We start from the raw sequence: 130,231 nt of genomic DNA, 5'->3' as shown, positions 1-130,231 counted from the left end.
ATTAAACTTCGCCTGGACAAACTATTGAAAATCTCTCAATAACGAATACTCCATACCATGCATGTTTTGATCTTTCCACTGAATTCTGAATGATCTTCACTTGTATTGGTAATTTTACCTCCATTAGGGAGGGTTATATTTTAATGATGTCTGGAATGTTATGGTTTAGTGATGGCTGTGTGTGTGTGTGTGTGTGTGTGTGTGTGTGTGTGTATGTGTGTGTGTGTGTGTGTCCGTCCGTCCGTCTGAGATACAGATGCATAGTATATAAAGTTACCCATTAACTAAATTCACAATATAGAGACATAGTGTATAATGTATATTTAAAAGTCCTTATAGAGACACTGTATAAACTTACCTATTAGCTATGTTATAGTCATTATACAGAGACACAATGTATATACTTATCTATAAGCCATGGTCATTATATGTATAGACAGTGTATGTACTTATTAACTATAGTCAGTATATATAGACACAGTGTGTGTACTTATTAACTATAGTCATTATATAGACACTATATTTATTAACTATAGTCATTATATAGAGACACAATGTATATACTTATATATCAACTATAGTCATTACATATAGACACAGTGTATGTACTTATTAACTATAGTCATTATATATAGACACAGTGTATGTACTTATCTATCAACTATAGTCATTATATATAGACACTATATACTTATTAACTATAGTCATTATATAGAGACACAATGTATATACTTATATATTAACTATAGTCATTACATATAGACACAGTGTATGTACTTATTAACTATAGTCATTATATGTATAGACACAGTGTATGTACTTATTAACTATAGTCATTATATATAGACACAGTGTATGTACTTATCTATTAACTATAGTCATTACATATAGACACAGTGTATGTACTTATCAACTATAGTCATTATATATAAACACAGTGTATGTACTTATCAACTATAGTCATTATATATAGACACAGTGTATATACTTATTATATATAGTCATTATATATAGACACAGTTTATATACTTAATAGTTATAGTCATTATAGAGACAGTGTATGTACTTACCAACTATAGTCATTATATATAGACACAGTGTATATACTTATTATATATAGTCATTATATATAGACACAGTGTATATACTTATTATATATAGTCATTATATATAGACACAGTGTGTATACTTATATATCAACTATAGTCATTACATATAGACACAGTGTATGTACTTATTAACTATAGTCATTATATATAGACACAGTGTATGTACTTATCTATTAACTATAGTCATTATATATAGACACTATATACTTATTAACTATAGTCATTATATAGAGACACAATGTATATACTTATATATTAACTATAGTCATTACATATAGACACAGTGTATGTACTTATTAACTATAGTCATTATATGTATAGACACAGTGTATGTACTTATTAACTATAGTCATTACATATAGACACAGTGTATGTACTTATCAACTTATAGTCGTTATATATAAACACAGTGTATGTACTTATCAACTATAGTCATTATATATAGACACAGTGTATGTACTTATCTATTAACTATCGTCATTATATATAGACATTGTATATACTTATCAACTATAGTCATTATATATAGACACAGTGTATGTACTTATTATATATAGTCATTATATATAGACACAGTTTATATACTTAATAGTTATAGTCATTATATATAGACAGTGTATGTACTTATTAACTATAGTCATTATATATAGACACGGTGTGTGTACTTATTATCTATAGTCATTATATATAGACACAATGTATATACTTATCAACTATAGTCATTATATATAGACACAGTTTATATACTTAATAGTTATAGTCATTATAGAGACAGTGTATGTACTTATTTATCAACTATAGTCATTACATATAGACACACAATCAATAAACTTATAAAATTAACTATAGACATTACACATAGACAAAGTCTATAAACTTATCTAATTAAGTATAGTTATAACACAGAGACACAGTGTATGTCATACTTACTTTCACCTATCGGATCTCAGGTGTACTCAACATAACGAGATAAACTAGTAGTAGCTACGTATGCCTACCAAGTCTTACTCTACCAATAAACAGTTTCACCTTTGACCCGAAGACGCAGTCAGCTATTGTAGGTGAACATTACATTCAGCCATAAATAGTTCCAATGACAATCAATTCTTTGTTTGCTTTCATACCTGTAGGCACTGCTATACATCTACCATATCACATTGTCCTACCTTTTGTTATAACCATGGGACGTATATGACTCATGTATTCCTATAGTCTCTTGCTCTCTAATGTCGGGACATAATAATATATATATTGCTAATTTAAAAAAACACACGAAGAGTGCACTGTGACTTGCTTCCATCTCATGTCAGTATACTTGCTAGCCAAGAGATAGGCGTATACCCACAGAGTTAGAGATAGTAGCCCGTTCAGTGGGTCCTACAAGTACTTCAGGAAGAAAACACTTTAAACATAGACCCTGATCATGATTGAATGGTCTATGGTTTCACCTGTGTTGAACATTTAACATATACTTATAGACCTTCTCAACAATATTCGATTCTAAAAATTCACATAGGTACGAAGTAATTGGTCAGTTTCTTTGGCTTGAGGTGGGTCGGTCAATTGAAAGGGAGGTTACCACAACGTTTTTGAAATGTTGACAGTAGGTGGGTTACCCTAAGTGCTTTGACAAATTTGAAAAGGTAGGGAGGTCAATGTGTTTTGAATTGTGATGGAAGAAAAAGTCATTTCTATGACCTTGTCTGAACTGTGGTATTGGTTCTTGTAGCTATTGTGACGTTGAAACAAAAGTTCATATACATATACACGTATTACCTACCCTTCTAGCTACTTACATGTCATTTCACAATCAATGGCCAATTCTTCTGATACGCTTGGGGTAACGTTGAAAGTTAATAACCTTCACAGATAGAGTACAAAATTAAAGAAGTTAGGGAGCCTTCAGTATTTAGAAGGGGATAGGGGAAGGGGGTGGCACTTTTTACAGATCGGCTGTCTGGGGAGGGCCATATTTTAGAAAATGGGGTTAGAGGAGGTGACATTTTATTTTGACTCATTGTATTGTCTAAAATAAAATTTCATTATTTCGGGGGGGGGGGGGGTGTTGTCACCCCATCGCAGTTCAAATCCCATTGCTACCATTCGGCTTAGGGTTAAAGTTAGGATTATGATTACAGTTATAGGGTTATTATTAGGGTTAGGGTTAGGGTTAGGGATCATGATATCAGCCTATGTCAATCAAATTACTGCTGACAACCAATGTAATGAATTACTTGCCAGTTGTGGTGTGAGGAAGAGGAGTCGGTCTCGCAAGTGTAAATGGTACCAGTTGGATAAGATACCGTGGATAATATTGTGGAAATAATATAGTTGATCTCGGTCCTGGAGTGTGCCAATCTAATCCTTGTTATTTGTAGCCTTCAGCTCAGGAAATGAGATCCAAACACAGACATATTAATACAATGCCTTCACACACATTCACATGGTGGTAGTAGTGGAAAATAACCAATGCCGTTAAAACTTTCAACATTGGTGGCAACAGTTGGATTAAATCCTTACCAATGATTCTTGGACTAGTGTCCTTTTATATTTCTGAGAGCACTTTAACAGGGGGGGGGGGGTGTCATGTTTTAGAGAAAGCACTTTTTTGCACAATGGAATCGGGGGAGGGTAATATTTACTCAACAGCCCAAGCCTGATTTCCCCCGGCTCTTCCATTGTTATTACTGAAGGTTCCCTTAATCTAGACTGTTCTATTCTTCAGCATGAAGAAATTAAAACAGGTGCATCCAAACGGCAGATTTGTGGTTTTCATTAATTATATGTTGTTTCACACCAAAAATTTCGTTTTTAATAGAATCGCCCCCCCCCCCAATAAATAAATAAATAAATAAATAAAAATGTTGGCGAGGGTGTTTTAGCCGGTGGTGAAGGATATCTAACCCCCCCCCCTTGCCTTTATACATTATTTGCAACCCCTTGTTTGCTTTACAGTTGTGTTTACAGTTAGCAGTTAGCATGGCATTTGTTCAGTAACCTTGAAAACGCAAATTTTAACAATACAATACAATACAATACAATACAATACAATACAATACAATACAATACAATACAATACAATACAATACAAATAACTTAGTGTAAACAATTGTATCGACTGACAAAAACAAATGAAAAAATATCAAAACAAGAACAACAATAATAAAAGGAAACAATGAAAATAACGCAATGACACAGGCTAAACTACATACTTTGTAAGGTGCTGATCAACAGCGAGTAAAAATGTAATAGGATGAGATAACATATAGAGTTTGGATGACATGCAAGTTAAAATTAAAATTGTCTGGAATTTAAAATTGAAATTGACATTTGACTGGAATTTAAAATTAAAATTGTCTGTAATTTTAAATTGAAATTGCTGATGGAATAAAAGAACGAATATAGAAATCTCATCTAGATCTCTGAATCTGCGAGGGAAGGTTTTCAAAATAAAGATTAACGAGGTGTAAACTGTTGGAAATAGTTTGTGTGTGTGTGATAGTTGTGCTTCCAGACTGTGTGGTAACAGGACATGATTCTGCGTAGGGATATCACATAGTCAAATGGCTCAATTCAAACATCCACATTTGAACTGAAAAGATCAAATTGTGTAGGGCCTACCTCAATACATTATGTGAAATAGGCACTAGACTGCTGAATATCAATTTGCGGGAAACGTCTTTCTCCTTCACTATTACTCCGGCGGTATTCTGTTATGCCACTGTCATCTTTCCAACCAAATTCATCTTCATAACACAGGACAGGCCAGTAAAGGTATAGTATCATATACATCCCTACAGTTAAAACTGAATATGGGAAACGGGCATTTAACTACAGTGGTGATGTTCAATCTACCCCTATCCATAAGATCAGCTCCAAACTCATCGATATTTAAAAGACATCTTAAGAATGTTGTCTGGCAATGTAATTGGATAACTTTTAAAGTACACTTTGCCTCTGTAACTTTTTGTCCTTAAGTTTATTTGTTTATATTTCTGTGTACGTAATCTTCCTTCAAAAGCATTTAACACTAGATGCACTGCATTTATCTCTCCCTCTCTCTCTCTCTCTCTCTCTCTCTCTCTCTCTCTCTCTCTCTCTCTCTCTCTCTCTCTCTCTCTCTCTCTCTCTCTCTCTCTCTCTCCTCTCTCTCTCTATCTCTCTATCTCTATCTCTCTCTCTCTCTCTCTCTCGGCATTTAAATTCACGCCATCTATATCACATGATATTAAATATCACAGGGATGGGGGTAGTCTTTCGTTCTCTGGGTGTATTTAAATTCATGTGGGTTATATCACATGATCTTTTACTTTTTTCATTTAAATGATTTTATTTCCTTTGTAAGTAAAGAAGCAATGCATCACATTACAAGACTTAGAAAGAAAGGGAAAAAATGAAAGGAAATACAGAAAGATAAAAGATGACTCGCAAAGATTGTGACATTGTAAAATAAAATTTTTCACTAGTTTTATATTCGTTTTGGCACAAATTGATGCAAATGTAGCCACTTTATTTGATGAAAATCGACCTTATCATTGGCCATAACATTGAATAGTTTAATATTGTGAATGATACACATTACCAATCACTAATGAATGTATCAAATTATGTGCAATTGTAAGCTTGTATTCTTTTGATGTTGTCCGATTAATTAAAATCATTCATTATGCAAATTGCTGATTACAATTAAATAATGATAATATTTTTGGTATATCCACTGATGATAAAAGCGCTTGTTTGATGTAGGATTCTGATGTCTTTTTTAATCAATCATTTGCATAAATAATAATTAGCTATATTTGCATAATTATTTATTTTCGGTAATTAGGCAATATTTTAGTAAGCAAGTTCAACCTTGAAATTTCATATCGTTTGGTATAAATCAATTTACCAATTACGGGGTGTATCATGTATGGCTGCTATAGATAAGAAATTTGCATTCCAACAATTATTCTGTGTAGGAACAAAAATCTAAAAACTTTACCCTTACGGAAGGCATTCAGATTACATTCGATAATATATATCGTTCTTTATGACTAGTTCAAGATTGAATGAAAGAAAGATAGCGTCTCCATATCTACATTTCTCAAGTGAGGTGTACCAGATAAAGTTATTTTCCCATCATTTTAACACGTGTTTTGGAAAAATTGTTATTGTGAAGTCCATTCAGGTTTGTTTATAACTATTTTTGGTAATTTAAAAAAAAACCCGAACATGTTGTTAGAAAGATAAAGGTTAAACTCCAAAACTATTATCGACCCGATTGAGCAGACATTTGGTGTATTGGTATGGCGCCCTCAATGCATCTTTATTGTATTACATTTGTTTTCACTTGAGATTTATGCTACGGTGTAACTGGGTTAGATAATAAAACATAATTGTAATATTCATTGCATAGACAAGTTGATAATGATATATATTTAATAACAGATCCGTCAAGGTTGTATGTATACATAACTTTACACTGAGGTTCTGTCTATAAATGCTCTGTGTGTGTGTATGTGTGTGTGTGTGTGTGTGTGTGTGTGTGTGTGTGTGTGTATGTGTGTGTGTGTGTGTGTGTGTGTGTGTGTGTGTGTGTGTGTGCGTGTGCGTGCATGTGAATACATAATATGATTTCAGTCAACATACGTATCGGGCATTCTTGTCATCACTTTCCAATAACTTATCTTTTAGTCTATCCACTTGCATTTCAGGCACAAATTTATAAGTTCAAGCCCAATTGAATTCCCCATTGAAACTCAAATATCTTTTCATGGCTCCATTATTTCTCACAAGTCTCCCCAACCCCAGCCACCATCACCCCATCCCCATCCCACGAAAATCTGACAACAGCAGCCTCATTTCAAAAATAGCTAGGACCTGCAGGGCATAGATAGTTTGAATCTTTTCTTGAGTTGATGTACTCATCTTTTAGTCTAAGACATGCCCTTTCTTGGTACATATAAAGCTGGCGTTTGGAGGGGTACAGTACAGTGTGTCTAAGTCCATCGATCAAGTATTGTTTTGATACCATCATGTGGAACTGGCAGAGTTGGGTTTTCTACACAACAATGATGTTCTGTGCACGGAAACTGGTCTACCAGAAATTGTCAGTGGCATGCCTTATCTATACAACCATGCGTTACAACGTATTGCAAGAAATTATGTTAATATGTTATAATACTTTGACATGAAATGGTAAATTTACCCTTAAAATTTCCTAAGAGAAACTACCCAATCAAATTCTCTTTGTGATCATATCCTACAGCTGCAGTATCATTATCTTCATCTGAAAATTCAAGACGGTACATGTAACGCCAATGTATTTGTACGATGGATATTTGCATCTCGATGGAGATGCAATGATTCCGAAGTGCGTTTTGAAAGTTTTGCCGCATGTGTTTTTTTTTTAGTGTGGTAATTGTCTTTTTAAGTTTTACCGTGGGTTTTTAAGTTTGCCGTGTAAGTTTCGCCATTAGTTTTCAAGTTTTGCCGTGGCTCCTATCTAGCTAGTTATTGCTCGTCGACCAGCAGATTTAGGTTTGTTGTTTCTATATTGTGTTTTGCGCGTCGACATATTGAGTTTTGTGTGTTCCAGTTGGGTTGTACATGTATTACCTCCCAAAAGTTAAATTGAAATTTAGCCATTATTTTCTTATATTTTCCTTCGTTCAGTCGTCCAAAATACGAGTTGCCTAAGGGAGTCGCTGAGCTTTGTCACAAACTCTCAGTCAGGTATTTTCCGGCTGAATGAAGTACAATATTGGGGAATAATATAACTATACCTCCCCAAGCATAATTTATGAAAAATCAGAAAAACTAATGGCGATTTAGAACATTTTGACTCATATTTCGAGCACCGCAATTTGGCGCAAAACCAGTGACGCGGATTGTCGTGACATACGGGGGGGGGGGGGGGGTTAGCGAGACATGTAGACAGTTCACCATTCTCAACTCATCTTTCACAGATGACCTTGCAAACACGCTACTAAACATAGACCATACACTAGAGAGCCTTCGGTAATTACAAGGGTGTGACTTTCAATAAATCGGTTATCGGGTAGGATCATATTTTAGAAAATGGGATTAGGGGAGGGTCACATTTTACTTTGACTCATTGTATTGTCTAACTTATGGTTTTGGCTTCTATATATACATACATACATACATACATACATACATACATACATACATACATACATACATACATACATACATACATACATACATACATACATACATACATACATACATACATAATGTATTAATAAATTAAAATATTTATTTATTTATTTGAGATGTCTACAGGATTACCCAATTTACAGACACTCTGAAATTGGAAAAACTAAAATACATATGCAAACGCCGCTCAATATAGCCGGTAGGTGCACACTTAGTGACCCCTCAAAAATTAATATTATTTCGATTGTTGACACTGCACTTTGCATTGTAAGTAGCTATGGACATGAGGTGCTCAAAACATGTTTCATTTGTACTATCGCATCTTTGTAACCATGGTAATGAACAACCTAAAGTTGTCTTCTTAGGGTTAGGTTAATATCAGACCATATCATAAAATCGCTGCTGACAACCATGTAGCATATAGTGAACACTGTGTGTCTTCACATAAATATACTGTGGAAATGACAACTGGATCGGAGAGGGTCACATTTTACGCAACAGCCTGAGCTAATTACCGTCTGCCCCCCCCTCCCCTGTGAAATTACTGAAGGCTCCCTTACATAGACGACATGTCAGTTTGTCTGTCATCGAGTCCCCTCGCCCTCTGACAATGTTACATGGAGTTAAAGTGTTGTAAAAGTTTCATGTAACTCAACAGTTGTTACCGTTGCCGGGGACGCAGTGAAGATGTACAAAATATCCGTTGACAACGCTTTTTATCAAGCGAACAAGTGAATTGACAATCACACACACAGTTCTAGTACTAGTAGAATACGGCCACAACACAGGGTCCAAAGAATGTTGAGCTGCGAGTACCCAAGGATTTAGGGTTATAATGTGTAAAGCCACCCTGTCGGAACCATTTTTTGTGGGTGGGCTGAATTTACCATACATATTTAAGGCCCACCCAAATGCAAACGGTGTAATATTTTCTGAATCCATGCAAAAAAGGAAGATTTAGGTTGGATTTTATTGAATCAGAAGGATAAAATAATGCTTTCAGCTGTAAAATACATAGACCTATAAAAGTTATCCCCTCCGCCATAACCGGAAAGTAGCAATACGTCACCCCATTTAACAATGCAATCAACCATGCTAATTACCATGTCGTTAGGAGAAACTTATAAACAGACCAAGATGGCGACTTGCGAAGGTAACTTGTGCAACTAGCAAGGAACGGTTGAGTCGAATTTTGAGACTTATTGTAAATACCAACTCGAAATTTTATAGCAGAAGAATTCAGCACTTAACCAGTAATCCGTTTATAGGATAATTACCTCGAAGGGTTGGTGAGAATGGCGGATACAGAAAAACCAAAGTCGCCTGTCCAACCGCGAAAACAGAAACGGACGACGAGTGCTGATCCAAAGAATAAGTCCAGACTGGCAGCTTTGGCTCCGGGTGAAAACCTTAAAGAAAAACAGGTACGTTTAATAGAGGACAGAATTTACAACGTTAATAACAAAGATTTCAAACACATAATAATGACATGTGTGTAACTGTCATACTGTACGTTTACTACTGTACACGTACCTATGATGTTGAATTGATGCTGGTTTGTCGGCCAGTAGTTTCGACTATCGTTGATCAAGGATTTGATGACAATGTTATAGTAAAACACGTCAACTAAAATATGAACACAACTAAAATATGAAATACATGTTAAAACATTGTTATCGTGACATTGGCCTACATTGAATATCAAGTGATAGTTCAACAGCACTTGAATAAATTCATGTTAGTGTAAACTTGCATGTCGCTTTAGACATGAAATATTTAAGAGTCCTGTGTGTACTGTAATCAACCGAGAAGTACTTTACTTTAATACAATATCACTTAATTTGAGATCTCATTAATTGCACATCAGGGAGACACTGATTAAACGGATCAAGTCAACCGTTGTTACATTTGATTTGTTTCATTGATATGTTTCTCTCTCATTTATTCAGTATTAAATCTGTAAGCTTTAAGTTGTGTACACTAGATTTAATTTATGAGCTACATCTACCTCTGAATACTTGGATTGTCTATTCGCTGGTGATCATGACAACCGACAGTTTTCTCTTGTCTTCTCTATTAAAAAAAAGTAGAACTTGCCAAAGTTGATACCTTTGTATTGAATTTGTAGAAGTATATCTAATATTGGTTTAATGTATAATATTATATGTATATTTGATGTTAATTTTGTTGCAATATTTTAATAGTTCATGGTGTGCACTTCAAATAACACATTTCCTAAGTACTGTGAAATACTAAATTGTCACTTGGAATTTATTTTCAAAACTGTTCAGCGATTGTGGTTTTCCACTGAAATAAATGTAATATTGTGGACACTGTTTTAAAGTAGTGACAAAATTATGTCCAGGCAATACAGCTAATGTCTCTTTTCAGTGAAAACTGAAATCCCTTGAAAATATAGTATTTTACAGTATACTTTATAAAGTAATAATTAGATATTATTCCCCAATATTTTTCTTCATTCAGCCAATGAAAATATGAGTGGCCTATACATGTATACATGTAGGTCTTTTGTCACCATGAGTTGCAAGACAAGTAGTGACAAGCCTTAGGTCAAGAGTATTTTCCAACTGAATGAAGAAAAATATTGGAGAATAAATTAACTATACCAGTGCCAGTAATATCAAAGAAAAATCAGAGAAAGTAATGACAAATTTGAACATTTTGACTCATATTTTGAACACAGCAGAACCAGTGATGTAGACATGCGTTGCCATGCCATAGAATGACCAGAGTATATATTCCATATTGTTTTTCCAACTTGGCTCATGGTATAAATCTGTTTATCAGCAAATGAACAAGCAGTGACTTATTTCAATCATTTACAAATATAAAATCAAGGGTCATTTTCCATTTATATATTGGAACACCATATCTTGTCGATAATTCTGTGTACATGCACATTAAACTGTGTGGTATTAGCCATTTCTTGTGAAGTTTTAACTTTTCAATTACCAACACATCCAACTCTTGTCGATGTGTTTAAAAAGGGGCAAAACGGACGATAAGTATTGTTCCTTTCTTGTCAGGCTGACCAAGTTATTGCATGCTTCAGTACAACTGCCACCGTCCATAATATTTCATTCTTTGTATTTCTAAATAGCAACAAATGTTTGCTAAAAGGGAGAACGGATTGTACAGTAGCTGGAATTATAGGCCTGACAAATATCAGTTGTGTGATAAAGTTAATGGATTCAGAATTGTCAGTGAACCAATGGTATACACACCAGCTGTTTTAAATGACTGCCAATATGGTTACATTACAGGTATTGAATCTTAACCAGTGCTAGACATTTGTACAGTTGTGTCATGTCTATTTGATGCACTGTGTCTAGATTCAGTAGGTCGGAGTGCCAGCTAGTAACAGACACTGAATTTTGCTAGCGGTCAGAAGGACAAGAAATGGAACATCAAATTCTGTTGTGACATTAAATTACTATGCACCGATGACACATCAAATTGGCTTTACTAAATAATAGTTGGCACACTGGTACAAATGCACACGTACTGTACATACATTTTTGTACACTTACTGGTGATATGTCATACATTAACTTGAAACCTAGAAATAAGGTATTTACTTTGTCATACATAGATGAAGGAAAAGGAATGTGATACAAATATAAGCCCATCCCATTGTCTAGTTAGGTTTTATCTAGAAATAGCTGTTCAGTTGGTATTGCATACCAGGGAACAGTTAGTTTAGTGTTCCTTGGCAACCATACAATTACCGGTAGTCAGTTTGCTGTGAGTGTGACCCTCAAGGACATACAACAGCAACATTTTGATTATTAACAGAATCTGGTTACTGAGAAGGATCTTGCAATTTTGTGCTTGAAAATGTGTGATCGCTGAACATACATGTCTACTTGAATTAGAGAAATTTAATAATACCACAGACATATATATCATTATGTACATTGTATTTGTAGTGTAGTTATTGAGTACAAACAACTTGTCTTCAGGTGTACTTTTTAGATCTGACATCTCAGCTCTTTTTGAACTGTTGTTGGCAAAACAACAAAAAACATTCAACAACTTTACAAAGTGTTGTGAAATCACTCATGCATGCATTTTATATTAGGTTGTGAACTCAGGGACATGCATATATACAAATGTATAGCTGTTGACCTGGTGAAAGGTCAGTGTAATGATATGAAAATACATACATACATACATACATACATACATACATACATACATATATATATATACATGTACGTACGTACGTACGTACGTACGTACGTACATACATAGTATGTATGTACGTACGTACGTACGTACGTACATGTATTACATACATACGTACGTACGTACGTACGTACGTACGTATGTACATACATACATACAGACAGACAGACAGACAGACAGACTGACACACAGACACACACACAGACACAACCTATAGACAGTGGAGAAGAAACAAACTAACTCAGACGTACACCACTTTTGAGGTCTGGGACATTGACCTGTCTTCAGATCATAAAAAGATATTGAATCATTAAAAAGTAGCTGACTGAAGGGGAGAATTATACAAATAGTACATGTAGTTATGGCCTGGTTGGCCACACAACTGACAAGGTCATAATTATGGACATACAGTGTATAATTGACAATGTATTACAGTGAATGACTCACATAATTCAGGGTTTTTTTGTGAGGCAGTGGGCAGTAGAATGAGTAATAGTATTCATATCAAGTGTAAAAATATACTGTTTCAATTGCTTTATTTACAAGCCTAGCATGTGGCCTTTCTAATGTGGTCAATTAGCAAATGAAACAGTATACTTTTACACTTGATATGGATGCTATAAACGATTGTGATACATACAGAAATACTTTGGTGTTATGGGTTACTTGCAGTCATAAATCAGTTATCATACATTGAGAAAGTATTCTGTCAAGTACTAATCTGTCCTATAGCTTTGTTTATACATGTTTGATAGTGTTAACAGTGCACCTGGTGTGAAATGTAATGTATTGTTGTTGACACTGTTTGACTCTTCCTTTTGTTCACACCTTGGCGTTGAAACAAAAAAACATTCATGTATACTGTCTTTTCATCATTGCAAATGTACTTTCTTTAGAAGTGTGTAGATTTTATATTCAGCTGAGTTGGGCTGTTGAGATAGGCTAATAAGGTTGATCAAACAAAGTGTTATTATTTTCAATTGTAGTTGACAGAGAATTGTATTGTCTTTTTGTGTGTTGTTTAAGTTGCCATGGATACCAGTGTTTGTTCTTTTTAAACTAACACTTCAGTTCAGTTCACTAAGTTATGTTTGTTCGTGATCAACTCTTACTCAAAGAATCACAGTCCCATTCCTTCCCTTCAAATAGAAAACCATGAGGAGGCTAGAGGTGATGACGTTAGCATCATAGACCCTCCACCACCATGAAGGATCTATGTGGAGGGTCTATGATTACATCTACAATACGTGAACAAATACACATGTATATGTAAAGTGTGGGTTCTAGAAGGGTGCAACTATCTTTTTGATTTTTGTTCTCTGTTTTCGTTTTTATAATTTAATCATACATACATACATACATACATATATACATACATACATACATACATACATACATACATACATAGATACATAGATACACACATCCATGACATCATCAGCCATGGGGTTTGTACAGACAACTATACATGCTAGATGTTACTATGGTAATATGCACTTTAGCTACAAATATTATCCAAGAGTAGATCAACTCTCTATCATACAATGTAATTCCTTAGAGGTAAATTTACTACATAACAATGGAGAATATATTGTTAATGGTTCCAAGAATCAATAGAACAGTGCAAATTCCAATATACATGTACTATGATGTAGTTGCATTCATTTTCAATATTTACTGTTCCAAAGTAACTATATTGTACTGTCCTACAACATAATATTAATATGTATGTGTAAGATACAAGTAAAACTTGTGAATATTGTTTCCAATTCCAATGAAATTAAGTATCTTGAAAAAATTTAGTACTTCTTTCAAATGCAACTGTGAAACTGTAAATAGGATACAAGTAACATGTATCGACATGTATGTACATTTGAAAATAATCTAGAAAGATGGAAAACTAGTATGCTATTGCTTATTTAGATGAAAGAGTCGTAAACCTAGGATTACTTTTTTTTTCTACATTTCCCAGTAATCATATCAATGTCATTGTCTTATAGATATGAACCACCCAGGAATAGCTGCTTTCCCAGTTAGTTTTAGCCCGTTTATTGCTCTATCATTGTCAAGATACGAGATCATTAGCTGTTTGTACCTCCTTGCCCTTGTATCCAGAATGCAAATAAGCTAACGATTGTATGATGTCTCAAAAGCACAGTAAACAGGCTAATTTAGACTTTGCCTAAACTCTAGATACACGTATGATTTCATTAAATCAAAGGTGAATAGTATGGCATCTGCTATGTGCATCTGTCTGTGGGCACAGTTTTTGTTGAGTCATTGATGTCAGCAAATTTACCTGAAGACAAGATGGCTTGTACAATAAAGGAAGCATTGTCATCTTTTGTTATGTCCAAATCTTTTGTAAAGAATAACAATAATCAGAAGACAAGGACTCTTGACACATTTCATGTTGATGTGTTTCTAACAGTAAAGGCATGTTTGAATTAAGTAGTAATATGAAAGATCTTGAAACCATGGAAACATGAACAACATAAACATGTACATATCCATGTGGTAAGGCTAGTCAAGCTTAGAAGCATAGGTAGAAAGAGGGTAAAAGTAAGAATACTAGGAAATGTCTTGTTATTTGGGTGAATTGTAGTTTAGTATACTAGATGTAGATGTAGTTTTAACCTGTCTGTCTTTGAAACAGTTATGATATTAGTAATCATTATTTATTTTCTTGTAAGAAAATGCACTACATATGTGTCTCAGCGCGTTGTATAGACTGAAGTTTAAAAATTGCAATAAAGTAAAGAAAATAACAGCACACATAGAGGGATTAAGTGTAAAACTGACCGACTAAAATAATTCACAATGTATAAAAACCGACAAGTTAAACTGACAAGTAATATGGTTAGTACTTTACTGGGTACAGTGTTAATGTTAGGGTGAAAAAAGTCAGTGAAATGTATGGTGACAAATATAGCAAGTTGGATATTGTAGGTTATGATGTGTGTGATGAGACAAATTATATCAGTCATATATTATATACTATTTTGTTGTTTGTGTGAGATTAATGGTGACTAGGAACTGTAGTTAAAAAATATTTACATCCATGTATATATGTGACTTGGGGGAATATCTTGTATGATATAAATTCTTAAAACATCAACCAGTAATTTGCCCAGTCAGTTCACATTTAGCAAATAAATCCAAATAATAAAAAGACATGTACAGACTAAACATACATAAGTAATTGATTTGATTTCATTCAAACAAACAATAAACGTATCAAATTAGTCTGTGAATGAATTTAAAATAATGACTAAATTCTTATTGCATGAAGTGTGTACTGATACAGATGTAGAGAAAGCCCAGCTTCCACTATGTGTCTCTATAAATCCCAGAAAGCAAAGAGAAACTATTAAACTGTCTACATGTAAATGATTGAAATATAAAGTAGCAGTCAGGTTATATAGCAAGAAGTACAATGTACGCTAAATGAGAACTAATTACACAACTATTTAGTAGAAACACTCTATGTCACTTTGTGTGCATGGTTAAATGCAATGTCATAATATTAATGTGTCAAATTATTCCACAACTTCACTTTAAGTGTTTGCATTTTATTGAAATCAAAGTAGACAGCTATTAAAATAGTCATAAACATTGTACATGCCTTCTGACAAGTCATTTGTGTGACTCATTGCTCATTGCTAATAGTACAGTGGGTTTGTAAATCAACCTATTGACAGCTGTACATACATGTACATTGTACATTATACATGACAGAGTAAGGAATGATTTTGCTAATACAAAGGTATATTCTTGAATGCCTACATGTCAACACATCAGTGTTCTCTGCTAACATCATCCTCGCCACTAGGCCATCATGATGCTTGACAGATTTCTGTTATACTTCTGCTGTACATACAACGGGTGGGATGGGGTAACTGTGGGGATGGTTTCATAGAGTGGTAATGGTCATCATTGGTTGTCATAGGTTGGTAATGGTCATCATTGGTTGTCATAGGTTGGTAATGGTCATCATACATTTTGTAGGTTGGTAGTGGTCATACAATGTAGGTTGGTAATGGTCATCATAGGTTGGTTATGGTCATCATGGGGGTCATTATTGTAACATAATGTAGAGCAGCTCACATTCGAAGTTCCAGTCTGTATGGGACTTTATGATAAATGTACATCTACATGTACCTTTATTGTGTAGGTTGGTAATGGTCATCATGGGGTGGTAATGGTCATAGGTTGGTAATGGTCATATAGGGGGGTAATGGTCATAGGTTGGTAATGGTGATCATAGGTTGGTAATGGTCACTATGGGGTGGTGATGGTCATCATGGGGTGGTAATGGCCATAGATTGGTAATGGTCATATAGGGGGGTAATGGTCATAGGTTGGTAATGCTGATCATAGGTTGGTAATGGTCACTATGGGGTGGTAATGGTCACTATGGGGGTTGGGATGGATATCATGGGGTGGGGATGGATATCATGGGGTGGTAATGGTCACTATGGGGTGGGGATGGTCATCATGGGGTGGGGATGGTCATCATAGGGTGGGGATGGTGTATGCCTTACCAGAATTAATGAATTATAAAGGTACCAAAATATCAGGTTGAGTGGTATTTGACCTTTTGACCTGTGATACTGATAGGTTCTGTGGAGCCTTATATGGATTAATATTGTATCATGGTAGCATTGTTGTTATAGTTGCTATGTTATTGGGTCTACCATATCAACAGTTACATGTAATATTCTTTAGTATAGATGTCATCTTAATGTGATATTGTGTCTGTGTCTTTCTGGATACTATGACATTTATATTAATAGTAAAACTTATACATGTATGTGTAGAATGAACATAGCAGTGTTTCTACCAGATGTACCTAAACAACATTATTGTAACATGTACTGTATGGGACTTTATAATACAACTACCTTTATTTCTCCCCTTTATAAGACATTTTTATTAATTCCTGTCTAAAAACATAGATCTGCAAGAGTTACATGTACATTGTACCGGTATGTACTACTACTAACTGTACAATGGTAAAACAGGAAATGGTGAAAAAAGTGAAAATGTAGACCAGTTGACATTCCAAGTTCCAGTCTGATTTATTACTATGGAGTGACGTGTAAGATTATTAGATGTATGGTAACACAAATGCAAGAATGTATGTATTCAAACATTGATTTTGGAATGTAACTATAAACTACAAATGTTACATGTACATTGTGCTGTTGAAGTATTGGGTATTGATTCAGGCAAAACTACATATATATGTACATCTAGAACTAAGAGTTTATTTGCAAATATCAACTTGTATATTGATTGTCAGACGGTACAAATGTACATGTATGCAGATGTATATGACTAATGCACAGTTTACAACAATGTATCTGAAAATTCATCACTTTGAACCAGAAAGGGCAGACATATTTGTACAGGCTAGCAATATCTAAAAATTGCTAAAATTGATCGGAAGAATTGATCATGAAATTGTTCATTATATTTTGGTGCTGTCAAGCTGCAGAGATCTCTTTTATTTATGCTCACATGAGATCTGTGTGATATTGTGATTAATTTACTGAAGAAAGTTTTTAAAAATGAACATATCTTTTTCAATAAATGTTTCGACTAAAATGCCATTGGTTTATTATGGATGAGAGGTTTAGTACTTGTTACTTACAGTAACAGAATTGCTGGTGGAAAAAGACTCCAGCATCTTAATTTCTAGAGCATCAATACATGAATTGTGTTATTGGAAAGTGATTACTGCAAGAAGTGATATTTGACATTTTATGAATGAGTAGAAAAGTTATTTTACATGTAAGTTTCCACAGGTGTGTATACATGTAATTGTTTAAATTGTAAAGCATAAATTTTGACTCATGAATGTTGTGGACACTTTGGACTTGAAAATATTGACGCATTCACACAGCAGTTTTGAGTTTTACAGATTTAGTACAATTTACAACTACATGTATTTATTTCAAGGTTTTAACCAACTGACCAAACAAACAAATAACCAACCAAACAAACAAATGAAATTCTTTAGGAACAGCAAAGAAACTTTTCTCTTTTTCAACTAAATTGCAAATGGACATTGTGTTTGGAAGACTATTTTCCTGTCTTTTGTGTATTTCTTTGGCGCCACTCTTTATCAGGTTGATAAACCACCAAACTTTAAATACCCATAGACAATTAAGGAAATAAGTCTGTGCTATTGAATAGTGTGATGTATGACTTTATGTCATGCCCTTATGTGGACTTTGCTACCGTGGAGTTTAATAATAATTCTCACACATTCACATATTTTTGTCTTGTGTCACTTTTGTAAGGACTCATTTAGATTAGGATTAACATTTGAATGTGAAAAGCAGTTGCCTTGCAGAGCTATATAGAAATAGTTTGTCCTCAACAAAACAATGCTTTTTATCTCAGACCGTCTTTTGTGATCTGAGATTTGATTTAATCCTTGTCGGTCCAGTGATAAGATAAAACCAATTATTGAGAATACCTGGGACTCAATAATGGGCCTTTAAACAAAACTTTCTGAATTTCACAAATATGGGGATTGCAACTGAACAGCCTTATTTAGCAATGGAATTTTTTTTTTTTCGAATGTCTTATCAGACTGGTACAACATGTAGTGTAATCTCACCCACACAGTACATGTATGTAATTCTGAAGTTAGGACAAAAAGGCAAGTGCAGGGTTTGGTCTTTTGCCCTCTGAAACATATGAAAAATTGTCACCTAGCAACATGTAAACAATAGCACCAACAGAGGTGGTTACCAAGGTGACCAGTGAGGTTTCCAAGTATGTGGAGGCTGTGGTTGTATTGGGTACTGAAATCTAGGAATCATTAGGATTAGAAAAGGTCACTGTAAATTGTAATGGAAGTTCAGATGATCCTCATATTGAAAGCTCTATTGAACCATGTGAGTGGTGTCCTTAACACAGTTTTGTTCATGTAGTTCATTGTACACCTATTTTGTTTGTTGAGTCGTAGGTAGATAAAAAGAACAACTCAATGGTTTAGTTGTTGTTTGGGGCGTAGTATAATAACTGTACTCTCAGTCTCTACCGTTATATTTCATTGGATCAAACTCATGTCTGCTGTGCTGAGTTCATAGTGTTGTAAAGGAATGATGTCTTAGCAACAAGATAACAATAGCGTACATTGTAAGCTATCATCACAACCTTACAGGAAGTAAACAGTATGCGATCCCTACAAGTAGACGCTATTCTGGACTGTAAAATACATGTATGTTGGAGGGAGGGGGGGGGGGGTCCTATCACCCCTTGCTTTTGTTGAAAGGGACAAGAATACATGTAAGTGCCCTCAATGGCAGAACGTGATGGCTGATCTATCAGTCTTTACACTATCCCTGCAAGTAAAGAATTTAAACAATATGCTATCCATGCAAGCAAAAATTACAGCTCAAAATAAAATTTCAATTAAAACTCCAAGCAAAATTGTCAGTCATTAAAAAATACTAGTGTTTTATTTATTGTCGAAACTTTCATCTCCATGCAATACAACCAAGATTGGGGTTGTAGGGAAAGTTTAGTCTACATGACATTGTTATAATTGTCATGTTTTCCCCTATGAGTATACTGCTTAGTGGAACCAACATTGAAAACAGTTTTCACTTATAAATAATTGTGAGACAAGTAAGTTATAGTGTATAGTGTATAACTAATAAGTTACCCAACCTCTACAAGGTTATTGTGTTTGGTAAACAGATCATGAGTGGAGATTTGATATCAACATTTAGTTTGACTAAAGTGTAAAATGGTATCACCTATACAATGTTGCAATCATGGCCTGAAAATAAATTACTACGGACTCAATAAAGTCAGCTCCCTGACACTAACTGAGCGCCGTTTTCAAAGGGAACAACTAAAGGTTGTTTCATTTATAACAATGTTGCATAGACTACACTTTCCATACAGCCCCGACCTTGGTTGTAAAAGATTGCTGACAAAAGTACTCATATTTACATACTTTGTTTGCTGTACAATGTACATGTACATGTATAACTTGAACTTAAAGTAGAGACATCAAAATGTCATAATTTGCAATAGAACAAATAAAATCCATTGTCTTGAGATGAGTTCAATTCTATAAATATCATTTAGCTACTATTCTTGAGTTTAATGCAGTTATGTATTTATGTGATAATTTTGATGATTTCAAAGTAGCAGTACCTGTCTTTTAGAAATCCTGATATGTGACATATTACGTTTTGTCTGGTCATGTGCTTAGTGAATAATGTACATATGTGCTACATGTATATTATGGTATCCAAGCAGTCAAGTAATGTTGTGTATTTGTGTTGATATTATCAAGATACATTGTACATGTATGGTGTGATGTAAGAACACAGCAATACTAGACAATTTATCAAATATTAAAACAAATTTTAATCAAAATATGTTACTGTAAGAGTACATGTATATACAATCAGCTACATAGTACAAAGTACATGTATGCATACATGTACATGTACATGTGTATGTATGTATGTATGTATGTATGTATGTATGTATGTATGTATGTATGTATGTATGTGTGGATGTATGTATGTATGTATGTATGTATGTATGTATGTATGTATGTATGTATGTATGTGTGTGTGTGTGTGTATACATGTACATGAATCAATATAGAAAACTATAGTGCTTGTATACTGTACATGTACATGTATATACTTGTGTGCATTGTCTCTATACATTTGTATTTGTAGAAACTATAGTGGGTTCTGATCCGAGCCAGGGGTATTAACTGTAAAGCACGGCGTGGGAAAGCGCTATATAAGAACCCAACATTATTATTATTATTATTATTATTATTATAACTATTAACTATGCTGTTTGTGCATGTAGAAACTGTATGTACTGTATGTGTAGAAACTATTGTGTGTTTACTGTATAATATGCTTGTAGAAAATATAGTGCATGTACTGTAGTGTATATATGTATGCTTGTAGAAAATGATATTGTGGACATTTTCTATACTGTATGCTTGTAAACTATAAAGTGTACGTGTATATATAGATAGACATGACGTACATAGTATGCTTGCATAAATACGACTACATGTACCTGTACAATGTACCTGTTGTGAAGACAGTTGTAACTGTTTTCTGCCAAGTGTAAATTGGAAATTGAATTGTAGTGAATTATTAATGAGGATTGTATTAAGGCGGTTGCTGTAGTCAGTCTAGTGGTGAAAACAAGTATGTGAAGAAATCAATCAATATATACATGCCTTGTTGTACTCTACAATAGAAGTCAAATGTTTTACTGCCCAGACAACCGTTATTATATACAAATGTATAAGTTGAAACATTCTTTTCACATAGTTTTTACTAATTGTTGGCAATTAACTTTAAGTATTTGGGAATGTGAAAAGCAAGTTGTCTTAAAGTTTAGAATATCACCTTTTAAGCCTTAAGTAAAGGGGCAATAGCAAAGAGTCAACCTAGGACAATAAAAAAAACTAAATTGGTTTGGGACCAGCTGGTTTTTTTTAACCAAAACAAATTCATTTTCTGGTGACAAAAGGATTTTTTAGTTTCAAACAAAGTCACCTTTTTTCATGGATATATTCATTTTGTGTAAGTGTACATTGTACCTATAAGTTTTCATTAAGAGGTCTTTTTTTTCTCTGTGGACCTTTGTAGATGTTGTATTTTACTAGTAGAGTGGTACATGTAGTACAAAATACATATAATTTTAATTGTGAAATTATGCTAATAGAAATAGTAAAAGTATTAATTTTAACCAGTGTAGTTTGAGGGAGGGAAGTTATGACATCAGACATTGATATTTTGACATTGTCCCTGTTGGTAGTACTACATGGAGTACTAGTAGTCACAAGTCACTGTATACAAAGTTGTACATGTAGGCTTTCTTTTCTTGGGCTGTAGGGCGCCCTCTAGTGGCAATGCTAGATTTTTAATGGTAATGATGCCAGAATTATATACCCTACTGTATACATGTACAGTACATGTCTAATTACACACAAGTTTAAAAGTTGATGATTTCTCCTTTGTCTTTAGTATTTTAGATATGTTAATTTTTGAAATATACATTTGTATATGCTGTAAATTTGACCATTGTCATTGCATTGTGTTGCATATAAATTACTGACTAGTCTGTGTGTATCAATCAACATTTTTTATTTCTTTGATGGTTGTATACATACATACATATACATACATACATACATACATACATACATACATACATACATACATACACACACACACATACATACATACATACATACATACATACATACATACATACATACATACATACATACATACATACATACATACATGCATGCATGCATGCATGCATGCATGCATGCATGCATGCATACATACTACATACGTACGTACGTACGTACACACACACACATACATACATACATATATACATACATACACATTACATACATAAATAAATACATACATACATACATAGATACATACATACATACAGACAGACAGACAGACAGACAGACAGACACACACACACACACACACATACACATGCATATGTACGTACGTACGTACGTACGTACGTACGTACGTACATACATACATACATATATACATAACATAACATTACACACCCAGGGCTTGGAATAATGGCCTTTTACTTGTCTGAGACAAGTGATTTGATAGCTTGGGTAAGTTGTTTTAAAAACTACCTGTCCCAATTAGGGACATTTAGAATTTCTTATGATTACCGATCAGACATCACCACACGATTGACTGCTCAGGCTGTGTTCTCTACTCATTGATTTTGGATATTACTTATTACATTGGAACAGTGGGCACAAGATAAGAATTAAAGAAAGCTGGTCTGTGTTCATCTAGTAGACACCTGCACTGTCCGATAGGGTTTTGTTTACTATGTATGACCATGGTGCCAAGAAGTCTGGAAAACCTAAAAGATTCTAGAAATAGTGGGAAGACATCTTTTAGACTTGACTGATTTTCCTAACAATCTGGACCAGGTGTCCTTGATGTACATGAACTAAAGGACTGAAAGAGTGCTAACGTATCATACATGTAGTCAGTGACAACATATGTCAAACATGACTGCAGTAGTCTAGTTAGTTACTACACATGTACATGTATGTAGTCATTTTATCATGTACTCTATGATCTCTTTCTTACATCATGTAGTCAAATGGTCAAATTCTATAAAATATCTACATGTAGGCAAATCTCCTGCTGGGGAAGGGATGAAATGCACATGTCAGTAGTACATGTAATCCATCACACACTTGACAGGCGGTTGTAATTGGTTACTTCATTCAGTTTACTACAAACTCAACCTCTAGTTTGAAAGTAAGTGATATGAGGACGCAATAATGTCATCATGTTTATATCAACACCTGACCAATAGCATAAACTATCACTGTAGTAAAAACAGTATTCTATACTAGAGCAATCCATTTGACTATTGTTTAGAGGATTGTCTGTGTTCATGGTTTTACATGCATGCACATGTAGATATACCTTCTATGATAGTTTGATGAAATATGTACAGGCATCACTGGGGAAAGAAAACAGACATACATTTGTACATGCAAAGGCCAAAAAGACAAACAAAAAGATCATATCAAATCAAATCAAATCAAATCAAATCAGATGAAATCCTGCCCTACCTCTCTGAGACCATGTTATTGGAAACATACAATTCATGTATACATGTAACTGTAAGTATTTGAAACGGTAAATTGGAAACACACAATTCATGTATACATGTAACTGTAAGTATTTGAAACGGTAAATTGGAAACACACAATTCATGTATACATGTAACTGTAAGTATTTGAAACGGTAAATTGGAAACACACAATTCATGTATACATGTAACTACATTGTAAGTATTTGAAACGGTAAATTGGAAACAAATATGATGTTTAGATCCATCTATCAATGTATCATGGGCCTTGATCATGTACATGTAATGATGTAATTATCAAAGACTGTAGTAGACAGCTTTAGATGATGCTTTCATTTCCAATTTACCATTCCAAAGTAACTATATTTTATTGTCTTATTGCCTCTTGGAACCATGTATACATGTATTCTCCAATTATTAATTAAAGAGTTGTGTACAAAAACAATAACAAAGCATTTCCTGCAGTTTTCTTTGGTGCTCTCACTGACAAATTCAGATTGAAAAATATTACTTCAATCCAAAACAAAACAAAATGTCAGTCAGAATACCCCTTCCGTGATAGTTTGATGAAATATGTACAGACATGACTGGGGAAAGAAAAGAGATATGCATGGAGGTCAAGAAGACAAAGAATTTCTTATCTTTTTGTTTTAAATGATTTAAAAATGTTGAGAGTTGGCGACTTACACTAGGGTGTGTTGGCTTATTGGAAACACAATACATGTATATACTTTTACGTACATGCATATAAATAATGATAAAGCTAGGCAGGTACTTGTATTATACCATGTCAATGACACATAATTAGTAAGTTGAGGGGCTTTACATGATTGGGTTGTCATGGCATATATGACAAAGCACATATATGCTGCCTTTGGGGCTTTGTTTATGTCCGTAGCCATTGGCAACTGTGGGCAAGCACAATGTCAGTGGCAAGATGTGACATCAGATAAAAACTAACAGATATTCAGAGCTGAGATTAAACTTACATGTACATGTAAATTTATAAAACAGAAAATGTGACTGTGAATATATAAATGTACAAGTGTAAAATGAGAACTAGGTTTTTGTATGGGACTGTTTATTTTGTTAGTACATGTAGGTAGTGGTTGTGTTCACATTCAGTGGCATTGTGTCTATTCATTTAGTCTCTACTGTTTATTCCACTGTCTGTAAGTAGAATAAAAGAACTGTCAACAGACAAACCATACACACATTTATTGCCAACATCAGGGTAAAACAGTCTGTAATGATGCAGGAAATCTCTACTCACAAAGCCGATATTAATAGTTATACTTATTTCATGGCAATGATATTATCATAAGTAATTCATGAGACCGATTGGGTAGGTCTATTGTAATAAAGGGAAGGCAGGGTGACTTTGAGGGACACTCTAATAATGCTGTCAAAGTGTTTCAAACAAATGCCAAATGGGTGAAACTGTATCAGTGTGTTTTGTTTGGGGTACTTTAACCATGAGGTGTGTAGTTACCGCAGTATGGACTGGTTTGTCATGAAGGCAAGGGCATAACTTTTTGATTGGATAGTGGTGACCTCCCCTGTACTCAAAAATGACATTTTCCATACATGACCCTTGAGATGTACAGGCTGTGTGTATTGTCAACAGTCAGTCTATAATTTGAGTTAAAACTGGTAACTGTGTATGGTATGAATTTGTGTTTCCATGACGTACAAGTAATGACACACTTTACTTCACCGTCTTCAATATAACAGTCTAGCACAGACGAGGTTTGTGTTTGAGATACATGTACGTGTGTGATTCAACGAAATTAGTTCAGTATTAAGAGAGGATTATTATTACACTGTAACACTGGCAACGCTAACAGAAAATATGGCTGCTATGGCAAAGATGAAGACATCCATGGTGGAAAAAGTAAGATATTTTTTTTATCTGTCACGGGTTCAGAATCATGTATTGTGGAGATGGAATAATAACAGTACATGACTAATCAGTTTGTGCCTGTACAAATAGTATATAGCACTCACTGCATAAATGTATGCTGTGGTACCTAGGTGTCAGTCAAGCACTTGGTCATGTAAATAGTCCTTGTGCTTGGCAATGCTAGTGTTTGTTCTACAACACAATATCATGAATTTCACAACTCAAATATGTCAAAGATTGTAGAATAGTTGAAGTGTCTGACTTCATGGGTATAACACAAAGTAAAAAAATGAAAATGAATAGTCAGTATAAAAGAAAAATAATAAGAGTACTAATTGAAAGCCTTGCCTTATACTTTACAGTAGTGTTGTTTTTTTAGAATGTTTACAAGTTCATTGTCACTAAAAAGCTAATGATCATATAATGTTGAGTTGTATTCTAACCCGTCAGTGGACTTCATTACCAGTGTACAATTCTACAAAATGTACATTGTATGTGTGAACAAATCCCTAGCAATGAAATCAATGAATGAATGTTTGGTTCAAATTTCCAAAACCTTTGTATTTTTAATATGGTGTGATTGCAATAAATGAACAGCCTACTTTATCCTAAGTTTCTTTTGAAGACAGAAAGTTACAAAAGAAATTACTCTGCAGGCCAAGCTTTGCCTAAAAGTGGGTACCTGTGATAAACCATCAAAACTAGTACATAAACATGGTTATACCCCAAGTGTACTTGTATTGTTATACATGTATATACATGTATGTACCTATCATTGATAGCAATCTTGGATTTTTGTATTTTAAACATCATTCATTTGCCTCTGAATTGTGATCAGTGTGTGTATCTTTTTCTGTTCTGTACACATTGCAATATACAACATGCATACATAAAGTTATGTACATATACATATACATCTAGTTTTGTCTGTACATGTATGTACAGTATTAAAAAAACATACACTAACATAAGATGCAATACATGTATTCAGAGAGTGCAAACAACAATGCTCTCCATAAGTCTTATCCCAAGGGATGATTTCTTTGCATAAGTAGACAGTTATTTTACTTAGTCTATTAAGTGTTGTGAGAATTCATGAAACCCTTCATAGTCACCTTCATTATAGTTATGTCACATTTTTAGCTGTGTAATATGTACATTGTACAATGTGCAGTATTGGTAGGTTACATAGCGGTTGATATTCTAAGCTGTAAAGACCCTAAAAGTAAAACATAGGTGATTGTTCCAGTCTGCTGGCTTCATTCAGTTCAGATTTAAAATTCTTTGTGGGGTATAGTTACATTGCCTTAAGTTGTAGTTGGGATTACATGGTTAAGGATTACAACTGTGTGATGTCATGTCTGTATTCTGTTGCTTGTTACTACCAGTATTCATATAGCAAAATACATTCTCGCAAACCAGAGCTGATATTTCTTGTGAGACACTGTGAAACTATGGCCTCTTGACAGTGTGTCTTGGGCGGTGCCATGAAAGAGGCTGTGGTTTATGCCAATGGCAAGTCGTAGGGTATGCACTTGACAAGTTTGAACATATAATCATATAGCCTTGGGTTGAAACTGTATTTGCGTAAAATTCTTTCAATCAAGATTTTTGTTCTTGAATAATTCCAGCCTAATGTTTGAATATATTATATTATATCCTTTGAAACAAAACTTGGTGAATAAAGACTTCACCTTGCTGGTGTACATACAATTGCACAATTAATCCACCTGTAGGTAAAACAGTGTTAGGTGGTATGTTACTATGTACATTGTAACTTGTGAGTACATGTATGTATGTATGTACATGTATGTCACAGGATTTAAGTTGTAATCTTACAGGAAATAAACACACATACAGTTTCAACATACACATGTACAATGTATATTGCTAAAAAAAGGTGCTCAGTTGATTCACAGTAATCTTACAAATAGATTTCTCAGAAGTCAGTAACTTTTGAAAGAAAATACATATTACAGCTGCATATGTAGATAGCGAATAAATGAATCTCATCAGTATTTGAATGTTAGATGAAGATGTACTGTACATTTTGTACATGTCGGTAGATGGAAGATTTACATGTCAGTTCATGTATATATTAGACAGTTTCCAAGGTACTCCTCCCTTTCAGGACACACATGCACACACATACATTTTTTTGTACACATATACAGACAACCATGCGTGCGTGCACGAGTGCCCATGAATGCAGACACAGACACACCACCTTCAGTAGTACATATACATGAACAGATGTTGGTAATCATACACAACTCCAAAGCTTAGTTATTACTACATGTAGATTGTATTTCTCATATCAACTATGTATCTTGAGTTGCCAATTCTTTCCTTGTAATCTGATAAATTTCTAGCTCCTACATCATGTACTTGATTTCATTAAAAGCGATAACTTTAGATATTAGTTAGCTAGATAGATATTAGTTTTGAGGCTATCCATTTGGGTTTGAATCTGAAGATCTCTTTACCCAACATGAGACGATTGAATATTCCATCAGCTTCTAGACAAGATAGATGTTCTAAATGTTGGATTAAAGTCTGTAGTTAAAATCAGTGTACCTGTAGGACATGATATATAGTGATATACATATGTAATCTGGAAAGCCTTCACAGATAAAGATGTAGTTAAAACATTTGATTACCATTAAAATCAGACAGATTGGCAGATACAAAGACGTGCACAGAATGAATGGTAAACATTGTTAGTAATAATATTTGTGACTGTTTATACACGGTGTGTATTGTATAGGTATGAGTACAACATATGTCACCCATAGTGATGAGTAAAAATATGAAAGAATATTGTAATTACAGGTATACATGTACCTAAGCTAGGAAAATGGGAAAAATACTTTGTAATGATAATTCTTTGTAACTCATATTACAAGCGTCACAGAACTAATGATTTAGCTTAGACATGATTATATGATAACCCAGGTCATAGAACAACTAGGTAACTAATAGGTATAATTACACGATTTCATCATTACATGTTTCTGTTTGAAACATATCAGCTATGTTTTATACATGTACATGTAGGTATAATCACCATGTAGTTTTGGAACTTAAATGTTCATGTACATGTATGATGTACATGTGTACATATTACATCGTACAAAACAATGATGGAAACATACATTGTATATACATGTATACAGTATATACATGTATGTATGTATATGTCAAAGGTCCAGTAATCATAACACACTAATGAGAGATTGAAACATTCAAAGTTCAATCAGGTGATTGGGTCATTGTTTGTTTAGTTGATTAGGAATTCGTGTGTAAACTTGACAATGTAGTGACGTGGTACATTTTTGTCAGCATTGGTTCATTTTGTGACAGTGTTGAGTGTAGAATTTACAGCATTTGATATTTACATACATACCTAATGGAATTGAGTGGTATTGATCAAATATTGACACGGAGTCCTGGTGACTTTGTTGGTGTTGTTTATGCTGCAGTCTTGAAGGTAAACTAAATTCTTATGAATACATACAATGTATAGTATACGTATACGTATACGTAATATGTAAAATTACACGTACATTTATTGGTTTTATAGTCTGTTTATCATAAAGAAAATGTCAAAATCTGCAGTGTATTAAGAGGTATTACAATTTACATGAAAGGAATAGCTTCTCTGTATTATTCTCGATAATAGTTACATTTTATAAATTACTAAGTTTGATTCCAACCACCTTTACCTGTTTATGTAGATTTTAGAACAACACTACATTGCTGGTATACTTGTGTTATTCTCCTATATTTTTCTTCATTCAGCCGGAAAATACTCGTGACTTACGATCACTCGGAAATAACATCTAATACTATGTTTTTTGCGATGAGACAATCGACAATATATTCACATGCACAACATTGTCTAATTACATGTATAACAATTGGTATTTCAATTATTTTCAAAAATACCAATAATTTGACATAGTACATTTGTAGATATTGGTATTATAGAGATCAATTTTATCCGATGACCAGTACAGCAGCTGATTAAAATTGGAGGGGTCCTTATTACTAGAGTGCCAAGGAACCCATTTAAGTATACAATTCAATTCAGGTGTATAATGTACTACACAAACACATTAACCCACATAGGATGCAATGCTGTTCATGTGACTAGTAAATCTCAGTGTAAATCTCAGTTTAAATCATTATATCTAAAAAAAAAAAAACAATTTCAAAAAAACATTCCAGTTACAACTAGTGCAACTCTTCACTTTTGCCAGAGATGATGTTAAAAATAATTAACAGTCACAGATAATGAAATTGTTCATTTATATATCATCCCTACCAGAATGAGAAAGGTGAAGATTTGAATTTACTAAATGGTGTATGGATTAGAATGTATAATAGGTTTAGTCATACGTTGAATTTCAATTTGATTCTTCCTAGGTAGTTCTGTAAATTCTATTGAATATTTATTACCATGTAGATTTTATTTGAAGTTTAAACTGAACGTAATAGAAAATGTAAAAGAGCTGTAAGTGATACGGAAGTGACTATACAACCTGGTGTCTTTGATCCTGTATGCTTACTGTACACTATTCACTATGCTATACTATCATCATAACTACATAGCAACCATGTTTGATTATACTCTCCTCCATAGCAACAACAGTGAACTCTACATGGAGGTGACCTTCTCAACATGTCAAGTGTGATTGACTGACTGACTCAGCAATATTTATCAAACACATACATGGATACTGACAAATAATCTATTCAAATTAACTGAACCTTGCATGCAATAGGCATATAGTACATGTATATATAATTATATATATTACATTATTTTCTATATCAGCTGAACTTTATATGCCATTCTTGCAAACCAGAGCTGTTATTTCTTCCATGATACTGCTAAATAATGAATAATAATAACCTCTTGGTGGGGCATCTTGGATGGTGGGTAAAAGAGGCTGTGGTTTACAACAATGTTATTATTTTATATGTACAAATGTATGTGTACTAATTGCTTGAATTATTTCATCAGGCCATAATAAAAACCTGAAGAAATATATATTTCTATTTTGTATAAAATTAAAATATTAGTTACTTGTACAGTGTAACCATTATGTGATATCAAATGGTTTCTCATTTTTTGCTGTTTTGTCTTAAAATGGTTTTTAGCAACCTTACATGTACATACAGCATTTTTGTATTTGCATATATACTGGTACATGTAAATTGTAAATTAGAAATGTTAATTTATATCAGGTCCTTAATAAGTTGTATTTAAGTAGTAATGTGTAGTGTTGTATTTGACAAGTTACAGTATAGTTGAGACTGTAAATGGGATACAATATTATGTACTACTACTACTACATGTACATGTACTACTACTACTACTACTGTAGTGGTGTGAATAGGGATTATCACTATATTTAATGTGACTTCATTCCATGACAGAAAAGATGTATAGCAGAATTGTAATAGACATGAATTTAAGAGTTGAAGTTGGTGTCATTTAGGTGTACATTGTGAAATGTCTCCTACAATCAATTAGTGTATACATACATGTACTGTACTGTAGTGTAGGAGAGTACCATAGAAACCATTGTGCATAATGAATTAGAGAAACATGACAAATCCATTACAGGATAAATGAAGTTACCTTGGTGTTTTATTCATGGGACACACTGTTTTTTACACACACTCAGACAACTTCAAATACAAAAAAAAATAAAAAAAATAAAAAAAATTATAAAGGTGTCGTGCATAGTGAATTCAGTCATTACTAATTATCAGTTGGAAAGTAAACAATTGAAGCCATTAAATTTATTAAATCCATGCATGAGTAATGTTTTCATCAGCAGCCTGTCACTACTGCACTGTAAAAGAATACCAATCACTTTGCAATGTGCTTGGGTAAATGATCCTGTTGTGTGTGTAATACATGTATTGTGTTAGTCTACAGTTGAATTTGTTTATCTTTGTGTTAAAAACAGCATGTCTCATGAATGGCACACCAAGGCAACTTAAGTAGTCCTATATGTTGATGACTGCTATTATAGAATCAGTAGGAGAAAGTAATACCACAATATACATGTACCAACAATGTTTAAAAGACAACCTCATTGAATTTGTTAGTGTACATTGTATATGTATACTACATGTACATGTATGGCTGCATGTACTGTTGTAGTCAGAGAGAGTGATGAAATTTTATGTGAATATTTGTTGCATGTAATAGATAGCTTACCTTAACCCTTTAGTGGATATGAGCACCCCCCCCCCCCCCATAAGTAATTTATGTTGTCCTCACTAATATACAACATATCAGCTGAGACAGAAACAGGGAGTCCAATTAAAAGCAACTAACTGCTCTCACAGCTGAATTGTCAGTATAGAGAAATCAGCATGTAAATGTATAGTACAGGTATATGGTTTATAATTATTTTGATTCAGTGTTACAATTTATTCAGATACAAAATGTGTATGATGATATGTAATATTATTGTCTTATTTTCGGCAAAAACTGCAAGAGGAGAGATATGCTAAGCGAGCACAACTACAGACATGAATATGTCTTGGAAACCATAGCAACCTATATACAAGATCGTAACTTTAATTTTCTCTGATTTGCAGCAAAAACTGAAAGAGGAAAGAGATGCTAAGCGAGCACAACTAGATGCCAGACATGAATATGTCTTAGAAACCATAGCAACCTATATGAGGTTAGAAAAATCGGAGACAGAAGATGCCATTCTTGATGGAACACAGATTGAACAGATGAACAAATTCTTTGATGCTGACGGACCATCAACATTAATGTTCTTTTATCAAGATATTGATCCAGGTCCAGAGCCAGGTATGGTACATGTACTTACAATTTGATGATAGTAAATAACAGTAATTATCCAGTCAGTGTTTTAAGGGTGGGGTACACCAGTAACAGAAATGGGGAAAGGAGTGAAAGTTGCAGTTTCCCATACAATCTTATCGCTATAATTTTGTTTGGGAACCTTGGTAAAATGACTGTGGAACCCCAGTAGATTGTATACCTTCTTACCACCCTTAAGAAAAATACTGCCATTGGCTGGTATTACTACTGTTTGTATCTTGACAACTGCTTACCAGTAGTTGCCCTCTGAAATATTCTTTGTTGGAAATATTCTTTGCTGGTCTCATGTAGAGGCAACATGTATAAGCAGTGAATGGAAACTCATTAAACTCTATGCGTACAATATACCTGTGTATGCTAGTCAACAACACAAGAAACAACTATAAGACTTGTACATGTATATACTGTGACAGCCTGTGAGTTGTTGTATGGATTTTTTCCTACCATGAATAATGGTGCATACATATCCTTATTATAACACTTTCATATTCACAGACTTATACTTGTAATAGTTGAATATTGCAAGGCATACATGTACATTTACTAATAAGGCTGTGTAACCTTTCAAATTCTCCTAGATTGCATGTTGCTATAGTAACTAAACCAGCTAGAGAGAAGTGTATGGTGTAATTGATAATTTCATCTAAGCCTTGTAATACAAATTTCTCAATGCTTTGTTTGCCATTGCTTACTCTTTACAGTTGAACGACAAGGATCAGCTTCAGTAAAGAATGCAGATGTATCTAAACGTAGGCTATCATTTTAGTATCAAAAAACACACAATATGTTGTTTGACTTTTTTTAATGTGCGTGACTATATATTGTTCATGTCGTTTGCTTTTTCTTTTTCTCAGACTTCAATTTTTATATTTTTACTTGCCATTTTCCCTAACCATGTAGCTTTTTTGTCCAGAGTTTTTGTGGTTGGTGTTTTTTCTTCTTCAAGTTCTGTTGTTTTTCCCGTGATATTATTTTCTAACACATGTCGTTAGTTCACTTGCTTGCAAGTACAATAGATTAGACTAACAAATCTTTTTTTGTGTTTTTGATCATAAAGTTTTGTAGTCCACTTAGAAGTTGAACACTTGTAGAGTTTTCTTGGAAAGATAGAAGAAAATATGATTTTGTTGACAGAAGTGTAATTTTGCTTTTACAGCTGATCAACTTCGCCTGGGACCATCTTCCACGATGAAGAAAACAAACAAGCCTAAATTGTTTGTGAGTGACGGCAAGGAAAGTTCGTTACATGGCACATGTTTGTTTTTCTCCAAACCAGATGCTAGCAGAACAATCACAAATGAGAATATTACAAAGGTAATCAGAGTTTATATTATTGCTGTGAATCTCAGCTCTTATTTCTGTTCATTCGTCTACCTGTTGTCATACACAATCATTATAACCACATTATAAGTTAATAACTCAATATACATGTACAATGTAGTACCAAAACAAATGTACTCACCTCGAACCAGTAGCTGAAAAAATCTGCAGTATTTAGTTGTCGGAAAAATAGCAAATTTTGCAGTATTATAATGCTAGTAAAAAGATCACATTCCAATGATTTGATTTGATTATAATTTGATTATCATTCATATAATTCAGTTAATTTGGCCTTTGATTTGATACAAAAAATGGCTCCTGTATAAAGTTTAACTTGGCCTTTGATTTGATACAAAAAATGGCTCCTGTATAAAGTTTAATTTGGCCTTTGATTTGATACAAAAAAATGGCTCCTGTATAAAGTTTCTGTACATTCTAATCTTCCTTCTCTGTATTCTTGTATTTTAGGATGTCTCCTTCACAGTGTTTGACACCGATAAAGGACTCCTTAACTCTGTGGAAAATATACTGACCACTATCTTTGTGCCATCGCTAAGGAAAAACACTGGTTCCTGGGGAAATATCAGCAACGGTGATGCTGCAAACATTAGGGGTGACTTTCTAAATACAATGGATTCCTTTGTGAGTGTCCTGGTTGCAGCTCAAGAATCGCTGGACGATAAGGTTGAACTTAAGCCTTGCCAGACATACAATCTATCAAAGCTGAAGAAACCCAATGACTACATAGTTGCAGCTAATAGTACAGAGTCACTAGAAGCTATTGAGGCTTGTATCGCTGTCTGGATCAAACAAATTGAACAGGTGAGACGACTCAATAAAATGAGTTAACTGTGAGCAAAGAAATCCACCAAACAAAATAAAGTTGTATTAATCTCAGACTACCTCTGGTCTCATTGCTTTGAAGTACTGCTGTCATACAGATGAAGTGATGTCTTTGAATGAGAATTGATGTGGATTAGACAATTTGACAAGATACATGCAGTCATCAACCAAACAATCTTCTCGCTATGATGGAGTAGTCACCTTCCAGAAACTTGAAAAGTTGTCGATAGTCTATAATGTTGCCCTGTTTTCAGGAATTTGTGCATTTTTTAAAGTGACTTACACTTAATTACGTATACATTTAGGTATTGGCTGAGAGTGAACAAATGCGTAAAGAAGCAGACAACATTGGACCTAGAGCAGAACTAGAACATTGGAAGAAGAGAATGGCTAAGTTTAATTATCTACTGGATCAGATCAAAGGATGTCAAGTCAAAGCAGTGCTGAATGTTCTACAGGCTGCTAAGTCTAAAACTATCAAGGTAAATAACACTAAGAATTTATGCATAACTAGACAGTGAATATTGGAGAAAATGTAATTATGTATATTAATTTCTATTTAATTTGAATAATGCCCTATGTTAGGTTAGGATGAAAGTGATGGAAAGACTCAGACCACCCGTCAGATTTTAGCCTTAGCAGATCAAAATCTTATCTACATCCCCGACAAGTCCAGTATGTTAGCTTGTAATTACTCTGTTATTAATTTCATACCTGGAAGATTGAAAAACATTAATAGTCGACTTGTTAAACGTGGGTCGGATTTGTTTTATATTTCTAAATCTGTGTTTCTACTCCTGCTTGATACTGTGCAAAACACCTTGCAGTTATATTGCACAGGTGTTGAATTTTCAAAATGTAGTTTAATTGTATATACTGTATTTCAAAATCTTTAAATTGCTCTTTATCTATTTATTTATTTATTTATTTATTTATTTATTTATTTATTTATTTATTTATTCAGACATGGATGGATCTGGACAGACGAATCACTGATGCAGCAAATGAAGCCAAAGATAATGTCAAGTATCTGTATACTTTGGAGAAATTCTGTGATCCCCTTTACAACAGTGATCCAGTAAGTACTTTCATTTTCCTTTGAAGTAGGATCCAGGAGAAAATATTTGTATTCAAAATGTGCCTACAAATTGAGTCACTTTGTACATTGTATGCATGGTTAAACATTTTATCAAGGGAACTCTATTAATATATGAAGTGCTTTCTTTAGAACATTGGCATTTCTGAAGTTTACAATTGTCAAATTATGTTGTCAATTCCTTCTGTCTATCATATTAAGAATATCTTGTTTTCCCTATAGATTGGTATGGTTGAAACTATTCCGGGTCTTGTCAACGCTATCCGTATGATTCACAGTATATCCAGGTATTACAACACCAGGGAAAGAATGACATCTCTCTTTGTCAAGGTAACAATGCTTTCTGTTTTTTAGTGCAGGCACAGCAAACTGTGTGTGTGGGTGGGGAGGGGGTGGGTTTATATCTATGAAATTTATATTATTGTGTGTTTGTGTGTGTGTGTGTGTGTGTGTGTGTGTGTTTGTGTGTGTGTGTGTGTGTGTGTGTGTTTGTGTGTGTGTGTGTGTTTGTGTGTGTGTGTGTGTGTGTGTTTGTGTGTGTGTGTGTGTGTGTGTGTGTGTGTGTGTGTGTGTGTGTGTGTGTGTTGGCACAATGAAATCAGAGATAATTTAAGTTATTTGATATATATTGTCAAACTTGAGTCAAAAAGGACTTCAATTTATCATGAATGTCATCATTCTAATACAATTTCCCAAAACTTACGAATGTTTGGACATTGTTAATATATGTAAGTGTAACCATGGCTACCTGTATTCCCTTTGTTGTAGGTCACCAATCAAATGATAACTGCTTGTAAAGCCTACATCACCTGTAGTGGTATGTATAACATCTGGGAACAGCCACGAGATGAGGTGATTGAGAAACTACAGGCATGTATCAAGCTGAATCAGGAGTACCAAAGATGCTTTCAGAAAACTAAACAGAAGCTGGAAACCATGCCAGATGAGAGACAGTTTGACTTCTCAGAAATGTACATCTTTGGCAAGTTTGATACGTTTCAGCGACGTCTTGTCAAGATCATTGACATCTTTGATACTATTAAGGTGTATCAACAACTAGCTGAATGTAGAATAGAAGGTAAGTGAATGACATTGACAGTGGTCAGTAGATAGAGGATATACCAAACATTGACAGTAGTCAGTAGATAGAGGATATACCAAACATTGACAGTGGTCAGTAGATAGAGGATATGCCAAACATTGGCAGTGGTCAGTAGATAGAGGATATACCAAACATTGGCAGTGGTCAGTAGATAGAGGATATACCAAACATTGACAGTAGTCAGTAGATAGAGGATATACCAAACATTGACAGTGGTCAGTAGATAGAGGATATACCAAACATTGACAGTGGTCAGTAGATAGAGGATATACCAAACATTGACAGTGGTCAGTAGATAGAGGATATACCAAACATTGACAGTGGTCAGTAGATAGAGGATATACCAAACATTGACAGTGGTCAGTAGATAGAGGATATACCAAAAATTGACAGTGGTCAGTAGATAGAGGATATACCAAACATTGACAGTGGTCAGTAGATAGAGGATATACCAAACATTGACAGTGGTCAGTAGATAGAGGATATACCAAACATTGACAGTGGTCAGTAGATAGAGGATATACCAAACATTGACAGTAGTCAGTAGATAGAGGATATACCAAACATTGACAGTGGTCAGTAGATAGAGGATATACCAAACATTGGCAGTGGTCAGTAGATAGAGGATATACCAAACATTGACAGTGGTCAGTAGATAGAGGATATACCAAACATTGGCAGTGGTCAGTAGATAGAGAATATACCAAACATTGACAGTGGTCAGTAGATAGAGGATATACCAAACATTGACAGTGGTCAGTAGATAGAGGATATACCAAACATTGACAGTGGTCAGTAGATAGAGGATATACCAAACATTGACAGTGGTCAGTAGATAGAGGATATACCAAACATTGACAGTAGTCAGTAGATAGAGGATATACCAAACATTGACAGTGGTCAGTAGATAGAGGATATACCAAACATTGACAGTGGTCAGTAGATAGAGGATATACCAAACATTGACAGTGGTCAGTAGATAGAGGATATACCAAACATTAGGATTTTTATCTAGAGGGGACTGATACCAGACATGATTTGTTTTAAAGGCATCAAATTGATTGAAATTAATTAAACATCAATACACAGGCTGTCATTGGTCAGAATTTAATCACATGACCTTCTTTAAACAGACTATTGCCCATGTGGTGATATTGCCTGGACATGCAGAGACTATTGCTAGGCACTCCTGCTTGCTAGAGTTATTTCAACCAATACGTATCAATTCTGTTTTTCAGTATTGCGTGCTTGAGATGACATAAGTTAGTATACCAAAAAATTTGTACTAAAATGGTGTGGAGTCGTTCATCATATCATCAATTATGCTGAAATGTAAGGAATTGATTTATGATACCTTTGAAGACATGCATCAACATTAACAGTATACTCTAGAGTATTTTCACCCATCAGTGAGTTTTAATAATTGCTATTTGGTTTGTGTACACAGGAATGGAACTGATGGCAAACCGATTCCATGTGATAATGACCAGTATGAAGAAGAAACCATATGACCCCCTAGACCAGCGAAAAACTGACTTTGACCTTGACTATGATGATTTTAAAAGACAAGTCAATGATCTACAGGTAAAATTTGTCACTCTGATTTATGATGGTACATTTTTACATTTTTTTTTTCAGCTTTTCTCAGTTTAGCTGGCAAAGTGTTAAATATACACAAAAATACAAGAGTCGTGACTTAACTAGGTTTTAAAAATATAATTTCCAACCTAATAAAAATTAAGTTTCACCTTTCATGATAGAGGTGAAAATCACATCAAATTGAGGTACATTCAAAATGACACTGGCTATAAGAATTATTTGAAGTTGATGAGAAATAAGAGACTTTATTGACAACAACAACGATGACAAGGACGACAGCGACAATGACGACGATGATGAAAACAACAATAACAACAACAAAATAATGGATTTATTTTCCTGTTCAATTATACCTTGACCCAGCTTTTGTCATCCAGTAAATCGTCACATATATCAGTATTCTTGATAATAGATAGTTCACATAAAGTTGTCTGTATGCGGACTGATTACTATTGTTCATTTTTATTGTGAAATTACAGAGTCAAATCAAGGCTTTCATGGACCATACTTTTGATAAGATTCACAACACAGGTAGAGCTCTATTACTGATCAGAAAATTTGAAAGGTAAGAATTTTGTTGTGATATAAATATTACTCCAGAACACATGTTGAGGGCCATACCATGGGATTTGACAATGGCAGAAGAAAGCAAAAACTCAGTTTTTTACAAATACAGTCCCTAAAGAGTAATAAGAACACCAACATTTTGAGTTGGGGGGGGGGGGGGGGGGGTTATGAAGTGAGGATTTAAAGACCTTACTGTGTAGTAGAGGTGGGGGGGGGGGTATGAAGTGAGGATTTAAAGACCTTACTGTGTAGTAGAGGGGGGGAAGTGGTCAATACAAATCATTAATAGATGTAACTGCAAAAACCTTTTCTGGCAAACTGTCTTCAGTGTGTTAGTCAAAAAAACAAGATTTTAATGTACATCAAACATAGATTTATGTTTGATGAATACCATATACCTACTATAAGTAGTTACACTGTTCACGTCTTTGGAATCAAGTGGGATCAGACAAAGGAGACATAGTTAAAATTACAGTTTGGATTGGTTTGATTGGTCACTGTATTTGGTTGTTGAAACTGAAACGTTATGCGATATTACTTATGAGAAGCATTGATGTTATTTTCACATTGTTGTCTTTTATTTCATTCTGTTTTTAGACTTAATATTGGCAATCTTGGCATTGAAGAAAAATATGCCATCATCCTACAAAAATATGGCAAGGAAATTGATAACACCTCTCGTAACTACCAGAAAAATAAGAATGATCCACCTGTGGCCAGAGATCTTCCTCCAATCGCTGGTAAGATTATGTGGGCAAGGCAGATGTACAGACGTATTCTAGAACCAATGGAAGTCTTTCAACAGTTTCCCACCATCCTACAGACTGCAGAAGGCAAGAAGATCATTAAAAACTTCAACAAACTGGCTAAAGTCTTGATGGAATTTGAGGTACTCTACCACCGTGCCTGGTTACGACAGGTTGAAGCTGCCAAATCTGGCCTTCATGCATCCCTACTAGTACGCCACCCAGAATCTAATGACCTCTATGTCAACTTTGACCCTCAAATCCTGACCTTGATTAGGGAGACAGAATGTATGGCTAGGATGGGACTGGAGATCTCATTGGCTGCTAAAGCTCTTAGACAAAAACAGGGTTACTTCAAAGAAAACTACAACAAGCTACAGGTAAGCCTGGTAATTTGAATGGAGGTTACACATTTTTGTAGCTGATAAGATAAACAGAAAACATCCAATATGAGTGTATACAGTGCTTAAAATTAGTCATTTTTTGTTCAAATGTAGCAGGAATATTACATTTATAAAATAGTTATGGAAAAGATATACATGTAGATGTCATTAGTTTTAATAGAAGTAATCAGCAGAAAATTTTTATTGTCCTGACTGTAATAGTATTTTTGTTTTAAAAAAAAAAATACACGCAGTGATACAAAAACAAGCAAATTCTAACTTAGCAGCATCTTTTCTTTGATTCATTCATTTAAAGCATTGTTTGACATGGACCATCCTGTAGTAATGCATATTGATAAACACATTGCATTAAAAGTAGAAATAGGTAGAGGTATTGTCTCAATTTTCAGCTGTTCAAATGATATAGACTTTGATGATATGGGTAATATAATATAACACCTAAATGCATGATGTAGTGCTTTATTCCAGTTTCTGTCTAATTTTCATTGCAGATGTTACTGGCTGAGGTGAAACGTGTTTGTTCCAAGATCCACGTCGCCTTTGAACCATTGATGGCACCTCATTTGAACAAACTTGATGATGCAGTTAATCCTGGCCTGAATACCCTGACTTGGACAAGTTTAACCATTGATACCTATGTGGATTCTGTTTACGATACACTGGGTAGGAATTCTATATCTTTAAGTTTTACAAGTTTTGTTGATTTCGAGTTACACCGACAGTGGCACAGATAGTTTTAAGAGACTACAAGAGACCAGACTAAAACTATAACTGTGGCATGTAGTACATGTACATGAAATAAATGAGTACTTGCGTATTAAATATCAGTGCTGTGGTAATGCCAATACAATCACATTGGCCATGTTAACACTAGAAGTCAGTGGAAATGTACTTCAGAAGTTTAGAGAATGGATAATTTGAGACACTGACTTGCTGATTGTTAAGATAATAGAAATGTAAAGAAAGATTTTAGTTTTTGATTGTATCACCAATGAATGGTGAAACTAAGAGAGAAAGTCAACACTTGATTTGTGAGACACAAGTACATGTAATCAGTATCCTGTCACTAATGTTGTATTAAAAAGAGTTGTAAGGTCTAACATAACTTATTGTAACCCATTGTAGGTGAATTGGAATTGTTGATGGACCGTGCCAATGATCTGGTACAGTTCCATAAGGTCTAACATAACTTATTGTAACCCATTGTAGGTGAATTGGAATTGTTGATGGACCGTGCCAATGATCTGGTACAGTTCCGTATTAATTCTGTACTTCAAGACATGAGCAACACAATGCTGTGTGAACTTCCTGAGGAGTTACCATGGACAGCAGAACAGTTTCTGGACAAGACTACGGTAAACTTTCTCTCTTTTGGTATTTTTATATTCCATTGCATTGTGTGAAAATATTCCTGTTTTTACTATGATTATATAAGATTCATGTCATTAATGCAAACTTATCTGTGTAGGTTACTGTATCAACATTAAAATTAAAAAAGAAATTGTTGGAATTTTATGATAATAAAACTTAAGCTGATTCCAGTGTCATATTGCTAACTCTGAAGTTATCAGACTGATGAATATGTCCATAGAATTGGACAAAAGCTTCAGTTTCCCTTTCACAAAATTGTTAGTGTTTGAATATTTCTGTGTTGGTAACATTTATATTAGATTTGTGTTGACAAGTTTCTGAATGTATAATTTTTGAATGCATATGGTGACAGCAATCAACTACTTTGATTATAGGAACTTTGCAACCGTGGAGCCATCACCATCCAAATCAAGAGTACACAAGTGGAGGAGGCAGCTAATGAACTTATTAATATGTTAATTATTGATGAAACAGAAGAAGAAGAAGAAGAAAAAGAGGCAGAAGAAGAACATAAGTCTAACGATGAGGAAGATGAAGGTAAGGGAAAGAAGTATAACGAAGCAACAAACAAAGGCAGTGTTTATTGTTTCACTGGGGGCGCTGTTCATCAACAAGCCCACTGCCAACAAAGCATTTAGTTGCTACTGTATTCTGGCACAAAGATTGCAGTAAACAAAGGCAGTGTTTACTATTGTAACTGGGGGCGCTCTTCAGTATAATGTATGGCCAGCAATGTTTTGGACTCTGATAAAGTTCTGATTTACTCCTTTAGGCCTTAGAGCGAATCACTCTTTTCATAGTAAATGTCCTGATGTTTTGTGACAAAACAATAACAGTTTTAGTGATTTTCTGTGAATGTTCTTGATAGGGGAACTAGCTTAAGTATTTCATTTAGGAGGAAACCTGTTGATTATCATGAACGTAAAAAATTAGTACCCATTGACATTGTTTTGATTGCATAACATACATCTCATAATAATGATTCCCTCTTCAGATGAAGATACAGAGAAGAAACGACGTTCCAGTGAGACTGGTTCCCATGGTAGCGGACGCAGTCACAGCAGACACACATCACGAATTCATTCAGCAGTTGCTGCTAAGAACACAGTTGCCAAGAAGAAGAGAGAAATGAGAGAAAACTTGGAAGAGTCAGCTCAGGAATTATTGTCTCACTTTAATCACCGTAATCTTGATGCTTTATTGAAAGTGACTAGAACAACATTGGATTCCATCAGGAGACGAATCACTTCCAGCTCACATCTTGCATATATGGGTGAGTTATTGATACAATCACTTCCAGCTCACACCTTGCATATATGGGTGAGTTATTGATACTATCACTTGCACTGCCACCCTTACATAAGGGGAATTTTATGTCCAGTTCCAAGTGACTTACTGTCCAGCTCCCACCTTGCATGTTGAAGTACTAAATTTGTTCAATATCTACAATCTGGTTCTTGCCTACGTTGTAAACAATCTCTGTCAGTGCCTGTGTTAACATCTATTTCTTGTTTGTATTATGTTTCTTTTCAGATGAAGACAAAGGTAAAAAAGAGTCACCATTCTTCCGTTGTAATGTAAACCTGGCCATTCCATTGATTGTAATGCAGCCTGCCTTGGATGAAGTACAGCAGTGTGTCAACAAAGCAGCACAACTTGTACTCAATGTGGCCAAAGGTGTTGCACAGTGGTCTAAGGAGAGAAAGAAGAAGGTATGTAAGATAGATTTAAAGAGTCTATTAGATAGTGTGATGTTTTCACATCTCATACAATAAATTTCTCCTTAACTTACAAATACAAAACATAGACATTAACAGTACACACACATTTACACATACAATGATACATTTCATCATGTGTAATCACTGAAGGGATTTGATGTATGAAATATTTGGTGAAAAAAATTAGCACTTTAGCTAAGTTACAACATTGAAATGAGAGATATGCAGTGTTTCAAAGAAACAATCATCTATGTGGAAGGAATCATCTTGGATTTGATGGGTCATAGGTCAAAGTTGTGAGCTTCTTCATCATGGGACATTTGTATCCCATTATATCCCATAATGTTCACCCTGTTGTGTATTTGTATAAATTTACTATGTTTCAGAACAAGCAGGACTTGGATTTACACAGTGAGGAACGTGAACGTCGTGGCAGTGTTATTAGTATGGCCCATTCTGAAAGTTCTGCATCATCAAGACTTAAAGGTATAGTAATAGAACTGAAATGACTGCACCTTAGTTGGTATGTTGAAGGAAAACTGTTCAAAATAGAAACAGCTGTTGTTAAAAAGAAGAAAAAAAAAATTAAAAAAACCAAAAACAAACACAAAAACCCACACAATACAGCAAGAGATGATGGAAGCTCATCTGTGTATAGTGATTTGTGAAAACAATGACGAAGCCATGTCTTGAAAATAAAGTGTATGTTTCTTTATTTTGCCAACAGCTAAAGCCGATGATCCCTATGCAATGGGACCCCAGCAACCCAAGAATAACTACTTCAAGAATGTGAGTGAGAACAAGGAGATTGCCAAGTTGGTGTCTCTCCTTTCAACTGCTATTAACTCACAGAAGAAGGTATGTGTAAATGGTTGTCACACACACACCGCTCAAAAAATGGGTGTTTAGAAAACTACCCAATCCAGTCAAGTACCATGTTACAATTGTTTTTTCTAACATAGTTGCTTCAATGTTATTTTAACCTTTACACTTATAAAATGTCAGATACATGTACATGAAGAGACTTCTCCATAAAACAGTTACACTGATTAATAGAAAACATAAAAATATTGCTTCTTTGTGCCATTCGTCTTCTCAATTCTTATTTTTTTAAAAACTTTTCATATGAATACCTTCCATCATTGATCTTTGATATTTTGCTGAGCTACATTTTGTAAGCCCATTTATTTGGTTTCTCTTTTATTTTTGGAAAATGCTATGATTTGAAAATTGTGCACCTTAAAATGGCAGTACTATTTACATAAATTGTGTGAAATTGTTGACTATAAATGTTGTATATTGCCTGAGTACTTACTGATATATATGCATTGTCTGTCCATTGACAGGAAGTGACAACTGCACTGGATAAATTTAAACATTATCATGAGATATGGCAGAAGGAACGTGATGAGACATTAGATGAATTTATGAAGGAAGATCCCAAACTAGGAGACTTCAATGCTATGATTCTGTACTACAAAGACTTAGAAAACCAAATACTAGAAGAGCCAGAGTTCTATAATGTAGGAGCCATTGCCTTGTTTACTGGTAAGTCTGTGTAGGAAGTTGTAGCATTTGAACCAGGCTAGGTGTTACATATGGCATAACACATTCTCATTGCAAATATGTCAGAGCTTTCAATGGTATTATATGTATGCATCCAATTTCCATTGTCTTGGTGATGCAAATATACATCAGCTGCCATGGTGATACTTCTGTTTATCAGTTACCATGCTGATAAAACATGCATCAGTTGTCATGGTGATACAATACATCACTTGTCCCAACATTATAACATACAGGTGACCTTGAGATTTGTACTCAATGTCAAATGTTATTTAGCCATATAAAATCTACTGGCATAGAAGAGTACTGAACAGTAAATGTAGAACTGAATTAATGAATAATGCAAACAGAATTAATAAGTTTATTTCTATAAGGTGAAAATATTGACATAACATTCTCAATTTAAACTATTTTAATATTATTTTTAATTTCGATACATATTGACAAGTCATTGACATTTAAAAAATGACTTCTTGTGTTGTGAGCAGAGTCGGTTGCATAATAGGTGTTTCCTTTACATACACATTACTAGATGAAGTCAATGAATTGTTTAATATTATGGCTGAATACCAGGCTGGAGTTCTGACAATAACAAGTGATGGTTTAATTATGCTTCACTAAGTACAGCCGGGGAAATTCAATATGCCACAAAAGTGCCCACCACCCACCACCACCAACACCATATAAAAACAGTATATCAGACACTCGGTTCATAGCCTTTTCACTTTCTGTAAATAATGAATAGCAATGACTGACAAGGTTGATAAATTAGAAATAATCTTTGACATAACGTCTTTTTTTTTATGTTTGCAGAGAAACTTAAACTTGCATTGACAACAGAAACACGTGCATGGCAGGTAACGTTTGGTAGATACTGTAACCAGAAATACAGAACAATGATGGAAGACATCTTTAACTTTATTGAAGAAATCAGTAAAAGACTGAGTCGACAAATCAAGGACTTGGATGATATCAGGGTTGCTATGAAGTCATTGAAAGACATCAGAGAAAATGAAATCAGAATTGATATGGAAATTGGACCAATTGAGGTAAATCTAAACTACTTTTATTTCTAACTTTCAAAGAATGGAATGTATAAATAGATTATTTGTGTGGAATTGTTGGGGATTTTTTTCACCTAAGTAATGGAACAGATTTCACCATTTTATATACTTATTTTATCATTTTAGACCCTGTATAGTTAATGATTGAAATATCATTATTTTAGACCCTGTATAGTTAATGATCAACATAACTTCATCATTTTAGACCCTGTATAGTTAATGATTAAAAATAACTCATTATTTTAGACCCTGTGTAGTTAATGATTAAAATAACTCATTTCAAGATGTACCTGTTTGGATTGTTAGAAGACTGCAAAATTATGAATAAATCTGAAATTTTGCCATTAATTATTGAAAAGATGTTCATGTATCTATTTGATATTAAATGTTGCTGTTTGAAACCATTAACATAGAGGTAACAAAAAAAAGGAATTTAATACTGAGCACGGAGTAATAAGGTAAATTTTGAAATGTCTAAATTTCAATTATTGTTCTGTGTAGGAATCATATGCCATGTTGAATCGATATGAACTCCTGGTTGCCAAAGAAGAGTCAGAACGTGTTGACACATTGAGATACTCTTGGGAGAAATTGGTTTCCACAGCATCAGAGATGTCATGGCATTTACTGAAGATACAGCCTGGTTTCCGTGGCGACTTGATTGAAAATGTCAAAACATTTATTGTGGATTGCGACAAATTTTATGGTGATTATGAATCGGTAAGTTTCAGCTGATATTTTCCTAGTCAGTTTCATTCAATATTTTCCCAGTCAATTTCAGTCTCTAGTTTCCCAGTCAATCTCTTCTGTCATGATATACTGGTAGTAATTGTAGTAACCTTTGACCTACAGATGTTAAAATGGCTGTACCTGTAGCCTGCATAGATTGTAGTTAATATGTATTGTCAAACTAATTTTCATTATCTTTACATAAACTTGTAATGTCAACACAATATTTGTCTCAGATAAGTCTTCAATTTAGCCATGTGAGAATTCATAGTTTATTTCACAAAATAAAAAAATTATTATTTCGTCATCAGATCCTAACTTTATTTTATTCAATACTAATATATGTCTAGTAGAAATAGAGAAATTACAAACTCCTAATAGAAATTGTTAAATAGAAAAATATTATTTCTTCATGATATGATTTTACAATTGTTTTGTTTTTCTTACTCAGACTGGACCAATGGTTGCTGGTGTACCTCCAAAAGAAGCCAGTGATAGACTGGTAATCTTCCAGAACCACTTTGATACACTGTATCGTAAATATGTGACGTATACCGGTGGAGAAGATCTGTTTGGATTGCCAGTGACATCCTATCCTAAATTACTAGAAATCAAGAAACAACTAGCTCTGCTTCAGAAATTGTACAGTTTATATAATGATGTCATTGACAGAGTCAATGGATATTATGATATACTCTGGACTGATGTTGATATTGAGAAGATTAACAATGAACTTCAAGATTTCCAGAACAGGTCAGAAAAACTTCAACTTTTGTTTTGATAACAGTAAGAAGAGAATTCAATAAGAAATATTCTTAAAAACTTTGAAATACTTTGCAGTGAAACACTCTTACAGAAAGAGTAGTGAGAGTTCTTATAATTTGTGTGTTTACTTACCGGGGTAGTATTTTAGTTGAATGTTATACTTATAGGAGTTGTGATGGAGTTAGTGTACATCGGTATTTAGTTATGTGAGTGCTGAAATGAAATAGCTGCATTATCCAATGTGGCACATTGCCTGCTAGATTTATGCTACAATGATGAAAAAGTATTTTTATCACGGACCATCAAAGTTATAACTCATCCATAAAAATATATATATCACCTTTCAACTTCAACATTCTGTGTTGTTTCTGGAAATAAATCATATTCTATAAATTGTCTTGCAGATGTCGTAAACTGCCAAGGGCTCTGAAAGAGTGGCCTGCTTTCAATGACCTGAAGAAGACAATTGATGATTTCAACGAGACTTGTCCGCTGTTGGAACTGATGACAAACAAAGCCATGAAACCAAGGCACTGGACTCGTATGCAAGAGACAACCGGTCATGTATTTGACGTTGAACGAGAAGACTTCACACTACGTGAAATTATGAGAGCTCCTCTACTCACCTACAAGGAAGACATTGAGGTAAATGCTCTCTAAACTTGTAAAAATGTAGTTGAATTGTTATAACCGGCTTTTTAAATACTTTGTGATGTCATTTCATCCATATATTTCACTTATTAATATTAGAGAGAGAGAGAGAGAGAGAGAGAGAGAGAGAGAGAGAGAGAGAGAGAGAGAGACAGACAGACAGACAGACAGACAGACAGACAGACAGACAGACAGACAGACAGACAGACAGACAGACAGACAGACAGACAGACAGACAGACAGACAGACAGACAGACAGACAGACAGACAGACCGACAGAGACAGACAGAGAGACAGAGAGACAGAGAGAGACAGCAAGGACTGCAAAATAACTTACAGAGTTGTTACTCTTTTTTTTATCTCAGGACATTTGTATCTCAGCTGTCAAAGAAAAGGACATTGAAGCTAAACTAAAACAAGTCATTGCTGACTGGAGCTCACAGATGCTGACTTTTGGTAACTTTAAGAACCGTGGTGAACTTTTACTGAGAGGTGACAACACATCAGAAATTGTCAGTCTAATGGAGGACAGTTTGATGGTTCTTGGATCGTTGCTTAGCAACAGGTTAGTAAACAACAAATATCTATTAGATGATTAGTGCAGACAGAGGTGAAATAGTTAGTTTGAAAATATTTGATTTCAAATTGGTACTCACCAGTCTTTTTGACACCATTTTATTTGGGTGGATAAATTGACATTATAAGTGTGTTACAATTATACAATAGAATCATAGAATACAATACATTACAATACAATAAAATACAATACAATACACCACAATACAATACAATACAATACAATACAATACAATACAATACAATACAATACAATACAATACAATACAATACAATAAAATACACCACAATACAATACAATACATTACAATACAATACATTACAATACAATACAATAAAATACAATGCAATGCAATACAATACAATACAATACAATACAATACAATGCAATACAATAGAACAATGTATTTATTGTTCCAAAATAAGTGTTCCTATTATCCCATCATTACAAGATATATAAAATATGTACTTTAACTTTCATTATTTACTTTCCACTTTCAGATATAATGCCCCTTTCAAAAAGACCATTCAACTGTGGGTACAGAATTTATCCAATACAACAGACATTATTGAGAATTGGATGCAGGTACAAAACCTGTGGGTTTACTTGGAAGCTGTCTTTGTTGGTGGTGACATTGCCAAACAACTACCAAAAGAAGCCAAAAGATTCTCCCAAATTGACAAGTCCTGGGTAAAGATTATGACCCGTGCTCATGAGAATCCCAATGTTGTACAGTGCTGTGTTGGTGATGAGACCATGGGACAACTCCTACCCCATTTACTGGAACAATTGGAGTTATGTCAGAAATCATTGACTGGGTAAGTGATTTTAGTGCGGTGTACTCAACTTTGTCTTTACCAGTAAATATAAGGTCAACTACCGAAAAGTGCATGATAAGAAAGAGACAAAGAGTCAAAATTGGAGGTTAGCAGCTGACTTGAAGAGGTGCTAACTTACAGTTAGAGTAATACTTGTAGGGTCTTAGGACATCATAGATGGCACAGTGTTCATCTCTGTAGAATACTTCACAATGATATTAAGATTGCCAAATTAATTCTTTTACTGACTTGTATATGTTTTGTTGACTTTCTTTGACAGATATCTAGAGAAGAAACGTCTGCTGTTCCCTCGTTTCTTCTTTGTCTCAGATCCTGCATTGCTGGAGATTTTGGGTCAAGCTAGTGATTCCCACACAATACAGGCTCATTTATTGAGTGTCTTTGACAACATTAAGACTGTCAAATTCCATGACAAGGATTATGATAGAATGATGGGTATCTCTTCACAAGAAGGTGAAACTATTGATGTAAGTCTATCACCATTATTATCTCCTCATTATAAAGCCATTTAATCTAGAGTCTCAGTTATTGTGGGTTTAAGAAAATTCAAAATCCCCATTCGCCGTGATTCTAGGCTACAGTTATTGACACCATGCAAATTCCACAACAAGAATGTCAGACTATTAACTACAGTTGTAAAGGAAGGGCTTTTAAATGAATAATAATAATAATAATATTTATTTCTTTAAAAAACGCTTTACATGTAAAACAAAACATCTCAAAGCGCTTCACACAACTTTGTAAAAAAAGAATTAAAAAACCATCAATAAAATACTTTCATTCAATAAAAAGGTGTGTCTTAAGATTTGATTTAAAAACATCAATATTTATGCTAAGACGGAGTGAAACTGGTAGCTGATTCCAGAGACGCGGAGCACACACCGAAAAAGCCCTGTCTCCATAAAAAACCGTGTTGGCAATTGGCTGGCGAAGTGTATGAGCACCTTCGGTAGAGGAACGAAGGGTACGACCAGAAGAACGGATTTCTAGCAGTTCTCTGAGATAAACAGGGGACATGTTACTTAAAACCTTGTATGTTAAACATAGAATTTTGAACTTTATCCGTTTTTGTATGGGCAGCCAATGTAAATTATGAAGTACTGGTGTAATATGGTCTGTTCTGGGTGTTTTCATGACTAGGCGTGCAGCAGCATTCTGAATTGACTGGAGCTTATGGATTTGATAATCTGGCAGGCCATAAAGTAGAGAATTACAGTAGTCAAGACGAGATGTAACGAACGCATGCACTAATTTTTCTGTGGACTGTTGATCTAAAAGATTACGGATTTTTCCTATTTTCCAAAGAGCAAAGGACGCTGACTTACATATACTAGCAATGTGAGATGTCATTGTCATTGATGCATCAAGTGTGACACCAAGGTCTCGAACAATCGAAGAAGAATGAACTATGGCACTCCCAACTTGTATGTCGCACTCCCGTGGCCCGTCCCCATTTCCAAACTTCGAGGAGAATTTTATCACCTCTGTCTTGCCATCATTAAGTGCAAGCATGTTGTTAGCCATCCACTGACGAATTTCGTAAATACATCCCTCAATTTGTTCACTTGGGACGCAACCACCGGGGCACACGACATACAGTTGGGAGTCATCAGCGTAGAACATACTTTCTAAACAGTGTTTACTGATGATGTCCTCCAGGGGCGCTGTATAAAGACTAAATAATACTGGTCCAAGGACAGAACCCTGGGGGACCCCACAATCAAGTGATTGTGCTTCCGACACCACCGAACCAATACGTACTTTCATTGTTCTGTTCTGTAAATATGAGGTTATCCAGTCTAATACTGTACCTTGAATGCCAAACCTATGGCGGAGTCTGTGTATCAGAATGTTATGGTCGATGGTGTCGAAAGCAGCTGATAGGTCAAGTAGAATCAAAATAACGTCCTCCCGCCGATCGAGGGCTCGCAGCACATCATTTTGGACACGAATGAGTGCAGTTTCGGTGCTGTGGCCCTCTCGGTAGGCGGACTGACTTTTTGCATACAAATTATTGCTGCACAGATACGAATTAATTTGAATTAAAACTGATTTTTCAATCAACTTTGAGATGAAAGGTAAATTGGAAACTGGTCTATAGTTTTTATAGACATTTTTGTCAAGTCCAGGCTTTTTTAGCAAAGGGCGTACAATTGCAGATTTACATGATTGTGGAAATTCACCTGACATTAATGAAGTATTGATGATATGTGTAATTGCTGGGGATATTTGATATAACAATTGCTTTACAAGTACTGTTGGTATCGGATCTTGACTTGCGGATTTAGCAGGTAACGACCGTATGAGCTTCTCAACAAATTCGATAGATACTGTCTCAAAAGAGAACAAACTGAAACTAACGTTTAAAGAAGAGCCAACTGGTGGAACAAATGACATCGCCTCGCGAATCTTTTCGATCTTAGAAATGAAGAACTTGGCGAAGATGTCTGGTAATTCATTTGAGTCCACGTCTGGTCTAGTTGAAGCAAGTTCACTCTTATTGCCCGCGATGTCGTCAATTATACGAAACAGGGATTTAGTATCAGCAGCAGTAATACGATTGCGATGATAGGATGAATGTGCATCGCACAACTTTGCCGTGTACAGATTTCGTGCAGATTTAAATATTTGCTCATGGACAACAAGACCAGTTTTTTTCCATTGCCTTTCCAATTGACGCAGATTTCGGCGGGCCGACAAAAATTCTTCCGTGAACCACGGAGCACGGACTTTATCCAAAACGTATTTTTGGATGACAGGTGCAACATCGTCGATCACTGAGGTCATCGCGTTATTGTACGTGTCAACGAGCTCAGTAGCACACAGATCGATTTCTGATAAACCCGGTAATGGCGATGCCGCAAGCTTTTGTTGAAGAACACTCATGTCAATGTTGGCAAGTTTTCTTGTAGATCGAAGAAGCTTTTGTTGACGTGGACGCTTGAATACAGTTGAAAAATGAAGAGCAGCATGATCAGACGGCAACAGCCAATCACACTTGATCTCATTGACACAAGAGTCAGCTGCTCGAGTGATAACCAGATCCAAGGTGTGGCCTCTAGAATGTGTTGGACCAATCACATGTTGAATGAGTCCCATTGAATTCAGTAGATCACAGAATTTTTCGCTGTCTTTATCAGTAGGATTGTCAACATGAATGTTAAAGTCACCAGCGATAATAAGCTTCCCCTGTGAGCAAATTACATTCTCCAAGAGGGAGAAGAATTCGCGTAGAAAGTCATTAATAGTCCCCTTTGGTGGCCGATAGATGACGAGAAGACGAACAACAGATGATTGAATGTTAATGTGTCCATCAATGACTTCGAACGATTTAAACGACAGTGTCTTATTCGGTTTGAATTTTAGATTTGATTTGGTGATAACAGCAGTGCCTCCTCCCTTTTGTTTTGCGCGTGGAACTTGGTATATGTTGTAACCGCTTAAGGATGATGATAACCGCGCTGTAATGTTGTCGCTTGATTCTTTAAACCACGTTTCAGTTACCATAAATACATCAGTTTTATTCTGAATGATGGAATCGGAGATAGACTGTAACTTCCCATTCATGGATCTAGCATTCCATAAGGTGAACTGAACATTAAGAGCTTTTAATAATGCAGATTCTCTGCGGATAGTTACTATATTCGACAAATTCGTTGAACGGACATAAGGATGACACTGACGCTGGAAAACGTTTATCACTGTGGGTATAAATCTTGTACCATTCGAAAAATCGACTGACTGTTCGAATTCTTTTGTCAATTGTGAGTTGTTTGATCGAGGTTGTGTCATACAGTCTTTACTGATTTTCAGAGCATCCGATCTCATCCCTCTGTGGGTAGGTTGTTTGGCTCGTATTCCACATGACTTAATTGTATTCCAAACTGCTACTGGTAATCTCTCTCTGGTCGATGGCTTGTTAAACAGGTGCAACAATTTTCTACTGTATTGCATAGTTGATATTAACATATGAATGCAGAAGACCATAAACAATAGCCTGTCAGCAATGGGGGTTGAAATTGGGCTCAAGACTACAAGTCTCTTGCAGAAAAACTTATGGCGAAAACAGAACGGATACGCTACAAACCAAATGTTGCAATCGATAAGCAGTGTCCGTGAATGTTCATGTAGGCTGCAGACCACTCCGAATTCAATAAAAAGCAATCACGAGTGAGAAAATAGAGGTCATTCAGGAGCTCCGTTTTGAGGCTACCGTCAAGGCGCACACACAATCATATGAAGTGTTGAATGACTTAACTTTTCATTTGGGACTAAGGACATTCACTTTTTTCTGCATGTTTATTGCATCCTATTATCATTTAGACATGTGGAAAAATTGTACAGCCATGGACAAGACTAGTTTTGCTGAACTTTCCATGATCCACATCAGATAACAATTGTGAATTTCTTTTGTATTTATTTTGTATATTTATATCATATGTATGCTCTCTGAAAGTGTAGCTTCTGGTGAAATAAATTTCATTCATCCATTCATTTATCTTTTTTTAGCTGTTGTTGTTGTTGTTGTTGTTGTTGTTGCTGTTGTTGTTGTCGTCATTGATAATATGAATGAGTTGTTATCCAGTGACCCAAAATATTCATCAGCTTGACATCATACAGTATGGTGTAGGTGAATATAATTGTAATTTGTATTTTTACGACTGTCTATCTAACACAGCTTGAGAAACCAGTCCGTGCAGAAGGTAATGTGGAAGTCTGGTTAATGAGTTTGATGAAGATGGCACAACATTCACTACATGTGGTTATCAGAACGGCTGCCATTGCTGTACAAGATTCTAGCTTCAATCTGATAGAATTCCTCAATACATACCCATCACAGGTAAGATAGAATTCCTCAATACATACCCAGAACAGGTAAGATAGAATTCCTCAATACATACCCAGCACAGGTAAGATAGAATTTCTCAATACAACATGTACATACCGAGCACAGGTAAGATAGAATTTCTCAACGTCAATACATACCCAGTACAGGTAAGATAGAAAAAGAATGTTTTGGCTGAGCCAGATAATGAAAGGTAGCAGTGTTGCCAATCCAGATGATACTCAGTTTCAGATGAAATGTTTTCAATTGTATCTGACATCTGTCTGGTGGTCAATACACTTTGATTAGTTTCCAGAGAACTATTTCCATGTATTACATGTATGTGTTCTCTATTTCTGTTACTGTCACATATTGTATAATTATGTCTGTCTTTTCGTTATCTGGATGAAGAATTCCAAGTTCAATTCTATTCATTCTACTTAGTGATTTCTGTAGTTAAGTGGACTAATTAACTTAATTGTCATCTATGTATTGCTGATGTCCATGAGTTATACAATCTATCATAAAATAGAATCATTTGACTTCAAGTACAATATCAGCTGTCATCAAATCAAGTCGCACATCTTACTAAATTTAAAATGTTATTTTGTACATCTCATAGGTTGGTTTGTTGGGTATTCAAATGATCTGGACACGTGATTCTCAGGAAGCATTGACCAATGCCAAGTATGATCGTAAAGTGATGCAACAAACTAACCAAGCTTTCCTGGAGTTACTGAACACACTGATTGACATGACAACCAAAGAACTGACCAAGGTTGAAAGAACCAAATACGAGACCTTAATCACTATCCATGTACATCAAAGAGATATATTTGATGACTTGGTAAGATAGCTTCTAGTTAGTCATCAGCATGTCTCTCTCAATTTGGACTCATTTTATATTGTATCAATTATTTTTAGAGTTATTTAAATTGAGACAATTGAATATAATTAGGATTGTTTTTATCATTCCTGTTCCTGAGTCTATAATGTGTTTTATAAAATATTTATAATGGTGATAAGGGGTCTTATTAACACTCCACTGACCATGACCCTTGTTACTTAGGTTTTGTATTGTAGTGATGTGGAGCTGGTTGACTGTCAAATTCCAAGTGTACATCAAAAAGTGAATGGATGTTTGAATTCTGTATTATTTTATTTCAATATGTAATTAATATGTATTATTTTATTTCAGTGTCGCATGCACATCAGAACACCAACAGACTTTGAATGGTTGAAACAGAGTCGATTTTACTTCAATGAAGACAACGACAAAATGCTTGTGTCCATCACAGATGTTGATTTCATTTATCAGAATGAATTTTTAGGTTGTACAGAACGTCTTGTGATCACACCCTTAACTGACAGGTAAGACGTTGTTCATTGCAAAAACACAGCTAAAAGGGGATTTGTTTGGTAAAGGGGGTGGGGATGGAGTGGTTGTAAAAATGAAGCAGACATTGAAATGTTCCTTATAAATTGTGAAATAATTGTATTTTGTATATTTCTATTGTAGATGTTACATCACTTTATCACAAGCCTTGGGTATGAGTATGGGAGGAGCACCAGCAGGTCCTGCTGGTACTGGTAAAACAGAAACTACAAAGGACATGGGTAGAGCCTTGGGTAAATACGTAGTGGTATTCAACTGTTCTGATCAAATGGACTACCGTGGTCTGGGTCGTATCTATAAAGGTAGGTTACATTTTAGTACACAGGTACTATTTACTACAATAGTAGTGTCCATAATTTTGACAAGATACTAAAGCCAGACAAGTAAAACTATTATTGTGGCATGCAGATAAATGGGTGAATCACCCTGTAGTCAAGATCTGAGAGTGTTAAAGGAAACACCACTCCAGAAAATACAGGCATTTTCATAAACTAAGTCCTGGAGAGTCATTTAAGTAATTTCATGATTTTAAATAACCTACAATTACTTGCAATTTCAGAGAAATATCAAGTTGATCTTGCGCATGGGGGGGGGGGGGGGGGGGGGGGGTGGTGGTGTTACAAAACACTAGTCAAAAGATACCAAGCACGTGTCAAATTTGAAAATAAAGTCCAGTGCATTCGATAGTTATTTATTTATCTTGACAAGGTTGCATCATGATATTTGATAGTACAAGGTGATGTATATTGAAATCTTCCCGTATACTAATACTATGTTATTACATTTTACCACATCAGGTCTTGCACAGTCTGGTAGTTGGGGTTGCTTTGATGAGTTTAACCGTATTGAGTTACCAGTATTGTCAGTGGCAGCTCAACAGATTGCAATTGTCCTGACAGCTAAGAAAGAACGCAAGAAGAATTTCATTTTCACTGACGGTGACAATGTTGATCTGAATCCAGAGTTTGGTATCTTCTTGACAATGGTAAGGAATTCTGTATTTCTATCTACATTGTATTCCAGTATGTGATTAATAACACAATTCTGCTGTGGTTTACAAATATTTACATGGATGGTGAAATAACAGTTTGTCGTGGTGTTAACACCACATGGCTGGTTCATGCTATTCTTTGTTGCCATGTTTCTTTGAGTGTCTAGTTAAACTTACAGACAGGAAAGTAATCAAAAGTGTGTTTATCAAAATGTTAATTTTCACTTAGCACATGCTGTTAGTTAAAGTAACTGTACTTTGCCATGCTAGGCTATTGATATAGCATGTATTTGTATGTATCTCTTGGAGAACAGTTCTTTTGTATATGTAGTCAGACAGTTCTAGTTGTTGGTCCACTTTATGTAGCCACTCAATATCCACTTGTAGTCTGAAATACATGCATTGGTGAGTATACTACATAAAGCGGAAACAACGACTGGCTCTTTCAGGCTACCATGTACACAGTGTTAATTAAAACTGCACTTCGCCATACTAGGGTGCTGGTATAATAATTGTGTACATCTTTTGGTGAAAACAGTTCTTTCGTATTTACAAAGTATATATAATCTCTTTCCTCCTTCTAGAATCCTGGTTATGCAGGACGTCAGGAACTACCGGAAAATTTGAAGATTAACTTCCGAACTGTAGCTATGATGGTACCAGATCGACAGATCATTATCCGTGTCAAATTGGCCAGTTGTGGTTTCCAGGAAAACATCTTGTTAGCCAGGAAGTTTTACACACTGTACAAACTTTGTGAAGAACAGTTGACTAAACAGGTATGATGTGTTATGTATGGTCAGAATTGATAGGAAATTTCTTAACAAAATTGTTATCATTTTATGAGAAATGAGAATATAAATTATTTCAAAAAAGGTAAATTTTGAAAAAATGAATTCAGTTGAATGTAAATTTTACATGATTTCCAATATATTCAATCTTTACCTTTAAGAGAGAGGAAAACTGGTTGATTTGATGACTCTAGATTTATCTCGTGAAATAAATTTCTATTTGTTGGAACAAAAACATTCGCAAGCTACTATCCTCATTTTCCAATATTTTACTGTCAGTAATTTTCCATTGACTTGAGTTTTCTGACAACTTAATGTTATCTTCCACAATCACCAACAGTTACCTATACTTCTGGAGTAATGGCATATTTTCCTTGACAGGTCCATTATGATTTTGGTCTGAGAAACATCTTATCTGTGCTGAGAACTCTTGGAGCCAATAAACGTGCCAACCCTACAGACAGTGAAAGCACTATTGTAATGAGAGTACTTAGAGACATGAATTTGTCTAAACTGGTAAGTGTGGGATGGTAAGGTGTTGTGTGTGCTGGTAAGTGTGAGATGGTAAGGAGTTGTGTGTGCTGGTAAGTGTGAGATGGCAAGGTGTTGTGTGTGCTGGTAAGTGTGAGATGGCAAGGTGTTGTGTGTGCTGGTAAGTGTGGGATGGTAAGGAGTTGTGTGTGCTGGTAAGTGTGAGATGGCAAGGTGTTGTGTGTGCTGGTAAGTGTGAGATGGCAAGGTGTTGTGTGTGCTGGTAAGTGTGAGATGGCAAGTTGTGTGTCCTGGTAAGTGTGAGATGGCAAGTTGTGTGTCCTGGTAAGTATGAGATGGCAAGTTGTGTGTGCTGGTAAGTGTGAGATGGCAAGTTGTGTGTCCTGGTAAGTATGAGATGGCAAGTTGTGTGTCCTGGTAAGTATGAGATGGCAAGTTGTGTGTCCTGGTAAGTATGAGATGGCAAGTTGTGTGTCCTGGTAAGTATGAGATGGCAGTTAAAAAGTTGTGTATCCTAATTAATATTAGTCTAAGTATCTTTTGTTGAATAATTCCTAAAATGCTTGCATGATGTAATAAGCCTATCATTTCATTGTATGACAGGTTGATGAAGATGAACCACTGTTTTTGTCACTGATTAGTGATCTATTCCCTGGCATCACTCTGGACAAAGCTGGCTATCCAGAGTTAGAGGGTGCTATCACTGCTAGAGTGGAAGAAGCAGGCCTTGTCAACCATCCAACATGGAAACTGAAACTGATCCAGGTAAGATGATTTATAACTGTGAGGGCGCTGTTTATCAGAACTGAAGCAAGACAACGTAGTGAGAGAATCAAAAGTACATGTAATGATATTTATGATGAAATACATCTCAAATGCAATAAATTACACGATGACAATTCAATATCTGAATATTTTAATTTCATTCTTTGTGTTGAAAAGTGAGGAAAGTGACAGAAATATACTATGCTTTGATAATTTCAGTTGTTTGAGACTCAGAGAGTACGTCACGGAATGATGACTTTAGGACCTAGTGGTGCTGGTAAGACCTGCTGTATTCATTCACTAATGAAAGCCATGACAGATTGTGGTGAACCACATAGAGAAATGAGAATGAATCCCAAAGCTATCACAGCACCACAGATGTTTGGAAAACTTGACGTAGCCACCAATGACTGGACAGATGGTATTTTCTCTACTTTGTGGAGGAAAACTTTGAGATCCAAGAAGAGTAAGTTTATTGTTTGAATACTTTGACATTATTAATAGAATTGATTGATGAAAGTATGTTATGTGATTATTCACTTTTTAGTTTTTTAAAAGATGTTGCAGCAATTTTGAAAGCAGTGTTGCAACCAATTTATAAGCAGTGTTGCAACCATTTTGAAAGCTGTGTTGCAGCCATTTTTAAAGCAGTGTTGCAGCCAATTTATAAGCAGTGTTGCAGCCATTTTAAAAGCCGTGTTGCTGCCATTTTTAAAGCAGTGTTGCAGCCATTTTCAAAGCAGTGTTGCAGCCATTTTGAAAGCAGCATTGCTCAAGACCTTTGGATAGGGGAACTATACATTAAGCTTTTCATCATGTTTGCCAAAGTCATAAAATGGATGTAAACAAACTGTCAAAGTATTTGAATAAACCAATAATACTATTGATATTTACCATCAACTGTTGGGAAAGGATGAGTATGCTACAGTACTGAACAGTGCATGCTCAGACGTCCAAAATTTGTTGTTGAGTAGCACCCCTAGTGGCCAAAGTATACAATCTTTTGTCTTTATGATAACCAGACTATGACATATTTGGCATTGTTAAGTGCAAACTGAGTACTAAAGGTTGGCTTTCACAGATTGATTATAAGTTTTCATCTCAACATAAGGCATAGTTTACAAATTGTTACATGTAAAAGAGAATGATAGGATTTATAGGACAGGTGACATGCCATGAGATATTATGGACTTCCCCAGAACAGTTATAGAATTTGATAATATTTGATATAGATATGCGCACATATTTCATAATCATGCCTCCCTGTATGTTATTCGTGTGGGTATGGGGTATAGACTTGATTGATTGCACTTTTGTTGGCAAAATTATCAAAATTAAGAAGGTCTTCATGGGCACAATTCAGGAACACAAATTAAAATGTTGATTTGTATTCCCAGGTGAACACATTTGGCTTGTTCTTGATGGTCCAGTGGATGCTATCTGGATTGAAAACTTGAACAGTGTGTTAGATGATAACAAGACATTGACCTTGGCTAATGGTGATCGTATCCCTATGGCACCATTGTGTAAAATTATCTTTGAAGTACACAACATTGACAACGCATCCCCAGCTACAGTGTCTAGAAATGGTATGGTCTATATGAGTTCCTCTGGTTTGAGCTGGAAGCCTATATTGATGGTTAGTATGTTTATTCATTGTGTGTACTGTACTTTCAGAGGATATATACCGATATAGTTTACTTTTGATGATTTTCAGTCTTCCAATGAATCAGATAGATCTTGTCAAAGTGTTGGTGAAATGACAAAACAATTGGAATGGAGTGGAAAGGAAGGAAATGAAATTTGAATAATTATAGAGGGTACCAAACTTTAAGACTAGAGTCTAGAGGTAGTCAAACCCTCACAGTAGAAGAGAGAGGTTTATAAAAATGTAAAGAATAATACTGTAAACCTAGATATTTTCACCACCAGAAAATGTTGCTACTTTATAGTCAGTCTTCAGCTAGTTCTCAAAGAATATTTTTTACTAATTTACCAATGTTTGTATACAAGAAGGCATTTTAGTCACTATTTATTGTTGCATGTTTGTTTTTAAGTGAAATTAGCAAAAAGAAGCTGTTGTTTTTAGCAAAAATGTCCATGTTTACAGTAGCTTAGACATGTAACATTGTATACCTTCTATGTTTCAGGGTTGGTTGAATTCACGTAGTGCCACTGAGCAAGCCATACTAGAAAGTCTGTTTGATGATTCATATGGTGTTATCCTGAGATATGCATCTCAGAGTCTAGAGTTCAAGATGGATATTCTTGAAGCAGTCATTATCAAGCAGGTACATGATATATCAGTTGATGCATAGATGTCAGCAAGCTGTATGCCAATGGTCAAAAAAGCATATTTTCATTACATTAGGATCCACTGGCTCTCTAGCTGTCTAACCTTATAATAGCCTCTGTTTTTTTATAAAGAGTTCAACTGTACATCATAGATCAGACTGTTTTACCTTCATTGTCTGCATCTCTTAGAGTCCTAACAGCATTGATTTATTGTATATATATATGTATATGTCTAAGTACCAGGTTTTAGTTCAGCTGATATCAAGTGATGTTAACTTGAAATACCTTAATGCTGCAGGTATATTTTTACAATATATAAATTTAAAAATTTAAAAATTTAAAAAAAATGATAGACTCACCTTATACCCCATTATATTGTTACTGCTAAGTTAAACATTGTTAACTTTTATAGATGATAGACAAAAATCACAATTATACCTGATGAGGAGAAGTCTCCTATAAGTTTCAAGAGTTATTAATATTGTTAATTTTGTGTCTTTGTCAGGCTATTACCCTGATGACAGGTCTACTCAACAAAGATGAAAAAGACAAAGAAAATGTGACAATAAATGCAGACTACCTGAACAAGATGTATGTCTTTGTTGTGATGTGGAGTATAGGTGCATTCTTGGAGTTAGATGACAGAGCCAAGATGGCACAGTTCTTAAGGAACTCAGAGGACTTTAGACTAGACTTGCCAGACATTCCAGACACCTCAGAGGATACAATGTTTGATTACTATGTGGATTCTGAAGGTATAGACAACTTTGTACATTCTTCTTATAATGTCTGATTGATATGTAATTTGTATTTTTGTACACAAATGTTGAGTTGTGTATAACTTGAAATGTTTGATAAATCATGCTCAATATGTGTATACATTGTTTTGGTTTTAGCTCACTGGCAGCACTGGGAAAAGAAAGTGGAAGAGTGGAAGTATCCATCAGATAGCACACCGGAATATGGATCTATCCTGGTTCCCAATGTAGACAATGTCAGAACGGATTTCTTGATCCACACAGTGGCTAAACAGTCTAAAGTAAGGAAAACTGCTAGAATTCTGAATTGTTCTACAGTGTATATTTCACACACAACAATCCACTAAGACAACAAAAAGAAAATTAAAATTTTTAATATAAGAAAGTGAGATTGCTTTGAGTTCTATATTTATGTATATTTATGTATATTTAGGTATCTTTGTTTAGCTAAGGAAATACGAGTGACCTAAGGGGCCTTGTCACTACGGGTTGCTAGACAAGGCCACAAGTAGTTTCTGGTAATGGCGATTTGGAATGTTTGACTCATATTTCAAACACTGCAAAATGTGTAGGCACAGGTTGTCATGATGTAGAACAACCAGGGTATCTAGTTTGTATTTTCTGTTCAAAGATAATAACTTGGCTTGTGCATGGTATAATCAGTATCAAGTATAGGATATGAATTCAGTTCTTTTGTGTGTATAGACTGTACTTCTGCCAACATAATATAAACTAAACTATAATTTGACATTGACTTTGTTAGGCTGTACTACTGATTGGTGAACAAGGTACTGCTAAGACTGTCATGATCAAAGGTTATCTCAACAAATACAACCCAGAAGAACACATGGCAAAGAGTTTCAACTTCTCTTCTGCCACTACACCTATGATGTTCCAGGTAAGGAAAGTCTCTCTTGTGAAACAGCATTATGGACAACACTTTCAAGTGTTTGCCAACTTCTCATCACAAATGACCCCATCACATGTTGATGTCTGATCACATTAATGACTCCCTCAAGTGTTGATGTCTGATCACAAATGACTCCCTCAAGTGTTGATGTCTGATCACAAATGACTCCCTCAAGTGTTGACTTCTGATCACAAACAACACCCCCAATTGATCATATCTGGTTTTTGTTGATATCCCAGTACATTATTCATTTATGATTAGAAAGTTACACAAATCTTTCAGTAATCTTTGTAATTTACAAGTACATGTTTCACAAATTTACATTCTCAACCAGTCTGCCCTTTAATGATAGCCAAATTTTATTGTTGTGAGTCAAATGAAAAAAACTGGGAGTCACCACATAGTAAGAGATAGGGAACAACAAATTTTGGTTCGTCTCTATAAATTGTGTGCATCAGTGGTGCATCAAATTGGCTTAGAGGGCACACTGTTCTCAACCCAAATAAATGATGTGCATGTTTGTTTTACAGCGTACCATTGAAAGCTATGTAGACAAGCGTATGGGTAACACATATGGTCCTCCAGCTGGTAAGAAAATGACAACGTTTGTTGATGATATTAACATGCCAGTCATCAATGAATGGGGAGATCAGGTAAGCTATCAATTCAATATCAATGTCAATGTCAAATCACTTCCAGTTAACATTTACAGCGAATTTCAAAACACCAATCAGTGGCTCAGTTTGATACAATCATGCAGAAACTAATGAGACGAGACGCTACACATGCTGCACTTCAAGATAGCAAGATTGAATGAATACAGTTTCTTACAATATTTGTCTACATGAAATGAATTGACATGCCACAATGCAAACATCGAAACATTGGCACCCGCATGTCTGCATCTTGTTGCAGACTAAATATAGCAATAAATTGCAATCTAGCTGTTAAAGTGTGTAGCATGTGTAATCTGTTATTGACCTTTGTGTGAGCTTGTATCAAAGAGAGCTGCTGAATGATATTAATTTTATCTTGAAATTAGCTGTATACTATTTAGTGGCATAATTATTGAGTGGATCCTGCAAGAAGTTCATTTTTTAATTCCATTCCTAATGTGAATACCATGTATATCTAGATGACTGTATACCAAGAATACAAACTATCCAAAATAGCATCTGTTGTCATCTATACCATCATCTTTGTTTCCTAGGTGACCAATGAGATTGTTCGTCAAATGATGGAGATGGGTGGATTCTATAACTTAGACAAACCAGGTGATTTCACCATCATTGCTGATATTCAAATGATGGCTGCTATGATTCAACCAGGTGGTGGTCGTAATGACATCCCACAGCGTCTCAAGAGGCAGTTCTCCATCTTCAACTGTACCCTTCCATCTAATGCATCCATTGACAAAATATTTGGTAAGTGAATATTTCAAGAATGTCTAGGAGAAGAAAGCGGACTTTAATTGCTGGTGAATATCACATGACTATTACAGTTTGATCACATGTTGATGTTATATCTCAGTTTGTTACTTTTGATTACAGTGGTTAATGTTTTAGCAGAATAAAATCCCATAATTGTTGCTAGCTGCATTTGATGAGGTCATTTACATATGTTAGACATCCTTGATTATGTGGTCAACAGCACTTATCACATGTTATATAGCACTTATCACATGTTGTACAGAAATGGTCGCATATTGTACAGCAATGGTCACATGTTATACAGCACTGATCACATGTTATACAGCACTGATCACATGTTGTACAGCACTGATCACATGTTATATACATCACTGATCACATGTTAAACAGTACATATCACATGTTGTACAGCACTGATCACATGTTGTACAGCAATGGTCACATGTTAAACAGCACATATCACATGTGAGAAAGCATTTATCATATGGGTCTACACATGGACTCAGTAACATTGTTATCAGTTTTGTTCATATTTCATATGAGCTAGAATGTTTCTCAATTGAAAAACAAAACGTGGTTTTTTTTTTACATATGTTGACCATGATTTGTGATTCTATTCTATTGTATTGTGTAGGTGTAATTGGCAATGGACACTACTGTAAAGAAAGAGGTTTCAAAGAAGATATCATGGAATTAGTTGATAGACTTGTACACATTACACGTCGACTTTGGCAGCTTACTAAGGTATAGTTCAGTTACTCTATTGTGTGTGTGTGTGGGGGGGGGGGGGTGTCTGTCTGTGTGTGTGTCTGTGTCTGTGTCTGTGTCTGTGTCTGTGTCTGTGCATGTATTTATGTATTAAAGTCTTCATCAAACTTCTCATCAAAATGGAATACTTATTTACTTGTATGATATTCAAACAGAATTGTTGAACATATACCAAAAACTTAACTTTGTTGTAACCACTTGTGAAAAGTATGTAAAAGTATATTTTTAACAGCTGTAACACTATCCAAAGTGTAATCTTATATTGAGTGTAAATCAATAGCTGCATTGGATTTACATTTTACCAAACAATAATAGCAAAAGTTTTCTGAGACGCACAACTTTTGTTGAAGTTGAAATTGCTATAATTTCTACTCACTTTACTTTTGTCTTTACTGTTGTACAGATCAAGATGTTGCCAACACCTGCCAAGTTCCATTACGTTTTCAACTTGCGTGACTTGTCCCGAATCTGGCAGGGCATGATTAACACACTATCCGATGTTGTAACTGATCAGGAAGTGCTGATAGGATTATGGAAACATGAATGTACACGTGTTATTGCTGACAGATTTATTAATAAACAGGATTGTGATTGGTTTGCTAAGACTATGTCACGTGTCATTGAGGAAGAACTTGGCGAAACAATCAAGGGGTACCTTGAAAGAGATCATTACTTTGTTGACTTCCTCAGGTATGTGATCACAGCAATGATTTAAGCAGTGTTTATAATGACAATTACATTTTATTCTCCTCTATATTATTTGATGAGCTGAGGAAGACATAATTGGCATTAATTCCTTGTCTCTGCAAGTTTAAAGATGAATAGCAACAAAACTGTTATGTCACAAGTTGTTTTAGTCCACATTTCACATCTAGGTGTGGCCAGTCTCTTTTAAATCATGTCTAAAGGTGATAACAGAACAAGAATAACAGACATATATGTGTTACTTTTGATGCTCATATCACTTTTTACTGAATGACAGCCATATTTGTAGTGAAGAATCATGTTTCATTGATAATACATAGATGCCATTCAAGTGTCTACCCCTTGCCAATATTATTGAGTGTAAGCTTTCTTCTACAATATTGACCTCTGACCTTGACTTTTACCTATATGATGAATTATAATATTACCACCATTTCCTTCATATCACTGATACTTTGCAGTATTTATTTGTCACCACCAATTTCTTTTAAATCATGTCACCATTCAGTCACATAGAAGTAAAGTATTTGAGGGGAGTTAGGAGGAGGGGGGAAACTGTCTTCTATGAAGACTTGTTGTGATAGTAGTGCCACTTTGGGTAATGTATGTAGGGTTTGGATCTCTATTTTGTAATTACAAGTATGTACAAGTCAAAGTTGTACACACTTTTAAAAATTAGCTTAAAGTACTATGTGAAATGACATGTATTGTTCACTGGAACAACTCTTGACTGTCTATGTTTACTTCTGTTCATAGGGAGGCTCCAGAACCAACTGGTGAAGAACCTGATGACTTTGTCTTTGATGCTCCTAAAGTCTATGAACCAGTAAGTATGCCACTCTACCTAACCACAGACCATGTTTACATTTGACTTACTGTAACCAGTAAATACACTCTACCTTACCACAGACCATGTTTACATTTGACTTACTGTAACCAGTAAATACACTCTACTTTACCACAGACCATGTTTACATTTGACTTACTGGCACACTGGTATTCACACATCATGAGGTTGTGTTATATTTTGTCATCAATAAATCTACTGCACATTTGTTTCAAAGATTGAAATGTATCCTTGGCAATATTGATTTGAATGTTTTATTTGTATAATTACAAGAAAGATAGTTGAGTGTTTGTTTCTCCTCAACCTAGATTCCATCATACCAATTCCTAAAAGATAAACTAGCGTCTTACATGGAGCAGTACAACGAGTCAATCCGTGGTGCCAACATGGATTTAGTCTTCTTTACCGATGCTATGACTCACTTAGTCAAGGTAAGATATCAACTCTAGTCACTATTCACATACACAATAGACCTTTTCAATATTGTGCCCCCTCTAGTGTCATCAAAGAAGGGGGACTTGTTTATGTAATTTATGTGTCAAATATTGTATATGGACATATATAGTGTGATGGTATCTAATATTATTTAACTTGGTCTAAGAAAACTGAAATGATGGCAGAGTAATTAATTACAGAAAAAATAAATTGTCATGTATTAATTATAGTATGTACATCAGAGTCCAGACCCTTCCACTGTGTAAACTCTCTTCTCAATATAAGTCAACAACAATTGTCAGAGTTTTCTTTGCAAGAATAGCATTTAAAAACATTAATTAAGCATTGTAAATATATGATTGTATTTATTCTTGTAGATTTCACGTATTATCAGAACACCTAGGGGCAATGCCTTACTGGTTGGTGTTGGTGGTTCTGGTAAACAGAGTCTGACAAAACTGGCCTCCTTTATTGCTGGCTATAAAACATTCCAAATCACTTTAACAAGGTAAGGGAAGGAAATTACACGCACTTTCATCTGACATCACCAAAATTGTGTGTATGACACAAGTCACATTTTTATCTTTAATACTACAACAATATGGTAACTATGTAGGTAACAATATGGGTAACAATATAGGTAACAGTATGGGTAACAATATAGGTAACAATATGGGTTACAATATAGGTAACAGTATGGGTAACAATATGGGTAACAATGTAGGTAACAATATGGGTAACAATATAGGTAACAGTATGGGTAACAATATGGGTTACAATATAGGTAACAATATGGGTTACAATATGGGTTACAATATAGGTAACAATATGGGTAACCATATGGGTAACAATATAAGTAACAATATGGGTAACAATATAGGTAACAATATGGGTTACAATATAGGTAACAATATGGGTAACAATATAGGTAACAATATAGGTAACAATATAAGTAACAATATGGGTAGCAGTATGGGTAACAATATAAGTAACAATATGGGTAACCATATGGGTAACAATATGGGTAACAATATGGGTAACAATATAGGTAACAGTATGGGTAACAATATGGGTAACAATATGGGTAACAATATAGGTAACAGTATGGGTAACAATATGGGTAACAATATGGGTTACAATATGGGTAACAATATGGGTAACAATATGGGTAACAATATAGGTAACAATATGGGTAACAATATGGGTAACAATATGGGTAACAGTATGGGTAACAATATAGGTAACAGTATGGGTAACAATATAGGTAACAGTATGGGTAACAATATGGGTAACAATATGGGTAACAATATGGGTAGATAAGAACTGATTACAAATGATGACAAAATATGAAAACTTGTAACACAGCATTACTGCTAAAGTCTTTGAAGTTAGGTAAACTTTATGCTAATATTCAGACATCAAATCAGGGCTATAATTTCATTAAATTGACAGGCTTTAGTTGTCTAGAAATACTGCTGATCAAACTGTTGTTTTATCTGTGGTGGACTATTAAAACTGACTTTGAAGGTGCTGAAATGTCTTCTCCTTATCACACTATCAAACTGTCATACACTGACATACAAAGACAATAGCAGGTGCCTCAGATGTAGATTCATGTGATGCTGTTATCAGTTTGTTTATGTCTGTGAAAGTTAGAAATATTGTATAATGGCAATGTGACTAACTTTCAAGGATATAAACAAACTGATAAGATCATACCATGAACTTGCATCAGAGGCACCCAATGTTATTTTTGTATCAGTATATGTCTGCTTGGTATTGTGACAAGGAGACGACTTTTTGACTTTTCGTAATCTTTAAAGCCAGTTTTAATCAACAGCATTTCTAGTGCAAGGGTTGTATTTTTGTCTCGCACAAATCCTACAATGTGTCAAATCTAATCAAATCTAATCAAATCTAATCCATTTTGTGATTTAAATTGACAGTCTTTATTTGTGTCTGACACAGATCATACAATGCATCAAATCTAATGGATGACCTGAAAGTGCTGTACAAGATGGCAGGTCAGATGGGACAAGGTGTTGCTTTCATCTTTACTGATAATGATATCAAGGAAGAATCCTTTTTGGAGTATCTCAACAATGTACTGTCTTCTGGAGAGGTAGGAATACAAACATGCTAAGAAATTATAACCAACTTACATCAGAAAAGAAATTAAATGAAAAAAAAGAAAAAAACACAATTTACATCCAAATACAAATGATCAACTTTCAGTGTTCTGTTTAGGCCATGGCTTTTGTGCAGTGTTACATGGTAATGTTTTCTGGTGATATCTTACCACACTAATATCAATAATTTCCCAAGGAGGGTCTTTTGATGTGTTCACTTTTACATCAGTCCCATTGAAGGCATGGTTTGTTTTCAAAGTTTGTAGTCATTGACACAACTTGGTCCCTGCAGTGCTCTATTTAACAGTTGTGTTTTTGTTTTCACATGTGAAATGAATCATGTATATGGAAGGTCACTCTGTACTTCTGGGTTAATAATGCCATTTATTACCTCATTGTGCCAACCTGTACAGTCAATAATATCACTTATTACCTTCTTATTACACAGTTGTCTAACCTTTTTGCTCGTGATGAGATTGATGAAATTCAAGGTGAACTTATCCCTGTCATGAAGAAGGAATATCCAAGGAGACCACCAACTAATGAAAATTTATATGATTACTTCATTACAAGGGCAAGACAGAATCTCCATGTTGTCTTGGGATTCTCACCTGTAAGTACAATACCACATAATAGTAATAACTATGTAGTAGATGAAATAGACAATACTGCATTGTACTAATAATAGCTATGTAGTAGATGAAATAGACAATACTGCATTGTACTAGTAATAGCTATGTAGTAGATGAAATAGACAATACTGCATTGTACTAGTAATAGCTATGTAGTAGATGAAATAGACAATACTGTATTGTACTAGTAATAGCTATGTAGTAGATGAAATAGACAATACTGCATTGTACTAATAATAGCAATGTAGTAGATGAAATAGACAATACTGCATTGTACTAATAATAGCTATGTAGTAGATGAAATAGACAATACTGCATTGTACTAGTAATAGCTATGTAGTAGATGAAATAGACAATACTGCATTGTACTAGTAATAGCTATGTAGTAGATGAAATAGACAATACTGCATTGTACTAGTAATAGCTATGTAGTAGATGAAATAGACAATACTGCATTGTACTAGTAATAGCTATGTAGTAGATGAAATAGACAATACTGCATTGTACTAGTAATAGCTATGTAGTAGATGAAATAGACAATACTGCATTGTACTAGTAATAGCTATGTAGTAGATGAAATGGACAATACTGCATTGTACTAGTAATAGCTGTGTAGTAGATGAAATAGACAATACTGCATTGTACTAGTAATAGCTATGTAGTAGATGAAATAGACAATACTGCATTGTACTAGTAATAGCTATGTAGTAGATGAAATAGACAATACTGCATTGTACTAGTAATAGCTATGTAGTAGATGAAATAGACAATACTGCATTGTACTAGTAATAGCTATGTAGTAGATGAAATAGACAATACTGCATTGTACTAGTAATAGCTATGTAGTAGATGAAATAGACAATACTGTATTGTACTAGTAATAGCTATGTAGTAGATGAAATAGACAATACTGCATTGTACTAGTAATAGCTATGTAGTAGATGAAATAGACAATACTGCATTGTACTAATAATAGCTATGTAGTAGATGAAATAGACAATACTGTATTGTACTAGTAATAGCTATGTAGTAGATGAAATAGACAATACTGCATTGTACTAGTAATAGCTATGTAGTAGATGAAATTGACAATACTGCATTGTACTAGTATAGCTATGTAGTAGATGAAATAGACAATACTGCATTGTACTAGTAATAGCTATGTAGTAGATGAAATAGACAATAGCTTTGTAGTAGATGAAATAGACAATACTGCATTGTACTAGTAATAGCTATGTAGTAGATGAAATAGACAATACTGCATTGTACTAGTAATAGCTATGTAGTAGATGAAATAGACAATACTGCATTGTACTAGTAATAGCTATGTAGTAGATGAAATAGACAATACTGCATTGTACTAGTAATAGCTATGTAGTAGATGAAATAGACAATACTGCATTGTACTAGTAATAGCTATGTAGTAGATGAAATAGACAATACTGCATTGTACTAGTAATAGCTATATAGTAGATGAAATAGACAATACTGCATTGTACTAGTAATAGCTATGTAGTAGATGAAATAGACAATACTGCATTGTACTAGTAATAGCTATGTAGTAGATGAAATAGACAATACTGCATTGTACTAGTAATAGCTATGTAGTAGATGAAATAGACAATACTGCATTGTACTAGTAATAGCTATGTAGTAGATGAAATAGACAATACTGCATTGTACTAGTAATAGCTATATAGTAGATGAAATAGACAATACTGCATTGTACTAGTAATAGCTATGTAGTAAATGGGATACTTGGGACAGAAAATTCACACATTGAATTTTAACTTACTGTGACCTCCCTTACACCATCCTTCAAACTGTAAATATCCTCAGTAAGTTTTAAGAAATCTATGTCAGTTTAGATCTCTTAACAACCAATGATTTCAAATTTCTACAGGTGGGTGAAAAGTTCCGTAACCGTGCTATGAAATTTCCTGGCTTGATCTCAGGATGTACAATGGATTGGTTCAGTCGATGGCCAAAGGATGCTTTAATTGCTGTTGCTGAACATTTCCTATCGGCATACAACATTGTATGCAGTGATGATGTCAAACGACAGCTTGTACACACTATGGGTACTATTCATGACGGAGTTGCTGAAACTTGTACAGAATATTTTGAAAGGTGTGTAGATAATGTCAACTAATTGATAATCCAGTCTGTTGTCCTATTCCAATACAACCTGCAAAAAACCACTGGTGCATTTGTTTAAATAAGGTGTGCCAAGGGAAGACTTCATACAAAGACAGAATTACATGTAGTTAAAAACAACCATACAGCTGTAGTACTAAAAATACAGCAGGTGCCTCAAGTTAATTTAAATTGGATATAGTTTTACACGATGCTTTTATCAATTTGATTATATCTGTGGAAGTTATAATGTAACAGTAACAGTCGTGTTCAGTGTTATAACATGTAGTAAACAGAGTTGTGGCATCCAGGCTTCTTTGGTGTTTATGCTTTGATAATTACTGACATTAATTACATTGTATGTCTTTGAGTGAACCTTGTCTCATTCCTTCTTACCACAAACAAACAAACACACCGGTGGTATTTTGCATGTTGTATTAAACATTATTAGATTATGTATTAGAAATTATTACATCATTCTGTATGTGAATGTTCTCTCCCATTGGTATTTACTCTACAGCACTACAGTGCAGTAGAATCTCTTGGGTGTTATAGCTTGTACGTAATACATTATTCTTTATAATCGGCTGTTCTGATAAGGATCATCAGCCAAGCCACATTAAAAGTTCATTGCTAAAAAGTTGAAATGTTTGCCAATGAGCATGGTAATATTATCATTTGACATTTGATCCACCAATGCGATGACAAATTTTCATCATTTAATAGCCTCTTAATCACTTGACTTATCTCTAACAAATTTACATGGTTGTCATGTTTAACAGGTTCCGACGTTCCACCCATGTGACACCTAAATCGTACTTGTCATTCATCAATGGTTACAAACAGATTTACACTGACAAACATAATGAGATTGGTGAACTAGCACAGAGAATGAACACAGGTCTAGATAAATTAGTAGAGGCCTCAGAATCAGTTGCTGAACTCAGTAAAGAATTGGTTGTCAAAGAGAAAGAATTAGAAATTGCATCAAAGAAGGCAGAAGAGGTGAGTACAATTATTACCAGTAGGTTTATATCTTACAAAACCATTCCATCAATATGAATGATATGAAGTTGAACAGCTACATGTCACAGTGTTAACTAAAGGGTTACAAAGCTAACTATTGAAATATATACTTGTAAAAACTTTCAAGTGTTAATGTACACCTGTACATGTCTAAGACCAAACTTACTGTCTATGTATATATGGGCAATCCCATATAAATTTTCCATGTGTTGAAGTATTCACTTATTATAAAATATGACTTCCCCAGCTTTCAAAGGAGAAGTTTTATAATAACTAAAAAGATTATGACAAGTTTTTATTCGTGTCACAAATTTATTACCATAATATTATCAGTAAATTAATATTTCAATGTAAAGGGATCTACTGATAGATAGACTGACTAATATGTATTCACAACCCGTTCAGTCAGGTGATTGCATTGATTGATTGGTTGGTTGGTTGGTTAATTAATTGATTGATTGATTGATTGATTGATTCATTCATTCATTCATTGAGAGGTTGATTGATTGATTGATGGAAAGAAAGATATATCGATTGGTTGATTGATTGAGTGAGTGAGTGAGTCAGTGAGTGAGTCAGTGAGTGACTGGATGACTGACTGACTGACTGACTGACTGACTGACTGACTGGATGACTAACTCTCTTATTCTCAGACAATTTAACTGATATTAATTTTACATACACTATTTGCAGGTATTGGCAGAGGTGACAGTGAAAGCCCAAGCTGCTGAAAAAGTGAAAGCCCAGGTTCAGAAAGTGAAAGACAAAGCCCAGGCTATTGTGGATGATATCGCTGTAAGTTTAAACATACATGTAGATCATTTAATAATGTGTTGAATATTAAATTTTCATGTATAGATCTCACTATGTTGCCAACATCACAAAGATTGAAGTGTTACAATTTTATTGCCATGAGTTCTACAAGATTTCAGGCTCACATATTGTACCTGAGGCATCTAGGGAATTTCTACCATAGTAAATATATGTTGTTGGTTTTTTTTACACATTTCGTTCAATTCTACATGTTATTGTCTGTTTCAGGCTGACAAATCTGTAGCAGAAGCTAAACTAGAGAAAGCCAAACCAGCACTGGAGGAAGCAGAGGCTGCCTTGAACACCATCAAACCAGCTCATATTGCAACTGTCAGAAAACTTGGCAAACCACCACATCTCATTATGCGTATTATGGACTGTGTACTCATATTATTCCAGAGGAAACTAGATCCAGTGACACAAGACCCTGACAGACCATGTGTAAAACCATCATGGGGAGAAGCACTTAGAGTAAGTCATCTTCTAATGTCAATAGATACACAACAAACTATCCAAACAGAAGGCAAGGAACAGAAAACACTAGGTGAACTGTAATAGTACTGTGGTGAGATGACTTTTAATGCAAACATACTATGAACTATTATTGTGACATGTTGACAATAATGTATCAATGCACAGTGATATGATTACACTCTCATGTCAACATCCATGCACCGTTTTATTTGTGTTGACTTTCAGTCTGAGAGTAGTTCAGTCTATGACTAGACCAGACCTATGCAGTGTTTTGTGTAGACTTCAGTCTGACTATAGACCTATGCAGTGTTTTACTTGTAGACTTCAGTGTTTTACTTGTGTATGCTGTGTAGTTTATTGAGAATTTCAGTGTTGACACTATCTTGATTACAGTGTGATTATATTTACATAACCAAGGCACTGCTTTAACCTGTTAATAGGCCACAATAAAATTTAATTGTCTGTTGTAGCTTATCCAAACTAATCTGACCATGGTGTTCACATATGTAAAAAACCTTGCCACGGCCTGGTCCCAGTAAACAAATTAATCAGGTGTTAACTTTTGGTCTGCGTTCAGATTGCATATTTGTCGTCATCGAGTCTAGGACAAAAACAGTGCCCTCAGTCACATCAACGCTACTATTGTTAAATATGGCTGACTTCGATAATTGTTTACTTTCCAACTGATAATAACATTACACATTCATGGGACGCTTAGACAATAGTAAAAAGGTCAACATATACTGTAGGTCAACATGAGAGGGCGTCATCTGGGACAAGGTCTGCATTCACACGGACATTTTTGCTCTGGGACAAGACCAGGCCCGGCCCAGGCCAGGGCCTGAACCACCTTCTCGTCTGGGACCAAATCTTGTCCGGGCCAGGCCCTGGCTAAACCGTTCACACCTGTTTTTTTGTCCCAGACCAGGACCTGGCCATGGCCTGGCCCTACACAAAATTCGTAGTCTGAACAGGCTAGGTGTGACATTACAATTTAGATTTACTCAGTGCAATGATGACCTTTCATTCATATACAGCTGTATGTAATTAAAGCCAATACTATACTATTGTTAAAACTAACAATTTACTAGGTTTAGTTCTATATTTATAATTACATTTGTTGTTTAAATATATTTTATCATTTTGTGATAACAAAGTGAGTAATAGTATCTGACAGACATGGCTTGATATTTGTTGTCTCTAATTTCAGTTCATGGGTGGATCTGGTTTCCTGGTTGGTTTGCTTAACTTTCCTAAAGACTCAATCAATGCAGAGAGTGTAGAATTAATGGCACCTTATCTAGACATGGAAGATTACACCATTGAGGGCGCCAAAAAGGTGAGTCATTAGGGTCTGCCCCAAATGATACACAACTAGATAAATGAACAGAACTCTTATTGACGTAAGTGGTACAATAAATCAAAGTGACATAAGGGGCATATTAATTCTTAGTGATATAAGGGGTATAATAACTCTTATTGACATAAGGGGTATAATAACTCTTATTGACATAAGGGTTATAATAACTCATTGACATAAGGGGTGTAATAACTCTTATTGACATAAGGGTTATAATAACTCATTGACATAAGGGGTATAATAACTCTTATTGACATAAGGGTTATAATAACTCATTGACATAAGGGGTGTAATAACTCTTATTGACATAAACTCTGCTCAGTCACCCTATTACCCTCTTGATACTGGCATAATTCAAGCCTCAGTCCTTGGCTGGATGTTGTTCTATGTTTACACATCGCCTTTGGGTGATGTAGTTGCAAGCCATGGTTGTAAATACCATTTCTACACTGATGACTCCAATCTGTACATGTCTTTCCCCCTACAAATTACGATGATACAGTTAGAAATCTTGAAGCATGTATTTCCGATGTCAGAGCTTGGATGTCTTCAAATTTCCTTTGCCTTAATGACAGATAAAACAGAATTTTTTATTTTTTTCTGGAAATTATGACCCTGCTTACAATGGCGCACAAAATATTCGTATTGGTGATGCATTGATTTCTGCCCAGTGTCAGGCAAAGAGTCTTGGAGCTATCCTTGACTTTTGTCTCACAGTGAAGCCTCATGTTAGTCAGATTTGTCGTTCTTCCATGTTTCATATTCGCCGTATTGCTCTTGTTCATAAATATCTGTCTAGGTCTGCCACTGAACAACTAGTTCATTCCCTTATTTCCTCTCACATTGATTCATGCAATTCATTGTTACACGATATACCTCAGTACTCTAGCGCATTCAATATGTACAATATCTTGCAGCCATTACACGTTCTATACGCCATGTCCATATCACTCCACTTCTACATGAATTACATTGGTTGCCAGTACGTCAGTGTATTATTTATAAGATTTTATTCATCACTTTTAAATGTCTTCATGGTTCAGGTATTCCATATCTTAGTGAGTTGGTTAGTCTCTATGTCCCGGGACATAGTCTGTGGTCTGCTGATCATTTTAAACTTAGTACTGTTACAGCCAGGACAAAACAAAATGGTGACAGGGCTTTCAGTGTTGCTTCACCAGTTTTATGGAATGCTCTGCCTCTCCAAGGCCATCGTTGTGATAATTGCAATGTTTTTAAACGTATGCTGAAAACACATCTTTTTAATCTTGCCTTCTTTTAGATGTCAACGTTTTAGTTTTTGTACTTTTTTTGAGTGTTTTGTATTTTAAGCGGTTCTGATCACTGTCTCGGTGGATTTTAGCTGCTATATAAATTTCTATTATTATTAGCAAGGGGTAGAATAACATAAAGATTCCAGTATGCCTAAACAGGTATGGGATACAAAAACTTTGAAACATAAGGGGATATAATGAATGTTTGATGTTCTGTATTGTTAACTCAGTAAGGCTTTTAATGAGTGATTTCCATTTTAACATAAAATTCATGTTTGACCACTCCAGACTTGTGGTGATGTTGCTGGGTTGGCAGCATGGACAAGATCTATGTCGGTCTTTTACGAAATCAACAAAGAGGTATTGCCTCTCAAAGCCAACCTTGCAGTCCAGGAGGCTCGTCTTGGTGGTGCCATGGCTGATTTAGCCTCAGCTCAAGAACAATTAGATGCTAAGCAACGTGAACTGGATGTAGTACAAGCCATGTATGATGCTGCCATGAGAGATAAGCAGGTAAAGTAGATAAAACTTTTAATTCCAAATCTGTGTTTGCTTTTTGTTTTGTTTTGTTTTGTTTTGTTTTGTTTTGTTTTGTTTTGTTTTGTTTTGTTTACATGTATGTATGTGTGTGTGTGCGTGTGTGCGTGTGTTTGTGCATTCATGCATGCATGTGTGTGTGTGTATGTATGTCTGTATGTATATTAAAACTAGGTATATATGTATGTATGCATGTATGTATGTATGTATGTATGTATGTATGTATGTATGTATCATTGTATGTACATGTATGTATGTATGTATGTATGTATGTATGTATGTATGTATGTATGTATGTATGTACATGTATGTATGTATGTATGTATGTATGTAGGTAGGTAGGTAGGTAGGTAGGTATCTCTCTCTTTCACAAATTTGGAGATATCAAGGTGCAAAGGTTCAATATAAAACAAAAGTCTGTGATTGTTAAAAAATGTACAGTCTCAATGTTTCCTTTCTGAAATCTGTATATTGTCTGTAATATAGACTCTGCTGGATGATGCTGCAGCCTGTCGTCGTAAAATGGAAGCTGCCTCTGCCTTAATCAATGGTTTAGGTGGTGAAAAGGAAAGGTGGACAGAACAGAGCAAAGAATTTAGGGCTCAGATTGGAAGGTATGTATATATATTAAACCTATATGATGTCCTATTGTGTATGCCATAATATGTACAATACAAAACATGTGTTGTATATACCATACCCTTAATCACATATCTCCCTCAGAGCCCCCTAATCACATATCTCCCTCAGAGCCCCCTAATCACATATCTCCATCAGACTCAGAGCCTCTTATCTCAGGTTTATCTACATCACCTAGAGGAAGACAGCTATTGCATGGTGTACTTGATGTTGAGATATAAAACTTTGTAACCATGACAACAGTACACTTTATGTAGATAACATATCAACTTATTTGATAACAGTCACCTTAACTCTGTATCGTTTGTTTGTTTGTTACTAGACTTGTGGGTGATGTACTTATTGGTACTGGATTTTTGTCATACTCTGGACCATTCAATCAAGAGTATAGAGCCAAACTTGTCAAGCAGTGGCAAAAAGAATTGAAAAGTCGTAAGATTCCATACACAGCCAGCCTTAATTTGATTTCCATGTTGGTTGACAACACCACAGTAAGTCATTTTTACTTGGGTTGTAACTTGGGTTATAACATTTTTACTTGGGTAAACAGTGTTCTCACTCTGTGTAAATCAAGTTATGATAGATCTATGTCATATATAACAGATCCATCTAGATCTCATTTAGAGCTGAAAATAATCACAGTTTGAAGACTATAAAATATTGTCTAGATCTCATGGAGAGCTGAAAATAATCACAAATTTGATACTATCACATATCGCTGTAATCAGTAGGCAATGAGTTTAATAGCTGGTGGTATAGTTAACAAAATGATTTCATTCAAAGAGCTACCCATTACCCGACAGTAATTTTCTTTTTGAATTCCAATCACAGATCGTTTGAAATATCTGTACAGAACAGAAATATGTAGATGACATTAGTTTGCCGTAATTATGTCAAGAAATTAGCACAAAGATATTATATCAGAGATGAATATTTCTATGTTTTTAGTATTTTCATTTACATGTATTTGATGTTTTTAGATCGCTGAATGGAATCTTCAAGGTCTACCAAATGATGAATTGTCTATTCAAAATGGTATCATTGTCACAAAAGCATCCAGGTATCCATTGCTTATTGATCCTCAAATCCAGGGAAAAGCCTGGATTAAGAACAGGGAAGCCAACAATGAGCTCCAGGTATGTACATCAAATGTCACATAATTAAAGTTAAGAGTTTGTGAGGAGCTAGACATTGGTGTTGACTGGAGTTTCATTAGAAACTGGTAGCCAGAGAGACTATCTTCTTACTCTTGTCAGTTCTCCAGCTATTTTTTTCTTCTAAATACCAATGTATTGTACATAGAAACTAAGCTTTGCTTTACATGTGTACATCAGGCTGGCTTTTGACATTTCGACATGACGAGTGAACCGTACACTGTACTATTAGCATGATTACTGTAACGCAGTGTGGTGTGTGGTAAAACATTGGCAGAAGAAATTCCTTAAGTGGTTACAGTGTTATAAAAGTTGTAGTATTGGACTGTGTTGCTGCACACATTCACAGAATGATGTATGTCATATTTATGTGGAAATCATTCTGCACAGGTTCACAGATGTACATCACATTTATATGCAAATCATGCTGCACAGGTTCACAGATGTACATCACATTTATATGCAAATCATGCTGCACAGGTTCACAGATGTACGTCACATTTATATGCAAATCATTCTGCACAGGTTCACAGATGTACCTTGTTTATATGTGCATATTTTTGTTAACAGATTACCAATCTTAATCACAAATACTTCAGAAATCATCTAGAGGATAGTTTATCTCTGGGTAGGGCAATGATGATTGAAGACATCAACGAAGAGTTGGATCCTGCACTGGACAATGTCTTAGAAAAGAATTTCATTAAAACTGGTAGTACACTCAAGGTGAGAACTTTAGTTGAAGTATAGACTTGTTTGGACTTGTTAGTTTAGAGCTTTGAGTTGTTAACTAGTCTAGACTAGTTAACTAATTTTGTCTTGTTAACTAGTTTGGTAATTTTAATCAGTTTAAGCTTGTCAACTTGATAAAATTTGGACTTAACAAGTCAGTAAGATAGTGATTGTTCACTGTTATTCTAATCATATTGTTTAATTCTTATCACAGGTTAAAGTTGGTGATAAGGAGTGTGATGTAATGGATGGATTCTGTATCTACATTACAACCAAGTTAGCCAATCCATCCTACACACCAGAAATCAGTGCTAGAACCTCTATCATTGATTTCACTGTTACAATGAAAGGTTTAGAAGATCAGTTACTTGGTAGAGTCATCCTGACAGAGAAAAGTGTAAGTATTAAGTTATGCTGATAGCATTTCTTTAAAAGTACAGTATGGCATATAATACCATTTCTAATACAGTACAGTATGGCATACAATACCATTTCTAATACAGTACAGTATGGCATATAATACCATTTCTAATACAGTATGGCATATAATACCATTTCTAATACAGTATGGCATATAATACCATTTCTAATACAGTACAGTATGGCATATAATACCATTTCTAATACAGTACAGTATGGCATATAATACCATTTCTAATACAGTATAGTATGGCATATAATACCAACTAATATGAAGCACTTTATAATATTCATTCTGGTTGGTTTAGAAAACAAAGGAAATAAGCTGTATTGTTAAAATATATGTATGTATGTTTTCCAATCAGTGGCAGCCTTGTAATAACTTCATATCACCCCTTATAACACCAGCTGTCTGTCACTTTTAATCAATTCACTTTGGATTTGTTCTGGTTTTGACTACAGGAACTGGAGTCTGAACGTACCAAACTTATAGAAGATGTGACAGCCAATAAAAAAAAGATGAAAGAATTAGAAGACAATCTACTATTCAGACTAACCAATACAAAGGTGAGTACAGTTATACATACAGTACAACAAACAATTATCTCTGAATAATGAATAGTCAAAGTGAGTTCAAAGTTCATGACCTTTCACCTTGTATTCCATGGGCTCAAGTCATAGACTGATTCTCATTGGTTCACTGTTATTTTTCTTCACTAATTTGATGCACTTCAATATTTAGGGACATATCTTCATTTATATCATCATAGGGAATTGTCTTTATATTATAAATATCCACAGAAGGGTACTTATCTCAAGGTACATCACCAGAAGGGAACTCATCTTCACGTAGAAACATCAATATATGACTCTCTCTTTGTACAGATACTAGCATTACCAAGTTTAGGTGCCCAGTTACTTTTTCTAGCTATTGTACCTATTGCTAAGTAGACATAAAGTACAGTTGTTGAAGACTACACTGCACTCAGTATTGTAGGTAGCACTTACTCTTAAAGATAGTTAGATATTATTCCCCAGTATTTGTCTTCATTCAACCAAGATAAATATGAGTGACCTAAAGGGCCTTGTCATTACTAGTTGCTAAATGAGTAGTGACAAACCCATAGGTCATGAGTATTTTCCAACTCAATGAAGAAAAATATCAAAGAATAATATGACTCTACCTCCTCAAGCATAAATTATGGAAAATAATGACAAATTAGCCTGTTTTGGCACCTATTGCAGTCACAAAACCAGTGATGTAGACATGGGTTGTTGTGATGTAGAACGACCAGGTTTTATAGAATCCATGTTTTGTGTTCAAAGTCAATATTTTAGCTTGTGCATTTTGTAATATTATTTGACCTTACATTTGGTAGGGTTCATTGGTTGACGATGAGTCTCTTATCACTGTGTTGAGTACAACTAAAACTACAGCTGAGGAAGTCAGTCAGAAACTACAGACTGCTGCTGAGACAGAAATCAAGATCAATACTGCCAGGGAAGAATTCCGTCCAGTTGCCACGAGAGGCAGTATTCTGTACTTCTTGATTGTAGAAATGAGTTTTGTCAACTACATGTATCAAACATCACTCAAGCAGTTCTTGGGTCTATTTGATCAGTCCATGGCAAAGTAAGTATGACTATCAGTTATACCATGACCACCACCACCAGTGTGACTGTTGTGTCAATGAATGATAGCAAGATAGATGGTTCGCAGGCCACATTGTTTCAGTCAAACTGATGGATAGATATATTAATTAAGTAAATACATGGTGAAATGAATGATTGGTTGGTTGGTTGGTTGGTTGGTTGGTTGGTTGAATGAACGATCAATAGATAATTCATGTATTCGATAATTGAAAAGTACTAATAATGTGTAAATTTTGTTTGTTCATTTACATACTGAAGAATTGCTTGTTAAATTGATTCAGTGATTGTCAACAACTGATCAGTTGATTGATCGATTGAGTGAGTGAGCGAGTGAGTGAGTGATTGATTGGGTGATTGGTTGATTAATTAATTGATTCAGTGAATTACAACAAACTGATCAACTGATTGATTGATTGATTGATTGATAGGTTGATTGATTGATTGATTGATTGATTGATTGATTGATTGATTGATTGATTGATTGATAGGTTGATAGGTTGAATAATTAATTGAGCAAGTGCTTGATTCAGTGATTCACAATATTTTTTTCATTGAATGAGAAACCACATTATTAAAACAAGTTGTGTACTAAGAACTTCAGATATTATTTTGGCATACTTCTATACATGTACCTATACTTTGTATTTCTACAGCTCCACTAAGAGTCCTATCACCAGTAAACGTATTGCATACATTATAGAGTACATGACACTCAATGTGTATAGATATGCTGTTAGAGGTCTCTATGAAGTGGATAGATTCACATTTTCTCTACTGTTGGCATTAAAGATTGGTCTTCAAACTGGAAGTGTCAAACATGATGAGTTCCAAACACTCATTAAAGGTAAGTCACACTGTTGGAGTAAATATACCACTAGTATTATGAGAAGTGAAACACTTACAGCAATTCCTGTAATTACTGTTACTGTAGTATTCATAGGTTTTAGAATGATTTAGAGGAGTCCTGTAATTACTGTAGTAAAAGAAAGAGGGGGCAGATCAGACAAGAAACTGTAAACACAGATCACATAGTCAATATATGTGATCATCATTTTACATTGTGTATTTTTATAATTAAGAACTTTATATATTTAGAGAAATAAACAATTCTCTTTTAGAGAAATTAACAACGTTGTTTTTGTTTAAGGAAATTAAAAGCTGTCTTTATTTGTATATACAGGTGGTGCATCATTGGACCTGAAGGCGTGCCCTCCGAAAGCAGCCAAATGGATTCTTGACTTAACATGGCTTAACTTAGTGGAGTTGGGCAAACTGAAACAGTTCAGTGATATATTGAACCAGGTTGGTCGCAATGAAAAAGCCTGGAAGCACTGGTTTGACAAAGAAGCACCTGAAGAAGAAATAGTACCTGATGGTTATCATAACTCACTGGACATCTTTAGAAGACTTCTCTTAATCAGATCCTGGTGTCCTGACAGAACACTGGCCCAAGCTAAGAAGTATATTAGTAAGTAACTGTAGAGTTATCAACAGTAGTACATTTGTGTTGAAGAATAATTGGCCATTGGTCTAGCCTTGTCAGCAATCCTTATCAGAATAATTGTGACAGCTGACCTCTAGGTGGCAGTATAATCAGCTACCTATAGACATTAACTTTATCTATGGCATAGAAGATGATGATCATTAACCAAGACAAATGAACAGCTGTTTAGTGGGTCAAGTCAAAGAGAAGATTAGTTTGAGATGTGATAAGTACTAAGTATTTGACTGGTGGTGATATTAAAATACCATGCTTAAAACAGTAGAAGAACACCCTATACTATAAATCCCATATCTGATGGCCAATCAATTGATCTGACATTACTACAATGAACTGCTTGTATGTCTTGTCATTTGATTGGTCGCAGTGATTAACTCATTCCACTGTCATGTTTATTGCAATGAACATCATAAATATATGAGGAGACAGATTTGGATACTAATCATAGTGATAACAATATAAGGAGAGTCAAGTCAACCAATGCAAATCAACTTATGGATATCAATTACACACTTTTGTTGTCTTTTGATAACAGGAGAGGAGATGGAAAAAAAATGTAAATAGGTGCATCATTACCATTATCAGTGTGTTCTTTACTAAATCTACTGATGGCATAGATCAAAAATATATTTAAATAATAACACATGCCAGCGAGGGCAATATCACAGTTTAGTGCCTTCACAAGGGTTGGCACTCTTTACCAAGATTTTGATGATGCCCAAGCTGAAGGTGACGGCATCATCAAAATTTTGGTAAAGAGTGCCAGCCTGAGGGCAGGCATTAAATTGTGATATTTCCCGAGCACATGTGTTATTAATTTTATTACACCGTCCACTCATCATTCGTCCAATCATTCACATAGCTACTCTTCATTCATCATCATTCGTCATCGATAGAATAGTTTCCCTTTCAAGGTGCATTTCCAACGGTCGAAATAAATCCAGCGGGCACGTTTGTGCATGCGCGGGCAATATCACTGTGCAGGCAGTAGTCTATTTAAAGTAGGTCATGTGATTCGATTCTGACCAATGACAGCTTGTGTAAGAACGTTGAGGTGTAATAATCTGTTAGAAATCCCATGTGTACTACCATTTGTAAATTCAGTCAGAAAATAGTAATTGATAATGTACAGTCTGCATTCTACAATACACACCAACACATTACTTTTATTTCAATGTACATGTACATAATTTACTGATTTTTACAGGTGAGGCAATTGGTGAGCAATTTGCAGAGAGTTTCATCCTTGACCTTCAGAAGATGTGGGAAGAATCTGACACCAGAAATCCACTAGTGTGTCTACTTTCTATGGGTAGTGATCCAACCATGCAAATTGAATCTTTAGCAAAACGTCATAAACTGGAATGCCGTGCCATATCTATGGGTCAGGGACAAGAAGTACATGCCAGAAGACTTCTCCAGAATTGTATGACTAATGTAAGTCATTTTGTATGTTGTGTTACCCTAGATACACAAAACATAGTATGTTGTGTTACCCAGGATACACAGAATATAGCGATAGTATGTTTGGTTATGTCCATGTCCAAATCAGTCAGGAAAATTTCAAAACCAGGGTGTATTTAAATATTATTTATTTTGTCACTACGAGTCGCTAGACGTTTTGACTCATATTTCGAACACAGCAGAACCGGTGATGTAGACGTACATTGTAGCGACATAGACATGCGTTGTCGTGACGCAGTACCACCAGAGTATATATTCCATATTGTTTTGTTCTAAATGGCGTGTGGGTCAATGTAGTCTTGTAACAAGACCTTGGATTTAGGCTTGAGAGGTTGCTGAACAAAAGCTGAGGATGACAGTTCCAGTCTTAGGCAAGCCCTCAACAGTGTCTTTGGTGCTATGTGACCTGATTGCTTTTAAAGCTAGCAGAATTACCATCGGTACCCAAGGGTCTAGCACCTAGACAAGGGTGCTGGGCCTTTATATGAAATGATCAACCAGGGACCACTTATGTCTACCTTGTGTACTGAATTATGATATTAAGGGGTCAATCTGTACAGTAACAATAGTCTTTATGAACTGGTCAATTGTCACTTTATATGATCAAAAAAAATGTATACTTTGTTCATGATCAGTATTGCATAAATAACTTATCAGGTATTATTATCTTAAACCAGATTTGATAGTTGTGAGATGTTACACAGTATATCAATATTTCTATTTGTTGTTTTTGTCTTACAGGGTGGATGGCTGTTACTTCAGAATTGTCACTTGTCTCTGGACTTCTTACAAGAGTTGATGGACTCTATTTTGGAGACAGAAAGTATTCATGATGCCTTCCGTTGTTGGATTACCACCGAACCTCATCCTAAATTCCCAATTACTTTACTACAGGTATGCTTTGATACTCACTCATCTCACATACATTTTGTCCTATTTCTAGAACAAATTCCTTTAAAAAAAACTAGATAGTAAGCACTCAATTCCTTTATTGATTTGAAAAGAACCAGGAAAGAGCATTTATATATCAAACTTTTTACGTGGTTGTGGTTATTTTCAAAATAAACTGGTCTCTGAAGCACATTCCTTGATCACTAACAGTTTGATTTGTTACCATTACTAGATGTCAATCAAATACACCAATGAACCACCAGAGGGTATCAAGGCAGGCTTAAAGAGAACCTATAACTCCCTGTCACAAGACACACTTGATGTCTCTAACATGCCACAATGGAAACCAATTCTGTATGCTGTAGCATTCCTTCATACCACTGTACAAGAACGAAGAAAGTTTGGTCCACTTGGCTGGAACATTCCCTATGAGTTCAACACAGCAGATTTCAATGCCACTGTACAGTTTGTACAAAATCATTTAGATGATATGGATATTAAGAAGGTAAGCACTTTGAAAATGTTAGTCAACTGAGTATAAACACAGCTTGAATTCAAGTGTCACATCAAAGTTGGTTTCCTTGAAGAGTTTAACATGTACAATCTGTGAAGCAAAGCAGGTGGATGCATACATCCCTTACAATAAATAAAACTAACCATCATACATACATACATACATACATACATACATACATACATACATACATACATACATACACACACACACACACACGGATCAAATGGCATTGAGTACAGCTGAAGAGTTTGGGTACTAATAGATGATGTAAGTTTATGAGGGTTTGACAGGTATGACATTATTCTGTCTAGGCAAGTTGATTCATACCCATCCCTGTTGTTAATTAAAGACCAAAAAGTCACATTTTTCAACTCAATTTGCATATTACTGATGAGATCATCATGTCATGAATAACTTTCATCTACACATCCCTAAAGCATTCCCACCTCATTTCAGGCTAATCTGCCCAATAATTTTGGAGTTTAAAGTTTTTCACAAAAAGTCACATTTTTTATCCCCAAAAAACCACATCTATGATTTGAATTGATCATTTTCATTTCAACAATTTTCCATTAAAACCTAAGTAATGTCTCCTCAAAATACCAAGGCAATCGGTCTGGGACTGAGTTTTGAGTTAAGTTGTTCATATTCATGTGGCACAACACACACACATTTGCACACACATACATACACACACACACACGCATTTTACCATGCCTATAGCACTTCTAAACCTCAGTTCTGTTGTGCTAAAAAAATGTATATCATGCTAGATTTTATTATAATTCAATTAACTATGCAAACACTGCAAAATGAAAATAAATATTGATATTTTACTACAATAATTGATTTTTTGACAATTTACAGGGTGTATCATGGAACACAGTACGTTATATGATTGGAGAAGTACAGTATGGTGGTCGTGTCACTGATGACTTTGACAAACGACTTCTCAACACATTTGCCAGAGTGTGGTTTAGTGAACAGATGTTTCAATCCAACTTTAATTTCTACAAAGGCTACAATATTCCAAAATGTAATAATATTCAACAATATGTAGATTTCATCGGCAACCTTCCACCTAGTGATTCACCTGAAGCCTTTGGTCTTCACCCAAATGCTGATATCACGTAAGTTACACTCTCAACTCTAAGACTTCTACATTGGTAAAACTATCAATGGAATAGCTTTCCCACTTTTTATTCTGGAATAGGAGGCTACAGCAATAATCTCCCATTGTTAAATCCAGAGTAGTGCCATGGGAAATGTGACATTAGGTACACATCGTAATAATAAGTTCTTGTACCGAAACTAAGGGTTCAGTTGTTTTTATTACTTACGAATAATAACAAGTCTACTTACGAGTCATGGGACAAGAACTTATTATTACTATATTTTACTGACCTGATGAATGTACATTAGGTACACATCGTTCATCAAGATTAGCAGCTGAAGGGGCTACAACAATAGATCCTCACCATCCATATATCCTGTCTTTGTATATTATGTGAAGTCATGATGGTTGAATGGTTAGTGTGGCTGGCTTGGAATCTGCAGGTTGCAGGTTCAAGCCCCATTGCTGCCATTTGTTTCTGAATGGCTAAAGTCCTTGGGCAAGATTTGAACCATGACTGTGCCTCAGTCAACCCAGCTGTATAATTAGGGACCTGGTAGGATAGAGGTTGCAATGTGAATGCTTTAATCCTATATGCTTATAAAGGCTGCAATGGATTGTATGCTCCTCGGGGAACTGAGGACGTATAAAGGGCTGTTGTGTTGCTATAGATCCGAGCCAGGGGTAATAATTGTAAATCGCTTTGAGCACAGAGTGGGAAAGCACTAATGTCACTATATAAAAACCAACATTATTATGCCATATCAAAGTTTCACAAAAGTGTTTGCCTTTTATTTGACTGAAAAAATATGCATAAATGTTGATCATGTTGTTATTAAACTTGAAAATTGACTTTTCCTGTAGACCTAATCTTGGGTATTGATTACTTTTAGTCTCTATACTAAGATGATGAATTCTCAGTTTGTTTCATATTTAGATAAAGGTAATGTCAATATTTGTTGTGAGATACATACCAAGAACAAAATAGAAATGTACGTCAAGGTGTATGTACATGGACGGCATGGCATACTTAGTAAAATTACAATATCAACACTGTCATGGTATTTATACAAGTGTACGGTACTCTTTTCCCTGTAGATACCAGAGTAATACAGCCAGACATGTGTTAGATACTATTCTCAATATCCAGCCTAAAGACAGTTCTGGTGGTGGTGGAGAGACTAGAGAGTCGTATGTACAAAGATTGGCTGATGATATGTTGGAAAAACTACCTGACGATTATATACCATATGAGGTAAGTACATGGTGGGTGAATAGTTAGAATGGCTAGCTTGAACTCTGATAGTTGTTGGTTGAAGCCTCATCACTGCCATTTGTTTATATTCATGGGCATGATTTAAACCACAACTGTGAACATGTCAAACTAGTTGCAATGTATAATTTGGTACTTAAGGTGCACTATTCATTGGTATGCTTACAGAGGTTGCTATAGATTGTATATTCTCTAGGAAGTAATTAGAAAATTATAGGTTCATGCCAGGTAATACATTGTAAAACACTTAGAGCACTGTTTGGGAAAACTCTGTATGAAAACCTTTCATCATTATATTATTTTACCTTCTGCAAGGGAAGGTTTTGTCTTTGTGGTGTCAGTCAGTGTATTGATCACTCAATTTAAACAAATTTTTAAAATATTTGTTTTGGGTAATGACTAGAATTGATGAGGTTTTGGTAACCATATATGAATATTAATGTGGTACTTGTATAAATAATGATTTTCATAGCACACACCTTAGATTTCATGCAATTTTGAAAACAATATAGCATTAGTTCCAAATAAGGTAATACTGTTTCCAAATAAGGTAGTACTGTTTCCAAATAAGGTAGTACCACAGAGTTGTAGTAGTATCTGAAGTTCCTCTGTCAGTTCTCTTGCCATGGTTGTCATATTTTAACTCATTTTCATTTTTTTTGAAAAAGGTCAGGGAACGTCTTCAGAAGATGGGTGCCCTTCAACCAATGAACATTTTCCTACGACAAGAAATTGATCGTATGCAACGTGTCATTTCGTTGGTTCGAAACACATTGCAGGATCTGAAGTTGGCAATTGATGGCACAATTATTATGAATGAGGTATGTTATTTTGAAACAAACTAACAAAAATTCTATTTTTTTTCTTTGTTTTTTATTGTTGTTTTTGTTTGTTTTTCTTTTGGGGTGAGGGATGGTCATGGAAGATTTGGGGGGTGTGTAGACTGTATTGTGCAGATGACCTGGAAATATGACAACTACCGGTATTCTGAAAGCTGTATGTTGAAAATAAAAAATTAAAATATTTGTTGAGGACTGCTATCAATATCTGAATGTTGAAAGATACCTGAGTATTTGCTAGAACCAGTCACATTTACACATTTTACAATTTTGTACACTGGTTATTTCTCGTGAATTAAATCCTAATTTCTGTACGGACGCTTAACTCATGTACTATACACATGAACTTCACCTAATTTTCAGTCTTAAAAGTGGCCATATGGATGAGAATTGGGTATTTATTTTGGAATTTCAATTGATAAAACAACTTTACTGTGTTTTTCTACTTGAAAAAACAATGTGAAATAACATACACCAAGTCCTTGTTTGTAACTCAATAAATTGCAAAAAGTTTGTTATTGTACGTACAATAATAATACTAAGATTTAATTTTGATTGTACACTAGGCATTAAGAGATGCATTGGATTGTATGTATGATGCCCGTATTCCTGCTAAGTGGAAAAAGATCTCCTGGGTTTCATCAACACTTGGTTTCTGGTTTACCGAGCTTATTGAGAGAGAAACACAATTCAGAAGTTGGTGCTTTGAAGGCAGACCTAATACTTTCTGGATGACTGGATTCTTTAATCCACAAGGTTTCCTGACTGCTATGAGACAGGTATAGAATTCTTACAGTACCATACTAGTGTATACACAAGGTTTCCTGACTGCTATGAGACAGGTATAGAATTCTTACAGTACAATACTAGTGTATACACAAGGAATCAAATAATGTAACTAGTTTTAAACTTTGTTGCTAGTGACAATGTATACATATTTGCACATTTGAATCTACAAGAACTGCGTAACTCTGTTGATGTAATTTGTAGAAATATGGATCTTTCTCAGTTCTATATCGTATTCTTCACATGGACCTGCAATATCACTGACAGTCACCTTGTGAATCATTGGTGTAACTTACTAGTACATATTCATGAGATCTTCAAACTGACATATTTACTTACTGTTGTCACCAGGACCATGAATTGTTATATGCAGGAAGTGACATTATATAAGCTAAATATCTTATTTCCATATATTTTTGTATACAGGAAGTGACAAGGGCACACAAAGGATGGGCTCTAGATAGTGTGGTACTTGCCAATGATGTGACTCGTTTCATGAGAGATGATATCACTACACCACCAGCAGAGGGTGTTTATGTGTATGGTCTTTTCCTTGAGGGTGCAGGATGGGACAGGCGGCGTTCTTGTCTTATAGAACCTAAGGTCAAAGTTCTCTTTGAGACTTTACCAGTCATACACATATTTGCCATCAATAGTACTGCAGGACGTGATCAAAGAATGTATCAATGTCCAGTCTACAAGAAACCTACAAGAACAGACCTGACATACATTGCATCTGTTGATCTGAAAACGTCACAAAATCCTGATCATTGGATACTCCGTGGTGTGGCATTGCTCTGTGATGTCAAGTAAATGTATAACTATATCAATCAAACTGCAATACTGAGTTGAAGCGAACATTGTTTGTTGTATAGTATCAAATTTCCTAATGTATGAAACACTACCTATGATAATTTTAGAGAATCTAAAATAGATAATTTTCTTGTACAAGTGATATTTATTCCAACATGTACTAGAAACATTGGTAATTGGAATTAAATTGTTATAGCATGGAACCTAGTTAAAGTACAAGGTAGTTAACGATTCAATAATGATATGTCAAATATTACATATTTTTATTTTTTAATTCATTATTTCCTTGTCCATGCAATCCTATTTAGTATCATTCAATGCTGGAATCTTTTATAGTGTTAGTAAAATAACTGTAAATTACTGTTCCGTCCTCCCAATCCATTGATATCCATCCATCCATTCATTCAGAATCCTTCTCCAGCCTTCAGTGTCTAGATACCAAACATGATTCTCTTTTTAAAATCCTTTGACAACCATTTTTTTCCTGTATGTAAAAGAATTGACATTTGTATATTATATATATGTATATTTGGAACTGCACAAATGCTAGTATTTTGCACAAATACCTAATATGTCTGAGAGTCATGTAAAGATATAGAATATATGTCAGAGAGGAGACAGTATATTTGAATTAATAAAAGTGTAATTGTGATTTTATGCACACTAAAATCTTGTCCTAATTTCTTGACCATTTCTAGTAAACATTTTCAAAGTTGATATTTTCAGAAATAAATAACTAATTATGTCAGTTGGTAAACAAAGGTAAAGATAAATTGATATTAAGACATTGTATGAATTCTTCATTTAACATAGTATGTTGCACACAAAGAAAAATGTGAACTTTTGCTGTTAGTTTGTTCAAGAAATCTCCTCTCCAGTCATGGAGAACAAAGGTCACAGGAACAAGCTTTGACATGGCAATGGTTTGAGTGATTTCATGTACGTGTACTTTGATTTGCAACAAAAATTGTTCTCTTCACACTTAGCGTCCACACAACTGGTGTCCATTTTAGGATGGATCTTAGCTTATCATGGTAATCTCACGCTGTGCAATAGTTCAATGGTCCGACATGCTAAAATCAGGAATACTTCTTTATATTTAATGTTCAGATCAGAAATGGCATTGGATTTTGTTACCATGACAACAGAGATGATTGCATCATAATTTTGTGTAAGGTATTGTGTGTGATGTATATTCAGTATGTCTTATCCATGTCTGTACTTAATATAACACCATGACTACCATGTGGAGTTTTGCATACAGGTGGTGAGATTTTGATACTTCTTGTTTTGCAATTCCATAAAACTGTGTAGTAGTAGAAGTACTTCATCCTATGTAAATCTTAGTTTTATCATTTCTAATAAGAGTACACAATAGTTGTGATTATTGCACAGTGTAGCAAGAGTTGAAAATAAATGTATTTTTCTTTGTACTATAGATGAATAAAGTCTGTGTATAATGAGACGAGTATTTTATATTGTGTTAACTTGTTATTCTGTCAGCATCAAATATTCCATGTTTGGTAACCATGGTAACAAGGGATAAATATGGTAGATTAGCATACATTTCCATAATTTATGCCACCATTTTGATACCCTGGGGAACTCAGTTAAGTTTACTTCCTTACCAACTACTGTGGAGTCATGATGGGTGAATGGTTAGAGTGGCCGGCTTGAAATCTGCAGGTTGTAGGTTCGAGCCCCATCGCTGCCGTTTGTTTCTGAATGGCTAATGTCCTTGAGCAAGATTTGAACCACCACTGTACCTCAGTCAACCCAGCTGTATAATTAGGGATCTGGTAGGATAGAGGTTGCAATGTGAATGCTTTAATCCTATGCGCTTATAAAGGCTGCAATGGATTGTATGCTCCTCAGGGAGTTGAGGAAGTATAAAGGGCTGTTGTGCCGATATAGATCTGAACCATGGGTAATAATTGTAAAGTGGTTTGAGCACAGAGTTGGAAAGCGCTATATAAAAGCCACTAGTAGGGGTGGCCCAATAAAATACGCTTGTGACCTCAGTTATGCTTTACCTAGTGTTGCCATTGAAAAGTTCTTCTATTATAATCCAAAACACAACGAACCCCCCCCCCCCCCGCCCAATTTTAAAACAAGACATATCCTACTTCCAAATTTGAAAAACAAGGTAACCCCTCCCCATCAATCTACTACCCCTGGAAATTGTTATTTAATTATTCAATAAGCCAGATAAAGGAAACAAGAGGGGGAAAAAAAGGGTCTATGGTTTTACTCCAAAGTAAAGAGAATAAATTACAAAGGAAATATACTTGCTGTTGCCTGTGTTGCACACATAAGTAAAATCACACACAAATTTAACTCATTAAAAAAAAATATTTTAAAAGCAATCTGATTGGCCGGGAAGTGAACCCGGGACCTCTCATACCCAAAGCTTTCCTTTTTTTTTCTGTTTTCTTTTTGAAATAAAAGACAGTCCCAATGGCTTGCCTTGTCAAGTATGGATTAAGTTATTGCTTGAGAGGGTCTGAGTAGCCTAAATATTGGCTTTAAGAGTAAAAATCCTCCAGGGCTTCTAGAGGGAGACCCCCTTGGACCCCCCCCCCCCCCACATGAGGTGTGGACATATCCCAGTCTTAAGCTCTTCCCCTCTTACTGTCAAGATGCTATCAAAGTATATTTCAAAAGTATTTCAACCCCATGTAGTTGCTTTTTACATGTTGGTGTTGTCTTGTAAGGCTTTGGAAATTATTGTCTGAAAAATGTCTGAATAGTCTCAAAATTGACTTTTCAGAGTTAAAAACCTCCCGGGCTTCTAGGGGGAGACCCCCTAGGACCCCCCATAAGAGATGTACATATTCCCTTCTCAAGCTTTCCCCCTACCTTTCACTGCCAAGATGCTATTAAACTCCTTTTGGAATATATTTACCGTGTAGTCAATAATTATAATTATGATAGTGCTAACCCGGGATCTTATAAAGTAGTCCACACAGAGTCATGATAAAAAAATACATGTCGTGTGAATATTATATATGGGGGGAGCGGGGGGTCATCATGTTTTGGAATTAAGTGATCTGGGGGGGGGGGGTTCAGCCTGTTTTTGGTTTTACAGATGGGGGTGGGGGGTCAGTGACTTTTTGTTGCCCTGATTTAAGAATCCAACCCCGACCCCCCAGGCTGGAGAAACTGACCGGTCCCTAAGGTTGCGCAAACATGAAATTTGAGTTTGAGAGCAGGCAGAGACATTGCCAAAAAAGAGCGCAAATATTGTAGAGGGAACACTGTGGAAGAGTAATATTAGTGTGGAACAATTTCAAGATTAACTTCTTTTATAAACTACCCATGAAGATAACCTTTAGGGAATATTCAACTTATGCCCCAAAGTGCAATACATGTGAAGCATTGATTGTGAAACAGCAAATTAAGTATTTACATGACATGTTCTGTAACTAGTGTGGTAGCTAGGTAATACATTGTATATGTATGTGACATGTGGTATATGTAGAGTTATGTTTTGAACTCTTACTTGAAGTTATATTAATTAAACTCATACGTGAAATAATATTATAGAATTTGTGTATAAGAAACAGGGACAAAAACAAATACCACAGTTTAGAACAGGTTATATGCCATGATTGTAGAAATGGATTTGTTTCTTCCATCACAATCCAAAACTCAATGCCCCCCCCCCATATCCACAATTATCAAAACAGGATGACCCCCCCCCCCCACTGCCAATTTCAAAAACAGTGCAACCCCCTAGGCCCCTACCACCCCACCCCCCACTAGGCCGAAGAAGCTGACCAGTCTTTAACGGGAAAGATATCGTTATTAGTTTGATTATACATGGAAATGGTATACAATCTTCCTAGTTTTTATCGTGATTTACGGATACACTAGATACATGGAAATCATATGTGTTTAACGGCCGTGAGGTAAAAACTGTTACAGAAACGATTTGTCCTTGATTTAATTGCTCTATACCGTGACCCTGAAGGCAGTAAATTCAAACCATGGTTATACTTCCATGTTCAAACATATTGGGTGAAATTCATCGTTGGTATATATTTTGTATATATGTATACTATATATGTCGTGTGTTTTGTGTATGAATGTATGCATGGGGGGGGGGGGGGGTCGTGAAAAAAAACCAAGTACTCTCAGGGGGAGGCCATCAAATTTCCCATGATTATCAAGGGGCCATCCAAATAATACACCAGCCAAATGGATTTGCTTGAAAAAAAAAATCCGGATATGAGTGGGTGATGGAAAAAAAGATGGACCACTGCTGCTAGAAAAAAAATGTCTTGGCAGGGAAATGATGCACAGATTCGAGTATACTGTTCAACCTGCTCGTACCTCTCCAACCAGGACACTTGTCAAATCATGACAAACACTTTCAAACACACGTCAGGGACCAGTCAGTTTCGTTAGCCTGTGGAACATATATATATTTGTTCTTGTCTCTGTTTCTTTCATAAATTGTTTAAATATTACTTCGTGTAAGGGTTCAAACATAACTATACATAAAATTAAACATATAATACATGTATTACCTAGCTCCCACACTAGTTACAGAACATGCCATGTAAGTGTTTGGCTGTTTCACAATCAGTGCTTCACTAGCACTTATTTTGCACTTTGGGGCAAAAGTGAACTTGAAGGTTTGTTATCGTAATCTTCATACTATTAGATAGTTTATAAAAGAACTTAATTTAAATTGTTTTTAGTCTCTTCGGTATGAATTTGTCAGAAGGGGTGATATACTTCCTATTTCAGACACTACATGTATCGACACCACAACTCAAATTCAAGTTTCTATTGTACACTAGGTATGACCTCCTAAAGTGCTCGAACACATCAGTAACTTTACTATACATGCAATATCAATGCCCCTATACCAATGTTACAGGCCCACTTTTATAACATGGAAAACTTAAATTATTTAAAAAGTTATATTTACTTTAGCCTTTCGAAGCTTGGCAATATATATCTCAGAGGCTATGAATAACCTAAAAATTGCCTAAATAGAAACAAAAAAACTGCAGATCTGTCGGGGGGGGGGTCAATCAATCAATCAAATAATCAATCAATCAATTACATGCTCGCTGAACTCTGTGGTGTGGCTTAGACCACTATAAGGAATTAAGAGGTAAATAATGGACAATATGTGTTTATTTAGTCAATAAAGAGAGAATTATATACAGCTGAAAGTGAGAAAAGTAGCCAGGAAAAGAAGGAATTTTTTTATATCAATGAGTCAATAGATCAACATCACACACAAAATAAGTTTTATTTCACCAAAATATCAATCATTCAATCGATCAATCATTCACCCATATAATAAATAAATCAATCAATCAATCGATACGTGATTTTAAAAATGCATTCTATCAACCACCACTGTGAAATTATTCAAAACTATAGCCCTCGGTGTAGACATGCAGATAGGGAGAACTTTCTGCCTTCATGATGGAGGTAGCTACGTTCCGGATTTTTCATGAAGGCGCGACATTGCACAAATATCCATAATCTAGCTTAGATGCAACACACTTTTTGAACAATATTATCCCGATGAAAAGTACTGTGTACCTGCGAAGTCTAATATTAAATATAGTGATATGAGAGGCAGAGGTTCGGAGATAAAGACAAAGGCAGTGACAGACAAATGGAAAGACAGACAACCAGACACACACGCGCGCGCGTGCGAGTGCGCGCACACACACAGACTCCACCCAACACACGTACACACTCCACCCAACACACACCCTGACAAACACGTCACCTGCAAGTCGCTTTTAAGATGGAAGAAATTCAAAATAAACTAAAATCCACCCATGGCACATAATATATGCCAAAGACACAACCACATACATACAGACAGACACAGACACAGACACAGACACAGAGAGGGACACATAGAGACACAGAGAGGGACAAAGCCAGGCAGAGACAGACAGACAGACAGACAGACAGACAGACAGACATACATACATACATACATACATACATACATACATACATACAGACATACATACATACGTACATACGTACATACGTACATACGTACATACATACATACATACATACATACATACATACATACATACATACATACAGAGACACGTAGCGGCACAGAGATAGCTAAGAATGTCATGTTTGAAGATACCAAGACGTAATTTATATTCATACAATAAAAAAAAGACAATTGCAGTCAAACAATAGTTATAATGATCTCAAAATGAAATGTATAGAATCGTTTTACAATAAATGAATAAATTGGAGGTAGACGTTTACATCGTCAGAGATGACATTACAATTCCAATACTGGTCTCGTAAACAAATGGCCATTTTATGGATTTGTGGAGTTCAACCATGACACAAGATATGTCTTTACGTTTTACAGGGTATTGTTAAATATGTTTTCAGTAACTAGAATGCAACACCGGTCTTTTAATCTACCAATAACCAAAATATCGTTAACGCACCCAAAATCGTATAAATTCAGCTAGTGCCCCTTTATGGGATTACTAGATGAGAGCTTTCACAAACTTTAGGTAAACCACAAGGGGCTCAGGTTTAGTTATATGTGTTTACGCAAATATACAAGGCAAACAAACAACAAGCAAACAACATAGACACATGAATGACAGGGTAATTATAGCTAAAATGATGTAGGCTTGGTGTTTCACTCATGGAACATTACATTTTTGACACAAAGATAGACATATTTCAACTCTAGACTAACAATAAAAGAGACAAAATAAACACAGCAGGATCCTTTGCCCAATCACATCGAACACTGATACATCTATCGAACGTAGCTCTAAGCCCACCGTCTCAAGCAGTGCTAAAACTACTTACTTACAGCCAGTTTCTCCATTGATCACAACTGTAATCTTTCACTCCCTGGTGTTTAATTGTAAACAAATTGTTGAAAAGGACAAGGCTGGGTGGTGGACTACACAGATTACATGATACTCTTGTACAATGTGTAATTGTATTAATATATACACCAGACACTTCAAGTTTACTACCTGGTTGTATGTGTGTCACATGTCATATGTGTAGTGGACAGCCAGCCTTGTCCTTATCAACAATTTGTATACAATTAATTAAACAGTAGGAGTAAAAGATTACATTTGTGCTCAATAAAGAAACTGGCTGTTAGTAGGTAGTTTTAGTACAGCTTGAGGCTTAGAGCTACTGTCGATAGAAGATCGCTGTATGCATTGCTATTCTTTCATAGTGCAGCAAAAACAGGCCTTTAATGAAATCATTACAGTGTCACATGGGCTCGAAAATTTTAATGGCTACAATTGTTTATATTGCTGATAATCAACATTTCAACTTGACTACTTCTACATCCTCACTATGCACGACACCTATGTCATTGTTTATTTTGCATTAGTAGTTGTCTGAGGGCGTGTAATAAATGTCATGTCACCTGAGTGAATGAAACACCAAGCCTACATCATTTCAGCTTTAAAAATCAACATTGACAATGTTTCTATGCAATAAGCATTCCAGTAAGTTTTCCTAACTTCCTAACTATTTTAGTCACAAACGGGGTATGAGAGATTTAGACAGAATATGCCGTAAGCGCCGTAAACAGGATGGTTTTTGACAGAAGTAGCAGACGATTATTAACATGTGATGGATTAGTAGGGGTCATCCTGTTTTCGAAATTGGCAGGGGGGGGGGAGGAATCCTGTTTTGAAATTTTGGGTAGGGGATGCCATTGTGTTTTGGATTTGGATGAAAGAAAAGAACCCATGAATCTACAGTGGCATGACCTTGTCTGAACTTTACTATTTTTTCTCGTCCCTATTTTAAAATATTACTTCACCTGGAGTGACGCTCAAACATAACTTTACATATACATACACAATGTATTACCTACCTTACTTTTTACAGAATATATGTCATGTATCTCTGAAACTGGATGTGTAATGTATATAATTCTCTATTATAATCACTTTGTAGCATATAACATTAACTGTAATTATTGTAATGTTTCGGCGATTTGTTGATAAAAACTGAAAAATTAAGGTGACCTTGAATCTGCCAGGGGAAAACCCCAAGGAATCCCTCACCCCCAGAGGTCACTAATACATTCTGGGGGGGGGGGGGGTCCTAGTGGTCTTCTCCTAGAAGGCTCTTTTTTACTCTTAAAAGCCAATTTTTAGGATAGTCAGAGCCTTTCAAGCAATGATCTCCAATCACCAACATGTAGCAAATACTGCTGGTCCTTAAGGAAAACTGCTGGTCCATATTCAATGCAGTTCACATTCACGACCTGTATCTACACCCCCCAATTACAGATTAAATGATTTTGAACTTTAATATGATACAGCATATCTTTAGATATACTAAAGTAAAAGAGAGTACAACGAATTGTTTACTATCCACTATTATTTCATCAATCTGTTCTTACAATTGAAAATTTCCACTCACAGTCAAAAAATACAACTTGGAAGTAAACTTTGGATTCAAAACCAAGTAACTTTTGACTCTGTGAGGAGAGATTTTCATTTGTAACTATGAACCCAGAGACTATGAATATTCATTCTCGATTAATCTGTTCCTATAGACTATAGTGGCCTGAGACTGAATGTATTCATTCCATCATAGAAATACAGATCCATAGATTGTAGATAATATGGATGAATGAATGAATGAATCAATAAATCTACATAATCTCTAAGAGCTCACAGTCCTCTCCTTATTCTCTGTACGATTCACTAGATTCTGAATCACATAATCCAAACTCAGATTCATCGTCTGTGTCAACAGCTGATGTAGCTTTCCCACCCTTAGCAAACTTAGACCACAAATTTATCACAAATTCATCAAAGCAGAAAGTTTTGTCGCATAACTATCCCTCTTGAAAACTGTGTATTCGCTTTATTTCAATTTCCATCCACACAGTGACACGGAGCGGTTTCGTCTCCCTTCAGTCTTTACAAATATGTACTGAAGCCCCCCCCCATGAAGCCCTACCCGTATACCCTACCGTGGTGTATTGAGCATTGTCTCTGACTGTTTGTTTAAGAAATCTGACCATGATGAAGAGAACTATGGCTAATCATGTCTTACAGTACGAGTTTTTTGACGTGGGAGCGTGATGTGTTGACTGTACTGTCCTGTGTCATCCACTATTATGTACCGTGTTTGGCATGATGCAGTATTTTTCCAGATACAACCATGGCAACAAAAATGCAACATTTCTAAGTTTATATGTTTATTACAACATAACACGACATACATTATCATATGCATCAAATTGAAAGTAATCAGACTACGCATTTCTTTTACTGTTTTTACAACAAAAAAAACTATCGTACTGGAGATATCTTACGAAGTGTACCTGCCTTCTTTATTAGTTAAAACGCCATTTTCAGAGTAGTTTATATGTTTTCCGTCAGTTTGTTTTGATCATGGCCACACACATGGGGAACTCCGGTAAATTGATCGGGAAACACACTAACATTTATCAGCTTTAATACCAGCCTTTAAAAACATTGTCTGTTTCGTCTTCTTCTTCGGAAGCTCATTGTCGCCTTCTAAATATCGCCACATACTTTATAAAAACAACGTGGAACTGTCTCAAACACGTTAAAAGTTTCATACACTATGTAAAATAGGCGCATGCGCTGAATGCGTAAAATGTGTCTGAATGTCTACAAGACGTTCTGATTAGCCAAGACACAAATAATTCGAGAAATTCAGCCAATAATGTGTTTGCTAACATAATTTCATAAAGTAAATGCTGTATGCTACGTCATATGTAGACATGATACATGTATCAACATTGACAACAACACATAGCAAGCTAGCTGTGTTGTTGACTTGAACGAGATGTTGAGAGTAAAATAGGTAACACAAGATCAGATTCATGTATGTGAATTGGATCTTTCTTTGAATAAATGTTTTTATTTACTCCAAATTTCAACTGGTCATAAGGACCGATATGCTGTTGTAATTCTGAAAAACTGTCAGTCCGAACGGAAATCTGTTGGTCTCGGGCCAAAGGACTGGCGATAATTTCGCACGATGGTACGGTCAGGTGACAACCATCCCCTGATAGCACGTGCAAACCCCTCAGCGCATACACAACACATGGCATTGTATGGACAGACACGCAATGCATCTTGGAACTGGCAACATGTCTGTGACCATGACACAATCATCTCGCCGCTGGGGGCACTGTCTATGAGACCATCCTGAATGAGGGGTGGTCTCAAAGAAGAGCCGCCAGCGGTGAGAGTCTGCGTAACCGAGACTAGCTCTCACTCTGTCACTCTAGTGCACCCTCTTGTGGTGACTACCTGATGAGAAATGGCTGGAACTCCAGTAACCCAAATATGGCGTACTGACATAAAATACTTTTAATATAATGGCTTATTTCACAAATCAAATGTAGACAACAACAAAAATAAAGTAAAGAACTTACAGATGACACTGTTACCACTCTTACCTGTCGAGTGTTAATAGTGATGTACACTTGAAATGCTGCTGATACCATCTAACATATATATTGCATACATGTGTGGCAAATTCTGGCAAAAAGGTCCCGTGGACTTCAGAGATTCTGTATTTTCAAAATGTGTGTAGCCCCCCCCCCCAACTGTGTATGGTGAAATTAACAATCGAGCTTCATTAAGCTGTTGAAATTGGCCGCATTGAAATTGATTACTCTGAAATCCATATTTCCAAGACAATGCTAGCGGTGTCATCGCTGCCAAGCAATTCTTTGTCGCCTATTCAGTTGCCATGCATATATATATATATATATATATATATATATATATATATATATATATATATATATATATATATATATATATATATATATATATATATATATATATATATATATATATATATATATATAAGTACCCCGATATAATTTAGCTCAGTATATGTTTCACTTTCATTTTGCATCACTTCCCTGAAGGGCTTTACTTTAATATATGCATCATTTGCCTTGTGTGTCATTTTTTACATGGCACATCATTTGTCTTGTGTGTAATTTGATACTAGGTACATCAGTTATCTTGTGTCATTTATTTTTATGATGCACCATGCATGTGTAACTTATTTTCAATTTTTCATTATTTGCCTTTATGTGTGCATCATTTATATTCATAGTGCGTTACTTGCCTTATGTGTGTTATTTATTTTCATATGCGAGTCATTTGTGTGTGTGTGTCACACACATGCTTAATTTACATTTATATATGTCACTTACCACTCTTAGCCATTAGGTGTAGGTGATGTATGCTTGATATCTTGTGGATATATTAGACATTGCCTTGAATGACAGCCACAAAAGCCAGATGATAGTACTTTCAGTTGATCATTATATGTATAGATAACTTACTGTATCATTTATTTAAATTCTCATCCTTCAAGACTAAATGGAATTTACTGTGAGCACTGAAAACAGCTGTAGGTTATGATATGGCAAGTCTGGCAAAAAGGTCCCCTGAACATTAGACTATTTCTAACAGTCTAATGTTCATATTATCTAGTCAATGCTAGGGGTGTCATCGCTGCCAAGCAATTCTTTGTCGCCTTTTTTAAGTTGCCATAACATAACCAAGAGGGGGTGGGGGTGGCAAGTTCACACACACACACACACACACACACACACACACACACACACACACACACACACACACACACACACACACACATACACACACACACACACCACACACACACACACACAATGCTTGACTGCGAATAATGTCAAGGGCACTCTCAAACATACAAACATATGGTTTGTATATTTGGTGTAAAAATAACTTGAATATGATACATGGCGAAGATGATGAACGCAGATGGAAACGCGGTGAGGATGACAAATACGGACGGAGAAGTATGCGGTGGAAATGAAGACGGCGGCGGCGGAACTGCGAAATTTGTGTCTGAGGATGTTAGGTATGAGAGAAAGGCCATAGACAGGCAAGTGAAAATACTACCGACCAACCGACCAACCGGTCACCGACCAAAACTAGCCTGAGGACAACCGAAAATGAGAAGTGAGAAAAAGATGAAATGTTTGTGTATATGTAATACCGACAGCGAAAAAGGACCGAGACGCGAGGTAGTTGATGACGACGACGAAAAGGATAATATTATTTTTAAAGTGAAGGTTGGGAAAGAGGAAGGGGAAGGGATATAGAAACAAGTCACTCATTCATTCATTCATTCATTCATTCTATTATATTTAAAAAAGGAAAAAATTACAATTTCCTTAACTTTTATTAATCACATTCTTGGGTCTTCGTATTCATCTTTGGTCCATCCTAAAGTGAATTAATCAAAGTGTAATTGAAACAACATCCATTCGAATTGCAATATTTACTAAATCCTTAAAGTGTGTAATGGGGTTCATATAATTCATGAGCATCGTTCTACATCTTGGCATTGTGAAATTATTTCCCAACAAGTTTCTATGTCATTCATTCTCCAGTGTTCGAGATATGAGTCAAAACACTCAAAATTACTATTAAATTGCCTAAGCTCTAAAAAAATATTTCTCCTGATAATATCCTAATTGAATATATAAAACAATAGACAATAAATTTACCTATTGAATGATTGTAATGTTTATGCTCAAAATTACTATAACTAATATTGACTCTTCTTTGTTGCTACCTGTCATGTGATTAGTATTCACAAGGCCAGATCCTTCCCCTTAGATAACTTGTATTTTTCTTCGATGAGAGAAGAGAAAAGTATTGACCAATAACACATTGTTAAAATCTATGTCGACTAATTTCAAAATTAAGAATATTGACTCACTTCTGTGGCGTTCGCAGTCGTCGTTGTCGCATCCATCCAGCTCCGGTCTTCGTACCATCTTCGGTGGCCGTGTAGTCCAATCCTGTAATGAGTGAATATAACACAGAATAATTTTATTTATTCAATGAATTAAAATTCATTCAAATTGTAATATTTATGCTTAAAATTAAAATTACTTACTCTGATCTTTCAAAAATATTACTTCGATATTGTAAGTATGTTACTTCCCGAAATATTATTTCATTGAGCTAGACAGTACTCGTGGACTAAGGTTGTCGCTACATGTCATGTGATTAGTATTCACAAGGCCACCCCCTCCCCCCCCCCTTAGATAACTTGTATTTTTCATTGATGAGAGAATAGAAAAATATTGACCAATAACACATTGATAAAATTTATGCGACTAATTTCATTCCAATTGTAATAGTTTATGCTTAAAATTGCAATTACTTACTCTAAACTTTTAAAAATATTACTTCGATATTATAACTATGTTACTCCTCAAAATATTACTTAATAAAGCTAGACAGTACTCGTGAGCTAACGTTGTCGCTACATGTCATGAGATTAGTATTCACAAGGCCACCCCATCCCCCTTAGATAACTTGTATTTTTCATTGATGACAGACGAGAAAAATATTGACCAATAACACATTGATAAAATTTATGCGACTAATTTCAAAATTAAGAATATTGTCTCACTTCTGTGGCGTTTGCAGTCGTCGTTGTCGCATCCATCCAGCTCCGGTCTTCATACCATCTTCGGTGGCCATGTAGTCCAATCCTGAAATGAATGAATACAACAGAGAATTTTTTTATTTATTCAATGAATTAAAATTCATTCAAATTGTAATAGTTTACGCTTAAAATTGCAATTACTTACTCTAACCTATTAAAAATATTACTTCGATATTATAAATATGTTACTCCTCAAAATATTACTTAATAAAGCTAGACAGTACTCGTGAGCTAACGTTGTCGCTACATGTCATGTGATTAGTATTCACAAGGCCACCCCATCCCCCTTAGATAACTTGTATTTTTCATTGATGACAGAAGAGAAAAATATTGACCAATAACACATTTATAAAATTTATATCGACAAATTTCAAGAATATTGACTCACTTCTGTGGCGTTCGCAGTCGTCGTTGTCGCATCCATCCAGCTCCGGTCTTCGTACCATCTTCGGTGGCCATGTAGTCCAATCCTGAAATGAATGAATACAACAGACAATATTTTTATTTATTCAATGAATTAAAATTCATTCAAATTGTAAAAGTTTACGCTTAAAATTGCAATTACTTACTCTAAACTTTTAAAAATATTACTTCGATATTATAACTATGTTACTCCTCAAAATATTACTTAATAAAGCTAGACAGTACTCGTGAGCTAACGTTGTCGCTACATGTCATGAGATTAGTATTCACAAGGCCACCCCTCCCCTTAGATAACTTGTATTTTTCATTGATGACAGAAGAGAAAAATATTGACCAATAACACATTGATAAAATTTATATCGACTAATTTCAAGAATATTGACTCACTTCTGTGGCGTTTGCAGTCGTCGTTGTCGCATCCATCCAGCTCCGGTCTTCGTACCATCTTCGGTGGCCATGTAGTCCAATCCTGTAATGAGTGAATATAACATAGAATAATTTTATTTATTCAATGAATTAAAATTCATTCAAATTGTAATATTTATGCTTAAAATTAAAATTACTTACTCTGATTTTTCAAAAATATTACTTCGATATTGTAACTATGTTACTTCCCAAAATATAATTTCATTGACCTAGACAGTACTCGTGGACTAAGGTTGTCGCTACATGTCATGTGATTAGTATTCACAAGGCCACCCCATCCCCCTTAGATAACTTGTATTTTTCATTGATGACAGAAGAGAAAAATATTGACCAATAACACATTGATAAAATTTATGCGACTAATTTCAAAATTAAGAATATTGACTCACTTCTGTGGCATTCGCAGTCGTCGTTGTCGCATCCATCCAGCTCCGGTCTTCGTACCATCTTCGGTGGCCATGTAGTCCAATCCTGAAATGAATGAATACAACAGAGAATATTTTTATTTATTCAATGAATTAAAATTCATTCAAATTGTAATAGTTTACGATTAAAATTGCAATTACTTACTCTAAACTTTTAAAAATATTACTTCGATATTATAACTATGTTACTCCTCAAAATATTACTTAATAAAGCTAGACAGTACTCGTGAGCTAACGTTGTCGCTACATGTCATGAGATTAGTATTCACAAGGCCACCCCATCCCCCTTAGATAACTTGTATTTTTCATTGATGACAGACGAGAAAAATATTGACCAATAACACATTGATAAAATTTATGCGACTAATTTCAAAATTAAGAATATTGTCTCACTTCTGTGGCGTTTGCAGTCGTCGTTGTCGCATCCATCCAGCTCCGGTCTTCATACCATCTTCGGTGGCCATGTAGTCCAATCCTGAAATGAATGAATACAACAGAGAATTTTTTTATTTATTCAATGAATTAAAATTCATTCAAATTGTAATAGTTTACGCTTAAAATTGCAATTACTTACTCTAACCTATTAAAAATATTACTTCGATATTATAACTATGTTACTCCTCAAAATATTACTTAATAAAGCTAGACAGTACTCGTGAGCTAACGTTGTCGCTACATGTTATGTGATTAGTATTCACAAGGCCACCCCCTCCCCTTAGATAACTTGTACTTTTCATTGATGACAGAAGAGAAAAATATTGACAAATAACACATTGATAAAATTTATATCGACTAATTTCAAGAATATTGACTCACTTCTGTGGCGTTCGCAGTCGTCGTTGTCGCATCCATCCAGCTCCGGTCTTCGTACCATCTTCGGTGGCCATGTAGTCCAATCCTGTAATGAGTGAATATAACAGAATAATTTTATTTATTCAATGAATTAAAATTCATTCAAATTGTAATATTTATGCTTAAAATTAAAATTACTTACTCTGATTTTTCAAAAATATTACTTCGATATTGTAACTATGTTACTGCCCAAAATATAATTTCATTGACCTAGACAGTACTCGTGGACTAAGGTTGTCGCTACATGTCATGTGATTAGTATTCACAAGGCCACCCCCTCCCCCTTAGATAACTTGTATTTTTCATTGATGACAGAAGAGAAAAATATTGACCAATAACACATTGATAAAATTTATATCGACAAATTTCAAGAATATTGACTCACTTCTGTGGCGTTCGCAGTCGTCGTTGTCGCATCCATCCAGCTCCGGTCTTCGTACCATCTTCGGTGGCCATGTAGTCCAATCCTGAAATGAATGAATACAACAGAGAATATATTTATTTATTCAATGAATTAAAATTCATTCAAATTGTAATAGTTTACGCTTAAAATTGCAATTACTTACTCTAACCTTTTAAAATTTTACTTCGATATTATAACTATGTTACTCCTCAAAATATTACATAATAAAGCTAGACAGTACTCGTGAGCTAACGTTGTCGCTACATGTCATATGATTAGTATTCACAAGGCCACCCCTTCCCCCTTAGATAACTTGTATTTTTCATTGATGACAGAAGAGAAAAATATTGACCAATAACACATTGATAAAATTTATGCGACTAATTTCAAAATTAAGAATATTGACTCACTTCTGTGGCATTCGCAGTCGTCGTTGTCGCATCCATCCAGCTCCGGTCTTCGCACCATCTTCGGTGGCCATGTAGTCCAATCCTGAAATGAATGAATACAACAGACAATATTGTTATTTATTCAATGAATTAAAATTCATTCAAATTGAAATAGTTTACGCTTAAAATTGCAATTACCTTTTAAAATATTACTTCGATATTATAACTATGTTACTCCTCAAAATATTACTTAATAAAGCTAGACAGTACTCGTGAGCTAACGTTGTCGCTACATGTCATGAGATTAGTATTCACAAGGCCACCCCTCCCCTTAGATAACTTGTATTTTTCATTGATGACAGAAGAGAAAAATATTGACCAATAGCACATTGATAAAATTTATATCGACTAATTTCAAGAATATTGACTCACTTCTGTGGCGTTCGCAGTCATCGTTGTCGCATCCATCCAGCTCCGGTCTTCGTACCATCTTCGGTGGCCGTGTAGTCCAATCCTGTAATGAGTGAATATAACATAGGATAATTTTATTTATTCAATGAATTAAAATTCATTCAAATTGTAATATTTATGCTTAAAATTAAAATTACTTACTCTGATTTTTCAAAAATATTACTTCGATATTGTAACTATGTTACTTCCCAAAATATTATTTCATTGACCTAGACAGTACTCGTGGACTAAGGTTGTCGCTACATGTCATGTGATTAGTATTCACAAGGCCACCCCCTCCCCCTTAGATAACTTGTATTTTTCATTGATGACAGAAGAGAAAAATATTGACCAATAACACATTGATAAAATTTATATCGACAAATTTCAAGAATATTGACTCACTTCTATGGCGTTCGCAGTCGTCGTTGTCGCATCCATCCAGCTCCGGTCTTCGTACCATCTTCGGTGGCCATGTAGTCCAATCCTGAAATGAATGAATACAACAGAGAATATATTTATTTATTCAATGAATTAAAATTCATTCAAATTGTAATAGTTTATGCTTAAAATTGCAATTACTTACTCTAACCTTTTAAAATTTTACTTCGATATTATAACTATGTTACTCCTCAAAATATTACATAATAAAGCTAGACAGTACTCGTGAGCTAACGTTGTCGCTACATGTCATATGATTAGTATTCACAAGGCCACCCCATCCCCCTTAGATAACTTGTATTTTTCATTGATGACAGAAGAGAAAAATATTGACCAATAACACATTGATAAAATTTATGCGACTAATTTCAAAATTAAGAATATTGACTCACTTCTGTGGCGTTCGCGGTCGTCGTTGTCGCATCCATCCAGCTCCGGTCTTCATACCATCTTCGGTGGCCATGTAGTCCAATCCTGAAATGAATGAATACAACAGAGAATATTTATATTTATTCAATGAATTAAAATTCATTCAAATTGTAATATTTACGCTTAAAATTACAATTACTTACTCTAACCTTTTAAAAGTATTACTTCGATATTATAACTATGTTACTCCTCAAAATATTACTTAATAAAGCTAGACAGTACTCGTGAGCTAACGTTGTCGCTACATGTCATGTGATTAGTATTCACAAGGCCACCCCCTCCCCTTAGATAACTTGTACTTTTCATTGATGACAGAAGAGAAAAATATTGACCAATAACACATTGATAAAATTTATATCGACAAATTTCAAGAATATTGACTCACTTCTGTGGCATTCGCAGTTGTCGTTGTCGCATCCATCCAGCTCCGGTCTTCGTACCATCTTCGGTGGCCATGTAGTCCAATCCTGTAATGAGTGAATATAACATAGAATAATTTTATTTATTCAATGAATTAAAATTCATTCAAATTGTAATATTTATGCTTAAAATTAAAATTACTTACTCTGATTTTTCAAAAATATTACTTCGATATTGTAACTATGTTACTGCCCAAAATATAATTTCATTGACCTAGACAGTACTCGTGGACTAAGGTTGTCGCTACATGTCATGTGATTAGTATTCACAAGGCCACCCCCTCCCCCTTAGATAACTTGTATTTTTCATTGATGACAGAAGAGAAAAATATTGACCAATAACACATTGATAACATTTATATCGACAAATTTCAAGAATATTGACTCACTTCTGTGGCGTTCGCAGTTGTCGTTGTCGCATCCATCCAGCTCCGGTCTTTGTACCATCTTCGGTGGCCATGTAGTCCAATCCTGAAATGAATGAATACAACAGAGAATATATTTATTTATTCAATGAATTAAAATTCATTCAAATTGTAATAGTTTACGCTTAAAATTGCAATTACTTACTCTAACCTTTTAAAATTTTACTTCGATATTATAACTATGTTACTCCTCAAAATATTACATAATAAAGCTAGACAGTACTCGTGAGCTAACGTTGTCGCTACATGTCATATGATTAGTATTCACAAGGCCACCCCATCCCCCTTAGATAACTTGTATTTTTCATTGATGACAGAAGAGAAAAATATTGACCAATAACACATTGATAAAATTTATGCGACTAATTTCAAAATTAAGAATATTGACTCACTTCTGTGGCGTTCGCAGTCGTCGTTGTCGCATCCATCCAGCTCCGGTCTTCGCACCATCTTCGGTGGCCATGTAGTCCAATCCTGAAATGAATGAATACAACAGACAATATTTTTATTTATTCAATGAATTAAAATTCATTCAAATTGTAATAGTTTACGCTTAAAATTGCAATTACCTTTTAAAATATTACTTCGATATTATAACTATGTTACTCCTCAAAATATTACTTAATAAAGCTAGACAGTACTCGTGAGCTAACGTTGTCGCTACATGTCATGAGATTAGTATTCACAAGGCCACCCCTCCCCTTAGATAACTTGTATTTTTCATTGATGACAGAAGAGAAAAATATTGACCAATAGCACATTGATAAAATTTATATCGACTAATTTCAAGAATATTGACTCACTTCTGTGGCGTTCGCAGTCGTCGTTGTCGCATCCATCCAGCTCCGGTCTTCGTACCATCTTCGGTGGCCGTGTAGTCCAATCCTGTAATGAGTGAATATAACATAGAATAATTTTATTTATTCAATGAATTAAAATTCATTCAAATTGTAATATTTATGCTTAAAATTAAAATTACTTACTCTGATTTTTCAAAAATATTACTTCGATATTGTAACTATGTTACTTCCCAAAATATTATTTCATTGACCTAGACAGTACTCGTGGACTAAGGTTGTCGCTACATGTCATGTGATTAGTATTCACAAGGCCACCCCCTCCCCCTTAGATAACTTGTATTTTTCATTGATGACAGAAGAGAAAAATATTGACCAATAACACATTGATAAAATTTATATCGACAAATTTCAAGAATATTGACTCACTTCTGTGGCGTTCGCAGTCGTCGTTGTCACATCCATCCAGCTCCGGTCTTCGTACCATCTTCGGTGGCCATGTAGTCCAATCCTGAAATGAATGAATACAACAGAGAATATATTTATTTATTCAATGAATTAAAATTCATTCAAATTGTAATAGTTTACGCTTAAAATTGCAATTACTTACTCTAACCTTTTAAAATTTTACTTCGATATTATAACTATGTTACTCCTCAAAATATTACATAATAAAGCTAGACAGTACTCGTGAGCTAACGTTGTCGCTACATGTCATATGATTAGTATTCACAAGGCCACCCCATCCCCCTTAGATAACTTGTATTTTTCATTGATGACAGAAGAGAAAAATATTGACCAATAACACATTGATAAAATTTATGCGACTAATTTCAAAATTAAGAATATTGACTCACTTCTGTGGCGTTCGCGGTCGTCGTTGTCGCATCCATCCAGCTCCGGTCTTCATACCATCTTCGGTGGCCATGTAGTCCAATCCTGAAATGAATGAATACAACAGAGAATATTTATATTTATTCAATGAATTAAAATTCATTCAAATTGTAATATTTACGCTTAAAATTACAATTACTTACTCTAACCTTTTAAAAGTATTACTTCGATATTATAACTATGTTACTCCTCAAAATATTACTTAATAAAGCTAGACAGTACTCGTGAGCTAACGTTGTCGCTACATGTCATGTGATTAGTATTCACAAGGCCACCCCCTCCCCTTAGATAACTTGTACTTTTCATTGATGACAGAAGAGAAAAATATTGACCAATAACACATTGATAAAATTTATATCGACAAATTTCAAGAATATTGACTCACTTCTGTGGCATTCGCAGTTGTCGTTGTCGCATCCATCCAGCTCCGGTCTTCGTACCATCTTCGGTGGCCGTGTAGTCCAATCCTGAAATGAATGAATACAACAGACAATATTTATATTTATTCAATGAATTAAAATTCATTCAAATTGTAATATTTACGCTTAAAATTACAATTACTTACTCTAACCTTTTAAAATTTTACTTCGATATTATAACTATGTTACTCCTCAAAATATTACATAATAAAGCTAGACAGTACTCGTGAGCTAACGTTGTCGCTACATGTCATGTGATTAGTATTCACAAGGCCACCCCCTCCCCTTAGATAACTTGTACTTTTCATTGATGACAGAAGAGAAAAATATTGACCAATAACACATTGATAAAATTTATGCGACTAATTTCAAAATTAAGAATATTGACTCACTTCTGTGGCGTTCGCAGTCGTCGTTGTCGCATCCATCCAGCTCCAGTCTTCATACCATCTTCGGTGGCCATGTAGTCCAATCCTGAAATGAATGAATACAACAGAGAATATTTATATTTATTCAATGAATTAAAATTCATTCAAATTGTACTATTTACGCTTAAAATTACAATTACTTACTCTAACCTTTTAAAAGTATTACTTCGATATTATAACTATGTTACTCCTCAAAATATTACTTAATAAAGCTAGACAGTACTCGTGAGCTAACGTTGTCGCTACATGTCATGTGATTAGTATTCACAAGGCCACCCCCTCCCCTTAGATAACTTGTACTTTTCATTGATGACAGAAGAGAAAAATATTGACCAATAACACATTGATAAAATTTATATCGACTAATTTCAAGAATATTGACTCACTTCTGTGGCGTTTGCAGTCATCGTTGTCGCATCCATCCAGCTCCGGTCTTCGTACCATCTTCGGTGGCCATGTAGTCCAATCCTGAAATGAATGAATACAACAGAGAATATTTATATTTATTCAATGAATTAAAATTCATTCAAATTGTAATATTTACGCTTAAAATTACAATTACTTACTCTAACCTTTTAAAAGTATTACTTCGATATTATAACTATGTTACTCCTCAAAATATTACTTAATAAAGCTAGACAGTACTCGTGAGCTAACGTTGTCGCTACAAGTCATGTGATTAGTATTCACAAGGCCACCCCATCACCCTTAGATAACTTGTATTTTTCATTGATGACAGAAGAGAAAAATATTGACCAATAACACATTGATAAAATTTATATCGACTAATTTCAAGAATATTGACTCACTTCTGTGGCGTTTGCAGTCATCGTTGTCGCATCCATCCAGCTCCGGTCTTCGTACCATCTTCGGTGGCCGTGTAGTCCAATCCTGAAATGAATGAATACAACAGACAATATTTATATTTATTCAATGAATTAAAATTCATTCAAATTGTAATATTTATGCTTAAAATTACAATTACTTACTCTAACCTTTTAAAAATATTACTTCGATATTATAACTATGTTACTCCTCAAAATATTACTTAATAAAGCTAGACAGTACTCGTGAGGTAACGTTGTCGCTACATGTCATGTGATTAGTATTCACAAGGCCACCCCATCACCCTTAGATAACTTGTATTTTTCATTGATGACAGAAGAGAAAAATATTGACCAATAACACATTGATAAAATTTATATCGACTAATTTCAAGAATATTGACTCACTTCTGTGGCGTTTGCAGTCATCGTTGTCGCATCCATCCAGCTCCGGTCTTCGTACCATCTTCGGTGGCCGTGTAGTCCAATCCTGAAATGAATGAATACAACAGACAATATTTATATTTATTCAATGAATTAAAATTCATTCAAATTGTAATATTTATGCTTAAAATTACAATTACTTACTCTAACCTTTTAAAAATATTACTTCGATATTATAACTATGTTACTCCTCAAAATATTACTTAATAAAGCTAGACAGTACTCGTGAGGTAACGTTGTCGCTACATGTCATGTGATTAGTATTCACAAGGCCACCCCCTCCCCTTAGATAACTTGTACTTTTCATTGATGACTGAAGAGAAAAATATTGACCAATAACACATTGATAAAATTTATGCGACTAATTTCAAAATTAAGAATATTGACTCACTTCTGTGGCGTTCGCAGTCGTCGTTGTCGCATCCATCCAGCTCCGGTCTTTATACCATCTTCGGTGGCCATGTAGTCCAATCCTGAAATGAATGAATACAACAGAGAATATTTATATTTATTCAATGAATTAAAATTCATTCAAATTGTAATATTTACGCTTAAAATTACAATTACTTACTCTAACCTTTTAAAAGTATTACTTCGATATTATAACTATGTTACTCCTCAAAATATTACTTAATAAAGCTAGACAGTACTCGTGAGCTAACGTTGTCGCTACATGTCATGTGATTAGTATTCACAAGGCCACCCCCTCCCCTTAGATAACTTGTACTTTTCATTGATGACAGAAGAGAAAAATATTGACCAATAACACATTGATAAAATTTATATCGACTAATTTCAAGAATATTGACTCACTTCTGTGGCGTTCGCAGTCATCGTTGTCGCATCCATCCAGCTCCGGTCTTCGTACCATCTTCGGTGGCCATGTAGTCCAATCCTGAAATGAATGAATACAACAGACAATATTTTAATTTATTCAATAAATTAAAATTCATTCAAATTGTAATAGTTTACGCTTAAAATTGCAATTACTTACTCTAAACTTTTAAAAATATTACTTCGATATTATAACTATGTTACTCCTCAAAATATTACTTAATAAAGCTAGACAGTACTCGTGAGCTAACGTTGTCGCTACAAGTCATGTGATTAGTATTCACAAGGCCACCCCATCACCCTTAGATAACTTGTATTTTTCATTGATGACAGAAGAGAAAAATATTGACCAATAACACATTGATAAAATTTATATCGACTAATTTCAAGAATATTGACTCACTTCTGTGGCGTTCGCAGTCATCGTTGTCGCATCCATCCAGCTCCGGTTTTCGTACCATCTTCGGTGGCCGTGTAGTCCAATCCTGTAATGAGTGAATATAGCAGAATAATTTTATTTATTCAATGAATTAAAATTCATTCAAATTGTAATATTTATGCTTAAAATTACACTTACTCACTTTTATCTTTCAAAAATATTACTTCGATATTGTAACTATGTTACTTCCCGAAATATTACTTCATTGTACTTGTGGACTAAGGTTGTCGCTACATGTCATGTGATTAGTATTCACAAGGCCACCCCCTCCCCTTAGATAACTTGTACTTTTCATTGATGACAGAAGAGAAAAATATTGACCAATAACACATTGATAAAATTTATATCGACTAATTTCAAGAATATTGACTCACTTCTGTGGCGTTCGCAGTCGTCGTTGTCGCATCCATCCAGCTCCGGTCTTCGTACCATCTTCGGTGGCCATGTAGTCCAATCCTGTAATGAGTGAATATAACATAGAATAATTTTATTTATTCAATGAATTAAAATTCATTCAAATTGTAATATTTATGCTTAAAATTACAATTACTTACTCTGATCTTTCAAAAATATTACTTCGATATTGTAACTATGTTACTTCCAGAAATATTATTTCATTGAGCTAGACAGTACTCGTGGACTAAGGTTGTCGCTACATGTCATGTGATTAGTATTGACAAGGCCACCCCTCCCCTTAGATAACTTGTATTTTTCATTGATGACAGAAGAGAAAAATATTGACCAATAACACATTGATAAAATTTATGCGACTAATTTCAAAATTAAGAATATTGACTCACTTCTGTGGCGTTCGCAGTCGTCGTTGTCGCATCCATCCAGCTCCGGTCTTCGTACCATCTTCGGTGGCCATGTAGTTCAATTCTGAAATGAATGAATACAACAGACAATATTTTTATTTATTCAATGAATTAAAATTCATTCAAATTGTAATAGTTTACGCTTAAAATTGCAATTACTTACTCTAACCTTTTAAAATTATTACTTCGATATTATAACTATGTTACTCCTCAAAATATTACTTAATAAAGCTAGACAGTACTCGTGGACTAAGGTTGTCGCTACATGTCATGTGATTAGTATTCACAAGGCCACCCTCTGTCCCATAGATAACTTGTATTTTTCATTGATGACAGAAGAGAAAAATATTGACCAATAACACATTGATAAAATTTATGCGACTAATTTCAAGAATATTGACTCACTTCTGTGGCGTTCGCAGTCGTCGTTGTCGCATCCATCCAGCTCAAGTCTTCATACCATCTTCGGTGGCCATGTAGTCCAATCCTGAAATGAATGAATACAACAGAGAATATTTTTATTTATTCAATGAATTAAAATTCATTCAAATTGTAATATTTATGCTTAAAATTGCAATTACTTACTCTGACCTTTTAAAAATATTACTTCGATATTATAACTATGTTACTCCTCAAAATATTGCTTAATAAAGCTAGACAGTACTCGTGACCTAACGTTGTCGCTACAAAGCATCCCCCTCCCCCTTAGATAACTTGTATTTTTTATTGATGACAGAAGAGAAAAATATTAACCAATAACACATTGATAAAATTTATGTCGACTAATTTCAAAATTAAGAATATTGACTCGCTATCTAGTCAGCTACCTATCTAGTCAGTTATTTTATATACCCTGAATAGTCAGTTAACATGTACAACCTGTCTAGTCATTTAATATATAGAACCTTGTCTAGTCAGTTAATATATAGAACCTTGTCTAGTCATTTAATCCATACAACCTGTCTAGTCAGATAATCTACACAACGTGTCTAGTCAGAAAATATACAACCTGTCTAGTCAGTTAATACATACGCTCTATGAAGTCAGTTAATTTATACAAGCTGTCTAGTCAGTTAACATATACATCTTGTCTAGTAAGTTAATATGTACTTCCTAGCTAGTCAGATAATATATACAACCTATCTAGTCAGCTAATATATACACCCTGAATAGTCAGTTAACATATACAACCTGTCTAGTCAGTTAATATATACAATCTATCTAGTCATTTAAAATATACAACCTCTTTAGTCAGTTAATATATACCTGTCTAGTCAGTTAATATATACATTCTGTCTAGTCAGTAAGTATATACAACCTGTCTAGTCAGTTAATATATACAATGTATCTAGTCAGTTAATATATACAACCTCTTTAGTCAGTTAATATATACACCCGATCTAGTCAGTTAATATATACATCCTGTCTAGTCAGTTAATATATACATCCTGTCTAGTCTGTTAATATATACATCCTGTCTAGTCTGTTAATATATACATCCTGTCTAGTCAGTTAATATGTACATTCTGTCTAGTCAGCAAGTATATACAACCTGTCTAGTCAGTTAATATATACAATGTATCTAGTCAGTTAATATATACAACCTCTTTAGTCAGTTAATATATACACCCGATCTAGTCAGTTAATATATACATCCTGTCTAGTCAGTTAATATATACATCCTGTCTAGTCTGTTAATATATACATCCTGTCTAGTCAGTTAATATGTACATCCTGTCTATTCAATTAATATATACAATCTATCTAGTTACTTAATATGTACATTCTGTCTAGTCAGTAAATATATACATCATATCTAGTCAATTAATACATACACTCAGTCAGTTAATATATACACCCTGTCTAGTCAATTAATATAAACATCATATCTAGTCAGTTAATATAAACAACCTGTCTTGCAAGTTAATATAAACAACCTGTCTTGCAAGTTAATAAATACAACCTGTCTATTCATTTAATATATACACCAATTCTAGTCAGTTAATATGTACGTTCTGTGTAGTCATTAAATATATACATCCTGTCTAGTCAGTTAATATATACACCCTATCTAGGTAGTTAATCTATACATCATATCTCGTCATTTAACACATACAACCTGTCTAGTCAGTTAATATATACACCCTATCAAGGTAGTTAATTTTTACATCATATCTCGTCAATTAACACATACTGCCTGTGCAGTCAGTTAATTTAAACATCATATCTAGTCAGTTAATATAAACAACCTGTCTTGCAAGTTAATATATATAACCTTTCTAGCCCTTTAATATATAGAGCCTTGTCTAGTCAGTTGATATAAACATCCTATCTAGTCATTTAGAATACACCCTATAAAGTCAGTTAATATACAAACCCTGGCTAGTTAGTTAATATACACAACCTGTCAAGTCAGTTAACAGATACACCCTGTGTAGTCAGGAAATATATACATCATATCTAGTCAATTAATACATACACCCTGTCTAGTCTGTTAATATATACATCATATCTAGACAGTTAATATAAACAACCTGTCTTGCCAGTTAATATATATTCAACCTTTCTAGTCAGTTAACAAATACACCCTGTGCAGTAAGATAATATATTCACCCTATCAGTCAGTTAATGTATACAACCTATCTACTCATTTAATATATACACCCTTAATAGTAAGTTAATCTATACAACCTGTCTCGCCAGTTAATCTATACAACCTGTCTAGTCAGTTAATCTACACAATCTTTCTAGTAAGAAAATATATACAACCTGTCTAGTCAGTTAATACAAACACCTATGAAGTCAGTTAATTTATACAAGCTGTCTAGTGACTTAAAATATATTCAACATGTCTAGTCAGTTAACATATACACCCTGTCTAGTCAGTAAATATATACAACCAGTCTAGTCAGTTAATATATACATCCTGTCTAATCAGTTAATATATACAACCTATCTAGTCAGTTAATATATACATCCTGTCTAGTCAGTTAATATATACACCCTATCTAGGCAGTTAATTTATACATCATATCTCGTCAATTAACACATACAACCTGTCTACTCAGTTAATATAAACATCATATCTAGCCGGTTAATATAAACAACCTGTCTTGCAAGTTAATATAAACAACCTGTCTAGTTATTTAATATATAGAACCTTGTCTAGTCAGTTGATATATACAACCTGTCTAGTCAGTTAATATATAGAACCTTGTCTAGTCAGTTGATATATACAAGCTATCTAGTCATTTGGTATAAACACCCTATAAAGTCAGTTAATTTACAAACCCTGGCTAGTCAGTTCATATATACAACCTGTCAAGTTAGTAAATATATACATCATATCTAGTCAGATAATATAAACAACCTGTCTTGTCAGTTAATATATACAACCTGTCTAGTTATTTAATATGTAGAACCTTGTCTAGTCAGTTGATATGTACATTCTGTCTAGTCAGTAAATATATACATCAAGTCTAGATAGTTAATATACATCATATCTTGTCAATTAATATATACACCCTGTTTATTGAGTTAATATATACATCCTGTCTAGTCAGTTAATATATACAACCTGTCTAGAGTGTTAATGTATACAACCTGCGAAGTCAGTAAATATATACACCCTATCTAGTCAGTTAATAAATACATCCTGTCTAGTCATTTAAGAAATACATCATGTCTAGTCAGTTAATATATACATCCTGTCTAGTCAGTTAATCTATACAACCTCTAGTCATTTAATATATACATTCTGTCTAGTCAGTTAATATATACATCCTATCTAGTTAGTATATATATACACCCTAAAAAGTCAGTTTATATACATACCCTGTCTTGTCATTTAATAAATACATCATGTCTAGTCAGTTAATATATACACCATGTCGAGTCTGTTAATCTATACAACCTGTCTAGTCATTTAATCTATACAACCTGTCTTGTCCGAAAATATATACAACCTGTCTAGTCAGTTAATATATACATCATATCTAGTCAGTTAATATATACAACCTATCTGGTCTGTTAAAATATACACCCTGAATCGTCAGTTGACATATACAATCTGTCTAGTCAGTTAATATATAGAACCTTGTCTAGTCAGTTGATATATACAACCTATCTTGTCAGTTAGTATATACACCCTATAAAGTCAGTTAATATACAAACGTTGGCGAGTCGGTTCAAATATACAACCTGTCTACTCAGTTAATATAAACACCTAATCTAGTCAGTTAATATATACATCCTGTCTACTCAGTTGATATATACATCCTGTATAGTCAGTTAATATATACAACCTATATAGTCAGTTAAAATGTACATCTTCTCTTGTCATTTAATATGTACACAAAATCTAGTCAGTTAATATGTACATCCTGTCTCGTCAGCAGATATATACAACCTGTCTAGTCAGTTAATATATACATCCTGTCTAGTCAGTTAATATATACACCCTGTCTGGTTCGTTAATCTATACAACCTGTCTAGTCAGTTAATCTACACAACCTGTATAATCTGAAAAAATATCCAACCTATCAAGTCAGTTAATATATACATCCTGTCTTGTCAGTTAATATATACACCCTATCTTGTCTGTTAACACATACAACCTATCTACGTAGTATATATACATCATATCTAGTAAGTTAACATATACAACCTATCTACTTAGTATATATACACCCTATAAAGTCAGTTAATATACACATCCTGGCTAGTCATATAATAAATACATCCTGTTTAGTCAGTTAATATATACAACCTATCTAGTCAGTTAATAAATACATCCTGTCTAGTCAGTTAATATATACACCCGATCTAGTCAGTTAATATGTACATTCAGACTAGCCAGTAAATATATACATTCCTTCTAGTCAGTTAACATATACATCCTATCTAGGTAGTTAATTTATACATCATATCTAGTCAATTAAAACTTACACCCTGTCTAGTCAGTTAACATACACATCATATCTAGTCAGTTAATATGAATAACCTATCTTGTTAGTTAATATATACACCCTGTCTAGTCAGTTAATATATACACCCTATCAAGTTAGTATATATATACACCATAAAAAGTCAGTTAATATACATACCCTGTCTAGTCATTTAACAAATACATCATATCTAGAAAAGTTAACATATACAACCTATCTACTTAGTATATATACACCCTATAAAGTCAGTTAACATACACATCCTGTATAGTCATATAATAAATACATCCTGTTTAGTTAGTTAAAATATATATCCTCTCGTCATTTAATATATACACCCCTATCTAGTCAGTTAATGTATACAACCTGTCTAGACAGTTAATATATACACCCTGAATAGTCAGTTAATATATACAACCTTTCTATGTGTTAATATGTACATCCTGTCTTGTCATTTGATATGTACATTATGTCTAGTGAGTAAATATATACATCATGTCTAGTCAGTTAATATATACATCCTGTCTTGTCAGTTAATATATACACCCTACCTTGTCAGTTATTATATACACACTGTCTAGTTATTTAAAAAATACATCCTGTTAAGTCAGTTAATATATACATCTTGTCTAGTCAGTTAATATATACACCCTATCTAGGTAGTTAATTCATGCATCATATCTAGTCAGTTAATATAAACAACCTGTCTCATTAGTTAATATATACACCCTGTATAGTCAGTTAAAACATACAACCTGTCTATGTGTTAATATGTACAATCTGTCTATTCAGTTAATATATACATCCTGTCTAGGTAGTTAATATATACATCATATCTTGTCAGTTAATACATACAACCTGTCTAGTCAGTTAATATGTACATTCTGTCTAGTCAGTTAAACTATACAAACTGTCTTGTCAGTTAATATATACACCCCTATCTAGGTAGTTAATACATTCATCATATCTAATCAATTAATATTTACAATCTGTCTAGTCAGTTAATCTCCACAACTTGTCGACTCACACAATATGCAACCTGTGTAATCGTTTAATATATACGCTCTATGAAGATAGTTAATATGTATATCCTGAATAGTCGGTTAACATATACAACCTCTCTAGTCAGTTAATATATACGTCTTGTCTATTCAGTTAATATAAACACCTTATCTAGTTAGTATATATATACACCCTAAAAAGTCAGTTAATATACATACCCTGTCTAGTCATTTAATAAATACATCATGTCTAGTCAGTTAATATGTACACCCTGTCGAGTCAGTTAATCTATACAACCTGTCTAGTCATTTAATCTATACAATCTGTCTAGTCAGTTAATCTACACAACCTGTCTAGTCTGAATATTTATACAACCTCTCTTGTTAGTTAATATATACATCAAATCTAGTCAGTTAATACATACAACCTGTCTCGTCAGATAAAATATACATCCTGTCTTGTCAGTTAACATATACACTATCTTGTCAGTTAATATATACAACCTGTCTAGTTTTTTTAATAAATAGATCCTGTTTAGTCAGTTAATATATACATCTTGTCTTGTCAGTTAATATATACATGTACAACCTATCTAGTCAGTTAATATATACACCCTGTCCAGTCAGTTAATATATACACCCAATCTAGTCAGTATATATATATATACATTGTCTAGTCTGTTAATATATACACCCTATCTAGGTAGTTAATGTATACATCATATCTAGTCAATTAATACATACACCCTGTCTAGTCAGTTAATATAAACAACCTGTCTCGTTAGTTAATATATACACCCTGTATAGTCAGTTAAAACATACAACCTGTCTATGTGTTAATATGTACATCCAGTCTTGTCATTTGATATGTACATTATATATAGTCAATTAATATATACACCCTGTGTATTCAGTTAATATATACAACCTGTCTAATCAGCTTATATATACACCCAATCTAGTCAGTATATAAGCTGTAGAGTCAGTTAATATGTACATCCTGTTATGTCATTTGATACGTACATTCTTTCTAGTCATAAAATATATACAACCTGTCTAGTCATTTAATACATACGCTCTATGATGTCAGTTAATATATACATCCTATCTAGTCTGTTAATATATACAACCTGTCTAGTCATTAAATATACAAACCCAATCTAGTCAGTTAATATATACATCCTGAATAGTCAGTTAACATATAGAACCTGTCTAGTCAGTTAATATATACACCCAATCTAGTCAGTTCAAATATATATCCTGAATAGTCAGTTAACATATACAACCTGTCTAGTCAGTTAATATATACACCCAATCTAGTCAGTTAATATATATATCCTGAAGTCAGTTAACATATACAACCTGTCTAGTCAGTTAATATATAGAACTTTGTTTAGTAAGTTAATATATACACCCTATCTAGTCAGTTAATCTATACACCCTGTCTAGTCAGTTAATATATACACCCAATCTAGTCAGTATATATATATATATATATATATATATATATATATATATATATATATATACATTGTCTAGTCAGTTAATATATACACCCTATCTAGTCAGTTAATATATACATCATATCTAGTCAATTAAAATAAACAACCTGTCTCGTTAGTTAAAATATACACCCTGATGAATAGTCAATTAAAACACAACCTGTCTGTACTAATATGTACATCCTGTCTTGTCATTTGATATGTAAATTATGTCTAGTCAATTAATATATACACCCTGTCTATTCAGTTAATATATACAACCTGTCTAATCAGCTTATATATGCATCCTGTCTAGTAAGATATTATATACACCCTATCTAGTCAGTTAATATACACAACCTGTCTAGTTTGTTAATATATACATCCTGAATAGTCAGTTAATATATACAATCTGTCTACTCAGTTAGTATGTACATTCTGTTATGTCATTTGATACGTACATTCTGTCTAGTCTGAAATATATTCAACCTGTCTAGTCAGATATCATATACACCATGTCTAGTAAGTTAACATATACATCCTATCTAGTCAGTTAATATATACATGTACAACCTATCTAGTCAGTTAATATATACACCCTGTCCAGTCAGTTAATATATACACCCAATCTAGTCAGTATATATATATACATTGTCTAGTCTGTTAATATATACACCCTATCTAGGTAGTTAATGTATACATCATATCTAGTCAATTAATACATACACCCTGTCTAGTCAGTTAACATACACATCATATCTAGTCAGTTAATATATACATCCTTTCTAGTTAGTAAATATATACAACCTATCTAGTCAGTTATTAAATACACCCTGAATAGTTAGTTAACATATACAACCTGTCTAGTCAGTTAATATAATAGAACCCTGTCTAGTCAGTTGATATATACAACCTATCTAGTCAGTTAGTATATAAACCCTATAAAGTCAGTTAATATACAAACCCTGTCTAGTCAGTTAATATATATATAACCTATCTAGTCAGTTAATATGTACATCATGTCTAGTCAGTAGATATATACACCCTATCTAGTTAGTATATATAAATATATATATATATATATATATATATATATATATATATATATATATATATATATATATATATATATATATATATATATATATAATAAATTTATATAGTGCCTAACATCCAAAGAAAACAATGTTCAGTGGCGCTTACAGTTAGAAAGGAGATGGAAAAGCTCTCTGAAATATGTGGGTTTTCAAGTGTTTTTTGAAAATGTTAACATTGGTAGAGGTTTTAATGTCCAGGTGTAGAGAGTTCCAACGTTCAGGAGCTGGTTAAGAGAAGGAGTGGCGACCATAGGAAACCAGATTCCATTTGGATGTATGCAGGAGGCATCCGATGAACGAAGAGTGCGTAATGAAGAACGAGGTGTAATTAAGTTCTTGAGATAATGTGGAGAGATTCCATTTAGGGCTTTATAAGTGAAGAGCAGAAGTTTGAAAACAATACGATGAGATACTGGAAGCCAATGAAGTTGTTTAGAATAGGGGGTTATGTGTTCGAATTTGCTGGTGCGCATAATAATCCTAGCTGTCGTATTTTGGGCACGTTGTGAGCGCTGTAAGTGAACGTCAGGCAGACCATATAGTAAGGAATTACAATAGTCCAGCTTCGATGATATGACAACATGGACGAGGATGGCATAAGAATCCTAAGAGAGGTATTTCCTGATGTGTCCAATTTTATGAAGGAAGAAGTGAATGGTGTGGCAGGTGGTAATTATGTGTTGTTGAAATGTATAATTGTCATCAAATATGACACCAATCTTTCTCGCACATGAAGGAGTTTCAATAACACTTGAACATATGTTGATGGAAGTGAGAGGCAGCGGCGAATGATCAAATTTGGAACGAATTAAAATGACTTCCGTCTTAGAATCATTTAACTTTTTTATTTTGCGTCATCCATTTCTTAATATCGTTCACACATTCAATAGAAGATACGGAAGAGGTGATATTGGATTTCATAAAGACAAGTACAGTTCATTATCGTCAGCGAATTGGTGAAACTGAAGTTTATGATGAGTTTATACACCCTATAAAGTCAGTTAATATTTACATCATGTCTAGTCATTTAATAAATACATCCTGTCTAGTCAGTTATTATATACATCCTGTCTAGTCAGTTAATATATACACCCAATCTTGTCAGTTAATATGTACATTGTCTAGTCAGTAAATACATACACCCTGTCTAGTCAGTTAATATATACATCGAGTCAGTCAATATATACAACCTGTCTAGTCAGTTAATATATACAACCTATCTAGTCAGTTAATATATACAACCTATCTAGTCAGTTAATCTATACAACATGTATAGCCAGCTAATCTATACACCCTGTCTAGTCAGTTAATATATACATCTAGTCAGTCAATATATACAACCTGTCTAGTAGGTAATACATACATCCTGTCTAGTCAGTTAATATATACAACCTGTCTAGTCAGTTATTCTATACAACCTATCTAGTCAGTTAATCTATACCACCTGTATAGCAAGCTAATCTATACAACCTGTCTAGTCAGTTAACATATACGCTCTATGAAGTCAGTTAATATAATAGAACCTTGCCTGGTCAGTTGATATATACAAATTATCTAGTCAGTTAGTATATACACCCTATAAAGTCAGTTAATATACAAACCCTGTCTAGTCAGTTGATATATACAACCTATCTAGTCAGTTAATATACAAACCCTGTCTAGTCAGTTAATATATACAACCTGTCATGTTCAGACCTCTCTTGAAGTTTTATTCGACACTGGAGTGAAGAAGTATTACTAGCAACTATTTCATCTGTAAAGAACAGAATTCTTTTTTTTACTAGCAATTAAAGTTCTGTGTGACAACAGTATTTTCTAAGTAACTTGCACACTGTAATTATTGGCAATTATTTAAAGCTTCAATATTTTTTTTTATAATTCTTGATCAAAGCACCAGTAAATCTGGTCAATTTGTGTACCTCAAAGCCCATTAACACGTTAGCAAAGGACAGGTGCAGTACATGTCATTGTTCAGTGTACCTGTACTATTCCTGAGATAAAGTATAAAAGATTTCTGTGTGAGCTCTGATGAACATGTCTGCTTACAAATACTCTATCATTCAGTCTGAAATTATTAGATTCACTGGTCTTTATACTATGAGATTCACTGGTCTTTATATTGTATGCCTGACAATTACCTCCGAAGTATTACCAGTAATCATTGCTAAAGTGTGATTGATAGTATTTATAGCTTACTGCACTTGCATGAAATTAAGACATGATTTATTAGTATTGTACATCTGACTTACAATGAAATATGAATAATGACAACTGTCTCAAGACCTCACTATATCAGCATGGCTGAACTCCTATATCATGAATGTGAACTCTTACTATTTCACACACAAGAATGAATGATCTTGATAGCGTATCACCAGGTTCTGTAGCCACAAAACTAAATATTTGTTTTTAAAATTGGGACACATCAAATAGCCATTGGGAATAGAAATAAAATAGTCACAGCTAGCAACTTTCCATTGTGAAATATGATATAAAAATCAGTGAGTTAGGCCGATGACATTCGATCAAATATTGATGCAAGAAAAACACTAAAATAACACACGTTGGGTTGAGTTTAGATGCGTATGATGACGGATGAAGACAGAGTTACTCTTGGCATTTTCCTGGACTTTTCCAAGGCTTTTGATACTATTAATCATGAAATTATTCTTTCCAAAGTGGTCTATTATGGCATTACCTTTGCAATTGTTCAAGGATTACTTATGTGATAGACATTAATATATCAATGCTTGTACTAACACATTATCAACCCATATCATTAAATAAATGTGGTGTCACAAGCTTCTCCTCTTGGGGTAGGGTTCCAGGGACGAGAGTGTCCCACCCCCTCCCTGAGTAAGAAATCTTTTGAAATTTTAAGGCATTTTGTGCACTTATAGTTCATAGAAATTGCTTTAAAATGGGACCACAAATACCTACTTGAAATGAGAATCAATCTGAATCATAGTCACTGTTGTAATCAGAATCATATTGGTTATGAACAATGTGGTGGTGATCTGAGTCACTTCTTTCAACAAAGGCATTCTGTATTGTTTGCAGAGCAACATCAGGTGTAAAGGGACACTCAAGCTTGTGTTGTTTAGATATCAAGAGTGGTGTACCTGATGGCTGACTAATCGTTGACTGACTAACTGGTGACTGACTGACTGGTAACTGACTGTGCTGTACTAAATGATGGATGACTGACTGACTTCCTCCTTGTAATGTACATGTACTACTTGGTGGCTGACTGACAGGTGACTGACTGACTGCTTCATTTGTACTACATGATGGGTGACTGACTGGTAACTGACTAACTACTTGTACTGTACATGTACTAGTCTAAGATTATTGGTCTCTTCTTTATCTACAAATAAGTTCTGAAAGAGGATGTTATGTACTTATAATCACCCTACAAGAAAATTTCACTGATCATTCTCCCAAAAGTGAACATATGTTCTATCTACACTGTTGTACATTTCAATTATTTTGGAAATAGCTATGGAATTTTAAAACGAGTAGTGCATAACCATTCATTGTTGTCTGCATTTAGTTAAACAATGTTGGTTTAGAATTTCAGAAATAAAATTACACACTTTCAAACTTTAGACAATAGAACTGCACACTCCATTTTATATAGTAGTGATACATAGTTGCTTCAAAACGAGATTTCAAAAAGTTTATTATTATTACTTTAAAACTTAACATTATTTTCAATGTATGCACTTTACCAGAAAAATGAAACGTCGCCAAAAACAGTCAAAGATTTTCATATTCAAGATCTGTTGATCCATAAATTTATCGAAGTTGTCAACAACAAAAATAATTCACAGAAATAGCTATAACTACATCAGTTGAACCATTAAAACAATCTAAATTAAAAACAAAGCTCACGTACATGTACACCTTTGCACATGTAGTATGTAAACAAGTTTAGAGATAATAATTTAAAAGTATATTTTATCAGTGTCATCAATATTCAAAAACAATACGTTTGTCATCTATTTGTAAACTCCGACAGGATCCAGGATTAAATACGAAAATAACCATCACAGACGTCACTTAAATCACATAATCTTAAATGATCGCCTTCATGTGATGCTGAACTAGGACTTAGTTGAACAGCCAATATGTTGCGATCTGTCAAAGTACATTACCATGATTGATACTAGTCCTGCTTACATGACGGTGCACGAGTCTGTATTACTGACTTGACTCTAAACACCGTCATGCAAAGAGCAATAGAGTCGGCCTATTACGACACCACAAGCAAAATGTATGTGCGCCAATTGCAAGAGAATTGCCTACCCAATGATGAAATATTAGCAATCGATCGAATATCTACGCCATTTCCATTCCTCTGACGGTATTATTCCCTGCTCACATCACAAAAGGCGTCGAAATCGGACCTTTTCAAGTGCGAACTGCAACATTCAAATAACCCTCGTTAACACCGCCATATTTGATATCGTTGTGTGAGATGAATGATTACCCAGAGACACTTGCGCCGACGTACGTAAGGAGAAGTGATTAAATTTACAGTAGAATTTGAAAAGTTCAGATTTTGATAGTTTTGGTCATCCGCTATAGGACTTTTGCAGTCAAAATGAGGTAAACCGACTAAATAATAGATTTATTGCTAATATTTGACCACTGGGCGATTTTATTCCTTAGTTACCGGCATTTTTTGTAAGTCCGTATTTCACGGCTGGCTCTTTGCATGACGGAGGTAGGGGGGACAAGTCAGAATCGAGTCCCGGATTACTCCGCATGCAAGCAGGACTAGATTGGTACTATATACTACAACTTTGTCATATATATCATGATCCTGATCAGAAATCCTGTCATTTGTGCGATTTGTTATTCAAATTATACAATTAAATGAAAATTCCTACACTTTGAACAATGTTGCAACTCAACCTACCAAACTTAGTTCGACCTCTCTTTGAAAAACCAAAATGTTCGAGGGTATTTACGAGATGTACTTTACGTTTCTTGGACGACGTCATTTTGAATGCCGATCTTTGGATTTTCGGTAAGTTTCGGAAACAATCGGAAGCCAATGACTCCGGCTATTCTTTTAGTTGTATCTCTGCACATTCCAACCATTTATTTAGTGGGCTTCAAATTCTTGATATTTTTAAATTGCACAAACCTCAACTTTGAACTTTCATGTATGACTTATTAAACAAGTAGTTACCTCGCTACCTTACACACATTATTGCACTCCACCATTTTTATGATTATAGTACTAGCCAGGTTAAAGGTTAGGGGATGACATATTAAACAACAACAAAATGTGCTCCCTGATCCGGAACACATTTTAGAGGGGAGCGTTAGATAGGGGATCTGTAGCGGTTGTAGCGTAGTAAAAGTGATATAGCAAAACCGCTACAGATTCAGATTTGAATCGGTTCTGTCTATTTGCGTTTGAATTAGAGGAATTGTAGCATTTGATTCGTCGAAACGAAAAAAAAAGCACGAAAACAGACGAAAAAGCCCTCAAAATCACACAAAAAATGCAGCTATAATGACCTAAGACACCAATACCATTTCAAAAAAGACAAAAAATATATTATATATAAAACAATTATTGACTCACTTCTGCCTTGAGATTGAAAATCACATCCATCTATCTTGGGGATGTTCCATCTGAAATTGAATTAATCAAACAATAGTTTAAAAATTTACTTTTTCAATAT

General features: G+C 34.6%; 1 protein-coding gene across 1 annotated transcript; it reads left to right on the top strand.

Moving 5' to 3' along the window:
* The first annotated feature begins 9,417 nt into the window (after positions 1–9,417).
* LOC144437584 (dynein axonemal heavy chain 5-like) lies at positions 9,418–92,958 on the top strand. The gene is made up of 72 exons (XM_078126552.1): positions 9,418–9,697; positions 32,695–32,917; positions 34,107–34,264; positions 34,739–35,092; positions 35,419–35,595; positions 36,078–36,191; positions 36,432–36,539; positions 36,978–37,287; positions 38,759–38,895; positions 39,390–39,475; positions 40,075–40,603; positions 41,119–41,290; positions 41,837–41,982; positions 42,373–42,535; positions 42,993–43,271; positions 43,532–43,710; positions 44,106–44,205; positions 44,447–44,577; positions 45,066–45,267; positions 46,099–46,334; positions 46,851–47,069; positions 47,530–47,831; positions 48,248–48,488; positions 48,860–49,059; positions 49,572–49,889; positions 50,170–50,377; positions 54,589–54,750; positions 55,358–55,582; positions 55,934–56,106; positions 56,255–56,433; positions 56,929–57,116; positions 57,707–57,901; positions 58,295–58,429; positions 59,009–59,170; positions 59,390–59,636; positions 60,568–60,809; positions 61,321–61,461; positions 61,971–62,220; positions 62,362–62,504; positions 62,987–63,121; positions 63,664–63,786; positions 64,344–64,557; positions 65,198–65,307; positions 65,735–66,021; positions 66,793–66,862; positions 67,192–67,314; positions 67,696–67,826; positions 69,287–69,440; positions 69,896–70,060; positions 71,983–72,209; positions 72,998–73,220; positions 73,935–74,036; positions 74,283–74,525; positions 75,739–75,867; positions 77,451–77,675; positions 78,186–78,313; positions 78,661–78,829; positions 79,319–79,474; positions 80,063–80,218; positions 80,439–80,621; positions 81,107–81,211; positions 82,024–82,277; positions 82,951–83,141; positions 83,478–83,765; positions 85,006–85,235; positions 86,004–86,156; positions 86,386–86,658; positions 87,538–87,800; positions 88,883–89,039; positions 89,726–89,878; positions 90,463–90,675; positions 91,109–92,958. Exons 1-72 carry the CDS (start codon positions 9,569–9,571, stop codon positions 91,493–91,495), a joined length of 13,983 nt encoding a protein of 4,660 aa, XP_077982678.1. The 5' UTR covers positions 9,418–9,568; the 3' UTR covers positions 91,496–92,958.
* Positions 92,959–130,231: the final 37,273 nt, after the last annotated feature.

Source organism: Glandiceps talaboti, chromosome 7, assembly GCF_964340395.1.
Source record: "Glandiceps talaboti chromosome 7, keGlaTala1.1, whole genome shotgun sequence".
Lineage (NCBI taxonomy): Eukaryota > Metazoa > Hemichordata > Enteropneusta > Spengelidae > Glandiceps > Glandiceps talaboti.
The sequence above is the reverse complement of the archived record's forward strand: the minus strand, read 5'-3'. Positions and strand labels throughout refer to the sequence as shown.

Coding starts and splice junctions, on each gene's coding strand:
- LOC144437584 (XM_078126552.1), top strand. CDS start 9,569: ATGGCGGATACAGAAAAACCAAAGTCGCCTGTCCAACCGCGAAAACAG. Junction 70,061..71,982: donor TTGTCTTGGGATTCTCACCT/GTAAGTACAATA, acceptor AAATTTCTACAG/GTGGGTGAAAAGTTCCGTAA. Junction 72,210..72,997: donor TGTACAGAATATTTTGAAAG/GTGTGTAGATAA, acceptor CATGTTTAACAG/GTTCCGACGTTCCACCCATG.